General features: G+C 38.9%; 12 protein-coding genes and 1 long non-coding RNA gene across 20 annotated transcripts; 8 read left to right on the top strand and 5 right to left on the bottom strand.

Moving 5' to 3' along the window:
• The first annotated feature begins 2,528 nt into the window (after nucleotides 1-2,528).
• Nucleotides 2,529-14,133, top strand: LOC136183173 (uncharacterized). The gene is made up of 2 exons (XR_010669008.1): nucleotides 2,529-2,629; nucleotides 13,680-14,133. It is a non-coding gene; the product is annotated as an uncharacterized lncRNA (long non-coding RNA).
• Nucleotides 4,558-13,630, top strand: LOC110001823 (sushi domain-containing protein 2). The gene is made up of 16 exons (XM_020657345.3): nucleotides 4,558-4,716; nucleotides 4,876-5,074; nucleotides 5,326-5,477; nucleotides 5,577-5,744; nucleotides 6,036-6,210; nucleotides 6,421-6,622; nucleotides 6,772-6,857; nucleotides 8,295-8,563; nucleotides 8,647-8,781; nucleotides 9,283-9,441; nucleotides 10,112-10,360; nucleotides 11,002-11,185; nucleotides 11,479-11,573; nucleotides 11,660-11,839; nucleotides 13,276-13,372; nucleotides 13,512-13,630. The coding sequence occupies exons 1-16, from the start codon at nucleotides 4,656-4,658 to the stop codon at nucleotides 13,552-13,554; spliced, it is 2,454 nt and encodes an 817-aa protein (XP_020513001.2). The 5' UTR covers nucleotides 4,558-4,655; the 3' UTR covers nucleotides 13,555-13,630.
• A 2,156-nt stretch (nucleotides 14,134-16,289) lies between the features above and the next one.
• Nucleotides 16,290-18,591, top strand: LOC110001827 (heat shock protein beta-1). Its single transcript, XM_020657349.2, has 3 exons — nucleotides 16,290-16,913; nucleotides 17,025-17,088; nucleotides 17,841-18,591. The coding sequence occupies exons 1-3, from the start codon at nucleotides 16,523-16,525 to the stop codon at nucleotides 17,998-18,000; spliced, it is 615 nt and encodes a 204-aa protein (XP_020513005.1). The 5' UTR covers nucleotides 16,290-16,522; the 3' UTR covers nucleotides 18,001-18,591.
• A 2,271-nt stretch (nucleotides 18,592-20,862) lies between these two features.
• On the top strand, nucleotides 20,863-28,347 carry taok3b (TAO kinase 3b). Its single transcript, XM_020657346.2, has 8 exons — nucleotides 20,863-21,622; nucleotides 22,263-22,499; nucleotides 22,603-22,731; nucleotides 22,868-23,071; nucleotides 23,444-23,683; nucleotides 24,125-24,337; nucleotides 24,449-24,631; nucleotides 26,241-28,347. Exons 2-8 carry the CDS (start codon nucleotides 22,314-22,316, stop codon nucleotides 26,400-26,402), a joined length of 1,317 nt encoding a protein of 438 aa, XP_020513002.1. The 5' UTR covers nucleotides 20,863-21,622; nucleotides 22,263-22,313; the 3' UTR covers nucleotides 26,403-28,347.
• Nucleotides 28,348-28,927: 580 nt separating this feature from the next.
• Nucleotides 28,928-33,296, top strand: m17 (IL-6 subfamily cytokine M17). The gene is made up of 3 exons (XM_020657350.3): nucleotides 28,928-31,784; nucleotides 32,233-32,381; nucleotides 32,515-33,296. Exons 1-3 carry the CDS (start codon nucleotides 31,646-31,648, stop codon nucleotides 32,986-32,988), a joined length of 762 nt encoding a protein of 253 aa, XP_020513006.2. The 5' UTR covers nucleotides 28,928-31,645; the 3' UTR covers nucleotides 32,989-33,296.
• Nucleotides 33,297-35,959: 2,663 nt separating this feature from the next.
• Nucleotides 35,960-40,764, bottom strand: tescb (tescalcin b). Its single transcript, XM_020657347.3, has 8 exons — nucleotides 40,507-40,764; nucleotides 39,682-39,751; nucleotides 39,405-39,485; nucleotides 39,109-39,248; nucleotides 38,967-39,028; nucleotides 36,851-36,958; nucleotides 36,716-36,763; nucleotides 35,960-36,510 (listed from the first exon to the last, which is right to left on the bottom strand). The coding sequence occupies exons 1-8, from the start codon at nucleotides 40,568-40,570 to the stop codon at nucleotides 36,433-36,435; spliced, it is 651 nt and encodes a 216-aa protein (XP_020513003.1). The 5' UTR covers nucleotides 40,571-40,764; the 3' UTR covers nucleotides 35,960-36,432.
• Nucleotides 40,765-79,324: 38,560 nt separating this feature from the next.
• cabp7b (calcium binding protein 7b) lies at nucleotides 79,325-98,143 on the top strand. The gene is made up of 5 exons (XM_065965314.1): nucleotides 79,325-80,263; nucleotides 93,340-93,483; nucleotides 93,579-93,691; nucleotides 94,114-94,261; nucleotides 94,365-98,143. Exons 1-5 carry the CDS (start codon nucleotides 80,155-80,157, stop codon nucleotides 94,490-94,492), a joined length of 642 nt encoding a protein of 213 aa, XP_065821386.1. The 5' UTR covers nucleotides 79,325-80,154; the 3' UTR covers nucleotides 94,493-98,143.
• Nucleotides 98,144-99,318: 1,175 nt separating this feature from the next.
• On the bottom strand, nucleotides 99,319-103,453 carry zmat5 (zinc finger, matrin-type 5). 4 transcript variants are annotated; one of them, XM_020629940.3, is made up of 6 exons: nucleotides 103,347-103,453; nucleotides 102,007-102,180; nucleotides 101,100-101,162; nucleotides 100,941-101,021; nucleotides 100,471-100,579; nucleotides 99,319-100,379 (listed from the first exon to the last, which is right to left on the bottom strand). In XM_020629940.3, exons 2-6 carry the CDS (start codon nucleotides 102,131-102,133, stop codon nucleotides 100,232-100,234), a joined length of 528 nt encoding a protein of 175 aa, XP_020485596.1. In that variant the 5' UTR covers nucleotides 102,134-102,180; nucleotides 103,347-103,453; the 3' UTR covers nucleotides 99,319-100,231. The 4 variants fall into 4 exon arrangements, with proteins under 4 accessions (XP_020485596.1, XP_020485597.1, XP_020485595.1 ...); XM_020629941.3 differs by having other exon boundaries at nucleotides 102,007-102,147; nucleotides 103,260-103,422; XM_020629939.3 differs by having other exon boundaries at nucleotides 103,260-103,419.
• Nucleotides 103,454-103,477: 24 nt separating this feature from the next.
• uqcr10 (ubiquinol-cytochrome c reductase, complex III subunit X) lies at nucleotides 103,478-104,197 on the top strand. Its single transcript, XM_020629944.3, has 2 exons — nucleotides 103,478-103,639; nucleotides 103,835-104,197. Exons 1-2 carry the CDS (start codon nucleotides 103,499-103,501, stop codon nucleotides 103,883-103,885), a joined length of 192 nt encoding a protein of 63 aa, XP_020485600.1. The 5' UTR covers nucleotides 103,478-103,498; the 3' UTR covers nucleotides 103,886-104,197.
• Nucleotides 104,198-104,721: 524 nt separating this feature from the next.
• gal3st1b (galactose-3-O-sulfotransferase 1b) lies at nucleotides 104,722-110,446 on the bottom strand. Its single transcript, XM_029276597.2, has 3 exons — nucleotides 107,666-110,446; nucleotides 106,665-106,801; nucleotides 104,722-106,592 (listed from the first exon to the last, which is right to left on the bottom strand). Exons 2-3 carry the CDS (start codon nucleotides 106,787-106,789, stop codon nucleotides 105,440-105,442), a joined length of 1,278 nt encoding a protein of 425 aa, XP_029132430.1. The 5' UTR covers nucleotides 106,790-106,801; nucleotides 107,666-110,446; the 3' UTR covers nucleotides 104,722-105,439.
• Nucleotides 110,447-110,596: 150 nt separating this feature from the next.
• prodha (proline dehydrogenase (oxidase) 1a) lies at nucleotides 110,597-119,508 on the bottom strand. The gene is made up of 14 exons (XM_065965313.1): nucleotides 119,065-119,508; nucleotides 118,668-118,876; nucleotides 117,258-117,292; nucleotides 116,289-116,438; nucleotides 116,117-116,181; nucleotides 115,658-115,774; nucleotides 115,414-115,493; nucleotides 115,059-115,140; nucleotides 114,144-114,236; nucleotides 113,893-114,039; nucleotides 113,638-113,813; nucleotides 113,458-113,556; nucleotides 113,114-113,202; nucleotides 110,597-112,646 (listed from the first exon to the last, which is right to left on the bottom strand). Exons 1-14 carry the CDS (start codon nucleotides 119,401-119,403, stop codon nucleotides 112,456-112,458), a joined length of 1,872 nt encoding a protein of 623 aa, XP_065821385.1. The 5' UTR covers nucleotides 119,404-119,508; the 3' UTR covers nucleotides 110,597-112,455.
• Nucleotides 119,509-121,138: 1,630 nt separating this feature from the next.
• On the top strand, nucleotides 121,139-126,764 carry srsf9 (serine and arginine rich splicing factor 9). 4 transcript variants are annotated; one of them, XM_020629831.3, is made up of 5 exons: nucleotides 121,139-121,290; nucleotides 122,947-123,123; nucleotides 123,276-123,523; nucleotides 125,577-125,749; nucleotides 125,836-126,764. In XM_020629831.3, exons 2-5 carry the CDS (start codon nucleotides 122,966-122,968, stop codon nucleotides 126,061-126,063), a joined length of 807 nt encoding a protein of 268 aa, XP_020485487.2. In that variant the 5' UTR covers nucleotides 121,139-121,290; nucleotides 122,947-122,965; the 3' UTR covers nucleotides 126,064-126,764. The 4 variants fall into 4 exon arrangements, with proteins under 4 accessions (XP_020485487.2, XP_020485484.2, XP_020485488.2 ...); XM_020629828.3 differs by having other exon boundaries at nucleotides 121,144-121,290; nucleotides 122,806-123,123; XM_020629832.3 differs by having other exon boundaries at nucleotides 121,149-121,290; nucleotides 122,944-123,123.
• Nucleotides 126,765-127,250: 486 nt separating this feature from the next.
• Nucleotides 127,251-140,377, bottom strand: sgsm1b (small G protein signaling modulator 1b). 2 transcript variants are annotated; one of them, XM_065965414.1, is made up of 25 exons: nucleotides 140,155-140,377; nucleotides 140,010-140,053; nucleotides 137,530-137,605; nucleotides 136,610-136,772; nucleotides 136,298-136,447; nucleotides 135,994-136,061; nucleotides 135,745-135,887; nucleotides 135,523-135,654; nucleotides 135,006-135,130; nucleotides 134,850-134,917; nucleotides 134,593-134,756; nucleotides 134,381-134,510; nucleotides 133,793-133,919; nucleotides 133,648-133,712; nucleotides 133,401-133,546; nucleotides 133,156-133,284; nucleotides 132,891-133,064; nucleotides 132,682-132,750; nucleotides 131,152-132,351; nucleotides 130,940-131,064; nucleotides 130,477-130,559; nucleotides 130,279-130,388; nucleotides 130,092-130,188; nucleotides 129,744-129,911; nucleotides 127,251-129,464 (listed from the first exon to the last, which is right to left on the bottom strand). In XM_065965414.1, exons 1-25 carry the CDS (start codon nucleotides 140,159-140,161, stop codon nucleotides 129,376-129,378), a joined length of 3,852 nt encoding a protein of 1,283 aa, XP_065821486.1. In that variant the 5' UTR covers nucleotides 140,162-140,377; the 3' UTR covers nucleotides 127,251-129,375. The 2 variants fall into 2 exon arrangements, with proteins under 2 accessions (XP_065821486.1, XP_029132432.2); XM_029276599.2 differs by having other exon boundaries at nucleotides 140,010-140,376.
• Nucleotides 140,378-140,730: the final 353 nt, after the last annotated feature.

Raw genomic sequence — 140,730 nt, 5'->3', positions numbered from 1 at the left:
GAAGAGCTAGTTGATCTTGTCAACCACCGAGCCAGGACCACCTCTAACAAAGACAGAATGTATGCGGAAGACATACATCAACCATGGGCCAAGGCTCGCTGTGGATCAGACGATCCACGCCTTCATGATGGAGTTGCTGGTCTTATCCAACTCCCTTTAGAGATCAACAGTTTGAACTCCTACACCCTCAGCACATGCAAGGAAAAAATAAAGGAGTTGTTTGAGCATATAACTAATCCAACTGGGAAACCACAGCGCACAATTTCAGATGTTCAAGACCAACTTCTCCTCCTTCATCAGCGCAAATCATGTTTGCAGAATGAGAAACACCGGGCACAGCTAGCCCAGGTACGAGAAGTTAAACAGATCCTGCGGGACGACTTCAAAAGAATGCAGGATAAACTTAAGACCTTGCAGGACAAATGCAAGGCTCTGCAGGAGGAGAATAAAACACTGCATAGAAGCAGCAGGTTGGCCGAACAGAAGAAACAAAATTACACGGTACCCAGATTTCAGGATAGGCAGGTAAGTACTGCAGCCCCCAGATCAGCTGAGGGAACCTCAGACAAAGGATGGGAGACTGAACCAAGTCCCTGGAGGAGGGAGACAGACATGTTGAAGGATCTGGAGGAGAGGGGAAGGCGCTGCCGGGTCGACCCAGGCACAAAAGCGCACTCGTCATCATACTACCCGGTAAAGAGTCAAAATGAATTTCGCCACGCCTCCCCAGACCATGAAGCACGGTCACATGGAAATGCCCCAAGGTCCACGAGTTCTACATTGCGCTTTGAGCAAAGAGAACCCTCACCCCTCAGGAGGAAGGACTTTACGCCCCCTAGAGACAGGGAGGAGGCACGGGCCCAATCGGGCACCGAACGTTACCTGTCCCACGATGGAAGGCCACGTCTGAGCCAAACACAAACCCCGCCATGGTTGCAACCGTACTACCGTGACAACCACAGGGCTTACGATTCATCAGACGACTCGGACGACCCTTGCCAGTCTCCGGTCAGGGTCTGCGAACCAGGCAGACAGAACCTCAGGCCAAAGATCTGAAGCGCTTTGACCCAGATAGCCCAGATTCAAGTATCAACGACTACCTTCGACCATTGTCTCCTTGATCTGCCTCACGCGTCCTCACATGAAAAACTGAAACGGATCTGGAAGACTATGGCTAGGAGTGTCCGTGCTTTCATGGGGACACTCCCACCAAATGTCCGATCCTTGCAGAAAGGAAACAAATCTGTTAGTTAGCACTTACAAACTGCCAAGCAGAAAGTGTTGGACATGTTTGAACTAATTCAGGGAGGCAGGTAAGCATGGAGCAAAACATATCGTCAGGATATGACTCTGATCCTGGACCAAGCCCCTTAAGAGATCAAACAACCCTGCTGAAAAAGCTCAGTAAAGAACCAAACAGCCAGGATAACCCAAGGACTAAGGAAATAAGTCTAGTTTTCCCTGGTTTTGACTGTGGAGCCCCGCTCCTTGGGGAAACGCCCCAGTTCCCTGACTGCTGTGACACCTTTTAGCCCCTTCACAGGTTTGAATCACCACATAGGAAGGGGGGTGACTTCCCAGCCCCCAGAGGCAGAGATAACACCAGCCCCCCTCCTGCTACCTGTAGGTTCCCATCGCATGATTAACAGCTGAGGAATATCCAAACCTCAGATGACTTGGATGGCTCCCTTTTACCCAGAGATCAAAGAATGCGCACCCAGGTGCACGCCATCGTAAGCGACCACGTGGGGACGAAGCCATCTCCCCCCTCTCTTCCCCTCCTCTCTCTCTCTCACACGCACACGCACACACACCTACACTGTTACACCTCTTCCACAAGCCTTGCTTGATGATGTTTGTTTGCTTAGATTAGTTTATAACAGTTATTTGTTTGATTAAGTTCATTGATTTTGGATTGATGTTGCTTTGTTTAAATAAATTCTGTTATAATTTTAAGAGAGCAGTTGTTTGTGATTACTGGTGTATTTGCATTGTGATATAGGCTGGGTGCGAAGGCTTTGTGTACGGATTTCACGCCTTCAATTTATTAAATATAGTTATTAATTATTAATAATATTGGTAATTAAATAACTAATTTGATATTTTGGTTATGTTTCCCTGATTACAGGGTGGTGCCCCAAGAGAGATTAAACATAGTTTAGTGATATTGTTATTTATTTTATTAATAATTAAATAGAATTATTAAAGAATAAAACAAAAATTGACTTGATACAACCCCAACAAGCTCTTGCACTGATTGTCATCATAGCAACATTGGTACTCTACGCCAAAAAACAGAAAAGGTCAGTGTTTAAGCTTATGTTTGTTTTATTCCTTAATTTGGAAAAATAAAATGGACAGTTGCAAATGTATCAAAGTTAAGTTTTAGTCCTCTTGATTTTTTTTTTTCAGAAAAACTAAAAGGTCTGTGGAATATGAGAAAGCTGAATTCTAAATGAATCCCTAGCTTTTTTTACATTTTGACTTCACCTACTAAATAAATTAAAATATTGTCTTATGATAAGCACTTATTGCTTTTCAAATTCATAAAAAAAAAAAGAAAAACTTAAAAATCAAGGCATGTTTATAGGTGAAGACACAAAATGATACGAAAGAGATGTTTACAAAGGTTCCTACACAGTTCAGAAGTAACTCCATCATCTCTTACATGGCAGAAAAGTCTTGTTGCGCTGATGTTTCTAAAGTTAACCGAAGTCACTTGGGATCACACATAAACCCTTTTCACATATACGGAAATCTCCTGAAAAACTCCAGAGATTTGACTACCCGGATGGACTTTAGGCTATGTGTGAACGCAAACAGACGCATTTCTCGTGCAGACTTTACCCAGAGCTTATCCGGCCAGACCCCTAGTATTTTATCCGCAGAAAATCCGAGTGAGCTGATGTCTGAACGCGGCCGCATATATACACCGGATATTTCAATTCGAGCCAATGGGACCCGAGTGACGTTTATATACAATGACTGCCGAAAGTGTCTGCACGCGACCACTGCGATCTCCGTGCACGTAATTAAACAATTTAAATTAATGAATTCATTTAACTCAATATTTTAAGTGGATTCTATGACGGAGGATTAGGGCCACATTAAAAAAAATATTTTTTTTAATTTCGAGATTAAAGTCGTAAATTTACAAGATTAAAGTCGTAAATTTACGAGATTAAAATCGTAAAATTTACGAGCATAATCTCGTAAATTAACGAATTTGAGACCAGCCTGCGCAAAATGATGAAAGTAGAACTCTTGAAGTATTTTCCTCTGCAGACAACTTCCTCCAAGTCAGTGTGGTTCTTTCTTCAGAAAAGCCACAGTTTCTTGCAGTATCTTTTCAGGGTGCTGATATTTTACCAACTATTTGTGTCTGTTATCGGTCTTCCTTGTTAAAGTTTCTCATGGGCAGAGACAGTTTGTGTCCTGTTCATACATAATTTTACAGAGAAACAAGGTCTTGCAAATTGAAGTGAAAACTTCTCTTGAACTGTTTTTACCTACTACACAAGGAAGTAGCCTTTTCCTTATAAGTGAAACCTTTAGGACAAGATGCTCCATGTTTGTCATTTGAGAACAGGATGCTGCTGCTCTTCTGATATAGACTAAAATAACGACTTTATTATTTTATTCTTTAAAGATGATATGAGTAAATAATTTAATTTAATTTAATATGTGTAAAGACATATCACAACATATCACATCTTACTTGCTCGCTCGCTGTTCCCAAAATAAAGTTGAAATTTCTTAAAATGTTAAAACATTTTAAACCTGGGAGTAAAGCTTGAAACACACTCAGTTTTGACTTACTGCCAGAATGTAATCACGCATGCTAACATGAACATATCTACATAATAAAAGTTGCACAATCATAAATTAAATGTATGAAGCTCTTGTGTCCAAATTAAAAAGAGCAATGTGTAAATCAGTAGTTACGGTTTATAACCCCTGCTCATTGATAGTCTGTGCCTCTTGATTTTGCAATCTGTGGGCACAGTTTCATAAACAATGGAGGTTGTTGTTGACTGAAGGAACGGCTGAGGGAAGTGCTGTGTAAACTGCGGGCACATGTCTTTAACATGATTCTTTCTTCAATGTACAAGAAATAGTTTTACTTAATTGTTCTTTTATTAAGGAGACTTATAATACAAAATGTCTGGGTTTTATTTGGATATGCTACTGTTGGATAATGTAGACATTTGTCAAGCTTACTTGTAACCTAGCTCTAGCATTATGCTGTTTTGGTCTTAGGTCACTGCTGCGATACACATTGATAATACATGTGTAGATATATGTGTATGTGGGTACAATATACTGTTTATTATTTTATTCTCATTACAGTAATGCATGTTTAATCCAACGACTGTATTACCCCATCTTTTATTTTATCTTATCTAAGATATGAGTAAGAAGGTAAATCCATTAATCATATAATAACTGTCAAAATACTGATTGGCGGTGAGGTGAGAGATGATCAAAGGTAACAGCTTGAGTGTAGACCTGTAACAACCTGAAACGTCATCATACTGACTTCTGGTTGATGATTAAACAGAGGTTCTGCAGTGGTTGAAGGGCCAAAGTTTAAATGCTGAGAATATATAACTGGGAGAAAATCTTAAGACAGGTCCAGAGAAAAACCTGTCAAGATGGAAAGATTGACCACAGTCTTATTTGTCGCTCTGGTTTTATTTATCTGCAGGACATCAGGTAAGTTTACACAGACTTCTAAACTGAAAAAAAAAATGTCAATTTAGGTTGTGTTTGCTTTCTTACTCCATGAGTAAATCAACACTATTTCTGTGTAAACATTGGATACTCCTTGATATAGAATAGAGGAGTAGCCTCAACATTGTTTTTTTTTAACAGGACTGTCATGTGAAATTGGATGTGGGGAAACATTTCCCGAATGCTCATGTTCCTCAACATGCACGTCTCTGGGAACCTGCTGTACCGACTATAAAGAGTACTGTGTGGATATCCTTCCATACTCTGGGTCCATTCTGGGTGGGACTGATTTTATGCTACTGGAAGCAAGTTTCAATAAGACTTCCCACATTGTGTGCAGGTAAGAATTGTATTTTTTTTTTTAGCACTATTGACATTTTCTTTAACATGTTCTAGTAATACCTTACCTTGCCTTACATCTTTGGTTTCCTTGATCTTCCTCGGACCTGCTGACACTCCACTCAGAAGCGCATCTAAGACAATAATGACATGCAGTTAAAGAAAAGAGAAAAAAACCTTCAGTAGAAAATATAGCAGTAACAAAATACAGTTGAAGTACAAACACTTGCTGACTACTGTTTATATTGGCAGGTTCAACAGTAATACAGACACTGTGGGTTATGTGGATGAAAGTGGTAGAGGCCATTGTATCTCCCCATTGTTATTCGAGACTGGATGGGTTCCTTTTCAAGTCTCCTCTGATAACGGCACCACATTCAGCAGAGACGGATCCTGGCTCTCAGGTAAGATAAATTCTATAGTCCTTTTAACGTAGCTTTTCTGTATTTGGTTTTGAAATGAGGTGAAAGATTGATTGATTTGATATTTTTATGTTGCTACAGTTCATACTGGGAAGTTAGATGCTAAGTTTAAGGCGATTCTGGTCAACTCTACAAAATGGCAGTACTATGGTACTCCTGATGTTGGAGGTGTTCTGGAGATGACGTGGAATACCTCGTTGGTCAGAGCCGAGAGGGTGAACATAGAGCTGTGGGGGTACAGAGAGACAGGTGAGTACCCAGAGATGACATGACATCTCCCCACAAGTGAACCCAAAACCTTTCAAGCTTCCCCTCCTGATTGGCTACAGTATAGGTCATAAGTCCCTCCTCCTCCATGTTAACAGATGGGACATGGGTCAAATTATCAAATTAAAATACACATAAATGAAAATGTTCTCAAACCTTGTTTCACCCATCGTAAAGGGAATTTTGGCTTCACTTTTGTACAATGGAAGGTGGTGGAGACTAGTTGTCCCTCTTTGTGTATAATGTGTAAAATGATTGTTTTTTTTATTATAGGAAAAGCTTATACAGACACCTGGCAGAGTGAGTGGGCATATCTGTACTCACTTGTTAGGAATCACACCAACAACGGCTCCTTTAGCTTTCTGCCCAAACCAGCAGAAAATGGCTTTTCAAGTTGGGAGCTAGGTTCTGTACGTGTCAGCCCCAGCTGCTACAAGGATGGCATGTGGTATGTACCAACACTAGCAACATTATAGAGATTTGTAATACAAATGATTAATCTTGCTAATCGATAAAGGATTCACACTGATCAGATATCCTTTAAAGATAATTATGTTAAAGGTTTGTTTAAAAAAAAGATAATTTGTATTAGAAATTGTAGTAGAAAGTACACAATTACTGAACACATAAAATAACAGTTAAATTGTTTTTGTTATAGGAATGTACAGGCTGCATGGACCGAGGATCACGCTCTGGCCTGGCATCTGGAGGAGAACTTCAGGCAGAACTCCACAATTTGGGCTTTAGACAAATGTTTAGCATGGGATAAACTGGAAAATCAGCTGCCTAACTTCCTCGATGACATCATCGACTGCCCCTGCACTCTGGCTCAAGCCAGAGCTGACACAGGGAGGTTTCATGTAAGTATTGATAACACAGCTGTAAAAGTTATAATTATCTAGTTTACAACAGCTTGTAGTATTCCAATAAAACCAGCACCTGGATTATAAACAACCATTGTGAAACGCCTGTTTAGCTGCCTGCTCACACACTGTGTCTCTCTATGCAGACTGATTACGGCTGTGATATAGAGAAAGGGAGTGTGTGCACCTACCATCCTGGCAGCGTTCATTGTGTGAGAGCCATACAAGCCAGGTGAGTCTTGTCCTCTTTGACCTCAGGGTTGGGTGAAAGTGTCATAATCACATTTTAACAAATGCATTTTTCATAGCGTTCATAGTATTTGTCAAACATATTAGGACGGGTAATGTTGTTGTTTTTTTCAGCTTTTTTATTTTACATGTACCAGCTGCTGTTCTTCATTGTGCTTTTCTTACTGTTGTAGAATTAGCAAAAAAAGGTTTGCACTTAAAAGTTTGCATTAGTCCAAAAACTTTGTGTAATATATAATTTTTAACTGTCTTAGGAGGAGTATCAAGCCCCATAACTGTGAGATATAATAGGATAGATACTGACTGTTTTTCTGAAAAGGTTCAATATATAAATTTTTTATATTGTTAATGGAAAATACCAATTGAGACAAATATAATTTGTCCATCTTTTGGCATATCTATTCCCTACTGTGCTTTTATCTACATCGTAAAGATGGGCCCGCCACTACCTCACCCTGACAATAACTAGTAGCCAAACCCTCCGGAGATACAGCAGTAACATCTGTTTTACTCCCACGATAAGAACAATGTGTCAGCTTGACAACCTTTACCCCTTTTGTTCTCACTTTAATATTGGTACATATAGGGTTAAACTCTGTAAAAACTCACTTACTATGACATCATTGTGGTCATCACATTTTTTTAATTGATATATGTTTTCAAGTTGTCTCAAGATATGTGCATGATATTGCAGCTTACAAGTCTGTGATGTAATGAGAAGAAATTAATCTATATTGTTTTATTTTCATCATAGAAACCTGATAGTAACTTTAAATGAAATAACTTCTGCTTCAGGACACGTTATCCTCAATGTCATTATCTCATTCATTTGATTGATATGCCTCCATAAAACTGCATCACCTCTTAAAGTGAATGCTCTTGTAATTGTGGCAACTGGAAACCCACATCTGTGCAATTAAAATATAAAAAGATATAGGTAACACATGTGATTGAAATGTATACAAATTTTGAATTCAAGCTCCTGTGAGGAACTTCTGGTTTGGGTCACATTTGGTGCCCCCTGTGGACAAAGTAATATGTTTGTTGTTTGCTTGCTTTTGACCTGTATATGTCTGTGTAAAAATATCAGCCTGCTCTCTTTTAACAGTCTATCGTATCAATGATTGTGATAGGAATATGTGTTTTTAAATGCTTATCCTTCAGTGTACAGACAATGCACTCGCCTGACACCTACCCTGTGGCATTGTTTACAGACATAAAAAATTGACTTAAAAGTAAAAGAATTATGAAGCTTATTAATGATGGTGTTGTTTGCTTTTGTATGTCATAAAGAGGCATCATTGTAAATGTGCTTCTGTTTCCTAACCAGCTAAAACATGCATTACTATTATTGAAAAACTTCTGTTGGCTGTAGAAGTGTTCAAGCTAATTGTCAGTGTTTTTATTTATTTATTAACAGCCTCACATACGCAGCAGGACAGCAGTGCTGCTATGACAGCACTGGCGCTCAGGTCCTCACATCAGACTCGATTGGGGGCAGCACTCCAGACCGAGCACACGACTGGGGCTCTCCTCCATTCAAGAAGCCACCTCGAGTTCCTGGTCAGTCCCACTGGGTGTACGATGTGCTCAGCTTCTACTACTGCTGCCTCTGGTCCGACAACTGCAACTACTACTTCAAACACCGGCCGTCCAGTGACTGCAGGCGCTACAGGGCGCCCAAGTCAGGTAAGGAATTCACTAATTCAAGGTTTATGTTTTTAAATGATTAGAATTTGTGTCATGTCCTACCTTTTGTGTTTTAATACCAGCTGTGGTGTTTGGAGATCCCCACTTCATAACATTCAACGGTGTCAACTACTCCTTCAACGGCAAAGGGGAGTACACTTTGGTGTCCTCAGAGAAGAAACATCTGACAATCCAAGGCAGAACTGAGCCAGTGAATGGTGAGTTACTGTACTTGAAGAATTTGTTGTTTGTTCTACCATAAAGGGTGTGTCCACAGGTCGTCTGGGGTGGCAAGGAAATCTGAAATATTGTTTGCCACCAATGCTATCTCCGCTATAAGGCAGGACTTATTTGCTTGTGTTGCAACAGGCAGCTAATTTTTGTGGCTTTTTGATAAAGAAATGTTTCTTTTGCTGATGCTTTTACTTTAGGAGATAAACCTTTTTGAGTTTTTTAAGAATTGAGCATGAATGTTTTTTTGATGTTATATTTTGAATAATAGAAACATTGATGTGATTATTTGAGGCAGAAAATGGTTTAAAATAAAATGAGTTTGTGCAAACAAACCCCGCCAATTTGGGACACCTTAGTCATAAAGACTGGACATGCCCCTGACCAACAATAAAAATACATACGACAATTTTATTCTTGTCATACACACTGCTAACCTGCTAAACTGGCTGTTTCCCATGACACTGGTCTGCTTCTCTCACTGTCAGGAACCTTTATAAAAGCAACAAAGTTGACATCTGTGGCCATGCGAGAAGCAGACTCTGATGTGATTGAGGTGCGGCTGGTCGCGGGTCACAAAGGCCTGGAAGTGTTGCAGAATCAGAAAACCCTCCCGTTTACTGAGCAGAGCTGGATGGACCTGCATGGTGAGACCGTGATTCTACTCACTGCTTTAAATAAAAATGTAGAAAATAGTTTTCCTTCTACTTCACCCATCTAACAGTTATGCCATTAGAATGAAGATTTGTGACTTTGTCACTTGACTCACCCAAGAGATGTAAAGAAGTGAAAAACACTTTCAGGATATGATATGTTATATCAGTTGAATGACAGTTATGACCGGATAACCAGATATCTGAGTGATTTGTGAGAGCAGTGTGACTGTACTGCCCTAAAGGCATACATGTTTTTCCTAACCCTCATAACAATAAGGAACCGTACAGAAATTATTCAAAAGGGACGGTGGTTAATCTTGTATTTAGTTCAAGAAAGAGATGTCACTTTGTTAGGTGCATTGATAATTTGGCGGGTTATTATTACAGAGTCAGCGTTCCTGTTAAAACTAAAAACCATAAAATATAAAAAACAAAATTTTCTGTTGTATGAATCTCAATGAATGTAATTGCAATTAATAATGTATTCCCAGGTGTCTAATGATTTTTTCTAATTAAGTATTTGACTATTTTTAACAAATCTCGTGTTGGGTGGCCGAAACAAAACTTAATGAAGCTGATTAAGAATGAAAACAATTCTCAAAGTTAGCTGTCATCTTGATAAAAATACCAGAACTTATTTTGTTCTAATATCTCTTTTTAGGCGTGTTTGTCTTTTCCCCCACCTCGACAAATGTGACTGTGATGTTTTCCTCTGGAGCTGGGGTGGAAGTGCGACTGAGAGAGGGAACCATGACCACCACCGTGCTCCTGCCCGAGGAGTTCAGAAACTCCACTGTAGGATTGTTGGGACGGATGAACAACGACCCTAAGGATGACCTCGCACTCAGCAACGGGCAGCTTGTGCGGAACCACAGCAATCCTGAGGAGCTGTTCAGCTTCGGAGCAAGCTGTAAGATAGAGTTCATAAAGTAGAATACTGTTGTGTTTGTGTCTGTGGTGAACCTCCTGTGAGGTACCTTACTAATTATAGGAGCTGTATTATTTACCAAACAAGCAATACCTTCAGTTAATGTAGTGAAATAGGCATCAAGTTTGGCAATGTATACAACAGTTGTGTACTGAAACTACAGTTTAACAGAAATTAATTCTTTCAACAAAACACTCATATCAAAAACAACAAATACATGTTTTTTCAGTGAGCTTGAAGAATAAGTTATTATTGAATTAAGGTAAACAACTATTGTAAATGTTTTACTAACTTGCAGAATGGTCTTATTACTTGAGTTGAGAAGCCATGCTTCTAACTGCAGTGCGTTCAGAAGCTGGAAGTCGTAATGTAGAAAGAATCTGCTTGCTACATAAAAGGTGTCATGTTTTTTTTTGTGTTTCAAATCTGTATTCCATACATCAATTCCAAAAGAGTTTTTGCAGTCAATGTAAAATGTAGTCAAGGGGGTGGGGGCATCATTTCATTGACATACTTCTATCTGTTTTGGGGCATATCCCCTTCATGTTACTCTTCCGTGGGGGGATAAACATACTTCTTGGAGACAATGGTTTGAGCTGATAGCTGTGTTTCTTTCTTGACAGGGGCTGTCTTCAACAAGTCTGCTTTGTTCACTTATGACTCTGAATATCTTTTGGAACAATACCGCTCTGGTCCTAGACATGACCTGAGTTTTCTTCCAGTGTTTTCTGTCCCTGAGAATCCAGATGATCCTTTAGCCAATCAGGCATCAGAGATCTGCTCTGGAGAGGGCTCACAGTTCTGCAGGTATGACAAGAACAACTTGTGTCTACTTTTAAACTTAATAATAATAATTTATGAAACATATCAGTTTAAAACAGTCAGTCATACATTTAATTTAGTTTATTTATCATTAGTAGTACTGTTTTTCCCTTGGAATACATTTGAATATTTTCTTTCTGTTGGAGCCTGTGTTGAAACTGGGCTTCAATTTAATTTAAAAATGAAATGTTGTAATGTATTGTTGACCCTTTATTTAAAATCTTCTTTGAATGCAAATTATTCACATTGGCTGTTTATTTTTATGATCTGGTTTTAAGGTACGATATCCTGGTTGGCCGTAGTGCAAGCATGGGAAATGCTACCAGAGCATCTTTCCAAAGTCACATTTCTCTAGCTCAGGATCTAAAGCAAGGTGAGTCTATAAAAAAAAGTATCTGCAGCAGTCATGTGTAATATTTTCATTGGGTTCACAATGTTAATGTTTGTTATCCCATGCAGTTGTTTCCTGTGGATGGCTGAGGCCACCAGATAATGGTAAGAAGGAGGGGACCACATACTTACAAGGAGCGAAGGTGCAGTTTTCCTGCGATGACGGCTACACTCTCAAAGGATCCGCAGAGCGCGTGTGCCTGGGGAGCGGCTTATGGTCTGGAGCAGAGACAAGCTGCGTGATTCCCAGTATGAATAAACAATGAAATATGTCTTTGTTCAACGATTCTGATCTTTACAAATCAGCAGTGGCAAATGTTGAGTGTTTGTATTTGAGCAGGTGTGTGTGGTTGTGTGTGTTTGTTTGTCTTTGAATGCATCCTTTGATCAATCAAATCAGCTGTTACAGTGCACAGAAATCAAAGCACTCTCTTTTTTCACTTAAATGTAAATTTTAAATTCATGTTTGCATTTGAATTTTCATGAAATTGGAAATTCAATCAAGAGAAAGAACACTTTCCTTGTGTAAGTGTTGTCCTTTAGGTCCAATGGAAAGTACGAGAGAAAATACTTTCTTAGAATGAATTTCTAACTTGATGACATATTGTGAAAATGTTAGTTAGTAATGTCAGGATGGCGCGAAGCTTTTCACATCATGCTCTTGGCATTTGTACGTCCGTCCACTCTTTCTGCACATTTGTGCAGACATTGATGGTCTGTGCTACTGTATACAGATGTGCATTTAAACTAAGAAACAGGTGAGCAATGAGTCCACTTCCCCCAGCCCTACAGATACCAGCCTCTTACAAAACAGCTGTCTTATAGTAGAAAAGTGAAATGAATTCAAATCCTTTTTAGGATTTTTAATGCCACTGACTTCCTGTTTTTATGCCGAGATTAAGCATTGAGCATTTCCACAGTTTATTTAGATTTAACAGCTCTCATCTTGTGCCCCATTGGGGGGAATCAAAATTCTTCAGTGATCAATCATACCATCAAACAGCTTGGAGGTTTACACTTCATCTCTTCATCTGTGTACAGTCACAGCATTTACCAATTCACAAACAAAGCTGAATGGGAAATACAGCTCAATTAATTAAGGGATTAAAATCATTTAAAATGTATCCTCTGGGGATAATGAACATCTTTGACATATTTCAAGAGTACTGACCATAGCTGTCTCAATTTCATTCCAAAAATATTAGCCTCAGGAGGTTCAATAAGTGATAAGACTGATTTGCTGGCAGCAAACAATAATACTAATGTTCAGAGGCGACAAAGCTTTCTTTTGTCATTGGAAAATTGAATCTAAATTCCAAAATTGTTTCCCCCTTTGTTGTGCTCTAGAACGAAGAGAAAAAAGACAAAAAGATAAAATAATAGTTAAGCAATAGAAAGGAAATAAGCAAATACAGCAAAAAAAGAAGATGAAATAAATTCAATAGTAGGATTTACCCAATGTGTGTCAATAATTGGAACAGTAAAAATGAAATTGCGTGAAATTGTGTGACAATTTTCCTCTTGAATCACAATTTTGTGTGTGCTAACCCTAAAGGGGGACCTTTGTTATTTGTCTCTCCCTGTCTGAATATATGCAGTGGACTAAGAAAGAACAAAAAAATTAAACCAAAATGTCTCTGCACCATCTGCTTTGTGTTAAAAGCAAAACATCTGTTATTTTTCAGGTAACATTGCAGGAATTGTAGCCGGTTCAGTCATTGGAGCTCTTGCACTGATTGCCATCATAGTAACAGTGGTACTCTACACCAAAAAACAGAAAAGGTCAGTGTTTAAGCTTATGTTTTTTTTTTTATTCCATAATTTGGAAAAATAAAATGGACAGATGTTATGTAGTATATTTCCTGCAAAATGTATCAAAGTTAAGTTTTAGTCCTCCTGATTTATTTTTTTTGTTTTTCAGAAAAACGAAAAGGTCTGTGGAAGCTGCGAAAACTGAATTCTAAATGAATCCCTAGCTTTATTTATATTTTGACTTCACCTACTAAATAAATGAAAAGATTGTCTTATGATGAGCACTTATTATTGCTTTTCAAATTAATTAAAAAAAAGAAAAAAGATGTTTACAAAGGTTAGAATAGAATAGAATAGAATAGAATAGAATTACTTTGTTGATTCCAAACTGGGAAATTGTGGCGTTACAGTAGGAGGTTATCCAACACACAATATGAGTAAACTACAGCAGCAGGTTATCCAACACACAATATGAGTAAAAATATGAGTTCCTACACAGTTCAGAAGTAACTCCATTATCTCTTACATGGCAGAAAAGTTTTTTTGCACTGATGTTTATAAAGTTAACCGAAGTCACTTGGGATCACACCCACCAGGCCAGAATCACAAACATACACTCCTTTCAGTTAGCTAACACTAACAGACTTACGTCCTGTAAACAGGTGAATCCTCAATGATGCCACCTTGTTGCTGCTTAACACTCCACTATTATTCATGTCAAACAAATGTATTGAAGGAAAACTCAGCTTTTCATGTGAAATATTTGAAACATTAAAGTGATATAAACTGAACTCTGCACTGTGTTATGTCTGCATCTTGTCATCAGAAACTGGTAAATGTTGCTCTATTGTTGCAATTTTTGTCATTAAAGTTTTTTCAAATACAGCATAATTGCAGCTTTATTTCCAGGTAATTCTCTGGTTTGACTGTTCTCCATCTACACACAGAATAACACATTTTATAAAATATACATATCTCAATGAGTTTCTTCTCTGCTGTGCAAAAGTAAACACATACAGCAGCACATGGTTGTTACACACTTTGTGACCAGCTCTTTGCCTCAATGTTTTACTAGGAGAACTGTTGTCCCATTGTGTATCAGTTTAGTTCAATCAAAAACCACTGACATAAGATATACATACCTGTAATACAATCATCATGTTTTTCATGTTTAAAATGCTACTCTTTAAATTATATGCAAGAAAACACAAGAACAGACATTAATGGTTTCAACACATGGCCCTAATACATAAAGCTTAGTAAGCTTAGCCGCTTAGCTAACATTGCAACACTTAATGACTGTTACACACATTATTTTCCTTAAAGGTCACATATTATATTTATTTTCAAACAGTTTACACAGCTCTCAGATGTATGTTAAATTTCTTGCTAAAAAGTCCTCTGATCCTGTATTTGGTCATGCCTACAAACCCCTCTATTTCAGCCCTGCTCAGAACAGGCTGTTTCTGTGTCTGTAGCTTTAAATGCAAATGAACTGTGTCTGACCACGCCCCTCTGGAAGGGTGATGTGGCTTAGGCTTTCTTGCATTACGCCCAATGTTAACATTGAGAAGGCAGAGTCAGAGGGCAGAACAAACACCTAGCTGTGGGAGTGTAACAAACCCGGGGGTAGGGGTTACTGGCCTTTGTGATGTCATGAAGGCAAAATCTCCAAACAGCCTTTTGGGGAAACATTTTCTGGAAAGTGGAGCATGCTAAAAAAAGACAGAGAAAATTGACTTTTCTCAACATTGGGTTTTTTTCAGACAAGCTAGGGACACACATTAGTGTTAGAAAATCATGTTAAAGTGTATTTTGCAAAATATGTGACCTTTAACCTAAAGAATTGGAGCTTTAACTGTTGCAAAGCTGTTTCCAAATGTGTGAATTGATCAAAAATTGTGTGAATAGATTTTTCATTTAAACTCTGCCGCTCACATCACACAGTAATGCCAAATAACTTCAATATAATGAAAACTGAAGTAATGAAGGAAAAGGGAGCCAAAGCACTAACTAATGGCACATCTTATGACACTTACAGCCAAATTATGAAGAAGAAACACAATTCCAGGCTGCTGTTTGAGATTTAGGTGTTAAAGAGGTTTCCCAAAGTATTGGTGTAAAGATTATATCCTTTATCCGAATTATCATATATAACATTTTCAACATCTAACGTGCAGGAATTTCTGACTTGTTTACCTTTAACTTTCCACTCAGTTTCCATTTCCATTGCCTAACTTACTTTTCAAATCTTGTTGACTGTTGATCTACAAGCTCACATTCTGGGTTTACCCACAATATGTAGCATTTACTGGAATGAACCTGCTAAGATAAGATGGTGGTGCTGAGCATCATGCATCTTTGTATTTCTACCATGCTGTGCTCAATCCTGAGCTGCTAATATATTTGGCTAATGCTCTGGATGAACACTAATGGAATGTAACATTAATAAAAAACATTTCTCTCTGATGGGGAGTAGTTGGATTTATGTCTCGAAGGCTGGGGTCATTATTTGTTCAACATAGCACATGAGGTCGTAGCTCTAGATGCAAAATTCCTCACAATCACTCAACGGCATCACTCATCCAGTTCCTCTTTCTATTTTTTTTTTTTTTTTTATCAAACAGGACTTAAGCATTATAAATTCCCCTACCGACACATGACCATGTTATTTAGTCTTGAGTGTTTTCATTCAACCTTTCCTTTAGAGACAAGCTGTGTTGTTTACTGCGTTACTGAATGTCCTGGCTGTTCCCTCACACAACACAAGGCTGTGATTTCTCTGGACAAAGGGCACCAGTATGTGACAAGACTGCAAAGGCCAGTGCTGTATAATCCATCTGCTTGTTGCCCTCAGAGTCACTCACCAACAACTTGCCACAGACTCTCCAGAGATATAAATACAAATAATTAGCATGATCCTCTCCAGGTCCCGGGGCAACCAGGGAGTAACACCACAGCTCATTCTCGACCCTTAGATCACAAGTGTCAAAATGAATCAGCTGGGTATATAAAGTGCCTGAGCACAGGAGCCTTTTCCTCAGACCTCAAGCTCACTGTCTGTTGAACTCCTTTTAGTTAAGCGTCAAGCTCATAAATCGAGACTTGTTTGTGCGGGTGGAGCTTCAGGCTAACAGTTTCAGCATCCTCCTCCCTTATTTTGAACGGATTTTCTAAGATATGGGTGACCAAAATAAAGAACTATCCCGTCCCATTTTCCGCCGAGATGTCAGGTGGGACCCTTTCCCAAACTGGACTCAGCCAAACCTCATCTTTGCCCAGGATTTTGGCCTCCCTCCTTTCCTTGACTCCAGTGATCTGGACTGGTTAAACTGGGCGAAGAGGAGAATGGCATCTTTCTCCTGGCCTGGGTATACACAAACTCCTCTTCTGCCTCCGTTTTGTGGTCAGCGCCCTGCACCGGTGAATGAAAAGGGTGTGAGGCAGCTGACAGGTGGAGTGTCAGAGATCCAGACAGGGCAGGACAGCTGGAGGATTAAACTGGATGTCAATCACTTCTCACCTGAGGAAATTACAATCTCAACCAAGGAGGGTTATTTGCAAATATCAGGTATATTAAAAAGGCCTGTTTTTTCCATAAGCTGTTTGTAAAATGTGACACAAATATTGTAATAAGTTAACATTCTTTGTGCACATACTGAAGCTTTATTGTTAATACTAGGGAATCATGAGGAAAAGCAGGATGAGCATGGATCGGTTTCAAGGTGCTTCACCCGGAAATACAAGTAAGTTACATTGAGAATAAGACAACTTTGTTACTTTAAATCAATTGTCGTAGATCTCTGTTAGATTAAATATGGTTGCTGTGTATTATATGAAAAGATTAGGAATATAAACTAATGGATAAACTTGTAGGAAGGCTATATAAACATGGATACAAAATAACAAGGCAAAAAGTAAAGACTGTGGAGCCCCGGAAGTGGAAAAAGATAATTTCATATCTTGTGCATACACAAAAATTACCTTCAGGAATACCTTGTGCACACAACTGATCTTGTTTACACAAGATTTTTGTATTTCTCCTACAAAATTCTAACCTTTTGCATAGGATAATTATCTTGTTCTACAGGATAATAACTTGTTCCCACAAGATTATAACTAGCTCACACAAGATAACAACTTCTTATTATCACATGTTTGCACAGGACAATAACTTGTTTGTGCCCATGATCATTATCCAACAACTTATTTGAACATGATAATCATCTTGTAAGAGAAAGATTACTTTTCTCTTTGTCATGATGCTCTTGATGTTGTGTGTGAAGCATTTTGAATTGCCTTGTTGCCGACATATGCTACAGACTTTTCTTAACTTGACCATACAAAATAAAAAAGATCCCTCTCTGTGACTTGCAGGGCTTCATTACGGTAAATACTTCAAACCTCCAAAATGTCTCGACTGGACAAGATGATTTTTGATGTGTGTGATTTGTAGATGATGATGTTCGATGGTGATAAACTTCTTTATTTCTTTAAGGCTGCCACAGGGAGTTGACCTGCAGCACATCAGTTCTTCTCTCTCTGGTGACGGCGTGTTGTCCGTAGAGGCCCCCACCCCCGGGACGTCCCTCAGTGAAACAACCAATGAGATCGTAATTCCGGTGCAGATCAGACAGACACAGGACGGTGAAGAGTGACAGTAGTGAGCTGACTTTGGGTCTACAGTTAAATGTGGCCCTCATTGTTTGTTGCTTCATTGTTTGTAAGCTTTGACATAAGAAAAGAGATAATTGTTTGTTAGAGTACAGCAGTCAATGAAATTTACTGAAATAGTGAGTTTTCATGCTAAGAGGTTCCTATATAATACTAATTAAATGCACACGGAGCAATACCTCTCAGAAGTGACTCTGAACATAAAGTGTTTTTTTGCACGTCAACTCTAAAGGGTTGGCATGGCCTTCGTTTTAAAACATAATGTAATGTGTTTTTCCTTGCACTTTTTAAGTCTTTATTTAGAAAAACAACAACGACAAACTTGTCAGCTTTTTAAGGGTGATACAGTAGTTGCTGACTATTACATTACAAGTAATTCTGCTTGTGTGTATCAGGGTAATATAGTAGAAAATGAATCATATACATGCATTGTATTTGTTTTAAAAGCTGCAGATCTATTTTGTGTTCGTACTAAGAGTTGCACACTGCTGCATTGAATGAGCAGCCATAATGAACATTTTCTATCTTCGGCACATGTAAGCTTCTGCCATGAAAATAAACAAATACATTCTTTATGAGTGTCTTTCCTTACTTATAATTTTCCTTAACAGATAAGAGGACCAATTCAGTCAGTATAATCTTAATTAATTATGAATCTTTGCTCCTTTTGTCATAGTTTATCCAATTTTTGTCAAATGTACCACCAGAGGGCACTAACAGTCCTGTTTGGTTTGATATTTGGACACTGCTTTATTTTTTTGTATGAGTACAATTTTCACTCTCTAGATTTCCTCCAAATTAGCCCCCCCAAAAAATCTGTTTGAAATCACTGCGGTCATGTAGCGTTCTTGAGGACATCATTGCCAGGAGCTCGATGAAATGAAGGTATTCGGCAATCGAGAAACTGTGATGATGTAATGATTCAGCTCTGACAGTTCAAGACAGCTTACAAGGTAAAGGGTAACCGATAGATACAAAGCGGATCTGATGAAGGCCACCCAAAAGGCAACAGTGACATCTAGTGCTTTACCTGAATATTACACACAAAGGGAACCTAGAGAGAGATTGTTTTGTTTTTTACTCACTCAGTGTCAACAAATAGATCATTCATGACAGCAGAGTTAGATGTTATTGTTTGAATTACAGAAGGAGCAGTTAAAAAGCACACTGTTATCGACATAAATGACGTGTGTCAACAGAACCCTTAAAATAGACCCCCCTAATCTATGATAAACATTGCTCATATTAACAGGGATGAAGAACTGTTTGATTTTTCATTCATCTGCTGATCGCCCCTAAGTGTCTTTAAAATCAGAACTATAATTTTAAAGATTATATTAGTGGAGGACAGGGTTGGTAGCCAATCATATTTGAGCTGCTTCACTTGCTTTCAGACAGCCACTCACTGTGTTACACCATAGAGGAGCTTGTTTGGGTCAGAAGGTGCCATAGCAAGGTAATCAATAAAACATATTTTTCCGACCATTGCAAAGATGCAACATGTCGGCATTTCACTGGGCTGTTCAAAGAGTGGTCACTATAAGACTTCATCATCTCTGGTGATTGAATGTGGCCAGCAAGCTGAATTTAAGAATAAAAACCGACCTAACAACAGTTTTGCAGCGATCATTTTTACTGAAGATTGTAGAAACAACCCTACAAAAATTGTTTGAAATATTTTGCATTGGATTACTGGAATTAAAGGTACAAATCTGCAAAACTTGGGTGCAAGCATTAAAATAGGTATAAGGCGATGTCATTATGATTACAGACAAACATTAAGTGATATAGAAACCAAAAATTAGCTATTAAGTTTTATTGGAGTTATTTGAATATGGTATGCACCAAATTTGTTGTAGATAAGATAAATTATTAAACTAAGGCAAGCAGGCAATGCTTTTTTCTGCACTTGCCAAAGGGGTAGTGTAAAAAAGGCCACAGTTCCTCAAGTGTCCACTTGAGGCTGGCTACAAAAGCCTACACAGGAGTCCTCATTAGGTTCCAGAACAAAAACTGTACATGGTTTGAATTTTCTTATAATTTAGCCTTTAGGATGATATTAAGGCTAAGCGTTTTATTAAATGATTAGGAAAAGGCTGACTTGACTATGAGGTTTGCACATACTGATTGTAGGAGGCTTAAGCTCAACTCTACCTTTTTTCCTGTTATTAGACTGATTGAAAGTTATGTTGAGATAGCATTTCCAACATGGTAACCTTCTTAGTTGGGCTTCAAAATGCGTCTTCAGAAACCAATGAGTGAGGTCAATAAGGTCATGTTTTATACAGTCTATATATGACCAGAAGATAAGTTTCCCACACAATCCAAAATGGCAATGGACGGCTATTTTATAGGTGCAAATCTGTTGAACTAACATCGTGCAGTGAACACAATGTGCTTTTCTTAAATGTACAGTTAGCCTATTTACTAACTGTACAACATGCAGACACCTAACTGACCACATGGTGTCACTATGCCATTTTTTTCAGGTGCACTATTCAGGTGGTGCACCTGTCCATACACCTATGCCTATGAATAATGTATTGAGATTTCCACTTTCAAGCATTACTCCCATGGACTAATCATTTTATTTATTTAAACTCCTAACATGAGATAATATTATTATTTTAAAAAAAAACCAACAACATTGCAATATGTAACAACAGCCTGCAGAGCGTGATAGTTCTGAATAATCTCCCAAAAGTGACACTAATTTCATTTACTTTAAAATTAGCTCCAAGAATACGAAAATCTTATCAGTATGTGTAGGAATAAAAGGGGGGAGACAGCGTGAGATGAGGCTGTAGTATTGCGGTGTCTCTTTAAAGGAAGGGGGAGTGTAGAAGAGGGACAGAGGAAAGAGATGAATAGAAGGCACCAGAACCACCTACCATGACCAAGTGCGCTGTAAATGTAGGACAGAAATTGGAGTGGAATACAAACGGATCATCAAGCGACATATTCGAGGGAAAACCATGTTTGGATGTGCCTTATCTGAATCTGATCTTTTTAAATATGCTACTACATGCAACCATTGGAACACAGGGAAAGTGTTTTTCCTCCCCACCGTTTCTTGCATTTTGAAACGGAAAAGGAGAGTGGCAGTAAAATTCAACCCTGTGTTATCTTTCTCCGATTATCAATGGTAGGCATTGCATAATTCACCCTTTTCCACCGGAGCCGTTTGGTTCCTTCTCTTTGGGAAAAGGGGGACGCCGGATAAAAAAGACGACTACATCTAGAAGCTGCCTTCTCGGTGGTGCCTGCAATTGTTTGGCTATGTCCTTTTCTCTCGTAGGAAGAACTTGTAGCCAGTAGCGGGGGATCAAGCAGGGGAAGGATGCATTTAAAGCTGGATGTGTGCTGCATTCAGGGAGATTCGGCAATAATAGCAGCTCTAGCAAAATCGGCGAGTGCGGAGGGCCTGGGAAGCACCCAGCCCCACTATCTCCTCCTTTTCCTCCCCCCCTGCAGGACCATGCTTGCGTGAGGGATGAGGCTGTGCACAGGGACACCAGGCCAGAGCTGCGGCCTACTTCTCACAAGAGCCGGTCTCTCGACTGCAAGATCTGTGAACACATTGCCACCATCAAATCAGCATCTTTGGTACGCAGCTCATACTCTTTCCCTGCTTATGCATTACATCGCGCGCGTGTGTCTGTGTGCGTGCGTGCGTGTGTGAGTGTATGTGCGCGTGCTGGCGGCGGGGGGTAAGGAGGAGAGGGGAAGGAGAGGGGTGTCTGTGTTCTCAGCTGTACATCTGTAGTCATGGCAACCAGATCCTGTTAATGGATGTCATTTTTTCCATCCTCAGCTTCCCTCTCTGCCTCTGCTTTCATGTGTGTTGTTGCATTTATATCTTTTCCATAAAAATCCCTGCCTGATGTCTACCCCCAGTTTGGATTTTGTCAAGTTGTAAATGCTGCATTTCTCTGTCTATTCTCATTAAAATTCTAAATGTAGCCTATTTCACAGTTTGTCCCATATGGTTCCACATACACTTTACTTATTTATCAGAAATGGTGCTGACGAGATTTATTAAACCATGTTGCCTCTTTTTTTTTTTTTTTTAACCAGGACTGGATTTATTAAGAATGTAAATGAAATTACACAGTTGAAGCTCTTTAAATCTAGGAACTTTCCTTTTTTGTGAGTATGAACCTTAAAAGCAGTGGCTGTCCTTCACAACAGAAATATCTCACGTTAACTTATCTATCTACCGTCTTCCTTTTTTCTTTCTCCCCAGGTCATCAGGTAGATCCAGGAGCATGAGCAGGACTTTGAGCTGCGGGAGCAGATGTCTGGGTATAAGCGCATGCGGCGGCAGCACCAGAAGCAGCTGATCGCCCTGGAGAACAGGCTAAAGGCCGAGATGGATGAGCATAGGCTCCGGCTGCAGAAGGAATTAGAGACACATGCAAACAACACTTACATTGAGCTGGAACGACTGGCCAAACGGCACGCTGCTCAAACTGACAAAGAGGTATGGGAATGACAAAGTGATTTAAGTAACTTCATGTCAAACTTATGGCTATTAACAGATCAATGAAGGGTGCTTATTTTCATATTTGAACGTTTCTTCACAGATGAAGTCAGTTGCAGCAGAAGAGAGGAGGATACAGCAACAGATTGTTGCTCAGCAAAAGAGAGAGCTGACTTCTTTCTTGGAGGATCAGAAAAAGGAGTACAGGATTTGCAAAGATAAGATCAAAGACGTCAGTGACATGAACAAATATAGTGCAATGAGCATTATTTCAAACATTTCATCTGTGGAACATTAAACCAACATTATAAGTCATTGTCTTCAGTTGATCACGCTCATGTAACTCTTTATTTGTGTGTGTTTTACAGGAGATGAGTGAAGACCCTTGTACACCCAAGGAAGAGAAGCAGGAGCGTCTGTCCAGGCACAAAGAAACAATACAGCGCTCTCAGGCGGAGGAAGAGGCTCACCTGCTGGCCCAGCAGAGGCTGGTCTACGACCGCAGCTGCAGGGCCCTCAAACGCCGGAGTCTGATCAGGAGGCATGAGTTTGAACAGGAGCAACTCAGAGAGGTAATGTCATTTCCTACAAAACAGATCACAATGTAAACATCAAAAGACTACAATTCACTTTTCAGGTAAATTGTAAAAGGTGCTGAAAAGTATTTGTAGGCTGTAGGCTAAACCACTACATATGGCTAAGCAATTAACAATTTTATGTGTGACATGTTATCTTAACTTATTAAACTTATTATCATTAAAGAAACCTGTCATCTAAATCAGTTTAAAGAAGAAAACTATATTTTATACTTTATTAAATTTGGAACTTAAAAAAAAGAGGACCTAACTCAGATCTCTGAGGAACACCAAAAAAACAGCTGAACCAATCAGGATCATCAGTTGTATTTTTTTAAAAATAAAATTGCAAACAATCCCCTGTCCCAGGAGCTGAACAAGAAGAGGACTCAGAAGGAGATGGAGCACGCGCTGATGATCCGGCAGGACGAGTCCACACAGGACATGGAGCGCAGGCAGCTGCAAATGCTCCAGAAGCTGCGCATTGAGCTCATGAGGCTGCAGCACCAGACGGAGCTCGAAAACCAGGAGGAATACAACGGGAGGCGGCAGAGAGAACTACACAGGAAACACACTCTGGAGCAGCGGCAGCAGCCCAGAAACCTCAAGGTGTGAACATCTTTCTCTTTGCTTCAATGTTGTTATCCAGCGTTCTCCAGTTATCTTTGTGACATATATTAGACCAGAGGGAACTTGAATATCTTTGAATAATTTGAATATTCTCTTTTCCCTTAATCTATTGACCTTATTGCTTAGTTTTATCTTAAATTGAAAATTGAGAATTTTCTGTATGAAAATGCAACGTTCAAAGGCATTAAAACAAACTATAAAAATATTCACCTTTACCTATTAATCCAATTTAGAATGGTTTTCTCTGTAGTCATATCTTGAAAACAAAGTGGAATTAGTCAAATTAAGAGAGAGACTGCAGGAAAGAGTCACATAACTAACTGATAAACTATTTTGCATCAGTTAAAATCCATGTTTACCTCTAACAAAAGTGGGTTAACATCAGAACAGAAGATTAATTTGTCAATTAACCTGATGTAGGCGCTGGAGATGCAGATCAAGAAACAGTTCCAGGACACTTGCAAGGTGCAGAACAAGCAGTACAAAGCTCTGAGGAACCATCAGCTGGAGGTTTCTCCCAAAGGCGACCATAAGAACATCCTTAAGAGCCTTAAAGAGGAGCAGACACGCAAGCTGGCCATACTAGCTGAGCAGTACGAGCAGAGCATCAACGAGATGATGGCCTCACAAGCGGTACGGAGATCCTATAATGCCCCAGTTTTGACCTGTAGTTTTATAAATGAAAGACAACCTGTGCCTGTAGTAAATGTGTTTATAACTACCCCAGTGTGTCTTGGTACGTAGATGCGATTAGACGCAGAGCAGGAAACAGAGTGCCAGGCTCTGAAGCAGCAGCTGAAGCAGGAGATGGAGCTTCTGGACGCCTACCAGAGAAAAACCCAGTCACAGATGGAGACCCAACACGAGCGAGAGCAGCAGAAACTCGAGCAGAAGGTGTCCATACGCAGAGCGCACCTTGAACAGAAGGTAGGTTTAAGTTCGAAGACATTTTAAAATATTTTATATAAATGCAGCATGATGTCATACTCTATAAAAAGTGATACCATAAGGATGGTAATGAACATGTATAACTAGAAAGATACCTCCTAACATAACTACATTATTTCGAGCAGCAGCAGATACGATGTTAGATTTTACAATTTAGTGCTCTTCTATTGCCCCCTAGAGGCCACAATCATGATCATGATGATCATTATAACCAGCAATACTAACTTTTATTGGGGGCACTCGTTTTTTTGTTCATTTAACCTGACAGGGTAAGACAGCGAAGGAAAATGGTGCAGACTCACTGTGCAAACTCAAGTCCCAAAGAGACAACCCGCTCAGTACTGCTGCTCTCTTGTCTTGAAATTACGAGTATATTCAATGAAACCTGCACCCCAAAGGTTTTATTTACCTCATGATATATCACAGTTTTCTTTAAAAGCATTATTTTGACATGATTATAGAAAAAAAACATTGCGTGGATGGTCTGGACCACACCTTCAGCTGCTTGCAAAGCATGCTGGGATAGCTCACAGTGCAGAGGAAGCTGGCGGTGCCACTTTTTTAAATTTTTTAACAGTTTTCACTCTCATTATGTAAAAATTATTTAAAGTAAACAGTAATATACTGTTTAGTAAAAACCTTCAGGAGTGCAGTTTTCCTCAATTTAAGACAAAGCAGCAGGATGACTCTCTCCGTGCCTTGGATAGGTGTGTTTGGATCGCACCATTTAGTCTTCCATGCAGGTGTCACAGCTCATACAAATGTAAGGAGAAATTTAAATGAAAATTCCAACAGATATCCATGATCTCCAGAGAATAAATTCTGATGAATTTAAGGAATTTCTTGACCTTAACTCTCATGAGACCTATTGTATAAAGGTCTCAATATTGCATAAACTCTGCTTAACATTCATGTCTACTTCTGGTTTTGGTGCCTTATCATGTTGAAATATGTCCAAGTATAGCACCTTTTTAACATTTAAACAAACTAAACTAAGAGGTCAAATATGATTTACATTACACCTGTAGGTTTTTCGTGTATGATTAGAAACGCTCAGAGCAGGTAGCTTTGTTGTTGACTCTTTTTTTGTTTCTTCTTTCTTCAACTATGTAGACATAGATGAGAAGTACTAAACCCTTTGCCACAAACTGAACATTTGATCAACTTGGCATATACCACAGACAGTAGCACCGCAACTACGAAACATTCCTTCATTAATGAACTTTGCTGACTAACATGATGTTTGTTTGGTAAAGAGACTATTAAGAGAAATACACAAGTACCATTAATAGAAACATTTTCACTGCAAAGATAATTATAATAGTTGAAATTTAGTGGAGTTTTCAAAATGTACGTGCACGGTACAATAAATACACAAGAAATATCATCAAAGGATGTTTGGACTGTAACATTGTAAAATGTGTGTTCAAAGTACTGTCTTATAATGGCTAAGAAAAAGCAGCAAATTCTAAAATCTGATAAGGACTTTATTGATGAATATATTACTATTACAGTTACAGGATGATTTAATGCTCATATTGAGTGTCGATATAGAATAGAAACCACTGTAATTTTTCTTGAATAACAGATTGAAGAGGAACTGGCGGCCCTTCAGAAGGAGCGTACTGAAAAGATTAAGCACTTGTTGGAACGTCAGGACAGAGAAATGAACAATTTTGACAGTGAAAGTAGAAGCCTGGGCTTTGGCAGCCTGGGATCTCTGGACTTCCCCAAAGAAGACAACAGATGAAAGTGGATTTATCTCTAGAGGACAACATATCCATGCCGCTTTTCATGTCCATATGACCGTTTGTCACATCCACGTTGACAAAGCCGGATAACTCGACTCTCTATTGCTTTTCTTCTCTCATAGATATTGCATCTTTGACTTTGAGGTGTTAACATGCAATGAGAACTTCTTTTGTGAAACTTGAAGGGGGAAAGTAAAAAAACAAAAGACAACAACATGTCAATAAAACTCAAACCTAGTCAGTGTAACTCAAAACGTATGTGTTATAAATAAATAACAGACTCTTTCCTCCATGCCATTTCCTCCTTTTTGGTATGAATAAATCAGGAAATTTTAGTAAAATTGGCACTTTGATATGTTTAAGTAGAAACCCATCATGTTTGTATGATGCTAAATGTGTGTGCTACATGGAGGGACATTGTGGAATGTGAGCTGCGGACTTCCCCCGTGGTGTTAAGCTGCTTTGTCTTTTTGATTTCTTTATTTTAGTTTCTTCTAATGATTTAATGCTCTGAATGTGAATATTACTGTATGGGGTCACTGGATAAAGTCAGAGTTTATCTCTTCTTTTTTGGTCATACTTCCATATTGTGCTTATGCATACAGTATACTGTGGTCCCTCACTTTTCTAGGCAACAGTTCTTACCTTTTTTCTTTAATTTGATATGTAGGATCAATTGGCGTTAGCTTGATCGACCCATTTATCTTCTCACAACTCAAGATCCCACTTGGTAAAAACTGCTTATAATTGCATGCACTTTAAGGACAAATTCAGGTTGTGAAGTGAAGCATGAATCTGTCAGAGATTTTAGCTGTTTGTAAATAAAAGCATTTTTTGTTTTTGTTTCGTTATAAGCCTATGGATACTGGACATAAGCGCCATATTTGATATGATAATTTCACAATTGCCTTTCTTTAAGTTGTGCCTGAAGCGGAGTTAAGTTACGTGTTTGTTCTATCTATATTTTATTTATTGATTTACTTACTGAGGCCGGCACCATTTTGTTTTGGTTTCATCTAAACTTTGTGAATCATTAAATGTTCACTAATCAAAGTTCTTGTAAAGGAAAAATGGTGAGAATTGTGCTGTATAACTTTTGATATGAATATTTGTACATGAGAATATAGCTAGAACATACAGAGACTTTGGTCTATTACTGATAACAGAGCTTAAAAATAATAAAGACTTTGCTTCGTTTTTGTTTCATAATATAGAGATATGGTCATACGATAGCTCAATATATCGCTAAGTCGAATCACTAGACTCTCAGATTGTATAAATGCTGATGAATGGAACCACAGACTTCTTATAATATCAGTATGATGATCTTTATGGGATGGATGCTTCTAAAAGAGCAAATACAACTACATGTGGGTCCAGATTGCATTTGAGTAATTAGTGTCTAATGATCAGATTTACATATTTTTTGCCATGTTCATAATGGTCATTGAACAGGTTGCACAATGTTTCCATTTATATTGAATGGAAAGATAATTGTTTGGTGCTTAATTTCTAATATCACCTTTAGCCTTGTAGTTTTCGGTCTAAGACTAAGAGAGACAATTGATTTTTACAAAATGTAAAACATTCTAAGACCCCCTATGAGTCAAAACAGTCCGAAGTTTTTCAAACACTCATGACGTATTTAGAGTACCCCATGCAGTGAAACACTCGAAAATGAAGTATATGTATGAATAATAAATACTATTTTATCACGGGTCAGTTTTTTGAAACATTGTTTAATGTGGTGGTCTTGAATGCAACCCTGTTACGTTCAGCAGGATCTTTCTCTGTTTTTATTTTTCATTTGAAAGCCACAACTTGTATTAATGTTTGGTCATTTTCCTCACAGGGCTGAAAGATGAAAGCTGTCCCTTGTATTTAAAAAAAAAGTATTTTAAATGGAGGAATTACAATGACATTAAATTTCTGATGGCAATAGAACTTAAATGCTCTTGTTTTACACGCAGAAACCTAAATTCTGAATTTATTATGTTTGACCAGAGTGTGTTCTGAATTTTGAATGGCTCCTCAAGATTTTTCAGCCTTTTACATTTTCACAAACTTTCTGAAATTTGATGAAAACGTTTCTCATAATATGCAGTATGGCCTTTTGTCTGGTCACGTATAACTGAAGCCTTTGCGGACAAATGGTTCCATAAATAAAAGTGCTATTGGGGTGCTTGAATGAGGTTTGCCTGAGAGCTTCAGAACAGTTATGAACCTTACAATTGTGTGGATTTTACGTTATTACAAAGATGTATTTCGTTAGAATAAAGGGGACTTTCCTAAACAACCTTATTCACCATTTCCTGTGCAGTTCAAAGACAAAATAAAAAGAGATTCTGTGAAAAAAAGGAGTCTCGGTCGACATCCTGCATCATCAAATTGTCAGTGCGTTTCATATGTTGATGAATTTGAATTCCTTGTAATGCTCTCTTATGTGGTCTGGGACTTCTCACTTTTGCTTTTGTTTGGTTTAAAATGACTTCTGTGACCTATGTTGTGCTACTTGTGATGATTTACTGTAAATCTACAAACATGCAGGTCAAAAAATAACCCTAACCCTAAAGGGGAACTAGAGGTGAGAAGGAGCCTCCAGGGTATTCAAGGCTTCCTAGCAGTAAGGGCTTGCTTTAGGTGTTGATTTTGAGTTTTTTTAGCTTGCCTGTTTTGTATTTGCTGGCAGGAATCCAACTGTACAATTTTCTTTGAATTGTCAACGTCTGCAGTTGCCTTCTTCACCACAACCCCTCCTTATTTTACTCTGGGGTAACTGGAAAGCCCCAAGGTTGACAGAAGCGCAGTAAGCTTTTACCTTAAGTAGTGCTGACAGGGGTTGTGGTGTGTTGAGTTTCTACTGACTTTTGTCAAGTAGTCGTGGTTTCACAGCAATGCATCATGCCTCAAACAAAGACTTGATGCCCTTCAAAATAATACAAGATCACACCAGCTATTAAAGAGCATTTTTAAATGCATAGATATGTAGCTTGATCCTTCATATGCACATGAGCCATTGTCCTCTTACCTCATACTTGAGGTAAAAAGTTCATTGTCAGTGTTGAACTGTTGTGTTTTTTGACTGCAGATCATGTAATTCAATGTATCCCACTAATCATTATCAATTCACCACTTCTCAATTGGGCATCAGTAAAAACTCTGGAGTGATATTTGCCAATATTTAAGTTAAAACAACATATTTTATAATAACTCCTTAAATTGTGATACAACAGCTAATGTTAGCATCATCCACATACTAGCTAACATAACGGTTAGCTGGAAGCTGATCAGAACTACACTTTCATTTGCTAGTTTTACACTCTGCAATAGGAAAGTTAGGAATGAAGTTTAACCACTAATGTAGAAATAGCTACTCACTCTAATACTAGCTCTGTTAATTTCCTTTGATAGATGTCCTTAATTCAGCGTTTATTTGTATAGCGCCAATTCCTAACAAATGTTAGGCTATCTCAAGACGCTTTACAAAAAGAGCAGGTCTAGACCATACTATTTATTATATTAAGAAGGTCTCTCCACATTTGAATTATCTTTAAATTGCTTATAAAACAAGTTGGTGAAACGATAAATACGTATTCTACCTAGAACTAGCTAGTTAGTGGTTCAATGCTAACATTAGCTGTATAACACTAGCTAATGAGTCATCACATCTGATGATTTCTTATGAAAGATGGCGGATGTCCCTCCAGAATTTTACTGCATTTTTTTCTTTGAATTTCTCATAAATTAAGTTGTGGTGAGATGATAAACATTTTAAGCCTATGTAGCATTAGCTAGTTAGTGGTTCAGTGCTAGCTGTTGTCTAATACCAGCTTTGTTGGGATCCTTTAAAAGATGGCCCCTCTCTTTTTACTATCAATTTTTAAACCAAGAATGATGTCAAATTGTCTTAACATCTGTATGACTACGAATGAGAACAGGTTAAATATGATCATTCATTATTTGTCCTACCCATTCTTTGTGTGACATCAAAGGAAAATAGCACCCATGTGAGGGCTAATTAACCCTTGTGATTCAGAAAGCTGGTTTATCATGTCACAGTGTCATGATTCCAGGTAGTTTTTTCCTGATTAGACAACACTTGAAAAACCCAATTTGTGATTTCCCCCTCATATCTTACATAATTATGCCCGAACAAATCACTTGAGGATGCAAAACTATCATCATATGTCATCTTTAAATCATCTTCAGAACGTGAGCACAGCTGGTCAGATGCATAAACTTGTGGCGTCATTGCACTGACACATCGCCTACATTAGCCAAGCAGACCCCCCCTTTTACGCACTTGTAAAAGTTTCTGATTGAGAAATGCATTTCCGCTGACCCTGGCCGCTTCCTGCTTAGATGCCAACATGGAAATTAATGTTGCAAAAAGACACACAAGGTCTGAGGAGCAGTTGTAACTGTTAAATTGATTTTTATTTTTATTTTTCAAAACAAGGTGACTAAACCTGTCAATATAAAGAGATGGACTAATACTTATAATCGGGGATTGGATTAATTCACACTTTTCCTTCATTTCAAACAATTTAACTTTAAAATACTCACGTCTCATCAAAACAAAGATGTTTATGTTTTTTATGCAGATTTCTTCCTTTGCTCAAGAGTTAACTTTTTATTTACTCATATAGATGCAAACTTTGTTGGTTATCATCTTCTTGGCACCCATATCTGCACGATTTGTGTTTTAATCACCCTAATTAAATCCATTTTTTGTGTTACATTTAACACTATACTTAATTCAATGAACATGTGTTTATGTTGAACTGAATTAACATGTACTCAAGTAATTTACTCTCCATATATAGAACGCAAAACAATTAGTTCATCACCTCACTCACACTCCCTAGAGGGCGGTATGAAATCATGTCACTAAAGTGTGTCAGAGGTTGCTTGACCTCAAATCCTTCAATAATGTCTGAGATCTGTCTGAATAAAGTAGGAAATGTCCCTCCTGGGATTTCAAAGTATCATATTCTGTATACTGTATCTTTCCATGCACAAATAAAAATGATTTCTATTAAAAATGCTACACTTTATAGTCAGACACGTAATAATGAAAGGATTACGTCCATACATGCCTGCTCACACACGAGGCATGTAGGGACGTTACCCACTTGTTATAATACAGAAGGAGAAAAAAAGTGTACATGTGAAAAAAAAGGAGGAAATTCTGGTAAATTTGGTTGCCTCACAAAGTGCACGTCATTTCCTCCTATGACAAATGTGGTTTCTGTCTTTTACAAAAGTTTTAAAGGAGTGTGATCATGACCAGTCCTTGCAATTTGCCTGTGATACCGAGTGGAGAATGAATGGTCATGTAAAGAGTATGCATTTTAGACAGTTTATGGAACCAGCAACAAGTAAGTTTTATAATAATTATCTAAGTATTCTTATCTAAAAAGACAAAACTAAATCTTAACTTTTGTTTGTGCATGCAGTTGTGGTTATTTTGTGTGACTATGTCTGAAGTCTGACTGAAGTTTCAGATCGAATTTTACTTCATGGTTTATTGAACAAAGTTTCATATTTCAGAATCAGTAAAGTAAAAAAAATTTTTTTTTTCTAGGCAAAATCTAAAGAGGCTGGCAATGCTCCACATCTTAATAAACCTTTTCCAGCCTTTAAATGTTTGTACAATTTTAATCTTTACTATATTAGAAGCTGTTTTTTTTCTTTTTTTTAACACACCTAAAGAATAGAAGATTCTATTTTTATCCCTCCTGCCATAAACTTGTGGCTTTACATCGAAGTTCCCCTGACCGACGGGATGTAGGAGAAACTAAACTGACCAGTTTCCTTTCTCCTCAGCATTACTCTCTCTCCTGCTGATTATGGCTGTTGATTCAACCCGAACTGTGGCAGCAAGCAGAAACGAGCAGTGTGGGAATTCTCTGCAACAGACTCTGAAGCTCACCAGACTCGTACAGAAGGAATCTGTTGACTTAATCAAAACATATGTGAGTATAGACATAAATCTGCTGTGTATTATTATTTTCTTTGCTGACCTTTTTACCTTCTTAGTAACTTGCCATTCATTTTCCTCTTTCAAATATGTGGATTATTTACATTTTATGCTTTGTTTGTCTGCAGAAAGCCTCTCAAGGAGAAATATCAGAGCTCCTCTGCAAGGTGTCTGTCTCCAGCGTCCCTGACCCCAACATCTCAGGCCTGGAGCCCTCAGAGAGAATAGTGAGCATCTACACACACCTCCAGGCCTTCGTCCCACATTTCAAACGTGTGTACGAGCAGCAGACGGACTTACAGTTGCCCACCAGCCCGCTGCTGGCCAGGCTCACCCGTGTCAGCACTCACAGCAGGAATCTGGCTACTCTTGTAAACCTCTTCTATCAGACCCTCTTCCCAAATGTTCCCATACCGGAGCCGGCGGGGGGGCCGACAGAACTACCTCCACCTCAGAATGTGTTCCAGCAGAAAGTCTATGGATGTGTGGTGCTGAAAACCTACAAGGAGCTTCTAGCAAATGTTTCAAGAGAGCTGAGGACTCTGAAAAGCAAAGTGTGCAGGAACAGAAAGAGGATACAAATAAACACATTCTACTTCTGAGGATGACCTAAGGCTGGCCCTAGTGGATCTACTCTCAACAACAATCATACTCATGTGTTTGATAAAGACTTTAAAATATAAGTGAGTATGAAGGTGGCTGGTACATCAGAGTAATGAAGCCTATTTATGGTATTTAATATTTATTTTTTGTTTGGTTCTGATACGGAAGAATGCTGATAAAAGGTCAAGAATGTAAAGGTATCAATATGTAGGTTGTGTATATTTAATTTGTCTAATGTAAGGTTCTCCTTTACTAATGTAAATGTATTGGCTGTTAAAGGATTATTAAAAGTTTATTTACAGCTGTACCTCTTTTGGCTTTTTATTAATTTGCTTGGTTACATCAATAATGGTCAATGTAAGCATCATAGCAGAGTCTGTTAAAGGCAATATGAAGCTTACACATGTTCAGGCATAGCATGCGTCTTCTATAAGCACAAATTACTGGATGACAATATATGTTAATTTGTGTCTCTTTGATTTTGTTAAACAATGTTAAACAATATAAAAATAGTGAATTTGGTGCCTTAAGCTCCATGTGCTGTGTCTTTCACAGACTGATTCCATCAAGACGAGTTAAAAGAAAATCAGGAAGCTGCTGAGACGCTGACTGTGTGATATCAGCTAAAAGTGACGCATGTTTTCAACACAAGGCTGCATCAGATAGGAAAGATTTCATGAAACTGGCGGGCTGTCTGGCCAGTCACAAGGTGTGGGTGTTTGTTGGTCAGATAACTGTATGTTTGGTCTGTACACTTGTATACAGATGGGGATGCAAGTGTGTGAAGGGTGGAGCGTGGAAAACTAAAGAGGAGCAGAAGTTTACAGATGTTTTTAAACAAATGCACGGCATACACAACATGCAAACGTGTCATGTACATGTACGTACATTTACATGTAACATACAAAACCTTCTATTTTTTTGTCAGAATGAAGTAATGCTTAACTAAACTTTCCTCTGATCACAAGCTCTTAGGAAACTGGAAGTAGATGGGGGATTCACTCTAGGTCATGAATCAAGTTCCCTGTTATAACTTGGCTTTATTTAAAGCTCCAACACGGAGGGTACCTGAGGGCAATGGTCACTTTGCATTCTGCATTATTCAATCATCTTCGATAGCAACTTCATGGTATACAAGGCGTCAGGAAGACATTGTGCAAAAACAAAAAATAACTTGTCTCAACATTGAACCTGCTTGTAGATGCTGTAGTCATAGGTGCTGCTGTCGTCAATCCACATCATTTTATGACCAAATTGACTTCTGCAGAATGTTAATATCAGCATGTTCACAAGCTTTGCATGATCATGTTAAGTTGGCTTGTAATGCCAGCTATTTCATGATCGTGATTGAGTATTCTATCAAAAAACTAGTCATGAAAAAGCAGAACCTGGGGCACTGGTGGGGCAGTGGTTAGTGCGTACGCCCCATGTATGGAGGCTGTAGTCATCCAAGCGGACGGCCCAGGTTTAAATCCTGTGGCTTCTTTCCCACATGTCATTCCCCACTCTCTTTCCCTGATTTCCGGCTCTATCCACTGTCCTATGTCTCCAATAAAGGCACAAAATGCCCAAAAATAAATCTTAAAAGAAAAAACAACAAAAAAAACTGAAAAACTCAATTTGCAACTTAATGACTGAGCTGAATGTAAAGTGTTCACCATAAGTGCCATAATGCACCTTTTTATTTTTAAAGATCTATTTTTTTGATTTATCATTGGAGAGAAAAGACAGTGAACAGAGTCAGAAATTGGAGAGAGAGAGAGAGAGAGATTGGGAAATGCAGGAAAAGAGCCACAAGGTCGGACCAGAACCTGAGCCGCCTGCCTAATGAAGACCCCAGTCTCTGTACATGGGGCGTGCACACAAACCACCATGCGCCTCCCACAAATCACTTTGTTGAACAGAAATGTATCCATTATTTGTTGAGGAATATCAATTCAAAACAAATTTGTTCTATTATTATTTAAAACGATAAAGAGCTTTATAAATAAAACATTTTGATAATATTCATAATTTATAATCTTAGCTGTAAGAATAACAACTATTATCATTATAGTTAATAGGCAAGAAATGATCCAACAAAGCACTTGATCATATTTTTATTACCTGAAATAACCACTGTGGAAAGCTTTATATCAGGTACAGAGTCATGATCATTTTACATGTTTCACCAGTGGGGGGCGGTGAAGACCCATGACTGAACACAATCCTAGCAGTGCTGGATTTGTATACTGCAATTTACATTCACTGGATAATTCAACCAGAAATGAATCAAGGATTTTGTGGCCATGAAGTTCAGTGTGGTTTACAATAGATTCATGTTCTTGATGTTGTTGCTGATAAATTTTTGTTTTTTTTCTTATTTCTTAACGACACATAAGTAATAATATTTGTTCTTGGAACAAGCATTCAACATTTTAGTTCATTTTTCTGATAGGACATATCTAAAACTTGTGTATTTAGTTCACAAGTATTTTATTTTGGATTTAAGGGATCTGTATTTTTTTTTAGATAGTTTAAAAATACAAAACTCTTTCATTAAGCATGACAGTCTCTCAGGTTTGATGAATAAAAGGCTGCGACTTGGAGGGAGTTTCCCAAACATGAAACATTGGAAAGAGAAATTCCAAGATTACTGGATAAACAAATGTAATTTCCATGAGTCAATTCTTAGGAAGATTGGAAATCCTGCTATGACTTGAGCGTTTCTAAAGTTCATATTAAGTCAAGTATATTACAGTGTCGGAAACACAAATATTTGGGGTTTTATAATTTAATATTGTTCTTTAGAGTAATCAGAATGGAGTTCAAAATTGATTTTACTAATGTCATATTTACCAATGAAGTTTAACATATTCTCTATTACTTCTTTTGGTTTAGGACAAATCAGATAGTGTCTTTAAGCATTTAATCTTACATGCCAGCACTCCCACATCCTTTTTCATAAGAAACACACATCATGAACTGGAGTAAGATATCTTTCATGGGGTCTTTATTGTGCAAATGAAGCAGAGAATGCACCATGTGTCATATTTGTAACATCAATTAAAGTCAATTATTGCATTGCTATACACACATATATATAAAGATAAATATTAATATCCCTGATTATTGGAAGTGTTACATATGGCATTGACATTCATAAATGTTCTTCAAGCGTCCATATGTGCATGCATAGGGTCAACCTGTCTGCTATTCCAGACATACATTATGTGATTATTGCTTAGTCAAGTTAGTAAAAGCCTGATTGTAATTTCACTGAGAATCTCCTTTTATTGCTTAATATCAAACAAACGGATCCTAATACATCTGAAATATACATCTATTCTTGAGATTGCATAGATATATGTAAGTAAGGCATATATTCAATGCAAGCATAAACTAGGTTTAGAAACAGCAAGTGAAACCATGATTCTGCATTCTCAGAGTTTTCCCAGCTGCCATCACTTACATAAGTTCATCGTGTCCGTATAAAGGAAGCGAATGTTCATATTGGATTCAATTTCAAAGCCATTCAGCAACTAAAGAAAAAGAGACAAAAATGAATTGTATAATATTCATGATGATATTTATCTTGTTATTTGTGTGATTTACTTTTTCCTTTGAAAGTTTGCAAACAAATCCCTCCTAAATTATCAACTAGTATCATTCAAAACAGCAAAAATCAAGACAATTTAAAGCATGATAACAAAATTATTTCTAGAATCATATATTCAGAGTAGGTACCTTTGAGAAATGCTCAAATGTGATTCCCTCATAAAACTCATCAGGTTCCTGTGGGGGAGAAAGTGAATTTACAACCATCCTCCGAACAAAATCAATCCAACTTTCAAAGTTTTCAAGAGATAACAAAGCACATACCATGTGACCCATAGAGATACTGGCCACCTCCAACATGGCGGCATCAGCGATGCTCTGGGCTGTGTCCTTCTCCAGAGTCTCGCTAAGAGATAACAGTTCCTCCACCACCTACACAGAAGAAAACATGAGTGAAAATATTATTGGCTACACAATGGCTAAAAGCTCATGTTAAATGTGGCATCCCCCAAAGCTCAACTTTGGAGCCTCTCTTATTTCACTATACATGCTCCTCATTGGCTATATTTTAAAAGAGAAATTAGTTCTTCAAATCACTGCTACACTTCTGATACAAAGTTTATCTAGCTATTTACCTCACATTGTCTGCAGATAAACCATCTACTAGAAAAGTAATATGAATTTTTGCAAATATTCTCCCTCATTTAGCAGCACGGTACACCTTAGATGTTGGAAAAAGCTGAATTTAACAGCCATTTCTGTTCATGACTGCAGAAATATGGGTTTGGTCACAATTACATTTAATGGATTAGGATTCTATTCTCAAATCCAATGGCTAATAATTCATATTCTTTCATTTTACACTGGGGAACTGAACAAGGATATCCAGTCTCAAGCTACTTATTCAACCTCATCATCGATCTGAAAAGAAGATAAAATGTACAGAAATTGGAGATCAGATACTAAAAATATCACTCTACAGTGATGACGTCATTCTTCATCAGACTCGGACTCTTCTCTCGATTATGTAAATCAGGTTATCAGTCAGTATGGCTCACTTTCACGATACAAAGTCAACCAGAGTAAATGTGGGTTATTGCCACTGAACACACACTGCAGTGTTACATGTGTCAAATATACACAAATAAAATGTAAAAAACAGAGATAAGATACTTAGGACTAAAATCAATCTTACACTAACACTTAATAAAATTGTAAAATATACTGTAGATATACGGTAAAATCTCTAGAACTCTGGGGCCATGTCTGTATTGTAAAGATTTTCCCTCTGTTAACTACGCTTTTAGGATGTTACCTGTCACAATACAAAATACCTGGTTTGAACATTTTCTCAAAATTATTCCAACCTTTATATGACATGGGGAAAAGGCCCAGTTTAAACCCAGGAATGTATAATACATATAAAAAAGGACAACAAAGAGGTTATCGATTGGAGCAAATGGAAAGACAAAGGAATCACTAAGCTTTGTCACATACTTTCGAACAAATGTTTCAAGATCTTTCCTGATTTAGTCTCAGAACATTGTAACACCGAATGTCAATATTACATCACTATACACTGAACAAAAGAATAACATTTTATTTTTTAACACAGCCTGTTCAAAAAAAGATATTGTCATAAATTCAAATCAATATTCAATGAAAGCACCGAAGGTCCATTTGAGATATGTGCAAAGGCATGGAGCAGAGCTCTAAACATACAAAAGAATAATATTTTGTGGAGTGATATCTGGAATACAGACTACTATAGTAAACATGTAAAAAAAAAACAAGTATCAGTGTTCCAGGCCTACATCTAAATAAACCATAAAGAAGGAATAAACATACAGTAGGTTTAAGTGCTGATGTCAGGGGGTGCTGCCACCTATGGTTCAAATTAAGTCCTTTTCTACCAATTTTGATAATAAATCAAATTTAAAAATTCACCTATTTTAATTCAGATTCATGGTTCCCCCTGATGTCCTCTATCATTTCACTTTACTTTTTAAATCATGCACTGAAGCAGATCCTAAACTGCCTCGATCAACAGTAAAGCTTTCGGACAACTCCTGTTGTACCCTGATTTCAAAAGGCTAGCGGAAGAAGTTAAATGCATCCTCAATTTCCTTCATTAGCTTTCAATTCAGTGTGTTGCAGAAAGGTAGCTCACCCTCTGCAGGGAATCTGCGTCTTCAATAACCTTCAAAATATAGCTAAAAATGATCAAGTGATGTCGATAAAGAAAAGGACCAGATAAAAAGGGAACCCCCCCCCATGATAAACTCATGATGATTCCCCCCGACTGTGAGAAGAGATTGTTGTCATCTTACTAGTTATATGAACACTATAAAGTTAATTAAAAAGCTGGTAAAACTGCATAGCTAATTATAAAGTGCATTTAGATAATTGTTTTGTCCAAAGAAATGCAGCGGCGTCTTACATGTCTGTATTCCTCCAGGGTGATCGTCCCGTCGTTGTCTGTGTCATGCATGTTGAATAAAACTGTTGAGAGAAACACAATTTAATGGCAGCCAAAGATAAGCATGTCAAGCATGTGATCGTGTTGTGTGTTTCAGACGTACATCTCAGCTTCTCCCTCCTGATGCTTTCGCGCTGCTCCTCTGTAATGTGCAGCCTCGGGGGCTTGAAGTGGGACATGACCACCAGGAACTGCTCAAAGTTGATCTCATCAACAGTTCCCTCGATATTCTGACGAAAGTTTCTGGAGAACGAAAGGAACGTCAAATTAGCCTGACAACATGACAGAGCAAATTATGACGTTTGTTTCCTAACAGAAATCTTATCTGAACTTCTGCTTCCGTAACTACAGTAAAAGAGAATTCAGTTTTGAAAAACTTTGACCTGTCATCATATATACCTTCTGTCAAAGAAGGCCTCTATAATCTGCGAACGGATGGGATTGCACGCCAAATCTGGGATTCCATTGAGATGATCCCTCCTGAGGGAGTAAAAAGAGAGTTAAAGGAGTGGCACACAGTTTGACAGAGTTGTATAATCATGGTCAAAAACGTTAAGCCCGTTAGGCAGGTTTCAAGTTCTAAAGAAGGAAGGTGAAACCGTTTTGCTTGAAAACAAACAAGCAGGGTGACAACAATACAAGGCAGTGCACCGGCCGGTATTAAAAATGATCTTACCTCAAAGTTTCTTCATTATGGCTCAACTGCTTGAATCTTTTATGCAGGACTCCAATCTGTTCCAGTGAAACTGAAAATAGAAAGCAGGCAACCTTAGAGCAAAAGTCGAACCTTGTGTATGCACAAACAGCCATACAGAACTCAGTTAAAAATATATCTTTAAACCATACTGACTATTTTGAAAGGCTATATAATACGTAAATTGTTTGTTGATAATAACAGGCTTCTGATAGGAACAGCATACCACAGATAGTAGCCTAAGTTCTTTCATGAAAGGCTTTAAAGGGACTATTTGGATATTCATACTTTTTGTAAAACACTTGCTCTGGTCTGTCAGCCTGCAAACACACACTATCTTGAGTGGGCTACAAGTTAAATAGAGTTACTATAAAGTCATTTAATGTATTAGCTTCTATGTTTTCTGTAAACACAGTGACTGATCTATTATTTACAGCACTTCCCTCTGTAAGCTGGATAAAGTTTCACTTCCATTAACTTGCAGTTTGAATTATTCATCACTACGCTGCACCAAATAGACTGGTTTTCCTTGGACACGATGTGAGACAAGAGCATAGACTGTAAATATTAAATAAGAGTGATTATGGAGGCTACTTCAGGCAAATATTGATGTGCTCTGTATTGCGTTAGAACCATCGTGTTTCCCCTTAAAGACCGGCATACGACTGAATTAAAATTAGACTGCACGAAAGATCATGTTTACGGGGAAGGTCGCTGATGATTTCACACATCCTACATGTCTAGCTGATGTTTACTTCATTTAAGAACAAGTGCATGAAGCCACAAGTCATAAGCATGACTACTCACAGCCGGTCCTTTCCGCCAGATCAGCGTACTCCGGTTGGCCAGGTATTGACTGTAGTGCACCCATACCTCCAAAACAAAACTCCTCCCGGATCACAAGTGCACACAAACTATTTGAATTCTCAAAGAATCACGCCGTTAAATCCTCCATCTCCGCCTGAGTGTTTTAATGACAGACCCGAAGCTCACACACCTCCTCCTCTTCTTCTGTTCCTTCTTCCTCAATCACCAGGCAGGTTTCACCTCATCCTCTCTGCTGCAGACAGCGCGCAACTTCCGCAACAACCGCCGAGATGACGACACACACATTTAGGATCAACAGGCTGCACCTTCAATTATTCACTCAGAGTCTTTTTTTTTTGTTTGTGTTTATTTCAGAGGCAGAGACTATCGTGGCCTGTTTGTTGTTACTGTCCAGGGTAATTATAGAGCTTTAAAAAAAAGTACACAATATAGCCTATAACACTGGCACGGATGGCAAATAAGACTAGACAGGTGATGTTTTAAACTGCGTCACAAATTTGAATATTTTACTAATTCTGAAATTTCCACACACATTCGCTTTACCATAGGTAATAAACAGCCCACTAAACAGATAAGCCCATTTAACTCTGCTGCCGATTCTACAGGTGGATTTTAATGACGTTCTAGCGGCAGAAGCGAAGTTGTCCTTAGGCCTATCGCTTTTTGATCTATGGATAGCTGTGGGATGAAAACATATAGGCTTAAGTTTTTCTGAATGTTTTAGTTCAGGCGTTAGCTGATAAAGGACGGCGATATCTTGTGTAATTTCAGTAACAAGGGAGTAACAAGGGAGTGAAAAGATGTCGTCACACCAACCACAGTTTGCACTCCTAACTCTCACGATGCATCAATTGGAGGACAGCAAAAATGAGGAGTGACCGACAGAGCTGGCTGAGGTCCTGAGAATTTCAGCAGATTTTAGCCTACTGTATAGTTTTTGGGGTAATTAAAGGTCAATTCTGCTCAAATTGCATTAAGACACTCTGATATTTTAGTCATATTTAGTATTTTATTTTGAAGAATCTGAGACAGGTGACAAGAAACGTTCAATGGATTCTTATTCCTTATGTCCCTGACTGTGTTCCTGAGAATTTCAGCAGATTTATTCCTGCCTCTGTGCGTGTTTCCCTCCAGATGTGATTGCCCTCATTGTCTTCAACTGTATCGTTTGTCTCACGTGTTTGATTACCTCTGTGTATTTAATCTCAGTGATCATTCCCTCATTGTTGTCTGTTCATTGTCAGATCTTCCTCGTGCTGTTGTCTTTGTGGCTCCCTGAGGTTTGTTTTTCCCTGTTTGTAGATTTTTGTTGATCTTTACAGAAGTTTTTGACATTTGCCTTTTTGTTAAATTAATTATTTTTGGTTTCTGCACATGGGTCCTCCTATGTTTTTGTTATGAACGTGACACTCACTTTATATACGTCACGTGCATGCACACAACATGACCATGCAGTCTGTGCAAAAAAAAGGTGACAATTTCATGACAAATATATTCTAAATTAAACCTATGCAATACTTATATCCCCCACATGGTGGCAGCATGCAACGTTAAATGTCAGTAGTCCCTGTTATTAGAGGAGAGGTGAGAGAATATGTGAGACAGCGATATTTATAACAGTTGTTAAATGAATTATAAATCACGTAATGCTTATTTTAGTAGTGTATCAACATGATCTGCCATCACTTCTCTGACACCATCATTTGTATGTGTATTGTGTGGATCTTACAAGTTAATCCCAAAGTAACCTTCTGTCACTGTTGCATCCTCCGGACATAAATAACAGCTGTCACTGATCATCGGATGCCAGAAACACAATTTAAGTGGTTGATAAAAAATCTCCTCATCCTACATTTTTTTTTTTTTTTTTTTTATCTTGATGTTAATTGACTGCGATGCAAAATGAAGATCACCTCTTGAAACTTCTCGGCACCACTCTTCAAGTTAGTGCTCACACAATTATCACTTCATAAACTCAAAAACCCAACTTCCTCTTGTTATTTACAGTCTATCAAAAAGATGAAGGCGCTATCAGGACATGAATCTATTCAAACGATGTATGTTGGGAGCATTAAGAAGTTAATAAAACACTTTATGATGTTTTGTCAATAAGTGTCCTTCTTCGATTTGTTTGTGAGAGCTCTCTATGTTCTTTGTGCCAATATATCTCGATAAACTGAATGGCCCCATTCATTTTTTGTGTTCCATTCAGCATTCAGGATTTTATGTGACTTTATTTAGGGATATGAACCACATGGGCTCAATAAAACCAATAGACCAAAGCCAGGATGCTAAAATAAAGTCTAATAAACTATATTTGCCAGAAGGCCCTTTTAAAGACAGAGACCCTATGGGTACCCTTTATAGGGTATAAAGATTATGCAGGACTTGTCTGAATAGATATTCCTCTTGGGTGCCAATTTCTACACAGACTTGAAACAATTGCACATGACTAATACAACCTATAGAACTGTCTTTCCCAAAAGCCTTTTATGTCTCATGTTTGTTGGCAAAATACAGGTCTTTCATCTCGTAGGTGAATGTTCAAGCCCTGAGCCCTAAATGTGCGTTGACAGATCCTATCTTGTGCCAAACGTGCATGACAAAGTGTTGGTAATTGATCGCCTAGGATGAGAACGTGTTGCACATACTGTAAATTACATTACTTACATTCCCAAAGTAATGTCAGTGATATAACTTGCGTAACAATGATTCTTAATGAAACAAAAAACACTTTTCATCAAAGCATTACCAGATGTAATCCAAGTTGTTTGCTGCCAGACACTATCGAAACTGTGACATTTTCACAATATCAAAGATGTGTTCAATGATTGCTTAAGGTATGGATATATGTTTCCTGCAATGTGTTCAACCCAAGCTTAGCAAAGAAAACTTTAGTCTTTCTAAAGAGTTGGCGCCCCATATTCAGAGGCTGTAATCCTTGTCGCAGCAGCTGGGTTCGAATCCAGCCTTGGCACTTTGCTGCATGACATCGCCCACTTTCTTATCCCTACATTTTCTGTCTCTTCAGCTGTCCTCTTTAATAAAGGCAAATTGGCACAAAAAACAATTACACATTTTATTTTAATCATTGCTATTGATACTGCGACCCAGATTTTCACAATAGGTACATGCCTAGATTATGATTTTAAAGCCTTTTCCCAAACTGATTTATAATCAATATGGACATTTAAGAAAATGTATTCTGTATTCCTTCATTTAGAGTTAATCATCTTTAAGATGGTTTTACACCTTGATGGACAAGTAACTGTGGCAGATTGATTGCATTTGATTTTAAAAGTCTCAAGCTGCTTGACATAGAACATAAGAACAGATCTGAAGCTAGAAGGCTAAAAAAAAAACAGGGTTCTGAAGGTTTCAACGAGCGAAGTGGACTCATTCATTTTCAAATGGAAGAAGTTTGGAACAGCAAGGACCTTTCGAGAACTGGTCAAAAGCTAATTTAGCTTCATCATTGAAAATGAAAAAAAAAGTATGTATTGTGTATGTATATATACATACATAAAATATCAGTCAAAATACTCTCTCTAAAGACTAATAAAGCTGAAGCTGGTTTAATAATGTAAAGCAATTGCCCTCTGACATGAGAGCACACGGAACATTGTTTTTCCTGAGCAGGGGAATTGAGGCCCTAAGTTGTATACAATCAATCTGGTGAGAGAGAAAAATCCACTGAACACTTTTTTTCTTTATCAGCCTCTGCCCTTGACTTGCTCTTCCCTATGAAATTCTCTCACTTGCTGCCTGTTGTGTTTGTGTGCAGCTATCACTGAGTGCACAACGTTTGAAGGCTTGAAATTGATTTGAATAAAGACTCTGCTTCGGAGAGGGGAGAGGGGGGTAAGAAAATGAGGAGTTGTCTGTTATATACGGAGACAAAAAAGGGGCGGTAAGAAAATATGGCCAAGGAGAGAGGGCAGCCCAAGCCTGTTTTGCATGCATGGGGGCTTCTGTGGGAGAAGGAGTTGACAGGGCGCCGCAGTGCTGCCTCGGGCTCTCAGACAACAGCTGCTCAGAAAGAGGAGACGTCCTGAGGGTGCTGCGACATGTCTCGCTCTTTCTCCATCTCTCTTTTCACCTGTCTGCCTTTTCCTTTCACCAAGCAGACATACGCTAGACACATGTGCAATTGTTGCTTTCCCCGCAGTCACACATCTTTCATTTTCACTGAAATACACACGTCAGGTAATGTGGTGTGTTGAGATTCATAGAAAATGTGTAGACTGCCTGTGCTAAAAACAACAAAAAATACACTCCAAATCTACCAGGTACTTCTGCTCGACTGGAAAGGTGTTTGTGAAGAATAATCATCAGCAACTTAATGGAAACCAATTGTTATTCGGCCACTGTTTTGATGAGAGCAATTCAAGTTGACAAGCCTTTGTAATAACTTCAAAAACATATTTTTTTAAATTTGGTTACTAATGAAGCTTGTGTGTGGCAGAATCTGTTGCTTTTTTGATGCCAGCACCACATGCAGCGATATGTCACCACAAAATGTGATGCCTTAATATCTCACAATAATGATGTAAGACTGTTTGACAGCTCACAGAATTTTAGATTGATGAAACCTTTTTTTTTTTTTTGCTTTTTCAGACAAATCGTTAAAGCAGATAATTTCCGGCAACACTTTAGTGATTAAGTATTCCTAAAGTATATCAATAGAACGTAAGTGAGAGTCAATTAAAATGTGGCTATTGGTTTTAAAAAATCTTAAACCAGGTCATTCATTTCAATGAATGTATTTCCAGTTAATGAATGGTTACTTCATATTAGCACAACTTGATAAGGTTCAGTTACCAGCTTGTGTTTTGGTACTTTTAATTACCTTCATTATCCACAGCACTTTTAAAGGTGCCCCTCATCCAGAAAGGGCGGGCCAGGTGCTGAGAATTGAATGGAAAATAATTGGCATGCTGATGAGAATCTGCATTATACATTCTGTCTGAGTGGATAAAAGAAGAAAACACATTTTATCTGAGAGTTGATTTTTACAGACGAGGAACGTGTGCATGACTGCGAGTAGGAATGACAATGCATGCATTGTCGTCTTAAACTTATCGCTCACTCTTGGTGCAATAAATCAGGAAGACTTTTGTTCGAGTTTGCTCTTAACAGATTGCACATAAAAGGACAGAAAGATGAACCTTTTTGTGGTTTGCCCTTGGTGTGTCAATACAGAAAAAGAGACGAGACCGCAGAGGCGTGGACGGGGCATGCTCTGATCTCCAGACAGAAAGAAATCAATTTCAGAGTACAAGCAGCTCTGAGACAGGAAAGGCATAACTGAGTTACAGTATGAGACAGTGAGGTTGTAGAGGATGTTAAAGTTTGTCAAAAAGCTTAAGAAATATCTGAAGATTTTATTTTCTAAATTCATAAAATAAGTTTTGAGTTTTAAGTTCAATCAAAATAAGCAGACTAACACTAATGGTCTTTCCCAAAACAAGAACTTGCTCCTCCGCAGGGGGGGGGATTCCTCATCTCTCTCAGGACAGATAAGAGATGTAATTTCTCAAGTGTGTCCTGGGTCTGTTTGCGGGTGCCATGCCTGAGGACTCCTCCAACCAGAGCCTGGCATTTTTTTTATCGGATTCCTTAAGCACCTCAGCTGGCTCCTCTCAGTTCAAAGCAGAGGTTTAATGCGCTGGGTTTTTCAGACTCACTGAGCCGTCTTTAACATGGTGGGAGACCAGCGACCTCATAGAAATCTCATTACAGTGCCTGGTATTTTGCAATCGCACTTTTTCTTTCACTATTCAAAGTGTGAGACCAGGGGTGACGATTTGAAAGAGGGCCGACTGATAAATCAGAGTTTTACTTTAGCTCAGTTCTCACTTCAGTGCAGCTTGCCCTTATGAAGCCTGCCAGAGGCGTCCCGATACTGAAGATCAATCTCACTTTTCAATCTTTTGTACCATTACACATCAACTCAACTGCTCCAGTTTTTCCTACATCAAATAGAAAGATCACCTCCACCATTTTTCTCCATGTGGGTCAGCTTTGAACTTCTTCTATCAAAACTGAAGGTCACAATTCAATGAAGCTAGAAGAACAACATCATCCCAAAAAGGCAGACATTGTTAACTGCCCCACATTGCATTAGCATTCAGTTTTGACTAAAATTGAATTAGGTTGCGCACATTGTACGGAGGCTATTGTTCTCCAAGTGGGCAGTCCACATTCAGTTTGTAGTCCAAGTAGTTCCATCAACTAGCATTTTAGCAGGCTTTAGTTGTTTGCAAGAAAATAAGCCTGTGCAGAGAGAAGTGGCAGAATCTGTCTGCCGTGATGTAATCCTGGATCCCGAGCTTCAAATAATTACCTTGAACGGACATCTGCTTGAAAGTGCAGCAAACACTTAGCTGTCATAACAGTTTAATTCCAACCTCATTCTCACATGTCAAGTTGCTAGTCGACTTTAAACAGTGACTGGCGAATAGAAATGAAAGTCTTGTCTAAAATCAAATAACTGCAGACTACATTGACAAGTAAGCTGTCAGTCCCAGATGGGTTCAGAGATTTGAATGACCACTTTGACCCCGTGACCACCTAGCGTTTTTTCTCAGCTGCAGTGTCTTTTTTCACTTGTTTTCAATGGGTGGAGGGCGTTCGCAGCAGAAAGAGGCCGCTTGGATGAAAAGCGCAGCGCCTAACATCTTTTTTTACAAGCGCTCTGCCGTTTTTGTGCGGCCGCTCCGAGCACTCAAGTTGAAAATCTTTCAACTTTTTCGAAAAAGGCATTGTTGACGCCACGGGCGCTCTTTTCAAAAAGTATGATATTCCCTGTATTTTTGTCACCTACAAAATACTTGTATCCACATCCTCAAATATAAAACATGCAGTAGAAAACAACGGAGCCATGTCGGACAAACTGTTGTCAAGAGACAGGACGGACATGCAGTGCTTTTCTTTTCAGAGCACAAACACTTCATGCAAACACTCCCGAACGCTTTCCTGTCCGGAAAAAATGCAAGGTGGACACGGGGCCTTAAGCAACCTTTTTAATGTTGGACTCTATTCCAGTTTATGCTCCTCAAAATATGTGACACTTTATTTTACCTGGACCTCAGCGATGGCTAGAAAAATTGGATCTGAGAATACAGCTTACTGTGTTTTTGAGCATTTTCACATTAGTAGAATTTTAAACTTCAATATGCAGTATGAAATGGATCAATGGCAAATGTAACACCTAAAGATGTGTGTCTTGATCTTAGAAGTAATGCTCAGTCTTATGGGATAATTATCTTTACATCTAACCTTATATGAGAGCAGATGAGCTCACTTTTAAAATGGGTCCTTACCCTGTCTTTGGTTTTAACTTTTCATTATTTATGTCATTTTTAAAGATATAATCTAAATAGCAAGTGCACCAAAGTATGTATGTGTAATGTATTATTATATATCATACTATGGTGTACACTTGAAGGCTTCCAGTGTTTTCATGGAGAGGCAACAATAATGAGAAAAGGTCAAATGTTGAAATGAAATGATGATACTGATTGTTGTTTAAAGCATTTTCCATTAAGAACCTTTCAGTTGCAGGTCTCAAATTTTGAGGCCCCTCGCTCTGACCTTACATGTAATCAAAGTCAGTAACAGAACTGTTAATAAACTCCAGGCTCTGAATGCCAACATATTAACTGCTTTTCAGAAAGGTTAACAATTATTGATGCTTTACACTTAAGGCCTGTTCAGTGGTTTCATGACCAGGAATTCAAAATATGAACTTTATGCACATTGATTCCAAAGATCCCAATTATGCAGAAATACACCAAGTTACAGAGAGAAAAAATGCATGCAGAATTTTCCATTTTCAATTATGGTACAGCAAATAAGTTTTCACCTCAAAATTCCGTATTCACTCATACGTACATACAGAACGTGATATGCATATATTTTGATACCAAAAGCAAGGACAGCTGTTCCTACCATAAGAGAGAGAATATTGAGTAGATGTGGGGCGTCACAGAGGTGGTAATCTGCGTACTCTAGATGAATATGTGATGATTGGAGGGAGCACAGGAACCTGTGATTATGATTTACATCGACCCATCTGGACCAGGTTCAGCCTCCTGTGCCCTGATTTGATTACTCATTTTAAACGAGACCACTGCACCTTTTTTTTCTCCCTTACTTTCAAGATACTATCGTCCTTGTCTGGTCTGATGTGACCCAATTTTGACAAAAGGTAAACAAATAGGGCTTTCACACAAGAACAACAACTACAACAAAAAACTCCTGATATTTGCCAGAGGAGCTGTATGTGTGAACGCAAATAGCCAAATTTGTCATTTGGACTACATCCGGAGTTTCTCCTGCCAGAGCCCTAGTATTTATCCTGCATGTGAGAACTCAGTAGGATATTCTCCAAATAATTCACCTTGAGCAAACGGGAAGGGGGGAGTGACGTTTACATACTGTGACTGCGGCACGGTGCATAGAGTGTATGAATGCGACCTCCATGTACATAATTAAATGGCTGCAATACATTTCCTGTTCATTTCCTGTTCTGTCTTTTTCTTACCTCAGGAGACCCCCCGCCCCACCTCTCGTCTGACGGGGAAAGTCTCCCGCTGTGAGGAGCATGTGTGAACAGCCAGGTCAGGAGAATATACGGAGCAGTCCTCCTGAAATTATCTAGATATTTTCAGGAGAAATTACCTAGATATTTTCAGGAGCGCATATAACGGCTCTAAATAACGGCTTTAGATTTAGGCAATTTCATTAACAAGATCAATAATCAATCCATGAATGTTACAAACATTTAAGGACATTTCATACTACAGCTTTTAAGACATTTCCAAATAAAATATTTACCTCAAGTTGATACTTGAGGAAAGCCGGGGGATCACTAAAGTTGTTACTATTCATCGTCAAAGTGTGAAGAATGTCTATGAATGATTTTTGTGCCATCTATTAAATACAGCGATATTTCACATATTAAATGAAACATTTAACCGAAGCTCAGTAGGATTCAGCCTCCGGTGAACAATCATTTTAATCAATTAGTCATTTCAGAGAGGGGTCTGACTGACTGGTGGACTGACATGAAGAGCTTTTCATTTATTTCTGTCTTTTGTTCTGAAGAACTTGAGATCCTGACTTGAGACTTAACTTGACAAGACTTGAACATAAAAACAACTCTAGGTCATGGTTAAATAAGTAAAAATGTCTGTGTTTTTGATGCCTTCCTGCATTATTCAGATCTTAGGGCACCACTGAGTCAAGAGCTGGCACTCTTACCTGGAGTGGAACCAAGCAGGGGCCCTGAGGGTTTCAGGATCGGGAAAGAGAACTACTTTTGGCAGTATTACCAAGGTGAAATAATCATGACAGATTATTGTTTGTCATAAGAGGTAACCTAAATTGAATCGCTGTTTTCCTTGTCATATGCTACCAGTCCACAGCAGATGAAATCTAATGATGGTGGTGACCTCTGGACTTTCCTCTGGCACCTGCTCAAATTCCTCTTTTTTTCATCCCAGATGTCATACATTTGCAGAGCAACTCCAGAGCACACAGAATTGTCCTACTTTAATGTCACTATCTTTCACTTTAATTCTTGACAATGAGGTGTCATTAGTAGTAGTGGTAAGGTAATTTACTTTTTAAATGTATCTGCCTCCAGTACTGCCTGAGATGCAATCGGGTGTTGGCAGTATGCCAGTCAATATACCGTTACAGTACCTTTACGGATAAGCCTTTCATAGGGCTGTGCTAACAGATGTAATACCTTACAAATGAATAATTGTTATTTTGGACATTTTTCCAGGCGCAGTTTGCCATGTCCAGAGGTTAGACTGGATTGTCCTACAGTTCTTATTAATTGTAAACATGAGAAAAAATAACACATAGCAAAACAACACTGCTAATGAGAGTAAAAAATCAAACATACCTGTTGTCCTGGTGTTTTCATGGGGGCTCGTAGCCCAGGCACTTCTCTTCTATAGGTGTCCATTTAACAAAGTGAAAGTACCACACATACGGCCGCTTCACTGTTTTCTTCTGATTCAAAGCCTTTAAGCTCTCGTGTCTGATTACACTCCAGGTACATTTTGCGTTCAGCTATTGTGAGAACCTCTAACTGCACAAACATTCCCTGTTGTCCTTGAATTGATTATCGTCACAAGATTTGCTAAACGAGTGGCTTAGTATTTTTTGCTAATCTGCCAGTGTTAACCGATGGCCAGAAGGGCTTGACTGGAAGATACTCACAGAAAACGTTGATAGCCAACTTCCTTATTACCGCTGAAAATAAGGTGGACAACCTCCTTTGAAATCGAATGATTAATCTTTGATCTGCTTGCAAATGTTACACAATGTGTTAAAAAGGCACATGAAAAAAAAAATATTGCTTCAGGTCTATTCTTCTGTTATTTCCCATTTCATGAAGCTTCCGGTTATAGATTCTGGTCTGAGTCTTCAGACAGTATAACACAATCATGTAAGCCTACATAAAGATGTGTTGTCATGAGCCAAGGTCATTGCTGCAGACATACAGATAACCAGATGTAAATGTGAACTTATTTACCTTACCTTATTTAGTTTTACATGAATACAGAACAAAAATCATGGTTTGGTATCAGGTGTTATTTCCATTATAAAGAACAAAAATGTCATGAAACAAAAGCTACGACGCAAAATTAAAATGTGTTGATTATATTGCTGTTGATGAATCCTCTTTGTATTTTATAGAGTTAGTAAAAAACGGATTGGAAGTTTTTATAATTCTATCTTCATCCTGAGAAATTCCTGCTTGTGCAGCTCCCTGATGGCAGTGAGGGGAAGCTTCAAAAGAGTTTTTGCCATCAGAGGAGCTTCAACTGGTTTAATTCTCGTATTCTTGTTTCTCTTTTTCTCTCTGTTGTTGTTGTTGTTGCACAGGGGACAGGACACACTCCACAGAGAGAGGGAGAAAGAGAGAGAGAGAGAGAGAGAGAGAGAGAGAGAGAGAGACGTTATAGTTTGAAGGGACACTGCATATTATTCATATCGAACTAGAAACAATCAGATGATCAAGTATTTGTTTCTGTGATGTGTTTAGACGCTATAAAAGTGACACCTGTAGACATCAGAGGTGGAGTGAAAGGGCAATATTTTATCTTGTAGTGAAACAGGCCTTTTCTTTGTCTTATTCCTGGTGTCTAAACAATAACACAGCGTACTTGGATACCTGCCAAGTTACTGCAAGCACTAAGCAGAACAAATGCAGTTTTTTCTAAACTCACCTTGAAGAAACTTGAAGTACTCCGGGAATTGGTTCGCCTTAAAGATGCTGACTCTCAATTTAAAGTTGAGAAGAATCCTGCCTCCCTCCTGTTTTACCTCTACATCAAAACCAGTTGTTCATGAACTGTGTCTCCTCCTTTACTTACTCGCTTTCCTACATTGAGTGAATGTGTTGACAAGCAGTGTTTCACCCAGGACAGACTCTAAAGAGCTGCTGTATTATCTTTTTACTAAGCCTCAGTCTCTTCCCAGGTTCTTACTTAGCGCTCAGAAAAAGACCTGCTGTGTCGAGATACTGGCCAGTGTCACGCTGTGATCAGCTGTAGTATTTACCTGCTGCATTGCAGTCAAGGTCAGAGGATTGTGATGGCTGCAGCCCAGTTTTTGGGCATCACCTGAGACCTGTGTGAGGAGCTGTTAAACATTTATTACACACACACACACACACTGTTACCATTTGGCTGTCATTTTGTCTACTACCTTTGAAACTAAAGACGATGACGGATGAGGATTGAATGGGGATTCTCCTGCAGGGTGACAGTCACTCAGACTAGACAGGAAGTGTGTGTTGCAACAGAGATGATCAGTTCCCATGAGTCTTTTTAGACAGAGGCGTGTGCCATTGTCGGGCTTAAGTTCATGAATCTGTCTAGCTCTGTTGAGGAAGGATCTCTGAGTTCAGAAGAAGGTTATACATTTTAAAACTTTACAACAGCCATGCACTGGGCTGATGTGTGGCTGGCTGAGCATGTGCTGTATGGGGAAGGAAGAAGTGTGATGAAGATATTGTATACAAATAAAAGCATATGGAGACCACGATCTGGCGTATATACACACTTTAAAAATACATCATATTCTAAATGTAGTTGCAGTGACGTGAGATATCTTTAACAGTGTCAGTTTCAACTCTAACATTTTGTCATCGGTAAGAATATAGGGAGAGTGCATGTTGGTGATAGTGATCACAGACTGCTACTCAGGCATTGAGAATGCTAATTGCCACTGTCTAGGAGGTATTGTGTTGGTACATATGTAAGAAAATAACAGAATCAGAGAGATAACAGGACCCTAAAACACAGGCTCACTCAAGGTAGGATACATCGAAAGGGCTGAGTTTCATAAACAGTCCAGGTTGGCACACAGGTAATCCAAACACATTCAAGAGGGGGCAACATGAGGGAGGACACACAGGGATTATATACACAGACAATCAGGGGATAACGAGACACAGGTGTGCACAATCAGGGCGGGAAAACATGAGGAGCATGATCTGAAAGACAGAGACAAAGGTAAGTACAAAATAAAACAGGAAATGACAATAATACTAAAATAAATGGACAAGATAATGAAGAGGACTGTCAACCCTAAATTTATATATCTTATTTTAGTGTTTGTCATCTGCTGTGTGCTAACATTAGCTAGCATAAGTTTAAGCATAATGCAATGCTGTTTCCACTGTAAAGTTAGATGCATCTAATTATTTAATTGTAATCCACAGATATTTTTTTGTGGTGGCTGTGGAGGATCATGATTGATTGTTGTTGTATACTCTTTGTATGTATTTAAATCAATTATTTTCATTGCATAATTAGCTTGTGTTGCTTGCATATTTGGTAACACACGTTTTGGTTCCATAACAAGGGTAAGTGATCTTGTTCTTTGTACTTATGTCATATGTTATGTCAAATATTTATTGATGTGGAAAAGTTTTAAGCGCCTTTTTATAAATAATCCAGCCCCATAGCTCGCCTATTACACTTCCCTGAAAGCACTACTACATGCTGCTGGATGCAAAAACATGAAGAAGCTGGGCAAACATGTTGTTGATTCAGAGAGTTTCAAGCGTGTTAATAGACCCTTGACAACCTTTGCCTTCACTGCTGTCTGACGTTTGTTGTGCTCTTGCTGCAAATCCAGATTTTAATTGTTTATCAGGGTCATTATCATTCAGTCACAGTCTGTGACGTCCGCATTAGAGCCGTAATAGGTTAGAAGTAAGGTAATCAATCACAGGGGGGGTCGAGCTGCAACACTTTACACATGACATCTAAAAAACAAGAAAGCTGTATACCGAGCTCTCTGTGGCTCCTCCTGATTAGTTTCAAGAAGAAGGTTCAAGGAGAGACTATCAATGTTCTCCCTCTTTTTTGCGGGGTTGTGTCACATCTGGCTGATCAGTTGAGGCAGCAGCGAGAACATTTGATTTTGTAAAAGGTTCAAAAGTTAGAAACTAAACCCAAGATGTCTGTGCTTTATTTCTCTGCATGTGCATTTATTAGCAAATAAGTTAGAAAACTTTGTAAGAATAAAATTTTATCAACTTCTTTTTATTCATTCAAATTCACTGAATTATATAATGTTTAAAACCAAACTGTGCTTGGATTTTTAAAGAAGCCATTATCATGTAACATATGCATCTGCACATCTGATAGAACGTCCTGTTCAGAAATCAGGCCACGTTTTCACCTGCATACATTTAGGTCCTTCACACCAGCACAGGTGTCTTCAATAATTCAGTGTGATTAGACCTCTGCTCAGGTTCAAGTTGGGAGGAGCTGTAATTAGATTTACATAAGGGCAGCAATGTGCTCATAACTATTTTTAAAAAAACTGGATTTTTCTTTTCTTTTCCACGCTTAAGATCATTCTTTTGGTTCGCCACTCAGCATAAATGTCCGACTTTGTATCATCAGGCTGGTTTGTACTGACTTGTGACAAGCTGTCTGAAAACAATTTATATTCAAGTCAGCTGAAAAATATCACACAGCTGCAAGGTGAATCTCACAACCTATAATCTATTATCTGAAGGTGGGTGATACTCAAATAGCAATGATACGGCCACTGCAGAAAAGTGAATAAAAGGAAATCACGGCTGGTTGCTCATGGAGTAGACATGTTGTTCTGCTGTGTTTACTGCTCAGTCACACAGGTGACAGAGAAGGATTTCCTCTGAAGTGACAGGCAGCTCCGCTCAGTTTCCCAAGCCCCCTCAACTAGAGCAACCTTTATGTATGTAGGCAGAGTCACAGCAGTTAGTATGATATGTCTGGTTTCAATCTGGATTAATACCCGCTGCTGAATAAGACAGGGCTCTTTTTTGACATAATTAATGTGAGTCATGAATAATTTGTTATGTTTGTCAAGGTGAGGATTTCTGTCAGATAAACCCCCTGAAAAAATAAGTAAGCACTAATGTAGAGAAAAAAAAAACGTCTTTGTCATCAGATCTAGAAATACTTTTTTGGCAAAACTAAATTATTTCCCACAAGCTTTATGACATTTGAAGTCTTTAAAATCTAGAAGAAAGCTGGACATGTCATTCAGTCACCACACATATAAGCTCCCTGTAGACCTTTTTCTTGTTGGTTAGTGGAATAAACCATAAACAACTGATGCCAAGGAAATGATCACGACTTTGACATTTGACATTTTTATGAGGAATTCTCAGGTTGTTCCGTCCACATGATGTATGAACAGAGGAAGCTAGGGCTAGTATTAAGCCGCATTACAGCAGCCATCTTTTTTTTAAAGCAACAGGATGGGGTTCACTTGTATCAATCAAAATCAGGTTCTGGTATAAAGCCATATGTAGCCACAGCACACATTTAGTGAAGGATTTCAAAAGAGTGATTAAAAAAAGACAAAGTAAGTGAATCAGCTCAACTCTGCAGCGAGGAGGCATGCTGCCCAAAGATGACCTAAACAACATGAAGACTGCACGTTGACAAAAAGTGATTTATAACCTTTAAACTCTATGCAACACTGGCATAAGAGGAGTAGAATTTGATTATTTTCTAATGTCTTATTATTAATATTTTTAGTCTGATTGCAAATGTACAATTTTTTCCATGTCAACATTACATTTTTGCCCCAGCAAGAGGTATTACATAATGATCAAGGGTGTAAATAGGCTGAGCTGGCAGCAAATCAAGCCTACCTGTAAACATGACGGATGGGCTGAGAGGGGAGACACAGTGCCCACCTCGTCTATCTGGTCGGGGGGGGAAAATGAAATTCTGACAAACAGAGTAGTGATTTAATCTGCAGGCGAGGTGTAGATGAAATCACACCAGCCAGTGTTTCTACAGACGATAACTGTAGAAACACTGGCTGGTGTTGCTCATTCTACACTAGGCTTTCTTTGTTTTATTCTTTTTTTTATCCTCTGACAATGTGCATATTACGTAAACAATTCTTAGACAGAATATTGAAAGAATGGGTTTATTTGGCTGAACCAAAGTGTTGTTCTGACTTTATGTATTAAATATAGCCAATGGGTCTCGAGTTTCATTTTCTGGTCTTCCTGAATACGCAATATAGTTCATTTTCACTCACAACAAATATCTGCATTAAGAGTGTAAACTGACAATAAATCAGGGTGTACTTTATGGCGTGGCACCTGTGAATCCAATGTTGCTCAGCAATCATAAAAGAGATGTAACAAAGCGTAACCACCCTGTCCACATCTCCAGAAATCAACAACATCATGACGTCTTAAAATTCTAAGTCTTAAAAGGTTTATCAACACACAGGTCCACCTCTGTTATGCAGACTACGGTCCATGCATTTAAAAAAAACAACCTGTGGTTTAAAACTTTCTACCAAAGTGATTTGAAATCTGAAAAAACCTGGAGAAGTCGTTTAATTTGAGGAAAAATAAGTTGAATCATAAAAAAAGTCATTTTGTTTCAAGCGATCATTTCATACATTGATGGGAATATTTCATCTTTAAATGTTTGATCTCTTTATTATAGATGCTCTCATCATTTATGAGTGTAAAGCCCTTGACTTTAGGGGCAAGATATATCTTAAGGCTCAAACTGAGCTCAACCACACTAACACTTGTTTTATATTGCGTCATAAAAGACAGGCAAAAGATTCTTTAAGCTTTGTTGTCTTTGTTCCATATCACCTTCAGAAATGGAAAAAATGACCTCAATAGCAGTATCTGGATGTTCTTATTCAAAAACCCAACACAAAATGGATTCCACTACACACATGCAATCTGCATGATTGGGACACACAATCTGCAAGATTAAAAGAGCATCCAATGATCCCTCTGTGTGATGAGCTCATGTGCACAGAGGAGATTAATATGGCAAATGTGTTGGAAGAGCAGACTGTTCATGAGAAGTGTTTTAATAGCCCTGATATATCTAAATCAGACAGCTGCTGTCTGCACATAAATCTTCCTGCTTCTGTTGAACAATGCTTTGTCTTAATTGGCAGGGAGGTATCAGGGAGAATGTAATCACCTGGATGTTGCATAATAAAAAAAAAAGACCCAATGTTTGCATTCCTGAGCAGCAGACATGAGGTGTGACTGAGTGAACAGTTCAGGGATTTACATTTTTAAGTTAAAGACAGGATAAATATGGAGATAAGACAAGTACATGTAAGGGAGCAGATGGAAAAGAAGAGGCATGAAAACCGAAAAAGGAAACTAAGTAGAGCATTAGAGGCAGAGAGACAGATGTAATGGCTTATCCAGAATGGAGTTTCACCATTGTTATTCATAGAATTGCATGCTTGGATTAGGAGAGGTTTCTCAGCCACAGAACACTCTCATGGCCTGAAATTGGCACTTAATTCAATGATGGGGCAAAGAGATGAGAAGAGGGGACAGAAAGTATTGGCACAGTCTGGCAAGGAGCTGGCTACTATAAAGACATCTTTAGTTATTTCACCAAGACAGGGAACAGACGTGACCCATCATGTTTATTTTCAATTAAAACCTACTTTACCTACCTAACCCTAACCTTAACCCTTTACCTACCTAACCCTAACCCTTTACCTACCTAACCCTAACCCTAACCCTTTACCTACCTAACCCTAACCTTAACCCTTTACCTACCTAACCCTAACCCTTTACCTACCTAACCCTAACCCTAACCCTTTACCTACCTAACCCTAACCCTTTACCTACCTAACCCTAACCCTAACCCATTTAACAACACATGTGCTTCACATTTCTTGACATTCTGTCTGCTATATTTTCTCATATTCTGAAACTAAAAGTAGAGACCAGTCCCTTCAGGATTTCTTGGCTTTTGCTGTGATTTTTAGGGCCTACAAGGCTTGATTTCACAGCAGGTTGTGTAACACATTACATATCCACTGTGAGAAACCGGAACAAGTGCTCCCCCCCACAAAAAAAACCAAAATTGGCCAAGCAAACTGTTTTTCTCATGACATCACTCTTGCGTTGCCATAAAGTACTAATAGTGTTTGCCCGTTTCAGTGCTATATGAGCAACGGATAATCTGCTAATAATTACAGTTGTGCTCCCTACTGGTTATTTTAGGTTTTGAGTTGAAGCTGTGGTTATTGGCCAAAATTGCCGTTTGCAATGGTTGGACATTTGCAAACAAAGGCGCAGGGATTAGTTGAATTTGCTGAATCGCAAAATCAAAACTTCCTCGATGGGCCAAGAGACAAACTAAAAAAAACAAGGATATATGAGGTTTAAAAGCAAAATGGAACCAGCCTGGAACAGATTAAAACCTTGGTTACGGTTTCATGGTTTGCACTTTAGTCTGTTGAGCCACCAGGGCACCTTAATCTATTTCTTCACACTGTCCACCTTGAAATAAAAACACTGTTATCATCACCCACTGGACCAAACAGAAGCTGCTCTTATCAAATCCTCTGATAATGAAATTAAGAGTCTTTAATGATTCTTTAATCCTATCATCTTATTATATTTAATCAATGCTGCAAACTTCTGATCCTGCAGCCACAAGCACAGTCCACGGAGACTGTATGTATGTGCACATTAAATGATATGCATTGAAGTTCTGCAAAGTGTTAAGAAAAGGTAATGTCAGAAGGACTTTTGAGGCATATAAGAAGAGTATTATACCTGCAATTCTGCACATTTAAAACTACCTCTCATAATACAACTCATCATCAACCAAACATGATTCAGTGTCTTTCCAGTGGAAGGATCAGTGTGTGAGTCATCCGCAGAGTTACAAGACTGAGTCGGTTAAGCTCAAACACAACCAGATAATCGTCTCTGACCATGACTTCTGGCAAAGCATCCAGTCCCCCTCAGCCCCCACCACCACCACCCCACCCCCCCCCACCACCACCACTTGGGTACCGATGGCTTGTGTCCTATCAGGAGCAGTCCTTGTCCGGAGGCGTGTTCCAGAGATAACAGACCCGCAGGAGAGCACAGACAATAAGCAGATGAAGGGTCTGGGAGGAGCTGAATAAACACTGAGCTCAATAATATTGAATCCATGTAAAATAAACTCAGCATCAGCGCTTGTTATACATGCAGAAATCGGAAACTATGAGGTACATAAACCAATTTAATCAATTCATTGAATAACACCTTATCCAGTCCCTGTCTGAGCTTCTCTCTTAATAGCTTAGATAAATTTACTAAAGTGAAAAAAGTCCCGCAGCATTTCAACTCAGCAGAGAAACACAAACCAGGATCAAAAATACTGTTTATGTTGCAGTTGAACCAATAAAGTACAGCACAGGAATGCATGTGCACTTAATGAAAGTGCAAGAGCAGAATTTCAATCCAAAAGGGACCTGACTGCAGCAAAAACAAACAGTAAATAAACCATGCATAAATACATAAATTTTATGCAAAGAATGAAATTGAAAACTTCCGCGAGTCATCTTCATATAACCAATTGTTCAGCCTGAGCACTCGGCTCAATCAAACCTGATACATTTCAATCCCACTCCTAATGTAGAGTTACAACGGCTGCATCTGCTCCGCCTGTGTGTCTGCTGGCTGGAGCAGCACTGTGGGGTTTCCCGTCCTGTTTCACAGGAGTAATTGAAACTGTACAGGTGTGAGGCAAAGTGCACAGGGACTTCATTAGCAAAGAGAGAAATTTGACCCAATTTTTAGAGAACCCTGAGAGCGGTTTTTGACATCCCATCTCTTGTTTTGACATAAAGAGAGAGGGTGATTAATTTATTGCCACAGCGTGTGAATCCATGGAGAGCGTCTCTGGGTCATTTCCAGACCTCTAGGACTCCATAACCCGGGGTCAGAGCGGCTGGTGATCAATCTTCCATGTATCTCTCATGCCTATTGCTGCTTCACCCAAATGTGTTTAATTTATGAGTCAGTTTTTTGATGTTTATTTTAATGAAGCATCTTATGAAGCTACTGCTGGAATGATTCACTGCTCCAGTCACGCTGAGACTGACAGATGTGGATCTTTTAAAGATCTCCCTGCTGATGGATTAATTGCAGTCTCGTTTGGAAATCACTTTGCAGTGAGCCGACTGTCCGCTCGCTGGAAGGAAACAGGCAGACACGAGCGGAATATCAAGTGTCACACAGATAAAGAACAGTTACTGACAGATGTACAATATACAGTATGAAATTAATAATAGGGAATATATGAATAGGGAAACGTTTCACTGTTATTCATCATTCAGTGTATAAACAAATTAACGATAATGACATGCAGTTAAATGCAAAGGCAAGAAGACGTTTTACAAAGTATAAAAGACAAAGAAACTGAAGCGGAGGAGAAAACAAAAAAAAGTGCAATATTTTACTACTATGTGTAATTAAAATAAGGAGAAAATATGAGGCAAAATCAGCAAGGAGGAAACAAAGGTAAACAAATGGAGAGTGTGTTGTGTTTCTTTTTGAATGCATGTCAGGTGAGTTTTGTGAGATTGGTTTGGTGAAGTGTTATTAAATCTTCCTGCTCATTCATCTATACTCCATCATACACATGCATGTTACAGAGATATCCCTACATTTACATTTATATAGCTGTGCTGTTGTGTAAGCTCTGATGAACGTTTACCTGCACAGACGTCCTTCACAATGACCTTGTGTTTATTTGTTTTTCTTGTGCACAGGTGCATACAGTACACATACATGAATTGTTCTTATGTGTGTACATTAACAAACAATATCAAACCAAAGAACATACTGTACAATTATTCACAGTATCGTGATTTTGTTTTTTGTCAAGTGCATCTGTGGCAACACAATCAAATGATCTCTGAGAAGAGTTATTTATAGCAAACTAAACCTCACCTCAGACTCATTGCTCATTTTAAAGAGAAAGATTTTGTACAAAAAAAGGTGAATTTGTTTGTTGTTTGAAATTACTTTTGCTTAATTTGAGGAAACGAGACAATTTTATGGCATTGTGGAGTGTTTTGTGGGGAGACAGATTTATTTTATAACTGAAACCTTCAGGCGTACGCAGGTTTACCCACAGCCTGATTTATTAAGAATATATTTGGGGAAAAATTTGAATTTATATCTTCCTTCAATACAGACTTTTGTGTAAATAATTCCGTTTCAAACAGGAACTGTCAGCCTTGAACAAAGTTTTATATTTTGAAGCCTGTGACTTGTTTTGGTAAGCAATGGTTGTGATGCTGCTTCCCTCTCTGATGAAACAGTCCCGGAGATGTGTCCGATCCTTAATGAGTCTGGCGTCGCCGACCGACTCAGATGTAATGGTTCATGAAAAGCTTATTTCACTCGGTGTCAACTAGGGAGGCCGATTTTGATTCATCCCAAATCTGCATACTGCATTTACATTTCAAAAGGCAGCAATCTCTTTAATTTCCATGAAATTGGGTGTCTATTAGAGGGTGACTTCGACACATGGTGTACACCGATCGGTCCAATAGGATTCTGACTGGAGGACATCACACATGGGAAATAAGCATGCAGATTATCCATGTGTTAACTTCTTCTACAACTTAACCTCCCATCTCCTTTGAAACTTTCACAGCTACTATTTCGTCAAACATGTGAATATTTGATTACAAAAAGATCCGGAAGATAAAGAAAATATTTTAGGGTGATTTTGTTCAGATAAACATTTTTATAATCTATTATACCTTAATTTGCCTATTTTGGTACATCTAATTTCCAAAGCCCTCATGTGGCTTTCTGACAGTTTTAAGAACTTGAATTAAATATATATATTTTTTAATCCAGCAATAGAATACAGCTTTTTACTTCTGCTGAGATCAGAGTCAGAATTATGCAACTTCTTATTCTGCTCACACGGATCATCCTCAGATGAGAAGACTCAATTAATTTGTGACCTAATTATCCCAACACACAGTTGATTGCTACATTGTGGATTAATAAATGTAGGTCAACGTGCCACTTATGGGCAAGTCCACCTGTTGGCTGGACTGTGGGAAGGGAATATTGCATATTTGACATTTGGAGGTGAAGAAATACGGTGTTCGGGGGACCTGGGACAAAGTCAGTCAAAACTGCTTCAATACTGGTGATACTGAATCTATTTGATCAGTTCTCTAAGTTCTTCAACAAAGAGTCTGAATGTAAGAGCATAAAAACGTTACTTTTAAGCTGCAGCATGAACTGAACAAAGGTGATATCAATTATGGGTATTGCATGTGTTACAGAGGGAGACAAAAAGAAAAAAAGACCCTGCTCACTCCTCTAATCTTGGTTTTGGTTTGTTGAGGTTGCATCATCAGTTCAGGGAGATGGGCAGAGGAGATGAAGCCATGGGGATCAACTGAGGATTGTGTGGATTTCTCTTGATTTAGTCCGTCCTTGACGAGCTAGAACTAGTGTGCCTTCCAATCTACAGGTACAAGATAATGTCAAGAAACAGAGAAGAGGAAGTGTTTAGTTTTTGGTTTTTTTTCACACAGGATTGAAGATGTCAACATTCATTTATGTCCTTGCAGTGATAATTGGACTGCACACCTATGCCCTACACCAGCATCTTTGCACTATGGACCAACCAGTTCGTTCAAAATGCGCGTAACAGTTTCAAGTTCTAAGTGTGATCTTTTTAAACTTTCTTGTGCATAAATACCTGGTAGTTTTGGTCCTGCCTTTGTTTGCAGGACAAAAAGAGGAAACAAAGAACAGTCTTTTCCAAAACTATCCACCGTAGTCCAAGACCTTTAAAAATCTCAATACATGTGTGAGCTTTAGAGTTTGCCCTAGGCAGACTTTCAACAGAGCCACTAACCGTCTGCGGGTTGTAGAGCGCCTGCAGGTTTTAGCTACATATTTATTGCAGAGACGTATAAGTGGTATGGACCCTGTTATCTGAACTCTCAACAAGAAAGCAACTGAACGTGTTTTCAAAATGTCAAACTATTCCTTTAAGTGTCTGGAGGGCATTTTGCACTTCTAAGCTTGCTTGGTCGAGCTAATTAAACAAAGAAAAGGAAAGGGGGCAGTTTGTTGGAGAAGACAAGATGTGATGAGGGCCAGATAGAGGGGACGGACAGAATTGCAGATGAAGAGAGAGACGAGTGAACATGAATTGGTTTTTGCTTAAATGCCGTGAGAGGACAGAAGATGGTGGGAAGAGATAGAAAACAACAGCTGAAGGAGAATGTGCTCCACTAAAACACAAAAGAAGAGCTGGATCAAACACTTACACACAATAACGTTTCTTTTGTCAGGAACCCAATGTTTGGATCTAAACAATGTGACGTTTTTCTATTAAATCTCAAAGAGTTGACAAAGACGGATAGAGTTGAAAAAGAGACAGCTTTAGGAAAGAGCGATAAAAGAAACACAAGAGTCTGCAATTACACGGTTAGTTAAAGGAAATGAATGGAAACTATTCATTTGAAAGGTCATGTGTAACTCCTAAAACTCTTCTGACAGGGTTCTCTCTCTACACTTTCTCTCTTTCAGTCTTCTTTTGAGAGAAACCATTAAAAGAAAGCCCGAGGGGTGGGGAGACACAGGTGTTTCTGTTAATATCAGTCAGGAACATAAAGAGAAACAGGGCTCAGAAATGCAGCTAAACCTCCTATAGTGATGGTGTTTTTGGCTGTTTCTTTTTTTCATCCTTTCATAAAGTCTCTTCATTAATTTTCACAGCCTGTATTACTTGATCATATCTTCAACACCATATGGGTTAATTTGTGAAGTCTCTGTCATTCAAAGAGAGCGTTCACTCTTTTGTCGTTGTTGAGATCTGCATCTAGCGTACGTGATTACACAGTAAGATAAGAGGCAGAATTAAATAATGGGAATGTCCTTGTCTGACCAAACAGCTGAGCAAAGCACGCTGCTAATAGCCAGAGGCGTCCGTCTGCAATGTGAAAGGCAATTTCATGTTTTATGGCTCATTTCTGAGAAGAAGATCATTTCCGGATGATCATTTAAAAGTCATAAATTTTAAGATGAAGCTTTAAAACTCCTTTAATGGAACTCATCCTACAGCTGTCTTTGGAGTTTAGTTGTTCAAAATAGGAAGGAGAGGAGATGTAACATGCTGTTATATGTTTTCTTCTTGTGTACTAACCGTGCAAAGCTGTGAGAAGAAATGTCCCCCCTGGGGGGGGAGTATTGTAAAGTATTGTATTGTCAGAAATGCTTGAGCTTGAAGCCAATACAGCACAATGTTAGAGGCCAAAAAAAATTGTTTTTTCATCGACAATTGCAAAAACAGATTACCATTAAAGGAAGAATGTGAGACGTTTTACAAATAAATACAGCAGAAATCAAGTATATCCTGTAAATGTAAATGTCTCTCTGAGTCATGACTGTCTACAATGAGTGAGAAGCGTGAGTCACGCCAGATTTACTGTTGTCAGAGACGAGTTTAAGTCATGTTTACATGGACAGGACGGCCTTGCATATAAAACTGTTTTAGTGTAGGACTAGAGAAAAGAATAATAACATACTCATTGCTTATTTGGATGTCATGTAAGTGTCTTTACATCACGGTCATTCCTTGTCAATTTATGTGCAATATAAAGCTGATAGTTGACCAAAGTGTGCTAACGTTAGCCTGCTAACAACAACAACAATGTCTTCACAGGTGATTTCAGCTCAAGCAAAGGACAATTTTGTCTGCCGCTTGCGCTTATTGGTGCTTAATTATGATGAGTTCTAATTCATAACTCCTTCATGTGAACGCGAGTGGAGAGGGGTTGGAGGTGTGTCGCTCGAGAAAAGTGGAGGAGAGCGGAGGCTTCAGGATAGCGGAGGTGTCGCCAAGCAGTAGTTTGTTTTGGTTTAATGCTGGTGCTCAGGGGCGACATCTACTGAATCAAAAAAGTCGCATTCTTCCTTTAAAGGGAACCAATGCTGTTTGGGTTACAACGTCTTCGGTTGAAGCAGTGTGGAGCTCCAGTCTTCATTTCAGTCAAAGCTTTAAATCATGCAGAACTTCCCACAATCTGTGAGGAGTCATCCAAACATTTTCTATGAATGAACACCATGCATACTAATGTATTGTGTTGGCAGTTGAAGTGATCAATCCACTTCGCTGTTTTGAACTAAAAGGAAATACTGCAATACATCAAACAAGATTTAATCATTTTTTTCTATATTTCTTGTGTCACACAGTTTTCTAACCGTGTTCTGCAGTATACTTATGTAGATATCTTACAGCTGTGCTTCTACATTTCATTCTGTCCAAAGGGAGCCACCACGTACTGAGAGCCTCATTGCAATATGCATGTAGCTTGGACATATGGTACTGCTCAGGTTTTTTAAATTCACATGCCGTACACATCAGTAAGATGTCTTATTAACTCTCTGGTGTAGCCTCGACAAGAAAGAGCCTCTACGTGTTGCCTTTATAAGAAAGCTCGAGACAAACTAATTGTTTGGTCTGTGGCCTCTCTGACTAATTACACCAAGGTGCAGGATGAAACAATAAAGAAGGATCTTTCTCTTAAGCCTGGCTAACACCGCAGGAGTTTTAAAATCCTTAATTTGAAATTTAATTTGGGTGGTATCACACACATTTGGAGAAAACCCTTCTTCTCTATTCTTCTTCGGATCACCTTCAAATTCACTCAAGAAACTCCAATACATCCAGAACTCCACTGCTCGCCTCCTCACACACTCCCGCACCACCTTCATAACCTCCACTGGCTCCCCATCCCCCAGCGTATCAACTTCAAACTCCTCATCCTCACCTACAAAGCCCTCCACAACCTGGCTCCCCCTACCTGTCTGAGCTCCTCCACCGGCACACTGACACCCACACTCTCAGGTCTGCTGATGCAAACCTCCTTTGGGTTCATATTTTTTAGGGAGCTATGTCCCCAGATTGATTAAGGGCCAACACACAGGTCACTTACTGCAGAAAAGATATTAGTAACCAAGATGAAGCACTAGACCAAGGTCACACTGACTTTCCTTAGAGAATAACGTCATCATAACTCTACTTTCTGTATGTTTACAGTGTACCAGTATCTATACTGTTGCAGTTTTATCTGAAACCAGACAGGGGAGAACAAATCGCTGGCACAAAACTGCATCATTTGCTTAAATGTAGCCCCATGTGTGCTTTCATTTCTTGGAAACACAACATTACCTAATATGTTTTGATCCCAAAGATGGAAAACTAAAAAAAAGAGGAACTTGAAAGTTGCAAAACTGCCAATGTCAGAAGAATTACATCATCTTTTCATCCTGTGTGTGGGTGTTAGCAGCAAGAAGGAAGTTTACAAAATGCTTACATCCCTTAAAAAAATCCCTTCCCGCTTTCAATTTTCTGTTTACTTTAGAGTGTGCTCGCGCTGATTTTCATGCCACAAATTCTTGCACAATATTCACTCAGCTGCTTTTAGTCCATATCGTGTTGCGAGAAGAGGAATTGAAAAATGCACTAAAATAGAAACTTTCAGCCTGCCTCATTTAAGAGCCCTTTTGCTGGAAATGTACACCTGCCTTAAAAGAGTCTGCATCCTTCTGAGGTGTTCACACTGACACATCCTTCCCTGAAATTCGACTGAGGCTCTTTAATTGATCCTCAGGATAAGTCTGTGGAGTCCATAATGAGGGGGTTTGTGTATTTCCTGCAGATATGTCTTTGTAAACTCTGAATGACACCCCACAAATGTCTGTTTTTTATGTGACATCCTGACAGGAGGAAGACAGTTATTGCTGCTTCCTACGGTTTCAGCATCCCTTCAAGTTTGACGCGAGCATCTGCTGCTTCATTAAGAAAATCATCCAGGGGATGTTCGCTCTCAGATTAAAGCTACCCTGTGGTGAGATTTCATTGTAAACAAAGATGCTTTTGTTGACATCCTAAAAACACAATATACCAACCCCTTAGTCCTAATAAACATATTTATTCTATTTAAACCTTATAAACTTTATCTAAACCTCTGCAAGGGATTTTTTATTTTATATCCTCTGAAACCGAACATGGCTTTTTTTTTTTTTTTTTACAACATATTACATCCACCAGCTGGACATTTTACAATGGTCCCCAATGGTCTCCGTGTGCACATGAACTCTTTTTATACTACCGCTGATAAAATAACATTTCACAAATACAGGTACGTGCTTATGATAGTGTTGCTCCAGAACATCACCAGTGGTCAGTAACTGTTGATAAAAAAACATCCTAAACCAATTATGAAACTACAATAAAATGTGTTCCTAAATCTTGGATGTCTGTCTGGGTCACCTTGTCTGTTTTTCAAGGGCGAACTGACTCAAGCCGTGATTGGCTGTCAGCTGACTACATCAGACGTGGAAGGCTTGACATGAGGGCAAAGGGGAGGACAGGAAGGACCCAGAATAAACCAACCATCTGTTCGCGAGTCTTTATTTAGGATGGATCTTGTTCATGGAGATAAAAATCAAGAGGTTTACTTTTTCCAACAGCATATAGCAAAAAGCTCAGTGGCAGTGTCACTTAAAGCCAGAATCAATGATCAGAAAATTAACTTTCAATTCATCTTACTCGCACAATTTTCACTATGTTGTCTTCTCAGAAATCTTTGACATGCCCAAAGGCTTAGCAAACATATTGCCTACTGCCACCAGTGACTGAAAGAAAAAAAAGACTGGAGGATGTGTGAAGAAAACAGCTTTATTACTCCAGAGGCAACCGACCCGGAGAACTGTAAAATTGGTCACAGAAATGGTATTGATCCGCTTTTTCAAAGCGCTTTTGTGACTTGAATTTTAATGCTGCCCCCACCCCTACCCCTACACTCTACCAAAAAACTTAAGACATTATACTGTACCTTATATAATCATGCAGGATGTGAGACAGAAGCCCCTATTGGATCTGTATCAAATGGCAGAGAATTTGCAAACCGTCTAGGAGAAGACAGCTATCCGCTCTTAGGTAGTTTACTGATGGAAATATTGAAATAATCCCCTAACTGATCCAATGAAGGAATATACTCTTCAAAGATTAAAAGTTTCTGTCATCGATCCCTGGTCATGCAATCGTAAATATAAACGTGTCTGTCTGTTCACACTGCAGGGTGACCTTGTCGGAAACAGGGAACAGGTCCTAACACAGATCGTGGCTGCACTGTAATGGAATGGGAGATGAGGATGAGCCTGTGCAACCATCTTGAGCAGACAATGACTGATTGTCCAGGGAATGCTACCTAACATAATGCATTACCGCAACATAATTGACTTTAGTGCAAGACAAGATACCCAAGGGCTAACAGTTTAGCCCCAAGGTCACAGTTTTGGGCAGAAAGGGAAGTATGAGAAGGTTTGTGACAAGGTGGACAAAGGGGTGAAATACGAGATCCATTATCCCTGACCTTGCTTGCCTTAGTGTGTATTAAAAAGTGTGGCTTGCTACATTTCACAACTACTATGGATGCAATTTAATGGAATCCTGACCTCCCTGAGATAATTCAAGAGCTTTTCCTGGATAGTTCTTTTGTTTTTAATCATCCTTTACAAGCCTGCTGAGAAACTTTTAGATGAACAGTCTATAAAATGCAGAATACACACATGCATGCATACATCTTCCTGCCATATGATCGGGAATGTGTCGGTGTAAGTAGCTTCTGACATTTAACAAGGCCCGCCAACTGTCTGGCTTCAGTCTTTGGCCAAATGACAGCATATTTAGTGTCATCACCCATCAAGCATGTGTCAGTGCATTGTGTCTCTCACCCTGATTGATGCTTCCCCCCTGGTGTATATTGAACAGCCAGCCGTCCAACCAATATGTCACTATCTGTATTTAATGACCCACTGGAACGCTGCCGTGATGCAACCGAGAGCAAAAGTGAGCTGCAAGTCTGCGCCAAAAAACAGGTACATATAGCTCAACGCAACAAAATGTTTAAAGTATCTGAAAATGTGGCCTAAAATAGTAAAAATGCAAAGATGATTTTGAAGTTGAGTTTCACGAAGCATCGAAAGGGAAAATTATTTCATTACAATAAGAACGCATGCTTATAAAATCTGCTCTTTTTGCTGTTTTTGACAATTTCTCAGGATTGTAGAAACACAGCTAATCACATTTTGACTGATATTTCCCTGACTGATCTTCCAAAAAATGACACATGCACAGCACATTGCAGCGCTAAACAGTACAGTTGATTCAAAAAGGAGAGTCGAAAGTGCTCAGAATTACAAGCAAATCTTCATGTAGGTCTTCTCTTGTAAGGAAAACAAGGTTCTCTCTTTAACCTTGAAAAAAGTTTTTTCTTTTTCAAACACCTTTAATTATTTGGCTATTACATAATACACATGAGGAAAACTAGACGATTCATGTCAAGAAACAAGCTGAGTAACAAGCCAAGTGTAGCCAAAACAGCAGCATTCTTCAGCTGTCTGAGTCTACAGTAAATCAAAAGAGGGTCGAAGGACTGCCGATTGATCGTATTCATTTCAATTATTTACTTAATGATGAGTTACACAATACTTTGTCGTCCATAAGACATGCAAAGTTAGCTAAGATTCTCTTATTTGTTTAAAAAGCTATGAATGCAAATGCTAAATGATTGCTTTCTGAAGCATTCTCTGGTGCAATTTTATTATGAAACTCAAATCCTTCTACTGACTTTCAACCCCCACTCAGAAGAAAAGATCATCATTTAGCTCTATGCTAAACAAGCAACCAAGTGGAAAAAAATAAACTGTAGTCAACACTCAACACATGCAGCCACCAGTAATCACCTGCCAACATCGATATTTGGTTGTGAAGGCGTTAATGAACACCCAATTTTAAAAATCCATATCAGAAACGTTAACTGAAACTTAAATGACTATATTTTAAGTAAGTATTGAAACAGCTTTCTAATACTAATACATACATTACATGCTTCTTCTGTACATGTGCAGACAGGAGGGTAGGACCCAAGCACAGATGGCTACTGGCTGACTGGTGCAATTTAAAGTGAAGAGGTCACTAACATGCAGGTGACATGCAGGAAAACTACAGTATGTAGCAACAAACCAGCAGGTAGGTCCATGATACAAGAACATAAAAAAATAAAATAAAACACACAGTTAGCAGAGTAACAAAGCTGGGTAAAGAAGATGAACTGGATACTAAACAACTGAAAGAGCTCAGAATATGTGGAGGTGGGAAAGGAGAGAAAGGCTGAGAATATTTCTACTAGCTGTAGAGTGAATGATTAGGTTAAAGTTAAACTTTTTGCAACAGAAAGTATTTTCCTTGTATTTTATCTTGAGAGTATTCTGAATCAGAATAAATCTAGCTATTCATGTATTTATTTATTTATGTTAAGGGATACCCACGGAGCTTCTTATGTGTATTGAGAGGATGTGATGAATGTGCACTTAATGCTCATTCTTGGTGAAGGTTATTTATGAATGCTGTAAAGGTTTCGGTGTTAGATGCAGCAGCTTATGAAGATAGACTCCGAATGCAGCCACTCAAAGTCCAATAACTTGTCCTGCTGGTGAAATGTTTATTGATGGTATAATCTGCGCTGTGATTTCCTGCTTGTTGTGTGTGCGACGCTATTTTTCAAGAGCCATTCATAGTAATAGAAGAGTTTTCACACAAAGTATTGTTTGTCTGGTTGATAAGCTACACAAGTAGAGAGAAGGCTGAAAGCTTTACCTGAAAATTACCCAGAGGAATCTGCTTTATGTACAATGAGCTAGAATATTGAATCTTCAGTGAGTAAACCTTGTATCTGTCCCAGAGATACAGGGAGAAAATCGTATTCAATATTGGAATTGAAGAAGAAAGTGAAAAAATTTAATTCCGATGTACAGCAACATCAATTTTCACTGATGCGTCCATAATCAAAGAATGGGAAATAAGCCGAACACAATCACTGCTCTTAGGTTATACTCCAAAGCTGTTGGTAAATGTGTTTTCTTGTGAAGAAAAGGTAAAAACTCTCGTCAAAATGTACGATTTAAAGGAAAGACAGGAGACAGATTCTATTCTCAGGTATGCACTCGGGATCTTTCCCCAGAGACCTGTCCTCCATTGAGAGCCTCAATATTGAACACAAAGGTGTCCTCAGAGCTGTTTTCCACCTGTCGGGATGTTTTTCTGTCTGGTTCGGGGAAGCAGCCATGTTTTCCTGATTGTGGGATTAAATTGATGGGTTAAGGGTGGCAGGCCAGAGATGGCATCAACACTCTTTGTGACAACATGATGTTTGTAATATCAGCTCTGTGTACTGACGTCTGGTGTTTTGCTTATTTATAAGAGACCAGACCAGACTGATGCAATGCAACCTACATAATATTGTCAAAATGCAACCACCTGCTTTAAAAAGGCATCTTTTATATTGACATTCAGCGCAATGTAACCAATCACTTGTCATTTTATTTGATTTTTAGTTAAATATCTAGAACATTATCTGACATAAATCAGATGTAAAAAATACGTATCCATATCTGTCACTGTTATGGATGTGTGTTTAAGACAAGCCATCATTAGCATAGTACAGTAAATATTGTCAACCGTTGCATCTTCAAAATGTGATATTCTTAGAGTTGCTTAGGGCTAATCAGCATTTAAATATCAACAATATATCGAATGATCTTGTACAATTTGAAAGGGCTCCATATACTAACCCCTCCCCCCAGCTGCAAGGACTTTTTCAGTCTGTTTTAACTCATCGTGTAGGTTTTCTGAAACGTTACTTTACCATTTTAGTTTCCCTCTCAGGCTGTCATGGCTTTGTCTGTAGTGTTTTCTAGTGGAGCATTTAGCTGCTAAAGAACAACATGTTTTCCTCGAGAGTTGGTTGAAACTAAAATCAAAGATAAAAGGAGTCGACTTTCTTCCAGCCTTTACCTTGTGGCCAGAGATGAGATTCAGCATGGTAAATGTTGCCCTCTAACAAATCAATGCTAACACGCTTGCTATATCAACTTTATAGATCATATTTTAGTGTTCTATTGACCAATGATTAACATGATGTATGACGCAATGAGACTCCATTTTTGAGGTGTCTGAAGAAGTGCTCACCATAGAGAATCATTGTTTGTTTTTAGTTTTTTTTTATGAGATTAACCACCATAACTAATAATGAAAACAATGATCTAGACTATCTTAAAATGAAGAGTGAAAATGAGATTTAAAATATACCAACTAGGTCAGATCTTTGTTGATTGTTAAGCGGTCACACCAGAGCTCATTTCCAGTCCTCAGACCGGCCCTCAGGCATTCATAGATATTCAGACTAGTGCAGCAATTGATGCCCTCGTTATATTTTAATACATCACTTGAATACATGATGATGTAAAGATTCAATAAGAACTTTTTTTTTTTTTGCTGCTCTTATGGCCTCACAGCGTGTGAGCAGAAATGGATTACATCGCTACTGGTCATGAAGATTCATGATGAATATTTCGCCAGGATGCCAGAGAATTCTGACTATTGCTGTCAATGACAAAGCATGCCATCTGCCATAGTTCCAGGTAATTTAGAGAATCCATCATAATCTGCCGTCAGACACTTGAACAGAGAGTGATACAGAGATACTGCAAACAGACGGCAGACAACACCCAAATGTCTGCCTGTCTGTTCCCTAAAAACAAGCGATACATTTACAATTGTGAGTAATATAAGTACTTAAAGCAATGACTAATACATTCAAGAGTTCATGTTTTTTATCACGTTTTAATCACAGAGGTTTTACAGCATGATGACATCATAACCCTCCTCAAACAGGCCGCTACATTAAACCCATGGTCCACGTAGCAGCTTCATACAGTCTGACTGGACCAAGGACAAATTAGTGTCAGGGAAGTTGACTGAACCAGAGCAGTTGCTTCTGGTGAATGTGAATTGCGATAATGCATTTTTATGATCAAATATTCATGAATCACCGTGCATTACAGCTCATGTTGCACGCCAGTGTCTAATTGCCAATTACACCTGCAGCGATGGTAAAAACGATAGTCCAGCAGTATAACGGAAAGTGCTGGAAATTCATGTGTGAGGTCATTTCTTAACATCCTTCTTCATCTAAAGCCATAAAAAATAACAAACATCTTAATGAAGGTGTTTTGAAGGACACTTGAAGGACCTCTTTGTTGGAAGATAAGGTGACCTCGAGATGAATTTAATAGAGAGCATAATATCCATCCAGTGAAAAAAAGAATCAGTGGAGATTAAGAGATGTGTCATCCGAGCTGACATCTTAAGAGCTATCTTTATGGTGGTGAATAAAGAAAAACACACATCTTTTGCTGTCATTGTGTCAGTTATTTCTGTGTGTATTCAGTTCTCCTCTACACCAAATACTCCATGAATACCTGTCTACTAAAGGGGAACTTACATGTTAATAATTTCCCATGGTTATTTATGATGGATCTAGTCTGGTTTTAATAGGATGGTGTCTTCATCACACGTCAACATATTTGTTACCGTTCACACAGGAAATACGTCAGTCTGGGTAAAATCTAAGACAACTTGCCACATTGAAAATATAAATATTTATGTTTCAAGTTTTTGGAGATTTCTTGCTGCAAAAAAATTAACACACCCAATTTAAACTCGTAATCAGAAACGTTTTCTGAAACCTAAATGACTATATTTTAGATAAGTATTGAAACAGCTTTCTAATACTAATACATACATTACATGCTTCTTCTGTACATGTGCAGACAGGAGGGTAGGACCCAAGCACAGATGGCTACTGGCTGACTGGTGCAATTTAAAGTGAAGAGGTCACTAACATGCAGGGGACATGCAGGAAAACTACAGTATGTAGCAACAAACCAGCAGGTAGGTCCATGATACAAGAACATAAAAAATAAAATAAAACACACAGTTAGCAGAGTAACAAAGCTGGGTAAAGAAGATGAACTGGATACTAAACAACTGAAAGAGCTCAGAATATGTGGAGGTGGGAAAGGAGAGAAAGGCTGAGAATATTTCTACTAGCTGTAGAGTGAATGATTTCCTTCTGTTAAAGTTAAACTTTTTGCAACAGAAAGTATTTTCCTTGTATTTTATCTTGAGAGTATTCTGAATCAGAATAAATCTAGCTATTCATGTATTTATTTATTTATGTTAAGGGAAAGCCACGGAGCTTCTTATGTGTATTGAGAGGATGTGATGAATGTGCACTTAATGCTCATTCTTGGTGAAGGTTATTTATGAATGCTGTAAAGGTTTCAGTGTTAGATGCAGCAGCTTATGAAGATGGACTCCGAATGCAGCCACTCAAACTCCAATAACTTGTCCTGCTGGTGAATTGTTATCGATGGAATAATCTGCGCTGTGATTCCCTGCTTGTTGTGTGTGCGACGTTATTTTTCAAGAGCCATTCATAGTAATAGAAGAGTTTTCACACAAAGTATTGTTTGTCTGGTTGATAAACTACACAAGTAGAGAGAAGGCTGAAAGCTTTACCTGAAAATTACCCAGAGGAATCTGCTTTATGTACAATGAGCTAGAATATTGAATCTTCAGTGAGTAAACCTTGTATCTGTGTTTTCTTGTGAAGAAAATGTGAAAACTCTCATAAAAATGTACGTTTTAAAAAGAAAGACAGCAGAGAGATTAAATTCTCAGGTATGCACTCGGAATCTTTCCCCAGAGACCTGTCTTCCATTGGAGCCTCGATATTGAACAGTGATTTTCAAGATAAATAAATACCTTTACCCACTGATTGTTAGCTCTGTCATAATTTAGCCAGCTTTGTCTTGAACCTTAGAAGACAAAAGACGTGTAGATATCAAACACTTGTCTTTGTGTAGCTGTTTCCATTCTGATCACATAAAAGCCGTCCACGCTGCAACCTGATATTTTCTGTAAGAAATAGGGTTCTTTAGTCAATTACAAAAGCAATCAATAATCCCAAATGAATCTTTGACGGTAAGCTGTCTTTGTGTAGGGTGCCTTTGATGAGATTTTTTTTGTAACTTCTTTCTGCACTGTTAGTTTTATAGATTGCATTCGCCATGCAGAGAAAATGATGTTCCACTTTATCAAGAATTACTTAGACTTAGACTTAGACATTCTTTATTGTCATTCAAACTTGTACTTTACAGTGCAGATAAGAATGAAATTTCGTTGCATTTGGCTCGTTGTAGTGCAGGATAAAAACAGCAGCATGTATTTACATATAAAAATAAAAATAAGGTGCAGATATAAATAGATATAAAAAGAAAAACTATGAGTAAAAATACTATACAGTTAAATATATTGCACGTTATATTGTGTTTTACAGTCCAGTGAGGTAGTCCTGTGTTGGGGTTTGAGGGGGAATGAAGGGGTTTTTTTTTTTCGTGTTCAAAAGTCTTATGGCCTGTGGGAAGAAGCTGTTACAGAACCTGGAAGTTCTGCTTCGGAGGCTGTGGAACCTCTTTCCAGAGTCCAGCAGCGAAAACAGTCCTTGGTGGGGGTGGGAGGTGTCTCTGCTGATTTTCTGAGCCCTGGTCAGACAGCGGATCTGTTACCTGTGTTACCTTGAGGTAAACATGATTGTCATTACAAGTAGATAGTTAGAAATCTCCTCAACACTTATAAAAGATGTGGGCAAATGATGGAGATCTGTAAAAGCATGGCTGCGCCGTCTATATTATGTTAAACCCAAAGAACTCTCGGTTTTGTATATCTATGATTGTTAAATGGTAAATAGGCTTCATCTGGGTAAATGGCTCTCCACTTTGTGATGTTCTATCCAACGGTAATTTTCTTCCCTTAAGAAAACAAAACACAAGACTTAGAGATGGTTTCACTGGGATAAATTAATGAAGAGTGCAACAATAAAAAAACAAAATGGGTGGTAAAAATGTCAACACAGAGATACACAGGCTTTTACCATGACATGACTCAGTTTTTCTTTAGACTCCTCTGTCAGATTCTGGATGGTTTCCTTTGATTAAAAATAAAAGACTGACTGTCCTGACTGCTGTATATCTCCAGAGTCTGTGGTCTCAAAAAACTTTTTAAACTTAGGATTTATCGGTCCCCACCATTGTTTTGCAGTGTTTTGGACATTTGGTGTGACTGGTCAACAGGTGCTAGCTTTGGGATGGGGTGGCCAATGTTTCATCCCTTAAAACACAGTGAATAAGATATTGATGATATACATGTTATACTTACTTAAGAACCCATTTACACTACGTATTAAGATGTGACCTGTGGCCGGACACGTTATATGGATATGGAAAAAAATGAGAAGATGTAAATGCTTTGCAGGTAGTCTGGCTGCCGTCTTATATAAGAATGACTGTAATATATACTGCTCTGAAAACAGATTTCAATGAGGTTAACTAGAAGAGTTTAGAAATATAGGAGTCCAACCAAAGGCCGGATCAGATCACTTAATCTGTTTATGAAGTTCAGATACAGGTCGCATTTTTGCAGATAAAAATAGCATTCGAGAGCAAAATCAAGACTCACGTTTAAATAGAGACGAGACTTCTATATATGGTCCGAACTATCTGTAGCCTACCTGCACAGCCCAACTGACACTGCAGTGATGATTTTTATTGTTACTGCTCCTGTCAGTCTGGGCCGTCTGAACTGACTGAAAGAGTCGGTCCTTGAATGTGGGGGAGTTTTTTTTCCATCCAGTGCTGAATATTTCCATCTTAACTCCCTGGTTGTCAGCTGCTGTGGTTTTTGATGTCTCACACCTCACTAGTTTCAGGTCTGTTGCCTCTGTAGACGACTTTCAGCCTTCCCCAGAGGCTTAATTTGATGATAGGATGGATGTCTGACTGGGATGCTGTCCACCAGTGGCTGCCCTCAGTCTGGGCTGATCTTCTCCCTACTGGATGTCAAAACATTCCCCTTTTCCCCCCTGGGATGCGTATTAAACTTCTACTTTAATGTTCCAACTGAGAGCTTTTCAATTACAATTAACTCACAGCCTAGTTCTTTGAATAATGACACATTTGGGAACCAAAGTTTGGTTGAGCAGAAAATAAGCCTGTCTGTTTTTTAAACTTACAGACTTTTTTTTTCCAATTAAGGGATTCCCAATGTGTGGGGGCAGTACAGGCTGCTTTTCATTTGCAACAAATGAAATGAAATGTGACTTATTTACTGTTAACGCTGTTTGTTGGTGTCTCTAAATTGTTTGATTATGATGGATTACAGTATATGTGTTGTACTGCATTGCCATTAGCCTTCTTCTGCATTGACTTTTCTGTTGTTTTTTTTTTTTTTAATAATAGCACATCTGTGTCTCAGGCTTTGATCAGAATTGTGCTATCAGTTTTGGTGGACCATATATTTCAGATTTCAGATTTTGTTGCAGACTTTGTAAGATTTGTATTGAATACTTAGTACATGTTTGTAGTTGTGGTATAAATGTTGATTTAAATGATCTTTTGAGGTATAAAACATTCAATGATGGAACTGGACTGGTGTAGAAGTTCATGTATCAGATTGTCAAGACTGCAGCATCTATGTTGGATAATTGGTGAGCTAGTTGTATTAGAATTAAACAAAGGTTTTGCTGAATTAGGACATCTTCAAAAATCTTAAACAACAACAAATATTCAGCATGTGGTCCCAAATTTGAAGAGACTGTGTGAAAATTATTAAAGTCAGAGAATCCGAGGTATATCATATTCATCAAGTGTCTGATCCGGGAGAGAACAAAGCCAGTTGTTCATGTTTTCAGAAGTCTGCTCATCTCAGCACACAGCCAGCAGGAGGCTCAGGTGCAGCAGAGAGAGACAATCCCTTCATATTTAGAGAGGGAATAGACCTGTCAGTCCTGTAAAAACCCTTGAAGAACCAACCAGTGGAACCACATGCAGCTCTCTCAGCACACCGCTCACTTATCTGCTGTGAACCAGAGTGGAAAGACATGAACAAAGGGCATCATCATGCAGGAAGCAGGCATTCTCATCGGACGGTGTTTGTTTGTTGTTTTGAGGGAGTTTCTGTTTTGTTGATTTGGATGCATTGCACAGAACATTCATCAAATTTCAGTGACTCATACAGCTGCTTCTGAACAGAAAAATGTGGGTTTGCATTTATTTATTTCAGGTTTAGATAAAGAAATAGACACCCTGACTCTTACCTTCACTGAGGGCTGGTTCATTATCAGGAAAATAATCTTTCGTTAGGAGAGTCAGATTGCCACTGTTTTCCATAGTCAGTATTATAGGATATAAAAATTTCTTGGAAAAAAGGCTTTAAATGAGATATTGCAAATATTGGCTCTATATTCCGCTTCTTGTTACATGAAGTAATAAAGTACTTTGCCTTAAATTGTAGAGCTTGATCAAATTGATTTTCTTGCATAAGTTTGGCTTCTATCTAAATGTTTGGATGGATTTATTGGATAAAATAATCAGCTAAAAAGATGTTTAGTTGCATGCTGCTGTTAGATCATTTTCAATAAAAGGTCATGTTTACACTGATAAGCTCTTCGACTGTAAGCTTACATAAACTGTTGTTACTCACATCTTTATAGAGTTGAGTTTACAGTTAACTGTCTTCTCAGTGTCTGGTCAATGAAGAAGCAGTTAAAATAGGCTATAGAGATTTGTCAGATTACGCTACATTTAGATTTGCAAAAGGAAGAACAATCTTATAGCAGCATTTGAGCTTTCCACCCTGAACATAAGGCAGGGAAATGGCTGTTATAAATACGGGAAATTATTAACTGTGAGTTGTAGGCTACATTTAGTGAGCCAAGAGGTCCTTGTAGGTAGGCTTTGTTTTCCCCCTTAAACAGACCCTGGTTAGCTCTTTGGCTGTTACTGCATGCTAGGCTAAAATGGAGCTTCATATTTACCTTACAGAAATGAGAGTATTGTGACTTTTGGGATGGATGAAGATGTTTTTATTGGTTTCTGAAATCATGCAGCTCAAATCTCACATAACATTTCAACGTTTCACCGAATTCAGTTTATTTCAGCCTCATCAGGACTTGTTTATTGACCGCCTGAAATATGCTTGATATAAAAAAAAAAAAAGCCAGAGGCGTCATTTAATCTTTCAGTTTTAGTTTCTACATTTCCATTCAGCCCCCGGTCTGCTTTGAGGACTAACTGACCAAAAACATTGAATTAGCTCAAATGTAATGAAACGAGGGTTAACACAGGGCTCACTTGTTGCTATCATTCTCACTTTTTTAAAGAAGAAAAGTCGACATTTATTGTGTATGTAAATGTAAACTGGTTTTGACATTCAACACTCAGCCTGGTTGAGTGTAGAAAATGAAGCTTATCCCATTGCAGGCTGACAATTTGAAAACGTGCAATAGACTCCTCTGTGGAAGAGGCAGCATTGTAGGTCTATGTGTGTGTGTGTTGTGGCCAAATGTGTGTGTGTGTGTGTGTGTGTGTGTGTGTGTGTGTGTGTGTGTGTGTGTGTGTGTGTGTGTGTGCTGCCCAAATGAGAAGGGAGCAGACGGCAGGAGAGAGAGGATCACTGCTCATACAGCGTGTCTGTATCAGAGGAGGAGGAGGGGGTCACCCAGGAATCCCTTGAAGCTGCTCTTCAGGAACGAAAAGAAATGTGACAAGATTTCTAGTTTGTTCCCAGTTTAGCTGGATAGGATCAGCTCGTCACTGCTGCTGTTCACTCTTGTACTACAATCGATCCGTGTGGTGTTGTTGTTGTTGTTGTTGTTTCTCTCAAAGAGGATGCCGAGACGGGGAAGAAAAGTGAGACAACGCTGGGAATAGACAGTTTGGATGAAGCAGACGCTTAAAATCAGCAGGAAAATTATCGATCGAGTGATATTCTCTTTATTCATTCGATACCTCATTTATTAATTCATTTATTTTTACTTTATTTTTTTATTTTTTTGTACAAGCCGAACTAGCATACAGAAACTTAAGTCGGATAAAAATAATGGCTGTTTACTCAAGATTTAAATGAGCAAATCAATATCTGCGTGATCATTTAAGACATTATGGAGCATGCCAGCTAGCCCTGAGCTTTGTCTGCCAGGCTATGAAGGAAAAGTTTGATATGTCATTTTGATGAAATGGCATAACCTATTTGATTCATATCTTGCTTACTGTAACCTGCTACAAGAAAGACCTGCTGATTTGATTCGGTTTTTTTTATATCACAACGAAGCTTCAACTTCGCGGAGTTTTTTTAATTTATTTTCCAGTTTCTTTTTCACCGAGGTTTTGTGTAAAGATTTCAAAGGCAGTTTAGCACAGGGTCTGTCTCGGAAAAAACTCCGGAGAGCCAGGCTATATGAAGATCGCGACACAGTTGTTGGTCTTCCCTCGCAGAAATGCCAGTGCGTGCTGTGACCACCAGGTTCATGTACAAGGGACTTTGCACTATTCCAGATGTCCTCTCCTACCGGACCCCTGTTAACCTGCCCGAGGATGAGGTGGAGGGTGAGTCTCATTTCTGTTCATCGCGGATTAAACGACTTATTTTGAGGTTAAGAATTCTGACTTGTAAATATAATTTAGGCTACACCTGGAAAACTAGTCCAGGACCCTGGAGAGCTCCAGTCAGCCAGCGTGCCCTTTGTTTTCATCCTCACCAAATCTGTGTGTGCACTAAACTAGATGTTTGCTTGTTATAGGTTCACTTGAGCAGTTGGACTTATTGGTAGGCATAGAGGTTATATTGTTCCAAGAAATCTGAGAAAATTGGTATGATGCTTTATGTTTTCATTTTTCATTATTTTGCCTCAGATATTTGGCAAAAATAAATAAAACAAGTATTTTTTCTTAAACCATCTTTGGCATTAATATAAAGATGTACACCATACTTTTATAATTGTAGAAAACAATAAATAACCTGCTAGTGTTTGAACCTCATTTCATACCTCTCTATACAATCCACAATCACTTGTGAAACACCTTCATACACATTGTCACATTATCTCTTGACTCCATCCACCTGTGATTCTAAATTGATTTCACTAACTGTAAGTTTGCGCTTGAGTCAAAAGACAAGCCCGAAGAGTCATGGGGACGTCTTCAGCCTGAAAGGGAGAAAAGGCTATTATAAAAGGCAGATTTCTATCTATTAAAATGCAGATTACAATACAATTTCTAGAAAATCTATCTCAGTTAAAGCCATTAATAAGATGACAGATTGAACCATTTTACTGCTTGAATTCCATTCTCTCAACTTTTTCTCTTTAGATCTAATTCATTTTTTAATGACTAGATCCAGGCATTATAGATTCATAGAAGCCCATCGTCTCAGCTACAGTAGCCGTAAAGTGCGGTTTTGTTTGGTTCAAATGGTCTCCACAATGAGAAAGCACAGCTGGCAGTGATTTGGAGCGAGGCAAGGCACACTACAATAAAGAGATAACTCCGATCAGATTTGATATCAGGAAGTCTTTTATGCGAGGGGAATTCCATTTCCCCTTTCTTCTGTGCACAGGGAGCCCAACCCACTAGTGGCTGCCTGACCTTGCTTTGAGCCAGTCATTTGACATTGGAGATCCACTATCAATGAAATGACGACATAACACTGATTAAAATGTTGGCTTTGGAAAGTCATGAATTACAATACCAGTAAAAAAACATCTCTTGTAGGAAACAACTGTTCTGGTGGTTAAGAAGTCTTTTCAAACTGCAGTTTTCTAATTGAAAGCCAATAAATATTCAGAACATAGCAAGACAGAGCATCCAAGCGTGAATGTATTTACCCTGGGAGGACTCACTGAGCATATAATTCACCGCTGCTTTTACGCGGCCTCACACTTCCGCAGTGCCCAGGGTAAACAGTGGCCTACCTTTTGTCACTGAGCAGCTCCAGCAGCAGATAAAGAGAGCTAAAGAGGAGAAGTGAGAGAGAGTGTCAGATAGAACAAAAAGCCAGAGTGGGTGCTTATATCAGGAATCTCCAACATACTGTCCAGCTCCCCTTTACACAGCCAATGCTCTAACTTTGTATACAGTGGAGGATGCTGTACTTTGAAAAGACAGAAAAGTGGTCCTTTACTCACTGAAATTTCTCTATAAATATTGTTTAGTCTCCAAACTCTTGAATAACTGCAGGGCAGAAGTTCCCTGATTTCATGACTCATTAAATTACTCTCTATAATCATATTTCTAATAATAGCTTCTTTCTTTTACTTGCAAGGTTTATTTATACACATTTGAATCTGACGACATCTGATCAAAAAAGTCTTCATTTGTTTTTATTCAAATTAAGTCTATTTTATTTTTTTAAGTAGAATCCTTCACACTACAGTTTGAACCAACATCATTGAATCAACAGGAGTTTCTGTTGATAACATTGTTGCAGACACATGCTGACAACATTGCAGAGTGCCCACTGACAAACACAACACACAAGGACAAGAGGACCTTGGGTTGGGTTACCTTGCATTCTGTGGACAGTGCACGACACATACTGCCCTCCATACACAGATTCAAGAGTTTAGTTTCAGCTTCAGGTGAGATTATGAAGTATAATTACTGTCAAAGTGAAATAACAGAAAGTTACACAGAATATAATGAGATGCATTAAAAACTTTTTTAGTAAGAGGTGAAGCAGAATATAATTACAGTGTGTTAATTCAGTCATAGTGAGAGTGAGCAGTGTAGTGGTAAAGAATACAGATATATGTATACAAAGAAGATGATGCGGTAATTAAGTCTCCGGCACATAGACTCTACAGGGAGATTTGAAAATTGAGTGATGTCTGCCCTGAGCAGCAGCAGGATGTGTGCCCCCCTGAGGAGTCCAGACTCTGGTGGTGGAGGTGTTTGAAGATGATGTCGTCTGAGACTGATGAGACAATGAGAAGTCAATGACTGTGCTTCAATTGGGAGGTGGAGAGGTTCATTTTTTAAAGGGCAGCAACAATATGATAGGCTGACAATGAAGGTATGTTGCAGTGCTATTGGATATATGTGACCAGGTGATAAGAACAGAGGACTACGGGACAATAGGAGTGCTGAATGGGTTGAACTACCAGAACCAGCTTCCTTCCTTCCTTAGTTATTTATACTTTTTATTTCTCACCTTCTTGTTCGCCTTTTTTGACTAGCCACACTTGTTTTTATCCATGATAAAATATCTATTTTGATGACAATAATGAATATTTATTTGTCTCAGGCACTTTAAAGTTTTAGCAAACATCTCAGTTCAACACTAATGTTCAGCACATTTAGCTACAATTGGACACTGCATGGTGTTTCAGTGATACTTTCAATGTATCTAGCTCATCGAAACACCAAGTTTCTTTGTTAAAGACTACATTTGAGGATAACCAGACCAATCAAGAACCAGCAGGCTTTGGTGTTCACAAGAAAAGCAGTCCATATAGAGAGCAAAAGCAGGCATAATGCAATCCATGGTTACGACATCAGGGCCTAACCTGAATTCAACAAACAAGCATTATTACAAGTGTAAACCTAAGGTCCATTATTTACTGGTAAATCAAAAGAGAATCAGTATCTTTTTCAAGCTCATATCACTGATGTAAGCCATAGCAGAGCCAGCAGAGCTATGTTTACAGCATAACTTTCCTTTTGTAGTTGAGTTGAGACTCTTGAAACAGATGAACAGAGTTCTTGGGGGAGGTAATTAACCAAGAAATGATGGTGTTTGTTTTAAAGAGATATCTGAAGGGGCAACTGTTGATTGCTTTTGATCTGACCACATGGTCGCTTCTCAAGTTAGTTATTGGACTGTAAACAATGCAACGAACAGAAAAGCAAGTCTTGGCTGGAAGTCACAAATTGACAAAGTCTCGGTACACCAGACAAAACAAGAAGTTTGCCATTGTTCCCAGAGGCATATCCTCATAAGATTGACAGCCTGTAGGTTCCAAGAGTGTATCTTCATAGACATTGAAGAAGCCTCAACAGTTAACTTCTGTTATGTGCATCTTTGTTGAATTTACAGAAAGACTGTTTTCTCAAGATGAAGAAGACAAATTCATCGTGGATTGAAAAGAAAACCAAAATATATTCATGATTTAAAAATAAATGGATGCTGTACAATTATTTACTGCACAATTGACTTGCCAATTTAATTAGATTATTTTTTTCATTATGAGAAATTATTTAGCATAACGCTTCATTATAATTGTAAATTTGAATTTAACAAATTACACCATAATCTATTTAATTGCACTAATCAATCTTTCAATAAAAGTGAATGATTATAAGTCTTGTTTATCCGGCTTTCTGAGGACATTTTATAGTTTAATCTAAGATTTATTAGGATTAAAATCTTTTCGGCTTTTTAAATTGTATTCTCCAGTAAATGGACATAGTGAATACATTAGTAATCGTATCAGCAGAAGATTAAAGCCACTTGCCCTGAATAGAGATATGATTGTTTGTACTTGCTGTGCAGAAGGCTGATGAAGTACTCACAGTTTTTAATGGATCTGCAGTTTCCAGGGAGTGTTTTTCGAACAGATGGTAGTCGAGGTGTGCAGGGTCAACGGCGAGGCTTCCTGCCCTTTTCTTCGCCCTTGTGTCATGCAGTTGTCATAAAACCCTGATGTGTATTTAAACCATACCTGCTTCTAAAACAGAAGTAAAAAAAAAAGATAACATTATGTTTCTATGTGTAAGATTTTCATGTCTCATCCTAAACCTGATAACTTTAACATATTATATAATATTTTACCTCTGTTATTGGGTTATTTAATAGCCTCTCTGCATGTATCTCTTAATGGTTCTTAATCTCTTAATCATCACAAACTCAATCTACTCATAAACTTTGAGGCTGTTTATGCCAGTAAAACAACCGTAATCTTATTCCTATTCAACACATCAATTTAGCATTTATTTGTGTATTTACCCCCTGTGAAAGAAATGCACTCATTGTGCATACTTTTATGAACGCCGATTATGTTGACATTATGCTGTGCCAAGTCTCTCCCAATTTTAATGAGCACAGTAAAACCAAGGTCCATAGCAAAGTTCAGCCTATTTTGCATAATCTGCGACTGGGAAGACTTTATACGCTGATGATACTTTGACTTCCATTCATTAAAATATCTCCATAAATCTGGGTTATTAGACTCTGAAATTTAAATAATTCCTGTAAAGTCAATTATTATGTATATTTACAGACCTAAGCAAACAGAAGCAGAAATATTTTGACAAGACTTTTATGGAAAGGCAATCTTTCTTCTTTTTTTAAACTGTCTCACCAAAAAAATATCATAAAAGTGTAAAAAAAACAAAAAAAAACACACCATTCCTTGCAGTTAACTGTCACCCACTGTAACTGCACATGTGTTGAACTAGATAAGACATGGCTCGTTTAATGGCTCAGCAGTCGTGGGTCCCCGGCAGTTACACTCTTGGATGTCTCTTGGAGCTCGTATCACTCCTCGGTGCATCGCTGACAGAGGATGTGAGCAGTATTTATAGATCACAGCCAGCAGGAGAATCCCCCAGACATCAGGCATTGTAGTGGAGTGAAGAGCACCTTCCAATTTGTATGCAAAGCTGCCTTCTTTGTGCCCACAAACAGTGTGTTTTTTTCTGCAACATTGTATACAGAGAAGTGTAAGTGAAATTAGAGCTGAGTTAGACCTTTAGTTGTACATAGACTATTCAGTTAAAGAGAAGTTATTGTCAGTGTGTAGCTGAAGCTGCTCTTCTATTTTTCTTTTGGATAGTTTTGCCTTTTTGCCTTTTTTTTAAGATTTATTTTTGGGCTTTTTTGTGCCTTTAATGGAGAGATAGGACAGTGGATAGAGCTTGAAATCAGGGAGAGAGAGAGTAGGGAAGGAGCCACAGGCTGGATTTGAACCCGGGCTGCCCGCTTTGAGGACTACCGCCTCTATACATGGGGCGCAGGCACTAACCACTGCGCCACTGCGCCACCAGCACCCCCTTTTTGACTTTTTTGAATACAAACCAGAAACAAACAGGTAAACAAAAAACTACAAACATGGTTCTTAAAGCTCCATCATCTTTCAAGTCGTTTCAAGTTGTCTCTTTTCAGCATTTGAAGACAAATTTCAGGCAATCTCTGTGTAAGCTAAAACAGATTTCTAGATTCAAACAGCATAATTTCACTCTGTTATGAGATGGTAATTATGAGCCTGTGTCCTTCTTCTCCCCTTGTCTGATAGTCCACAACAGACATATTTCATTTTCATCACACTGCGCTGCAAAACACTCAGACACAAAGTTAATATTAGCAGATGAAAACAGAATTGTCTGCGGACAAAAACAGAACATCTATCCTATAATTATCCCTCACTGAGAGGAGACAGGAGCTGCAGGTCAATGACCCAAAGATTCAATCTGAGGCAAAAGGGCAGCCAGGAAATTGAAGGGTTCACAGCAAAGTCTTGACCATGCCACAGTACTCATCTGTGTCATTCAAGGACAGATAGAGGTATTCTAAACTATAGAAAGCATCAACTACCACCTCCTTTGGCAGCCAATCAAGTGCAATTACATCTGCATGTATGCTTGTTTAGCTTTGTGTAAATAAGAAAACCTACACAAAACGTGTCATTAAAATAAGCTTCGTCAGCAAGAAACAGAAACTTTGCTTTATCTTAAAACAAGAGATCCAGGTCATTTAAGTTGGTCGTGCAAAACAGCAACAACTGCTAGAAGTCAAGTGCTTATTTTCTCCTAATTTGTAATCAATTTCCCCAAACATTAATGTCATGTATTCAAACTCAGCCTGCCAGTATATAGCTGCAGGTAATGCTGGAGTATTTAAGTACTTTTTGACAGCAGGAGTTTCTTTTGCTGCAGGGCTTGTGCACCACATCTTCCCTTCCTCTGTAGTGACTGTGTGTGCATGTGTTTGCTTATGTAAATGTAATATTATAGAGCAGGTGTAAATTTGTGGTAGAAAAAAAAGGTGAAGGGTAAATAAATACGTGGGACCAGTAATGCTGATTTATATATAGCCTAATGTGTGCGTGTTGTTATTTACCTCCCCACATGGACAGTAATGTGTAGAGTCTCAGGCATTGTTGCATCATGGCTCATGATACAATCTTCTTGGGAATTTCCCTTTACAATCTGGACAGGCAACAACATTGCACCATATAGTAGGACAGTAAAATCAGAAATATAATGTTATTATAGAGTGTTGTGTGACATTTTAGTACAAAACAAAGGCATGTTAGTAGTACATTTGCAAAAAACTTTGGTGATTGTGCAGCAATTAAAGTGTGTATTCATGAGATATTCTGCACATTGATTAAACAAGCTTTTTGTGGACTGAGAATGTGGTAGAGTTAAACAATTCTATAACATCCAGAAGGGTTTGCTATAGGACCCATCTGACTGTTGCTAATGTCAGATTTTCCTATATATTTTGGCCTTTTATGGTCAGCCAGATAGGTCAGTTGTTTTTTGATTCAAGATACTAGTGTTCTACCCAGTCACTGCACCATTTAGCGTGTTTTCAGAGATGCCTGTTTTATTATTAATTGGTATTTTCTCAGTAATGTGTTTATAAATTTCTTTGAGAGGGCCAGATCTGAGCTCAGTGCACTGTCTTAATTTTTCTGTTTGCGTATCTTATCAATATAATTCACAGGTATCCGCCCCCTGTCAAGAAAGATGCCATGAGTATTATCATAATTATAACTGAAACCACTTGGGAGGAGCATTTATTTAATGAACATAGACTAATTATTCTTCTAGTGAGTAGTATCCTCTAACCAATCTGCCGTTACTACCTTAATAACCAACCTTTCTTTTGATAAGAAAATTATACTCTTGATTTAATTAATACACAAACCTTCTTTTTTAAGTTTGGGTAACACATGTAAAGTACTGGCCCTCCTGTCACATCTGAACTTTGAATCGCAGGTTGCAGTAAAAACATTCCTTACTTTATTTACATTCCTTTCACCCCATTTATTGAATGCATCTTGACCTAAAACAAAGGATCCTGTTTGTTTGAAGAAGGAAGTCTCCCTCGTCCTGCGTCAATTTATATTCATCTTCTGATGGTGACTGATCTATCTGCCAATAGGTGGACACAAGGAAATAAGGCAGTTGATGTAAATGAGACTAAAACTGAATTTGACATTTGGGCTTTATTAATTCAGTAACTGTTTTGAGACTATTGATTAATATCATCTAGAGAAGAAATGAATGCACTTAGATTAACTTTGGAGATTGAAATCTTCCTGCTGTTACTCTCTTTTCTCAGTTTCCTGTGGAGCAATGAAGCTACTTCATCAACCTCCTACTGTCTTCATGCTATTACAGTATCCTGCGCAATGTCAGGATCATTACTAAAGGTGAAGAAGGATTTTTGAACTAAACTGGACAATCTCTGTATGGCTCTCTAAGAGGTGGCATATGGTGGGGGTTTTGTTTTTGGTTCCCTGTGCAAAATGCTGCAACTGTTTCCCCCTTAATCTGTAACATGTTCTTGTTAGTATCATTCTACTAGATCAAAATGCCACAAACAAGCTCTGTTTCAGTACATTATGTTCTGCTACTGTACAGTATATGTCCAGTTACAGTCATTTCTGGGTGATAGCATCTCTCAAACAAACGGGAGGCAGCTGTGTCCGTAATGAATATAACACGGCAAGCATTGGGTTAGCTTGTCGTGATACTAGCAACAAAGTTCAGCCAGTCAATGTTAATAATATTTTTCCTTACATCTTAACTTACCAAATCTCCCTAAAAGCTAAATCAAGTATTAAGTAAGGGGAACTACGGTGGGAGTTTGGATGTTTACCGACAGGCCTAGCATGATTTAGCATTTCAAGCTAATGCACAGAAATATCAGGTTTGGCTAATATGAGATCAGCCAAAATACATATTTAAAATAGTTTCAACACTCTTACAAATCTTGAGATATGCATCATAACGTTGTGACTGAAATGGAGCAGTCAAGGAATTTCAAAATGTCACAGACAAACACAAGGATAGAAATAGTTACGATGAGCACTTGCAGCAAGCTAATGCTAGCCGCTGACAAACAGATGAGGAATGGCCACCTTCTGTTTGGAAATTTCAGCAGCAAACATTCTTCACTTTTTAGAGACTTTGCACACTATGTGGCTGAACATCTTGAGTCTGCAATCTTGAAACTCTCTCAGCTCAAATATCCATCAGAAGGACTTCAAATGTGCCATCAAACACTTTCTCTGGCAGTAATAAACTATTAATTTTATGTCTCGATGAATATGAGTTTTCGAAGAATCTTGGCACAATCCACTTACATGGACCATTTGATACAATGAAGTTACATTTAGTCATAGTTCCAAAGTTCAGTTAATGAAACTTTCTCTTTTTTCCAGGTTAAATAAATCACATTTAAAGCCTGACACATCCTCTAAAATGTATACTCTCATACATCCCCATTGTCTGGTGGTGAGCTTATTATGGATGAATTTAGGACGTTAAGATGATGCACAACACTCTTTTCTTTCTCCCAAGGCAGTGTTGGTCGATTCTGTCGGCCCCAAGCCATTATTTGGGATTTCCCCAATTATTCAGTTCAGAGAGCTTCAATGGCCTTTTTTTTTTACCCCAGCCAGAAACTCTGACACTCTGCCAACATGCAGCACTGAGCTTCTTGGCATCTGCCTTCATCGTGGACCATTTTCATGGACGTTTTTAGCTGCACTAACCAGCATGAATCACTGTGTTGGTTGGTCAGAAAGGTCATTGTGAGCTGTTTGTCCTAATGTTCTGTTCACATGGAAGGTCAGCAGACTTTTAAGTCCTGTTTTAGATCTCAGGGTTGGCAGAAGTGTCTCTTTGATGTCAGGGACAAAATGTACGAGCTCTTAAAACTATATCTCTAAAGTCTATGAGCATCAGTTTTTGGTTAAGAATTTGTGTGAAATATATTATATTCTAACAGTATAGGTCAAACTAGTGCAATCATACTGATCCATGTTGCAGAATAAACGAACATCAACATGCCTGTTTGCTCTGCGGGAAACAATCAACGTCATGATTCTGTTGGCAGCTGTTGATCTAACCTGCCATGAAATTGTCTGTCAATATTTCATTTTCTCCTTGCTTGGGGAAATATGATGAATTGGTCATATCACTCGTGTCACAAAAACTCAAAGCGTTCTTTAATGTACCATTTTTACTTTTTGTAATTTCTCCATTTTCTGGCCATCAAGCTACCTGACACTACAACATTTGTAATTCAGAACACAGTGTTTGGCATCAGAGATATTCTTCTGCCGCAAGTAAAACACAACGAAAAGAGATTTTTCTTCAGTGTTTACCTCTCAGTTTGATGTAGCACCTGTCACTAGGAAGTAAAGAATACATATTTTCAGAAATGAAAAGAGATTATTCACTGATTTAGACAAAGGTGGCCACACAGTTATCGCTCAGTGCACATTTGTTTGGACCATCAATAAACTAGCATAAGATTTACATTAGTGCTTTCTATGACTGTTGCCAGATCTGAATTTACATTGCTATTGGACTTTCATTTATTCAGTAATTTATGTTAATCCCTTGATATAGGTACATATAATGTTTTGTATTATGTTGTGCACTAGGGCTGCATTATCATATTTATTGCAATATAAGCATCCGCAATAAACACATTGCAAGATTCCAAATTAATCGCAATAGATAATAAATGTATGTAAAAAATCAATGCTCCCTTATGCAGATATTTTACCTATTGGATGAAGGCCTTGTAATGGATATGCTTTCACATGTTGGTTTCAGTTCAGTTCATTCAGTTGGTAGAGTTGGTCTTCTCTCAACCTGAAGGTTGGGGGTTTTGACCCCCAGCTACTGTAGCAACATGTCCGATGTGTCCTTGGGCAAGAAACTAAACCCTGAATTGCTCCTACTACTTTATCAGCGGCATATGCATGTGGATGATTGGGATTAGTTACTTCTGATGGTCTCACTACATAGCAGCCTCTACCATCAGTGTGTGAATGGGTAGGTGTGACATGTGTTGTAATAGTGTGTTGTAAAAGAAAAGAGCTATACAAGATCAAGTCCATTTACCATTTAGATGTCATATTCATTATATGCTAAACATAATTAATATTTTTCATGATTGAATATCCAGGTCAATGATTGCTCTAAACACAATTAACTCCCAACAATCATGTACAGCAGGTTTGTCATTGTGGACACACCCATGTCACCATGTTTGTTCATTACCCTTGGTTTGACTCTGAACACTGATGACGTATTGGGTTTGACTCAGTGTTACTGTCAATGCCATTACCTCAAAGACTACAGACACTCTGACGTCTTTTATGACCGCAGTGTCACTATATCTCAGGAGTTGACAGCAGTCTTACCGTCGCCGACTTGAGCACTAAGATATTTAACACCAGTGTTAATGAGTTGCTAAATACTGCTAAATGAGTTGGTATTTGTAAATGCTCTGAAATTCCCCTGTCAGCAGAGTGCACTCCCAAAAGTTCATTCACGCAGACCTTGATTATTTGCTGCTGTGGGGGAAATGATGGATTAATTAAAAAGATGATGTGCATACAGTACAGGGAGTTTCTTGGCCAGGTTCTGACTTTAGATAGCCGAGCTGGTGCATCCTCAGGGTGATGCCAGGTGACGAAGATTGTCAGATCAAGGACTTAAAGTAGTATACAAGTTGTTCACTGGTTATAATTTTGTAGTTTCTTGTGCAAACTTTTTTCTAAATGCATCTGTTTAATGCTTGTATGTGCAAACAAACTACCCATGTGAGACATGTTGATGTTTTTTAAGAGTGTATCAATGACATATTTCTAATGCAGTGCTTGTACTGTACTGCTCCATATCGTGTAGATTGTGTGCCTATGCCTTCTGCATGTATAGATGAAGCTATTTATGGAAATTAAATGATTTCCTTTCATAACAACTTTTTTTGGGGGTGGGGGGCAGTCAAATATCTGTGCATATAATTTTTTTTATTATGTTGTATTTTTCATTTATGTAAAAAAATGTATATTTTCCTGAGGTAGAGTGGAAAAAAGAGATAAAGTGTATTGTCAAAACAGTGCAGTAAAAGATAAAACCACTACACTGAGAAGGTAAATTATTGCAATTTATCTTTTAAAACCAGAGGATAGGCATAATATGCACCTATAATGAATTCCATCTTGCTAGGAGAGGTGTATCCATCGTCATGTCCCTCAGGGTTGCATGTTTACTTTTTTTGAAATATTCACTTGTGTCGGTGTGAAACAATCAGTAGTCCAGCCACTTCTCAGCTCTCTTGGTGAATTCATTACTTGTCACTGGCAACGGGGTCGTGACATTGAATCTCGGTCGGAGCTGAAGGAAGATAACCAAACTGGAACAGCTCTGCTGGCTGTAATTTAGACAAATATGTTGTGTCTCTGATGTCAAGGTTTGGAGCCAACCGTGTCACTGGTTCAGTTCAGGAGGACCTCGATAAAAGTGCTACATAACGTCCTCTTGCTGCAATTTCTTCTTGTTTTCACATGAGGCTATAAACTGCCTCTGTGGGCTCTCACTTTCTAGCTGTCAGTCATTAGTGTGCACGAGATGGATTGTCATTACTTGTCCACTCATGGGCAGGCATGCAAATTAAAGGTGGTGTTTTCTCAACCACATAGTTTAATTTTAATTTGTTTGTGAGTCATTTGTTGAGGCCTTCTGTATAATACCACACTCGATTAAATAATAGTCCTCACAGGCTTTTAATTTGATGGCAATAATAAAAAGAGACAGACATAATATGTCGACATTCGGACATTGACTTGTTTTCCTCAACATGTTTTTTTGTGTAAATCCAGTAAGCATTGTTGCATTTTATGTTCATGTCCTTCAGCCTACAGCTCCTTTAATTGCCCTTCTCGTTTATCTAACCATACGTGACCACTGAGCCGGCATCGAGCGTTCTCGTATATATTCGAGGATCTACATCAAAAAGAAACCACCGAGCGTCTGTGCCTTTGATGTGCAACTGCTCTTTTTAGCACTTCAAACAGAATACTGTGATGCAGGGTGAGGACAGGAGCCAAATGGCGATGTTCATGGATTATTTACACAAAAAGTTGTTGTTAATTATAAACACGTGAACGTGCCCGCTGCCTTCTGTCAGAGACAATTGCGTCACGGTGGTTTTAACAGGTGTTGGCCCTGAAGGTGTTTGTTAATTCACATCTGTAGTAAATAAGACAGGCCAGGTAACTTTGTCACTTTTTCATCACTTGAAGTTAAATGTAACTCTGAAATGTTATGATATACATCTTTATTTTCACTATGGGGTCCTTCAATCTATTTACTTCATTAACCTCATGCAGTTTATGAAAATACTTCTGCACTGGTGTTGATTTGTACTTTACAAAATGAATCTTTTATGTGTACATATATATGCATAAATGACTCACCCTGTCTCTCTCCATGGTGCACAGTCTCCATCTCACTCCCTGGTACTGAAATATCAAAATGCTGTGTTTAAACACATTAGGACATTATGTCTCAAAATCAATGGATGTGTCCTTCTATCAAATTAAGGTAAAGTAAACTTCGGATAACTACTTCCTTCTTCCTTCTTCAAACAGAGATCCGTGAGGCTTTCAAAGTGTTTGACCGGGATGGAAACGGCTTTATCTCGAAGCAGGAGTTGGGGATGGCCATGCGCTCACTGGGCTACATGCCCAACGAGGTGGAGCTGGAGGTGATCATCCAAAGACTGGATATAGATGGTACATCCCCGCCTTTCTCTATATGGATGTTTCGCTGATATTTTGAGAAATAAAGCCACCGTATCACTGACATGTTTGTAACTATGTGTCATCAGGGGATGGTCAGGTTGGCTTTGAAGAATTTGTCACACTGCTCGGGCCTAAACTCTCTTCTGCTGGAATGCCTGACAAGTTTCATGGAGCGGATTTCGATTCAGTGTTTTGGAAGGTATTTGTTTACATCAGTTAGATTATTAGAATGGATAAGAGCAATCTGTTTCAGTCAAAATAACAATACCAAAACAATGGGTATAGAAAACCAGAGTATTTAAAAATATATATTTCTAGCAGCATGTCATTATATATCGTATTCCAATAAAAAAGTAAAGGTCTTGATTTTAAAGTGGCCCTGACAACACTCTGGTAATTACTGACACATCAGCAGTATCTACATTCCTTACATTTAGTTGCATCACTGAATAGATTTGTTCAATTAAAATGTTTGCAGTCTTGAAGCTTTGAACTAACCCGTACTTTTACTTCTTATTGCTGACCTAAAGCTTATTAGCGTCACTGAGGGACATTTAAAAAAAAACAAAACGTCTTGCCTACACTAATTACAGCTTTCTTTGTGTTTTCTTGTCTTCCCAGTGTGACATGCAGAAGCTGACCGTGGATGAACTCAAGAGACTGCTTTACGATACTTTCCGAGACCACCTCACTATGAAAGACATCGAGAACATCATCATGACCGAGGAGAGCCACCTGAACAGTCCAGAGTGCCACGTGGACATTGACAGTAAGTCACATACAGATTTGATCTTACAGATTATTCAGACAGGTTTTTAAACTTATGTTAAGAATCTCAAATGTGTTGGATTTGTCTCCAAATTTCTCCACAGCAAGCCCAACACAACAGGAGAAACACACGTGTGTGCGTAAAAGCCTGATTTGTGCCTTCGCTATTGCATTCATCATCAGCGTTATGCTCATTGCGGCCAATCAAATGCTCCGCAGAGGAATGAAGTAAAGGTCTGTTTATGTAAAGATGGACAATGAGCAGCAAACATCTACCAAAAATCCTAAGTGTGTTTTAGTTTTGTCACTGTTTTCATGACCAACAATGACGCCATCATTATCAGCTTCTCATCATTCATGGATGAAATGATGTCATGCAACATTTTGTATGGTCACTTCTCACCGCACACCAAGGTTTAAAACAGGGAAAGGAAGAAAGAGAGAAAGAAATCTCAAGGGCTGATTCGTATCCTAAAACTGTAGTGTCACAATAATTCAAATTCTGGAAGTTTTGTAAAAGAAAAAATTGCTAAACAGGCAGATTAATGTGAGTACTTCAGTGTCCCATATGTTCTGTAGTTATAGCTGTGCCGTGTCTTATATATCAAAACAACTAATGTTGTTGACGAGAGCTCTGCCTTTCGGAATGTGCTCCAGTAATGGAAGTATCGAGGATCGTAATCAAGCAATACAAAAGTGTTGACGTGCTACGTTTTATGTTGCTTTAAGTCACTCACTAAAACACGAGGATACATGACTGGGTAATTCTTTATGGGCCTATTAAGAAGTTAAATGTTCATCCTTTTGTTCAACAAGATTTTTCTGATCTAAATCTTAACATGACAGAAGTAATACCGATTTAAAACAAAACATTTTTTTCATTTTCATAAGTAACAAGCATTTAAATGTTATATGAAAGCATTTTCACAACTTTTTAGTCATGATAGCGTGGCACTAGTATTCTCGTTTTTGTTCACGGCTTTGATCGGGCTTGAAACTTTTCAACATCTGGAGAAAACTAATCCTAATCCTTTTAATGAGCCAATGAAACTTAGTGCAGTCTCAACATCTAAAGGATGGATTGCCTCAAAAAAAAGACTGTCATGACAGATTCTGTTGTTACTTACATGCTACTTATATTATTGATAAAGCCTCTTCTTTAATTTTTTAAAAACTAAACTAAACCTCAGTCAATGTTATAAGTGATAATTAGCTAATGTTAGCATGCTAACACATATAGCCTAGATGGTAAACATGATAGACCACAGCATTGTCATATTAGAGCATTATGCCAAGCTAGCATTAGCATTTAGCGCCGAGCACTTCTTTCCTCCAGTCCAGGCTCACAGAGTAGCTGACACAGCTGCAGACTTTTGGGTTTGTTAAAATATTTTAAAACCACTTACAGCTAAAGGAAAATGTGCTTATTGTTTCATTTAATCATACAAATCTATCAGGTGCTTCGCTTCTTTAAATGAATTTGATGCTGGAAACATTACAATGTATTTTGAAAAGCATCACGTTCAAATTCAGCAACACTTGGCTCAGCTTACGCAGAAGAAGTAGAGGCTTATGACACTTTAAAAATAAATTACTAAAAATAAAATGAATCCAATTATCTACCATGACAGCTATGAGTGCGGAGAACCCAATAACTGAGATCAAATAGCGCAGGGACACATTAGACTAGCCTGCTGAAAAGAAGGATTCAGTTACATGGGGACAGAGGCAGTGACCCGAAACCAAATGCTGCTCAACCAGGTCAGCCGATCTGCAAGAGAGGAAAAAAACACAATCCATTTGTAAAGATGTCAGGCTTACAAAGATTAATTGGTTTACCTTAAGGTTCAGAATGAACCTTCTTGGTTGAGCAGCTTGGTATTGATTTGTAATTGAAGCTGTGCCCTCCACATAAAATAATTATCAATAAATGTACTTACAGTCCGTCATGCACAATGTTGCATATTTGTGACCTTGTAACTTGGCATCCAAACGAGTCAAACAGAATGGGAACAACAACAGACAAAAAGACAAAAGAGTGTCTGTGTGATCTGACTGAGCTTCAACCATGTTTCACACTTTAACCATGACAAGTTTAGAGTTCCAACAAAATTAGAAATGTAATAAATAAAATAGTTCTGTTCAGTGAGAATGAAGGATAATCATTTCACATGCCTGCATGCACATTCAACTAGAAATAAATGTGTGTTATCTGTGTGTGAGGTCAAATTTGAATTCTGATGTGTGTATAATAAATAATTATGCAATTTGTAAAGTGATCGTTGCAAAAACAAAAAACTCAGTATTTGACATTTTTTCTGTAAATGTCGATTCTCTGGATGGTGTGAAGACAATAACAAAATACTAAATACCTTGAAGAAGTATGCTGTGATGAATAATTTAACATATCATGAAGAATGTTGTTTTCTGACTTTTACATGGACCCACTAAAACAACATATTATTTAAAATATAACATGGTTATATTTTCTTACTTGAAAGTTAAATCGATGTGAATTTATTATGAATGTAGGCATAATGATTTGTACAAAACAAAAACAATACAAAAAAAAAAAATCAGGTGTCTGATGTTTGATTTCCAGTTTTACTGGACATTCACATTCAAGTATATTCAAGTGTATTTATGCCATGCACTTAAAGGCAGGGTTGGTAATTTTCTCCAGATACACTTTGTAAGATTTTGGTTGAAATTGTCTTTAGATCCTGACAGACATTAATAATTCATGTGCTCTGAGAAAGAAACAAAGAAAATCTGTAGCAGTTGTAAGCCTGTAAAAACTTCGACCAATGTCTGCCACGAGGTACCAATCTGATGAACCAATCACGCCTCCCTGTCTCCCTGCTCGTTATCTACCCCATGCATGCACAAGCCCACACTCAAAGCATTAGCTGAGGTCCGCTTCGGGACCAATGGCGCTTGTGCATGTAAGTGAGGGGCGTGGCTTTTTAGGGAGCACAGAGGGGAGGGGTTTGGTGCAGACGGAGCACTGAGGGAATGCTACTTTCACAAACATGCTAGTTTTTCGAAAATTACCAACCTTGCCTTTAACATTAACTTTCCTTTATTTGTTTAAGTTGATCTTTTGGATGTTTTTTCTTCAACAAATATTTGTCAGATACGACATATTTTACCAAATGCTATATATTTTTTTCGTGCTCTTTTTATCTTAAAAGTTTATCAAAGCTCTATCAGATACGGTTGGAAACTGTGCGGATCATTCTGGCAATAAGACTATAAAGAGTAGCTGTTAATGTATGAACTACTTCTATGACATCACATTACCTCTTCATGTGAACATATCATTTCAGGTATGAATGTTAAATATATATATGGTGTCAAATCTTGTCCGAAGACATATTAGCAAATATTGTGTAATATTCTGAATGTTAGTGTTTAATGAGAAGATTTGTGTACATTTTGTTGTCTTACTTGTTCTTTAGAATCTGATTTTGAATGTAGGTTCCTTTTTTTTGCGTGCCTTCTGTGTCATTTGGAGTGAAAACACGACTCCTGTGCCCTAACTTTTAGTATCTTCAGAAAGGTGGGACTTCCATTTAACTGAATCATCCCTTTGAACTCAAATTCATTGGATGCTACATGTATAATTGAACTTAAAGTAGTGCAAAAGGGTAATCATGTTTTATCTTCCCCTAGTTTATCTGACAACTTCACATTGATTGTACTTGTAGCATCCTGCTGTGTGACTTGATTAGCACTTCTAATGTCTTAACTGAGAATACCCAGCACTGTTTTATTTCTGTAAATGATGCTGCACATGTAGAGGTCACTGCATCATTTCTACACTAATGTAAGTGTTGTCTACATGCATGTAGTCCAATAAAAACAGAGGCATTCAAAATGAGCCAGCTGCTTGAGTTCTTTTTTTTCCCTTGCAGATGTGACATTTGTCGAACATTAAAGCAGAATATTCCTTATCTCAGAAAAAGAGCATTTACGTGTACATTTGCACAGCACAGAGAGGATAGTAAAAATGTTTATTGGGTATTAAAATACAATTAATTTCCTGAAAGATTGCATCTAAACCATACTGCACAAGACCTGGACGTTGGCTTCCATGCTGAAATGTTCAGTCTACTAAGGTGGGCCCAAAAAATGCCAACTGAATGACTGCGAGGGTTCAGTCTAATGAAACCCCCACTACTGAATAGTCCGCACTCCATACTGAACTGTGGCTTTTTGGAAAGGGCCATTGGCTTTTGAAATCAAGAACTTTAGCAATAACTCACATGCATTCATAACAGTTGCATGGAAATCAGGAAGAGAGCTAGCACAGCTGCACAGGACCTGAAGTAGTTTAGACATGAGACAATTAGCCCTTTAAGGAGTTTTTCTAATTTAATCTAATGCATAACATATACCTCTCAGATTCAGGCTAAATATGTTGTCAACATTATTAAAGTTCCATTTGAGTAAGGTCCAGTGCATATAAAAATCAAACATTTGTTTAAGGTGGACTGTTAATTGCCTACAAGCAGACTAATGTTTACTAGATACAAATATACTTTTACAGAAGGGTGAAGTGTTTGTGACATGATGCATACAGAGAGAATCCAGCTGTATATGAAGCCTCAAGTTCGGAACCTAAATATGCTGAATTTTCTATTTTAATGCTATATCTTTCTTAAAGGTCCCTGATATAATTTGCTTTAAAAAAAAGTTATGCAAGGTCAAATTTAACAACCTTGAGGTCCGAGAAACGAGTCGCCTGAATTCTCTTCCTCATTAAAACTAATCATGCATTGTTTACCTCCATGTTTGCGTTCCATCAGTCTTCTTCTCTGCTGTCTTTGTTGGCGCTTTGCAAAGTTTGTTGCCAAGAGAAGGCAGAGCCAGGAACAAAGACAGGTTGTGCAAATGTCCTGACATACATCAGTACAACAAAAAATGTATCCACTCGCAACAACATGGCTTTAGTGTCATCAGTGGTCAGAGGCATCACATGTTTGGTGTGAAAAGGTAAGAAGGAAGTTTAAATCATCTTAGGTGAAATGAGCAAAAGGCTGCACCAAGAAGAAGTAAAAAAAAAAAAGACAATTTAATGAGCATTCTGCTGCAAATAGTACAAAACAAGTGTGAAAACAGTTTAAAGTATATACATCTCAGCAAAACCTCAGTCAAGAGAAGTTACGTAATCTAGCAATATAAAGGTCAGAGACAAATATAAATACTTTAGTAACAAATGAAGGGAACTGCAGGAGGCTTAAAGATGGAGAAGTATTACCAAACTTTCTAACCAAACTTTCATTACTAAATGTAATATAGACTCACAAGTTTGACAACTTTACAATTAGGTTGGAACATGGTGTTTTTCCAGTGACTTGGAGATAAATTAAATTGAGTCAGCACAGTGATTCTCTAGGTGACACAGCACAGGATTAAAATAAAACTAAATAATTATTTCCATTGGCTCTGCAATCCTCCATTTCTTCAACATGACATTAAATGACACTACTTTGAGGAGTCTCACTGCGAAGTCTACTGTCTACAACACACCGCCAAAATGTCAATTATACGGGTTACTTTGCGTTCTCTGTATTGAATTGCTCATCTCGGATTAACTGTACCTTGCTGTCTGAGGAGTGGGTGTTTAAATTTGATTTAGTTTCGTTTATCTTAAGTCTAACGCAGGAAACTTGAATCTTTTGTGAAATGTTACTAGGAATGTGAATGTATTAGAAATTCCTCTACATAAAAACAGATCACCTCTCCCATCTTGCACACAGTTTCATTCCTGTTTTTAAAAAAGAGAAACAACCTCAAACTGCTTCATGTACCAGCTGAAAACCTTGTTTTAAAGCAGACATATCTAGTTACTTTATATATGAAAGTCAAACTATCTCCTGATTAACTAAGTATTCTGTACCCTTCCTCCTACTCTGAATGTCAAACATCCACTTAACAGAGATTTGAACCACAAAGTGAATATCTCTCAGCCCCACTCTGTGTTCACTTTGACTCTCCATCCACCCGGAGGAGGGGGACGCAGGGAGGGCGGGAGGTCAGGGATGGAGAGGAGCTGTGGAGGTACGTCAAGCTCTTCTAGACCGTCGTCACTGTCTTCTTTATGTTTTCGATCTCTGCAGAGATAAATTATTAAAAAGTTGAATTCTAAATCATCTGGAATAACCATTAGCAATGCTAATCGTGAAATGAATGGGGGGGGGATACCCTTTGACGCCGAGGGCAGTTTGCTTCTTTTCCCTTCTAGAGAGCCATTCTTCTATACAACGCCCAGGCTTAAAAGTGTCCTCGGCGTCCTCTCTCAGCTGCCGTTCATCTGAGAGAAATCAAACGTCTTACTCATTTCAACATTTATACAATTCACACCGTCGTCCAGATAAAATGCACTTCAACATGTATACATGTACACTATCAACCAGTCGGAATATTGCATTTTTTGAGGAGTTGCATGAGCAGACAAACTTAAACTTCCCATTAAAGAGACATCTGGAATGTGTTGATTACTTCCTGTCTATGAATGTAATGTTGGATGATAAGCTCTTATTAAAGAATTGCTTATAAGGTAATGTTAATATTTAAATATGCTCTGTGCATTAAATCTCTTTTGGGGTCTGTCATTTTCACGTCAATAAATGTTATCAAATGTAACACAGCACTGCTCTTTAGTCCCAGCTTACCCTCCACTTGTCTTTGTAAGTTAGCCATATCTTCTTCAGACATGTGAGAAAACCTGCAGTTGGGGCCAAAATCACAAATTCCTGGTAAAAAAAAAAGAAAAGATTATTACAAAAAGGCATTCAATACAGTTGACGGGCTATTGGGTTATTTTTTTTTACCTTTCTGGAGAAACTTTCTGCAGGCTTTCTTTGCTTGCTCATCATACAGAATGGCTGACGAGTCTGTAAAAAAAGGGACGGTGTTTCAGTGGTTGTTCATATAATCTTCCATCATAAAGTAAACCGATTTGCAGCCAAGGCAGTACAATGAATTTCAAGCCTGATTAATCCTACAATAAAAAAAAAAATCTCACACATAGTTTTAAAGATCCCATATTATGCCCTTTTTGGGGTTCGTATATTTAATCTATGTACCTACTTTTGTACATTCACAATAGCTAAAGTCCGAAAAAAAGTGTCTGTTTTCATGTACTGCTCCTCCTTGCTCCCTCTACACTCTGAGTCCGTCAGCTACGCTCTGTTGAGCCCACACTGTTAGACCCCACCTGGGCCAAGTCTGCTCTGATTGGTCTGCCGATCCGCTCTGTCGTTATTGGTCAGTTGCTCAGCACGCGTCTCGGAAATTTCAACATGAGCTGCAGGGCTTGCCACAACGAGCCAATGGACTTAGATCAGTGATCTCACACTGACAATGACACCGCACTGACAAATTTTTATCGAGGGGGGCTAGAACCGAGCGTTACATGCGGCTAATGCTACAGCTAACAGGAGGACGTAGGAGAAGCTGCGTTTCCGCGGACTTTGAATTTTTGCACATAGATGTGTCTAAACATGCACAGGACACTTGGAAAACACACTAAAGAGCATATAAAACCAGAAAAAGCATAATATGGGACCTTTAAGACTTAGCATTTTAAGAAGAAAATTCTCATGCATAGGATGACTCACTAGTTTAAAAAACACACTATTACACTTAAACATTGTAAGTCATAAAAATGTAAGTGTGTAATTGGATTTTTACTGCAACCACATCTCAGAGGTCGCTGAGCAAAACTGCAAGTCTCACCTCTGAAGTAGTCAAACCAGGCCTTTTTAGATCTGTGGTGCTGGACACCGTTAAGATGTTTCTTCCTGTTGTGCATGTTGTCCTGAAAGGAGCGGTCACAGTAGTCGCAGTAGTATCTCTTCCCCATGCTGAGGGTTATGTCTATAAACCAGCAGGAACTCACTTTTTAAATCTCTGAAAGTCCGGGGGGAAATTAAAAACCAAACCGTGAATAGCTGAAATTATTTGTGTATTCAGATAAGTCTCCATGAAAAGCTTTTAACATTTACATTTCAGTGAAATAAAACATAGAGGAGCCCCAGAATGTATGAATCAATCTCCATCAATTAAGATGGGGATTTATGGGTTGTTGTTCTTTTTTTTTTTCCCCAACACAAAAGGACCAATCGATACAAATAGTAAAACAAAGCTGGAGAAGATTAAAACTTTGGTCTTCCTCTGCTCAGATTATATATTTCAGAAACGTTTGTATATATGCAAACGTGACTGTTAACCATTTGTTACCTCATGCGTGTTACCTTTGAGTATTACCCAGAATATCAAGATTTTTAAACACAGTCTTTAAAACTCATTTATTCAGTCTGGCTTTTATATCATAACTGTATTGTCTTTTTTATCCTACTACAATTTTAAATATTTTCCTCTTATGTATTTATTTTAATATCTTGCTGCTTTTATGTGTCATATTTTATTTTTATACATATATTTTATTTTTAATTCTTATTGGTGTGCATTAGTCTCTCAATGATTTTACAAACTACTTGTTCGTCAACAACTTTTCTGCACTCTTCCTAAGCACTTTGAACTGCAATTTAATTTGTCTGAAAGGTGCTACATAAATAAAGTTTGACTGATTGATCGATTAAGTGTATGGAAAAGTAACCCACTACGAATCAGCCAACTATGATCAATAATTACGTCACAATCAGATCCGTATCTACTTTAAGGAGCATCACAAACGATACTGCTGCCATCTACTGGTTTCACAATGAAGGTGCTCTCTTAAGAAACAAGTATTATTTTGAGTGTGCTTGTTTAGAACACTTACTGTAAATAAAGGTTTAAAAGCAGCTTAGCAAATCTGTAAGGGGTCAGATAGATGATGCTCGAACAATTACTAGTTAACCCAGCAATATGTTACGCAAATAGTTGTACTTCGAAGTCAATACGTTTGGATAGTTAGCTTACATGCTAACTGTTATGGTAAACATCCCCTCAGTGTATGTTGAACTAAAACAGCGAAGAGCACGAACCATTGATGAAACAGTGTTGTCCTCCTCTGTAATACTGTAAAACGCACTGTATGTACCAAAACTGGTGAGGAAAAACACGAAATTAACCTTATATTTTGGTCCGACTTGCAGCCCCCCACCCACCTCCTAGCTCAAATACGGAATCTTCGCAGGGTCATTCGTGCGAACAACGCGTGCAATCGGAAGTGACTTAACTGTAATCATCCGCTCATGCGCAGTAGCATTAATCCATCAACAACATGGCGCTGGCGAAGTCTGTCTACAATCTGCTCTTCAGGAGGACGTCAACCTTCGCGATAACCATCATGGTTGGCGCGGTCTTCTTCGAGCGACTGTTCGACCAAGGTGGCGACGCGATTTTCGAGCAGATGAATCGAGGGGTAAGCATGTCGTTTCGTGTTTTAATACTTCGTTTTATCCTGACCTTGTAGGCAGAGGGCGAAGCGGCGCTAATGATAGCTAACCTGTGAGCTACGCTGTCCCCACATACTAAGAAGATGCACACTTTAAGCTGGCTGGTAACTAACTTATCTGTGTAATTATCTCACATGAGCTCATTTGTGATTTTCTTGTAGAAACTGTGGAAACACATCGAACACAATTACGAGAGCAAAGAGGAGGAATAAGACGCGGTTCCGGGGTCACCTAAGGCTGAAGTGCATCTGTTATAACACTTCCTCTACCCATTCTCCCTGGACTTCATACCTTGAATCAAACATCAGTAAACAATGGACAATGTGCTCAAAGTCATGCCCCCAAACTGGCAGCGGCTACCAGAGGACCTGTGGGGGAGCTGACTGACCGTCCAGACCACCATCAAGACGGAGCAGTGCGTCCTGTCACCTCGCCCCTCTCTCCCTCTTGTTGTTGGTGTTGTTGTTTGTAATGCATCACAGATTGTAAAATTGTTAAATTAAACGTGGTAATGTGGAAACAGATGTCGCACTGTTTTTGATTGATCATATTGAATGCCACTGTGAATGTGTGTCGGGTGTAAGAACAAACTAAATGGGTCACTTTCAAAGTCTATGTAAGTAGAGTTTCTGTGTTTCTGAGTGCATCAAAAAAAGAGATGCATATTAGTTAAGAGAAACGTAGTGTATGATTTGCATATTCAAGAATCACACCAGACATTAGTTTTGCGTTATCATTGATGCTTACGCCTCGTTTAGTTAAATTATTTTCATTCAAAAGCCACTGCATATTGGGAATAACACCTTCAACCTCTCTTTCATTCTGTGCCACAACTACTTCACTGTACATTGAAATAAACTCAACTTTTCTGTTTATAGCAAATATAGCTCTAATCCAGATTTACCTGATCATCAGTAAAGTGGATTGGTGGATGTCACACTGGTGATTATACTTATGTCTGCAGACGTGGAAAATTCTGCACTCCAAAATTTAGCGAGATCGTTTCCTCGAGCAGCATTAAAAAGTGAATATGTTCTGTTTTTAAAACATAATGAATTACCCAGAGGCGTTCAGCTGAGGCAAGGCAGCAGATGCTACCCTTCTACAATAACTGGGAATGTTACGGCATTTCTCTTTTGTGTTAGCTTAAATAAATGTATCAACAAAGAAAATATGTAAAAAAAAGAAAAATTAAAAGCTCCTGCTGCCGTACTGTCAATTTACCATAAGAAAATGTGTATTACAGGGTTAGGTAAGGCCACTGCCGTTTAAATGAACTGCACATCAGCCTCAGACCTGTAGGGTGCACACTAACACTGCTCCAATGAGAAATAAGACCCTGAACTTACCAAAACTTCACAGCTATCACTGAGTGCTAATGTTTAATCTCTTAACGCTGAATTTAAAAAAACAATGTAATTATTTGTTCTCCCAAACCAGAAATACAACTTTGATCACATGTATCTGTGCTTCAGTGGACTCTATTGTTGGGACGATGAGAGGTGATTGTTGACTGCAACATTTTACAAGTTAAGGTAGGATGACATACCACTACGACTTTTAAAGCTTGTTTGCCCAAATCACAGTTTTTCCTCTTCATTATACAAGATTCAAGTACAAACTTAAAGGTAATGTTTTAATAATCAAACCATGAAAAATGTGTCTGCAATGAACTTTAAAAAAAAATAGATAGCTTCAATAAATTAATACATAACATCTTCAACATAGAAATGTTATCTGTAATTAAGTTTGTGATGTTATCTCAGTCAAATAGTCAAAACAGCATCTTTAAACCAACCCCACAGTCTTGTTAGCCACAAGCTAACACCCAGGTCTGATAAGTATTGTATTTCAGGGGTGAGCATTTTCTCACAGATTGTCCTGAAGTTTGGATCAAGATTTTTCTTCATGTTGTACCCCAGGATGGAAGCCTCTCCAACCGGCTGCCAGGGAAGGAAACGCCTGTCCTGAATCTTTTGTGCTTCAACCGCACCTCCTTCTTCGATACAGGTGGCCTTCATCTCAGCATTTCTTCTCCTGAGCTCCTTTACTTCCTGGCTCATTCTTTCTTTCCCATAATCCTCCACTCTGGCCCAGAATGTAGCATTGAAGTGAAGGTAGAGTTTCCAATCAGCCCCGTTCCACCTCAATGCTTTGGCTCTCAACTCAGGGGTGAGTCGGGATACAGATGATGTCTTGCGGGCGTTAAGTTTAAAATACAGGATGTCCTCCATGCTCCAACAGAGTTTGTCCTTAAGCAAGATAAGAGACTCTTCGAAATATTCTGCCAAGAGAACCAGATCAAACTGACTCAATAGGTTACGAATATTCCTCATTACTCGAGGATCATCAGCTTCCACGTTGTTATCAAAGCCAAAGTCAAAAAATAGCAGATTTCTAAGATAGAAAGAGTTAAAAGCATCTGGGCTGTAGTAGGTCTGAGGACTGTTCAGAAACTCAGCCAGTTTGTTCTGTCCACTGATCATCCATGTGAGAGGAACCGCTCTGTGGTAATAATGGAAGGACGACTCAAAGAGATCCACGGGGTCACGTAGGATGGTGATGTACACAGCGTCTCGGGGCAGGAGTTTGGCTACTTCCTGAGGGTCAAACCGCATGTGGTTACAAACTATGTTGAAACAGTCCCCAGGTGTGTAGTCCTTCACCTGTGAGCACAGGAAAGGTGACGGGTAGAAGAAGTCATTGCGTCCGTCAGGGAAGGCGAATTGAAGCTTGTGCTTTTCTCCAAACCTGAAGAGGATGTTGAGCACGGTGCTGCTAGCTGTTTTATGAGTCTTCATAAACATGATGTTCACTTTGGGGGAGCACTTCTTTGATCTGGATTTGGTGCCAAGAGAAGTCACATTTCTCTTGGATAATTTTGCCATTCTGAGAGGACACGTGTCTTCTTTGGAGTCCCTATACAGAAAACACACGGATAAGCACACGGATAAAGCTCAGTGAATCACTGCTTTCCTTTGTAATGCTTACCTGATATTCACTTTTGTTTGGTTTGTCCAGTAGTACAGCACCAGAATGAAGTTGGTCAGTAAAACCCAAAGAATCAGCCGTCGAGTCACAAGCGGGTACTTTTTTCCTATGATACCAGACATCATTTCATACGGAAGCTGAAAAGCAAATTAGAGAGCACGCATGTATTGACCATTTTCCTCTGAGGTCTAATTCATCATAGAAGTCTAAAAAATATGTCATACTGTTGTTTTCCAGTACACCCTTAATTTATGATTTTGTGATATCATAGTAAGCTCCTAAACCCGTTACTCACTGTAGCATCTCTTACACACAAGCCAAATGTTACCAGTTTACATGATCTCCTTTTAAATCAATTAAGAGTCATTTTAAGCATCTAACTCCTAACCCTGACCCTTTTAAACCAGTGGTAACCTGGTAACTAATGCTGGTATGACAAACTAGAGAAAAGGAAAACGGCACAAAGAGAAGGGATACGAAAGATACACTAGAAACATGCGACATCATTCTTTCTGTCAAATTAAACACAGGGCCCCCATGTTTACACTATCATCATGTTTATAGTTCTTCAACACACACACACACACACAAACACGTTCTTTAACACACACAATGTAAAGGAGGAAAAGATCCACTGGCATTAAAACAAATGTTGGTATAATCATTCAGTATTTTAGAAAAATGACAAAATATCAAATGTCAGATGCTTCCTCCCCCCAAAAAAAACAATCCTTATTGTTGGACGTCTTGTATTTGTTATTGATAATTTCATGAAAATACACCTGATATTTACAGTATGTCTCATAGCTCAGATACATGATCAATTAAATTTGATTTGAAACAAACAAGTGTCTTAACCAACAATATCAATTCAGTAGATCCATTTGCCTAAACACATTATAACTCCTTTTGTTTATCAAAACATCCGGACTCTGAAGAAAGAGTAGGATAAAAAAAAAGACATATATGTGGAATCAATCAAAGAAAATAGCTTTATTTACCTGCAGATGATTGTATTAGTGGTATCAGGCTGAAGATGCTCTACAAGGAGTAAGAAAACTCCCCTGTTGCTCAGCATGCTGTGCACAATCCTCCTCCCACAGGGACTGAATTGTGTATGCGGGCTACTATTGGATGACAAACCTCAGCATAACTGTTCTCACGGCTTAGAATTACATGTATGAATTGTCACGAACTGGCTCGAAGTAAATGACAAAGGAAGGGCATCACACATGAAACAAGGTTTAAAGGAAGTTAATTTATTATCAAACTAAATTTAAAACAATCATAATTAGATAAATCAGTCATGAATGCAATATATGGATGAGTGTAGTGTTGTAGAGTGCAAACAAAAGCAAACCAGTTGGTGGAGGCCTGAGAGAAAGAGAGGAGAGACACAAGTTAGAGTGGAAGCCACTTATAAGCAGAGTCCTGATGGACTCAGGTGTACCCAGTTCGACTAATGGCCTTCCTGAAGCCAAACAAATGCAGACAGAGGGCAGGACGTCACAGTATCGAAATGTATTCAGAACATATACTTTTAGATGTGTTCAATTTATCCCACTATAATAACATAATAAAATATAAGCTAAACACTTTGATGCATAAAAGGTGCATACCAGAGAGTGAGTACAACACAAACAAGGATCTAGAAAGTAGGAAACAACGTCAATAAATGCAAATGAACAGCTTTAAGTCAGATCAGACACACAGGTGCTGACAGACAGTGCACAGAGGCAAAACACAACATCGACAGCAGTTCTTCAGAGTTCTAATCAGCATCAAAACCATCCTAAAATCACCAACATCATCATCATCACTATCGAATGGAGATTGGAAGTTCGTTCCACCACCGGGGTGCGACAGACGAGAAGAGTCTAGTTAGAGCCTTAGGACCCTGTTGTGAAGGTTGGATCAGACGCCTTGGTTTGGCAGAGTGTAGCAGGTGGGAGGGAGTGTAGACCTGGATCAGAGAGTTTAAGTAAGGAGGAGCCGTATTTGTTGCGGTTTTGTAAGCAAAGAAGCAGAGTTTTAACCGTTTAACCACAATAGTATTATCCCTGATATACTGAATCATTTCTCCACAACAGCACCAATGCTTATTTACTATGACTTTATTTCCCAAACTTCAAGGGCGTGGTTCTGTTTCGAAACATATGACCATCTAAATCCCAGGAGCAGACATGAAAACACACGCAGATATAAAAAAAAAAGACAGATTTCACAGGTTACATTGTTCTTTAACAGCAAGATGAAAGGATGGCTGCATGTAGGCAGTGTTTTGAAAGAGAAACAACACAGAACGCTCAGTGTGAAGACATGTGCAAACACGCATCTATGATGCATGTTTGCACTAGAAAATGTCAGAGTCAAATGTTCCATTCTATAGTGGGGGTTGTATGGCTACACCAAGCCATAAGTTGTAAATTACACTTAGCCTAGTTTTCCCACACAGAATGAGAAAGTAGCTGTGGCTCAGATGGTGGACTGGGAATATATTTGAAAATACAAATTAGCTGCAGGGGGAAAAACAAGTCAAAAATAGGGTTGAATTCAACAGTAGAGGTCGCACCACAATCGTTTATAGACATGAAAGCAAACCAAGTCTCTATCTCTCTGTGTTTCCCTCCAGAGCATGTGAATGTCAGGAGACCATTCTTGAAACAAAAATAATAAACAGGTGCTTGAAAGAAAGAGCAAGGGCATAGTTCCCCTGATGGTTGATGGTGTTGTTCTCACACAGATATAAAAATAACAATAAACCACATGTCATAAAACTCCTGCCATGCCTTGCTGAGAAATCATATTCACAAAACTGGTGCAACTCTGTAAACATTCTGAATGTATTCCCTACAAGCATGACTGCGAGATCATCTTCACCCAAATGTGTCAGGATCAGGAATAATGGCAAACAATGTGTTATGATGTCATACATATTGATGTCTCTGTGAAGTTAACCTTCAGAGTAAGAATATCATCACATTATGAGTGTATAATGAGTTTTTTGGTATCTGTGTGGAATTGTGGCATAATTATTACCTGATGAATTCTTGGTTGAAATAGCCTTCATATAATCAAAACAGGTGAGTTCATTTAAAAAATGGCCGCCTGTGTAGTTTTTACCAATAAAAGAATGATCTTAAGAGGCTAAACCCATTTTTGTACCAGGCTGGAAACATGTTTATTTTTGCTGATGAAATTGGCCTTTTATCATGGGATCAAATGGGTAGTCCTTGGCTTTTGCAGTCAGCCTCAAGTGGACACCCGGAGAACTGCAGTTCTTTTGGACTACCACATTGGCTTCATTTTACAACACAGACTGTTGCCATTAGTTATTATGGGGCTTAAATATTATTTGAAACATCACATTGACCTTTTACCACCAAAATCTTCTCAGGTCACTCCCAGGTCTCAGTGTATATTTGTGAAAAAATTCAAAATATTAACTTGAGGCAGTCATGAGATATTCTGTTAACAGGACAGAATAACAGGAAGTTCTTATTTAAAGTGTAAACCACAAAGGTAGTTTCATTGCAATAGAAGTAGTACAACTAGCAGGCTCTCGATCAGCTGTTATTTGTGAGGGCTGATAGTTTTATTTGGATGCAGGCCCTTTCAGCTGCTGTTGACTTGATTCATAGGTCATATTGATTTTGCACAGGTGACCCACTAGCTTTCATGAAGCGTAGTAGTTGATGTCAGTGACATCAGAGAACATCAGGGATGTTAACAACATCTACGTCACTTTGAGATAAGATCAGGGGTTGTATCATTGTGGACAGCTAGAGTATAGTAAAATATTAGAAGTCCTGATGTAAAGACTTTCCAAACGCCACAGTTCAGCCCTTTTATATATAAGAAACATTGTATATTTATAATTTAGTGTTAGTGTCCACTTCAAACATCAACAGCTGCAATAAGAGTCAACACAATTCTGATTTATATGAACCTTTATTGCAATTTATTGTCTTAATAATTACATATTCCTTACAGCTGTACAAAATGTGGTTTACACTGATACAATAACAACCCAATCACAGAAGAATTGTTCATATAAAAGGAAGTCCACTCAGAAAAAACTTAACTAAAAGTCTACTCAAATATCCTAAATGTGCCAGTTAACAACTTCACAGTACACTAACTCATTACGGTTTAAATAAAATCAATGTTAAGCCTTATCAGCCGTATCAGACTGTTACAAAAAGAAACATAAATAACGTTGTGTTTTAATGACAGTACCCAACTCTCATGGCTTTAATAAAAGCATTGACATGAAACCAAAATGCAGACAGATATAACTTAATCTTTCTTTTTCCTGAACTCCACAAAAAGGTTTGAGTTTGATTCATAGTTCCCTGTTCATGTCAGGTGCCAAAGACCCTTTCACTTGGATATAATCCCTCATCTATGAGCAGCATCAAAACCCGGGCCTCAGACACCGACTCAGAGTGTATTGAAATCTCCTCTACAATAACACATTGAACTTGCAGACTCTCTCTCCTCTGCAGCAGACTATGCAGCAGAGCAGGTATTCTCTGGATACTGGAGCGCAATCTTCCTCAAAAGTCACAGCGGTAACCCTCAACGTTGGAACGCTGGGATGAACTATTGGTGGCTTTGTGCGTTGAACATCTGTTGCTTTTCTTGTCTTTATTTAATTAACAGAAATATGAAATCCGGAACATGACTACGAATCGGATCTTTGGTTATTTTATATTTTATCATCTCTTTGCCTTCGGGATATAATCCGCTAAGGCACCATTAGAGATAAAAAGCAAGGATCCTCTGGTTTGAGATGCTGCATGTTCTGTTTGTAGATTAAGACTAAAATACAAGAAAATGCAAATACAGCAGATCTTCACTATCTTTACTATAATTAAAATCCATGAGCTGAATTATTACCAGCGAGCTATGTATTCCAGTAAACTAACAAATAAAACACAATATCAACAATAAACATGTGACAGTAATTTACAATCCTCTAGGAGTGAGTAGAATTTGCACAGTAGCTAATGAAGAGAAATAATCATCAGGCACTTTTTAAGTGACAGCTACCCCTCAGTTGGTAGAGTCGTCATCTCTCGGGTTTCATCCCGAGGGTTTCATCCCTGGCTCCTGCAGCAACAGGTCCAATGTGTCCTTGGGCAAGACACTTAACCCAGCATTGCTCCCGCTGCTTCGTCGGTGTATGAATGCATATTAATGTGTATGAATGGGATTATTAACTTCTGATGAACTCACTACATAAAAACATCTGCCATCACTATGTGAATGGGTAGGTGTGGTATGCAGTGTAAAAGTGCATTGAGTAGTCAGAAGACTAGAGGAGCGCTATATAAGCTCAAGTCCATTTACCAATTTACAAACTTGACTCTAAAAAAGTACAGGACAGCTTTTATATACAAGTTAGGCACCTTCGGTAACCAAAAATATCCCATTGAGTCTCCACTGAATATTACCATGCTTTATTATGATAATAATCTCTGAGGTAAATGAATTAATTCTGATTTTGAGACAAAAATCACTCATCACTTCTTAACGAAGTAACACTTGTATCTCCACAATGCATTATTATGGTAGTGTTTGAAAGACATCTTATTAAATATACTGCAAATAAAATAAATCTCTATCCCAACACATACCATTCTCAAAGTGTCCGTCTTTAAAATTCAGAAACTAACAAGCCCAGGAAGGACATCAATCGTGCTCCACAGGGAGCAGTCAGCAGGTAGTGGTACAGTCAACACTGTGGAATGCTTACACTGTGGTTTGCATGCGGCGGTGCTGTGACTCAGTAAACAGGCGTGTAGAAAATCTGACCTCCCAGCACTCTGCGTGTCAGCTCCTTCCATAGCAGACTGCGCTCTCTCTGCGAACCCTTCATGAAACCACGGTTCTCCTGAGCTCGGCGAGACAGATATGGAATGACCTCGTTGACCGGGCCGTATGGAACGTACTTGTAGACGGGGAAGCCTGCTTGACCTGTTTGCAACATAAAGCAAGGAGACGCATTTTCAATCAATGTCTACGCACTCTGTGCCTGCACCTGACACTCATCATAAAATAAAATAAAAAAATAGACCAGAATAGAAAACATCAATCCCTGGTTGGCTAACATCAAGGGATTTACATATTGTTTTATTTTATGACATGTAAACTAAAACAGTGATCTTTTCTATTACTGCCAAACTGTCTGAGCAGAAACTTGTTTGATAGCAAGCATCAGTATTTTGTGATGAACAGTTAAGAACATCAAGAACCAGGAGTTGTTTGCTCTTAATTCATCTATAGATTGGATAGGCCCAGTCAGTGGTTGTGTGAGTGTTCATCACGTGTTTTGGGACTAGGTTTCAGTGGAAGGTCTGTGGTCACATGGCTCTGTGACGTAAGTCCTCCATGATTCCATAACTCACTGTTTACTTTTAGTACTCAAGCTGGGTGCAACATACCTAGCGGGAAGCTGATCTGGTCACACATTCCGAGCAGCTGTCCAAAGTAAACCTTATTCTCAGTGGGAGAGAGGCCCATCTCATTCATCCTGAAAAAAGAAAGAAAACAGCACGCACGTTAAAGAGCTGTTACATAATAAAGTACATAACAAGAGCTGGGCCGTGATGTTACACCACAGATGTGGCAATACCATTCAGATCAAATCCTTTAATTACTTGGATAAGCTGACAAAGAATGCATTTGATTAACAGACATATTTCCAAGCATTAGTTTACATTTTTTGGGAAAGACACTTTGTGAAAGAAATATTTAGTACATGCTAAATGTTCTTTAAAATACGTACTTTTTTAGGGTATATTTCACTGTGTCCTCATTGTGAGTTGCAACCATGATATTTGCCTTCCTGTTGTGTTCGATCTCCTCCAGCACATACTCCAAGCACCTATGCAGACAAAAATGCAGATGGTCAGAATTGGACATCTTCGAGCATTATAAAAAGCCTTTTTAAAAATTCTATACTTACTTATGATACATTCTGTTAGTAGCCTCATAGTCTGGATTTATTGGGTCTTCGTAGCCAATCTCCTTGGCCCTGTCTCTCTCTTGGTACATGTAGGCTCCACGGACCAGTTTGGCACCAAAGTACCAGCCCTCCCGACGTGACAGCTCAATATCCACAGTTACATTACCATAGGCTTCCTAGACATGATGAAAAGACAGGGATTAGACTACATTCATATCATTGTTATGGGGGAAAACACACAAGTTGTGGCCTTACCTTGAGGTAACATTGGTAAGTGTTGAAAATGATCGGCTTCTCTCTGTTGAACTTCCTCTGCATCTCTAGCGCCAATCGACTGATAGCTGGCTGGAAGTATGTCTGCTCAGCATCCACCATCAGCCTGACCCCATTCTCCATGGCATGCTGGGGTGCACAGACACACAAAATGTACAGTTTATAAAGCTCTATAAGCATTAATGTTTCCTAATATGGACTTTGTCCAAATTGAATAGTTGTGGTATCCTCACCTTGGCCAGAATATCCACTCTCTGAAGCATCCTCTTCATCTGCCTCTCCTCCTCAGTTGTAAATTTGTTCAACAGGGGTTCCAGCTGGCCTGTCTGCACAACAAACACACAAAATTCCAGTTATTCAGCATTTGCCTTCAAATCAATTTGAAAGATCAGGATAAACCCTTCTATCAGTACACGACAGCAGGGCAAAGGTTGGGTGGGGGTTGAGTGACTGTGAGTGTCCTCAGCAATTTTGTCTTGTATCTCAACTACCCTGAATAGCACCAGCAGCTACCTAATCAAGTCCACCAAAACTTGACTTTCACCAACGCTGCAGAAATGTAGAGATCACTGTCATATCTTGTCATGTTTTAACACTGTCCGAAAAACATTTCCCATTTACCTGTGGAAAGACGATAAGATATTCTGGCAGCAGGTTTAGTTTAGTTTAGTTTATTTGTTTATTGTTTTTCGTGGACAGTCTCCTTAATTTACTGTACAGTAAAAGAAGCAGCTTTAGCCTTTACGGCTAATTTCCAGCTGTAGTCCCCGGCCAGTTGTCAATAGGCAACCTAAAATGCAATAAAGGTCACTATCTTGTGGGCAGAAGATTAGTTTCTCTTACAAGACGTTTACTGTATCAGTATGCTCACACCATGTGATGAGGTTGTGCAACTTCTGAAGGGAAAGAAACTTGTCTAACCTGCATTCAATGTACTGATTTTTCATCTATATCACTATCAGTTGTATGAGACGATCACCTGTACAAACACATTTATCTGTGCGTCTCAGGTACAAAGTTCATCTGTCTTGTGAAAAAGAGTGTATTGAAGATTTCATTGTTTGTTTTATCTCACTTATTGAACTAGCACAAACAGTTCAACACTGTCCCCTCTCCCACCATAAAATACTTTTGTGACAGTTACTCACCTCAAGGTTCGGTACCATTAGCAGGTTGGACATTTTTGTAGTATCGTTTATCAGATTGTTCCAGTCCAGCAGATCTATCGTCCTAGAAATGGGAACAATGTATATGTGGCATCCTTGAAAAACAAACTGAATTCAGTTTAAATTAAATTCATTTAAAATATTTTAGACCCAGATGAGTTACTATTGTGAGCTTAGAGCGCTGAACTACACAGCCTTGTTTTGCTAACAACTCTTAGCATTTTGAGCTAAACATTAAAGCTTAACACTCTTTTCCCTGTCGATTCAACGTCTGCAGTGATTTGTACAAAAGTGCTACTGTTTTTGATTGCATTGATCTGATTAGTGTCTATCTTACCCTGACAAGCCCAGCTTCTCTCCAGTAAACCAATTCTCAATATCGTCCTTGGCTCCAAGACCCATCTTAGACAGACTTTCCTGCAAAGATGAATTTCAGTTATGAAACTGCACACCCTACATGATTATTGTTTTAATAGATACAGGACATGGCGTTTCAAGTCTAGAGGCTTGAACACAACCTGAACATCTGTTACAGATGTGCATTTGTGAAGAAATTTACATTCACTGAATGAAATACATACCTTAAGTTGTTCCAGTTCCAGTTTCTGTTCCACAACCATCATATCAGAGATCCCCTGTTGTGCAGCAAGGAAGTTAAAGAAATGTCTCCATTTAACCAGGACTTCAGAAAACTCGAGCTGTTGAAACAGGAAAAAAGACAACACATAATTTCAGTGACATTCTAAAGAGTTGAGATAGACATATGTCTTGAATGTCAATATTTTTTTTGCATCATTCTTGACTGAGAAGTAAAGTGAGTGTGACACTGAGGTGTGAATGCAACATGTGAAACAGGAAATTAGGCTTTCTGAACAACTGACACAGTTTCTGTTCCATTTTCATGCCACTTTGTGGAAATCTCAAATATGCGTGATATTAGAAACTTAGAATTGAAGTGATGGCAGTGCAGGAAACTGTAGAGTGTACATTGTAATACGCATTGATTTATACTTCAGTTATTAATGAAGACATTAACTTACAAGAAACTGAGGGCGTCCAAGAGCAGTCATTTTGATGGCAGAAAAACCTTCTGCAGAGGCTCCCCCTGAAAGTCAAAGCACATAACTGTTTTAATTCATTACAATAATAAGTAACTTGTAATTATTTGACAGAAGGATGTAACTAGTAACTTTAATGTAAGCCACCACTTACCAGAGGCTTTGATGCAGTTAATGAATGTCTCCATTTGGTTGTCACATTTGGCCTCATCTGCATAGAAGTAGGTACGAGCGCTTATAACTCCTCCTCTCCTGTCCCCAAACTGACGATGGGCCTTGTACTTTTTCTCACGATGATCAGCACCTTGAAGGAACAGAAGGTAAAACTAGCTGCTTAAACAACAACAATATGTTGAACTTCTACTATTTGGACACACTCAACTAACTAAGAGTTGCACACAATTTCATCAACAAGATCTTTTAACCACACTACACAGAAATTATACTAAAAACCTTACACAAATTACTTTCCCTTGGTTTAACCTTGTGATAAAAACACATATTTCAATCCTGCATGCTTTTGTTCTGAGTACTTCATATTTGTTTATTTATGTCACAATACATAAAGGATAAGCATATCAACTTCTTGGGAACTTTAACAATTTATAAATGATTCTTCTCATCGGCAACACAACTGAGTTAACATCATTTGATTATACATTAGCACTTTGACTACCACTAATATTGTTGCCAAACATATAAATAGTATTTATTTAGAAGTAACTGTTTCTTAATATTAGCATTATATTAATTTTAAAAGGGGATTTTGAAATAACACTAGAGAAAGCAATAATAAGCCAATGATATACTTGAGAGCGAATCATCAACCCTCTACTGCACATGCTGTCTGTAACTGGAACAGAGTCACATTTCACTGTCTATACTGGACTGCAAGGACCCTCCTGAATCCAGATATAACCAGCGCTACAACCACATGACTTTTCATACCAGACCTGACATTTGTGTTGCGTCACACCAAGCTTAAGTAACTGAGCAAAATCATTTAAAAGCAAAAAGGTTGACGCACTAGCAGGTCCCCAGCCTCGCCCGCAGCAGCTCTACGGTTGATGAGGCATGCAGTAGCTTGTCATTTAAGAAAGATAATTTAAAATGAAAAACAAACCTGGACTCTCTTTTTCTGCTTCAGAAACACATGAGCTGAAAAACAAGGAGGGGTGGGCATCAGTTTAGAGAAGCATTTCTAGAAAACAAATAAAAATAGGTTACAGTGTCTTTTTTTGATTACTTCTTGGACCACTTACATTTTTTCAAATCAGTAATTTAACCTGGCATGGATTTAGGAAGATCTATCTATCTATCTCCTAAGTCCTTATAACTAAAGATAACTAAAGAGAACTTCTTGTGCAGTTTTGATGATGACCTCCCTTTTCTAAACATGTTTTGACATGACTAACAGAATACAGGGAGCATAAAGAACTGTGCTCTGCGACGTCTTCTATGTGCTTTGCTCTGTGTAAAAAAAAAAAAACGCTTCATAAAGGTAATCGGCTGTTGAATTCCATCCAGTCCAGCACATGTGTGTTTGTGCTTAATGAGATAATCTTCTGTTCAAAAATAAGATTATTTCCTGCACAGAACATTGCGTAACACTTCCATGGGTGCCCAGTGAAGGGTGCCCGGACATTACTCTAAAAGGCTGGCAGCTTTCTCAGAAGGTACTGCCCCTCACTGAAAAACCAGCTCTGCCAATCAGAGGACAGGGGTCTGTCCTGGCTGACCAACAGTGGAACGTCAGTTGTTTTACTGCAAGTAGTAAAGTAAAAACTAGGTTTCGTTTTGATATCAGTCTGTTTACAAGGAGGGAAAATACTGTGCCTAACTTGTGACACAGTCTTTATTTGATAACAGGCGTAATGGATGCCAGGTGATAAGAATAAACTGATAAGAAGTTAGAGCTCATTCATGTTTTTTTCTTGTGTAAATACAGGATTCAAAAGGTGGTGTGGCGAAGGACACATCATGCAAGAAAAAAACCCAAAAAGAATTTCATGTTCACAGACAGGGGATTAAAGTGGTTTAACCAGGTTTGGATAAACCTGTTTGTCAAGCATCAATGACGTGCATGTTTTGAACAGTGAAAGCCCAAAGGGCAAAATGGGCCCAATATATTCGTACTGTATACAATCTACAGGTAAAGAGACAATAATTTACAGGAGTTTCATAAACACATAATCCAATATGCCTCAGCATAAAGGCAAGAACTAACCTGAAGTCTATTCACCAAATTTAAAGTAATTTGGCTCTTCCAAGTTACTTCAAGTTCCCAAGGTTTACAAAGAGTGTCTCATTGTCTTTAAGAGAACAAAGGGAAATAATACTGTTGTAGAGCACAGCTTCCGGGCTATACAAATACACTCAACTCAGTGAGGCTTTTCAGTTTAGTTTGTTGTGTAACTCATAAATCACTGGTCATGTGATTGATGTCATTTAGCAACATTAAATAGTTTGTGTAGCAAGTCGCCTGCATTGTAACATTTTGAATAGTCTTGCTCAGTCATGTGTTGATACTCACTCCATTTCTTTTATCTCTGCCTCCTCTTGTGTCAAGTCCTCTTCAACGCTATAGTCCAAAACTGCCCCCACTCCAAAGGCCTGGTTCTTCTGGATTAAAGGTTTGATGGAGTTATGGTCTTCTCCTGCCACAAACTGACCGTAGAAGGTCATCTTCATCATCTTCTCAAACATCCACTGACCAAACAACTTCTTGCTCAGCTCCATCAACTGGAACACAACACAAGGACAAGAGGTTAATCAAGTTCTGTGGTTTAGCCTATTTAGTAACAGCTTTTTCCATTATCAATAATTCAGTTATGACGCATTTATCCAACTTCATGCCACCTATTTCAAGGTGAAAAATACCATAATGAGAGGTTAATATGGCAACCTTTTGAGTTCCTCAATCAACTCACCTCTTTGTTCTTTTCAACGAGGACGTCAATAGTACAAAGTTTGAACACCAGCAGACTTCTAAGCAACTCAATGTTGCCCTTGCTTTTGTAGGCTTCTTGGGTGTTGTCGAAGTCAACGTGGATTTTTTTTAAGTGTGTATTAGTGGAGTTTTTGGTCTGGTTGATGAGGTCAGCCGGCGCAGCTTCTACCACGGTGCAGCCGTCCATCTGCTGCTCTTTCTCCTCCCGCTTCTTGGTGGAAGCGACGGTGGAGCGGCATCTTCCCGGTGAAATGCGCAGAGTCTTAACATTGCCTGAGTTTACCCTCACAAGAGCCGAAACAAATTTCGTGTACGACATGCTGTCCTTGTCTTTCGTTCCCTTCTTCCTCTCTGAACTCGGCAGCCTGTAAACCAGCTGCTTCGCCTTCCCGGGATGTTGCTTAGTGAGGTTATGGCAGTTATTTTAAAGTGATCTCGCGCAGGGGGCGTTTTCTCGCCTGTTTACATCAGTCTGTGGTTACGTCACGCTTCCCCCTGGGCATCACGCGTTTCCCCCTCGTGTAGGAGGCTACCTTTGGAAAACACATGTTAAAAAAAAAGGGGGTTCGTCTATTTAAATGGTATAAAAGGCTGCCTAAAAAACCTTTTAAAATGTTAATATTAGTCTTTTTTTTAAGACTATTGAATTATTTGACACAAAATTCACTGTTTTATTATGGCTAGATTCTTGTGTGTGACTTCAAAGACCCTTGCAAATGAGTGATATAATTTGATATACAAGTTTCATTTCTGAGGGTAACTAAACCCCACATTTTCAGTTGTACTGCTCTACCCTGGAATAAAAAAAATGCCTTTTGAATGTCAATGTATCAACTTCCAAAGGGAGGGGGGTAGGGGGGTAAGACATGCCCACTCACTCTTTCTGCAGCTACATGATACAATGTTTGCCCCTCTCTCACAAATAAACCCCTGTGTGCTGCAGGCTGTGCAAGGGACATACATGCAGCTCTAAAGTGAAATGCAGACACCAGATCGCAATAGGTCAATTTTACAAAATCAATACAGATGAATAGTTTCTAAATATTTCTATTCATAACATGTATTTTACAAAGTCAGAAATGATTATCAGAAGTGTTGCGACACCTGTTTGATTCACTATCCTTGCTTTGGAGTATATCAAATTATTCTCATTTAGGACAAAGCACTGCAAAAAGGACATGTGTGTGCAGACCAGGAGCTTCTGCACATACAACAACAACAACAACAACAAGCCCTGGTTTACACCTCAGCTCAGGAAGCAGCTTCAGGCCAAGGAGGAGGCGTGGGGACCGTGACCTGTTCAAGCAGGCCAGGAACAAGCTGACGACGGGGATCAGGGTAGCTAAGAGGAGCTACACTGAGAAGCTGAGGAAGAAGTTTTCAGCTTTGGTGGTTTGGAGAGGCCTGCGAGAGGTCACAAGCTACAGGAGACCCACACCACAAAAACACATTTCTAAAGCAAAATTCATCCCAGAATATGTATCAAACTCTGTATCTGTGTTATCCTTCTTTTAAAAGGGTCCGGGGTTTACTGACTGAAATATTCACACCAGTTTTATATCTAGGTGTATGGCTCTTTCTTACAGATTTATATGAAATTGGAAACTCATGAGTCTGTACTTTGATGCGCCCCAGTGCAGACAACTGTGTCTGAAGTGACACATTCCTGCATAAAGCAATTATTGCAATAACTTATGTGATTTATATTAACTGCACTAGATACCCTCTTTTTATGTGGATGTTTTTTTATAAAGGTTGCTAATCCAAACGAGGTGCTCCCCCTTTCAGTTCACATGGAATTATCCCAGAGTGGCACTGGCTTCAAGAAAGTGTTATATAATTGGTTGTGTAACTAGAGATCTCATCCTCAAAAGGTCCATGGGGTTAAGGTTAGGGGTCAAATCTTCTGTTCTGGGTCTATTCTACAACTCTTTTGTAAATGGCTAACCTCCATGTCTTATAAGTGTTTCAAGCATTTTTTTAGAAGACAATATTCGGTATACCGCCTCTTGGGGTGCGTTCGATTCCTCCCCAAGTAGGTGGCAACAACGCAGCAACCTTCAGTACCTTGTCTACCGAGATTGGGGAGTAGAAGAAGAAGACACAAAGCTACTTGCTAATGTAGCCAACCAATGCGGAAGCATCACAGTGTGCAGTACTACTGTCATTAAATCGTCAAAGAAGGCGCTTTCACTCGCTTAGAAAGGTAACCGGCGATTTTTTTTTCTAATTATTCCGGCGTTTGTGTTTTAATTAATGTGCACTACATGTTTTCTTTTAATGTTTGGTTTGTGATAAATATTGGTGCAGTTTAGCGGAAACATTAGCCCGACTAGCTAACTTTACATTATCAACAAAGAGAACTGTCTTAACGCTGTCTTCCGCTTTCAAGACAGTTTTTAAAGTGGAGTCCTGTTTCATGTTCAAAATAACTGAAAGCATGAACTGTGTGTTATTCATGCAACTATGGGTTGTAATGTAAACCACGGTGAGCTGTGTCTATTGGTCAGTATAAAGCAGGAGCTGTCATTATTAGTAAACTCACAAATAAACCACCTCAACCAAGTTTTCTAAGTTAAATTATGTTGTGTTTCCGAAAGATAGTAAACTGTGGGTGAAGCTACAACATGATACACATTAATAATTAACCAGTCGTGGTGTCAGCGTAATGTGTGTAAAGAGATATAAAACAGCCCTTTTGTCTTAAACCTCTCTTTGTTACAGACTTTATGAGAGGTGGGTTTATTACACATCTGTGGTAATACAATTTGTATCGTCTAAGTCTTTTATTCTTACTCTGCACTGAATTGCACTGATTCAATAGTTGATGACTTGATTCAATAGTTGATGACTTGTATTGAATCGGTCACTCCTTTAATTTACAAAAGCAAATATCTACATCAGAGGTCTCCAACCTTTTTTCATCTGAGAGCTACTTTAAAAAAAAAATGAAAGTGGCCAAGAGCTACTTTGCATCAAATCGCTTGCATTTATTTGCATAGCTCAGCTGAATTAAGCCGCTGTTTGTACATGTGTGAAATTGCAATAAGCCAATTCTTATCAATAATCTTAAATTCCCATCAATGTCCAATAAAACATTAGTACTTCATACTTGTTTTTAAGGGCCAAATACATGAATAGTGGGGAAGAGGTGCATTTTATTTCTATTTTTAACTAGGTCGGTCAACCTGTAGGCGAGCTACTGAACACCTGCCCGCGAGCGACCAGTAGATCCCGAGCTACCTGTTGGAGACCCCTGATCTATATCAATACACAAATATACAAATTTGAAGCAAACCCCTGAATACACAAATACACACATTTGAAGCAAACCCCTGAATACACAAATATACAAATTTGAAGCAAACCCCTGAATTAATGGCTGGAGTACCACCAATGATGCTTTGAAAACAGTATCTATTCAATTCAATTTTAAGATGAATGATGCTGGTTTTCCATATATTTGACACCCAAATGTACACATAAATGTTCACACTATAAGAAAGGAGCTATTTGTATTTTAATCGCATTTATTATTAGTTAGCTTTTCTCTACTGGATTATCACGATTTCAGACAGTAATGCTCTGCAGCAGTTGTTGGAACTCTATTACGTTGTGTTTTTAAGCTTTCAGATGTGGATCCTGGGTCTCTGAGTCGTTTTTTTCTTGACTGTCGTTTACTTCAATCGTGACTACCGGGTTCTATTTTGTCTGAATTCAGGAAATTGGAGGAGGTTGGACTAAGTATTGGACTGGGACTAGAAAAAGGAAAAGGACCTCATCCAGAGCTTTTTTTTTTTTTTTTAAAATAAGCACGCAGTCACCTTAAAGTCAGCAGTTTCCCCCCATTCTGTGTCAGCAGAGCCACTCACTCAACCACCATGTCTGACGGACGGATCTATGTGGGGAATCTTCCCATGGATATCCAGGAGAGAGACATTGAGGATCTCTTCTACAAATATGGAAAAATCCGTGATATCGAATTGAAGAACAATAGAGGCACTATACCTTTTGCCTTTGTCCGGTTTGAAGACCCACGGTGAGTTTTAGGGATTGCAGGATGAAACACATTCCCCATGTCCGACACCTAAAGCTGACAACAGGGAATGGATGGAAGTGGCCTGTCCAGGTCCATTTCCGCCACTGAAAGAGGCGTACATTGGTAAGGAGTTCTTTGCTCTCTTCTCTTAGGGATGCAGATGACGCTGTCTATGGAAGGAATGGATATGGATATGGAGACTCTAAGCTGCGTGTAGAGTATCCTCGATCCTCTGGTGCTAAATTTGGTGCGATGGGAGGAGGTGGTGGTGGTGGTGGTGGTGGAGGAGGAGGAGGAGGAGGAGGAGGAGGAGGAGGAGCGGGAGGAGGAGGAGGAGGAGGACCCAGAGGAAGGTTTGGACCCCCAACCAGGAGATCTGAGTTCCGGGTCACTGTGACTGGTAGGTGGAAGTCGTGACTCATAGCCAATTATTACTTTACTCTCTCTTATGGCATCCTGGAGGTCGAGAGGATTTGTAGGATGGTGGATGTAAGGGTCGTAGGCAAATGTGTTTCTTTCTCTCTCATGGCGGACTGGAGATCAATAGGCAGATAAATTCTCCCTCTCTCGCATGGCTGACCTAAGGAAAATTGGACTATAAAAAGGCCACATAAGTAATAAGTAGATATTTTTCTTTCTCATGGAGGACAAGGGGACAAGTAAAAAAACAACATGAGCGGAAGACAGAGATGTATTTCATGCTGGACTGGAGGACGAGAGGACTAGTATGGGGCAAAATAGTTGTAGGCAGATATCTTTCTTTCTCTCATGGCGGACTGGAGGACAAGTAAAAGGACTGGTAGAAGAACACATGAGTCAAAGGCATATATTTCGCATGACTGACTGGAGGTCAAGGAGAGTAGTAACGGATGTCACAGGTCATAGGCAGCTATATTTATCACTCAAGCCAGACTGGAGGACAAAAACACTGATAGAGCATATCAGGAGGCATAGGCAGTTCTGATCTCTCTTTCTTGGTGGACAAGAGGACTAGGATAATGTCAAAAGTCGTAGGAAAATGAATTCCTATCTCCCATGGCCAATTGGACATCAAGAGGACTTATTAAAGATATCATGGGTCATAGACAGGTCCAGTTATCTATCATGTCTGACTGGAGGACAAGGAGACAAAAAAAATCCCACGTCAAAGGCATCTGTATTTCTCCTAGTGGACTGGAGGACAAAGGGACTAGTAGAAGATGTTAAAAACCGAAACATGTAGTTATTTTTTGGGGTCTCAACCTGAGATACTCACCTCTTAAGTCAGAATGGAATACAAGAAGAATAGTTGAGAAAGTTAAAAGTTGGAGGCAGATATGGTTAGTTGGAGAAAGAGAGGGCTAGTGCAAAACATCAAGAGTAATATAATAGGCAGATATGGTTCTCGCACTCCCGGCAGAGAAGAGGACAAGAGGACCTCTAAATGAAGATGTGTTTCTCTTTCTCATGGCGGACTGGCCTTTGTTGCTCATAGGCTGGTGTATTTCTCTTTCAAGCAAAACTGGAGAACAGAAATCCTAGCAACAGACCACAGTCACAGGCAAATATACGTATGTATTTTCTTTCTCTCATGGCGGACTGGAGGACAGGGGACTTGTAGAGTACATCATGAAACATAGGCAGATATGTTTCTTTCTCTCATGGCTCAGTGGAGGACAAGAGGACTAGTAAAGGACCACACAAGTCAAAGGCATATATATCTGATGGTGAACACAAGGACAAGGGAACTAGTAAAGGACGCTTTAAGTCATAGGCAGAAATGTTTCTATCTTTCATGACTGACTGGAGGACAATGGGACAAATTGGATGAGGTCAAGTCAGCTCCTTTACTCAGGACAATAAACTAAACACTAAAACCAGTCGTATTGGCTACAAAATCTCACACATCAACTCTAGTGACAGGTAGGTGTAATTTTGTTCTCGCTTATCATATCTGATTTGTCTCGTGCTACATTTTTTTAGCATCTCTCTACTAGCATGCTTGTACTTTATTCTAAGCCCCACCCCTTAAAGTGTAAGATTTATAGAGTTGCCTGACTTGACCTGTTTTCTAGAGTTTAGCAATGACTAACTTTAATAATCTAAGAAAGTCAATGATTGCAGAAGTAAGTAAACTACAAATTCCAAAGAGCATTGCAAAAAAAAAAAATGCCAGTCATATTATGCTGTAAAAAAACCCAATATATAGTCATTACACGACTCATACAATTTAAGGACACCTATTGTTATGCAGCTGTACAGCAGCTCATAGATGTAGTATGTTATCCCATTTCTTTATCTGTTTTCGTATATCTTTTAAATGTCATGAATTCCAAGCTCAGAATTCATAATGCTATTAATTCATTAATAAAACTTTTTTCTAAAATTAGCTACACAAAAAATCCTGTCCCTGCATTTATAAAGGTTTTAAAGCTAGAAAGAAGCTTTTGACCCCTTCACATTTTTCTTTAAAGGGTTACCACCGACTGGAAGCTGGCAGGACTTGAAGGATCATATGCGCGAGGCAGGAGACGTTTGTTTTGCAGATGTTCAGCGCGACGGAGAGGGCGTAGTGGAATTTCTCCGTAGGGAAGACATGGACTACGCGTTACGCAGATTGGATCGGACTGAGTTTCATTCACATCAAGTGAGTTCCACTTCTGATGAGACCTGTTAATCGTCACATCTTTCTAATTCCTAGAGGACTAAATGTCTTAACTTTTCCTCTTGTAGGGTGAGACTGCCTACATCCGTGTCTTTGAGGAGAGGGGTAACGCCAGCTGGGACCGGTCGCGTTCCCGTTCTAGATCAAGAGGTCGCTATTCACCTCCTCCTTACCATAACAGAGGATCTCCCCCTCCCCGCTACCAGTCACCTCCACGCCATGCAATGTCACGTCATAGCCCACCACCAAGGAGGCACCCGCCGCAGCACAGCCCACCACCTCGTCATTACCGGTAGGACGGCCAATCATTTATAAAGGAATCGAAAGAAAAGTTTTGTAATTCAACTTTTTATTTTATGCATTTTTTTAAAATCCCAGGCCTCTTCATTAGCGTACATGATTGTTATTTCTTGCTACGTACATTCCATGTTCAGGTTCGCCTGAACATCCTGTTCCTCCCCACAGCCTTAAAGTCGTCTGTCTCTTTTGAACACCCAAATGTTTGAATTAAAAGTGATGTCTTGTGTTCTTCCTAAGCATAATGAAATACCTTCTGCCGTTGTGTAACATATTGGAGGTTTCTTTTATAAAGAAAACCTGGGTTATGATGTCATTTCTTGTCAGGAAGCAGCAAACACATGTGATGTGATACTGTCTAAAACTAATGACACCTTCCTGCAGTGATCACGCTGAAGGTCTCAATATAATTTCCTTTACATAATTTACCTTTATGTGTGTCACATTTCTGTAGCTTAAATTGTGAAGTTTTTGCCAATCTAAGAACCTGTGAAGCATATCAATACCCTCCACTGATTCACAATGTGTAGAATTAGCCAGCCTTTTAGAGTAGTGACACCTAATGACTGTGAGCTGCACATGCCAGATGATTTTCTTTCATTGTGTAACATTGATCATGTTGGCCTGTTGGGGGATTATAATTTGTATGCATCTGTAATGTTTTTTGTTTACTCATTACCAATAAAATGCAAAAGTTTTACTGTGACTCTTTTTTTTTTTTATTTTACTAAAAAATGTTATTGAACTTTTTCCAATGTAAAACAAAGGTATTCACGTGGCGTGTGAACTCAAATGTGTCCCTCTACATCCTGGTATAACGCCTTACATTATACCAAACTATGCTTTAAAGACAAAACTTTGCCTACTTTTCAATTACTGGATGATTATAATCCAGCTACATTAAATACAAAAACAAGTGTTTTCACAGCCAAAATTTAGACTCAGGTAAAAAAAAAAAAAAAAAAAAGCACATGCATTTCTAACATCACCATCAATGACTCTGTGTTTTTCTAATTTTAGCCTCAATCTCTCTTCCCTCAGAAACAGTCTGAAACCCTGCCTTTAATTGTGCCCTACTAACTCTATTGTGTGTTGACATCACATCTCTGTACTCTTGTGTTGAACTTCTGCAGTCTATAACTTTGAGTAAGTATCAAGTTTGGAAGCACACATGAGGCACATGGGATGCAAAATATAATATTTTTAATACACCATAAATTAATTCTACCAGGTGACAATTTGAGAAGACAGAAAAAAATAAAATATATTTATTTCCAATGGCGTTTTTTTTTTTTTTTAAACTCTCTTCATTATAATCAGATTAAGCCCATATACAGACATCGTATTGCATTTAATAATAAATATGTACTAGCTTAGTTATACAGTAAGTCAATCTCTTAGAACACATTTTACAGAATTCTTCTGACCACAGACACAGCAATACACGAACAGCAATACTCAGGCATGTTTCTGAAGATGGAGACACACAAGTGGTGATCGCAAAACTCAACAAGTTTAAGCCACAGTGAATCAAACATGGGTGAGTTTTGGCTCATACGAAACTGAGAGTCTCCACTATAAAAGACACTTTCTGACAATGTTCTGGTTTATAGCCGGGTAGATCGTTTTTGATTTTTTTGCTGAGGGTTTAGGATACAAATATATTATATTATATTATATATTTCTGTCAAACAGAAAGTGATTTCTCGGCTCAAATTTGAAATTGTTCCGTTAAATGTTCAGTTTTCTGCTCAACAAATGACATCCCATCAGTGTCCACTATATTGGGTTAACAGCAGAACATCCAGCTCTATGCTTCTTAAAACTCATGGACTTCAAAATGAAACATCTGCATGGATGCACACCACTGACCAGCTACCACAGAACCAAACCCCCAGAAATGGAATAGTTTACCATGTGGTACTAAGTAGACTAAAATCCTGATGAGGGCTTTAAAGATCGCCTTAGAAAAAATGTACAATCTTAAGTGACTCCATGAATGTGATACTGACTTTAGGCTCACATGAGGGGTTCAGTTTAACAGGTATGAACTATAGTCTATGGAATGAACACAGAAATCTTGAGGTAATAATGAAGACAAATGCACTGTTACACTCTGGGAAATATCAACATTTCTGTTATAGGTTGGGTATATAAAAAAACATCACTAGAGCGTGGTGATAACAAGGCAACCAAGATTGGCTTTGCAGACTGATCTGGTGGAAAGAGAGGGCGTTTAATGCAGACTAGAGGAAGTGTGCTACCTTTACTTGAAACCACTTCAGTTCAAGTGAACCATCAAAACAGTTTTCACAATGCTGCAACGGAGCAGCATGTGACCGCACTGTACTGTGTGCTGAAGCTGCGTTCGTCAGCCTGGGCTGCATTGTGTTATTTTAGAAGAATGAATGTAGTTGTCTACATGAACTGTTCATAGATTCCATAAAGAAGCATTGGTCTGCACAGAAGTAAAAGCCAGAACAAGGTACTAGGGATGATTTAACACAGGCTAAATCTTAAACAATGCATAGTGGAGGCCGGAGACAGAAGGAGAGCTATGTGCAATCATGAACATATTTTGTCCACAGAGTTTACAGGATCGATCGAGATACTCTGCAAGCTTGTGTGCAAAAACAAGGAGGTGACCACAAGGCCTCAAGAAGCCAGTCACTGGTCCTCAAAATGGATATGAAAGAGAAGACCATACATGCTACTTTTGACCGAGCAGGGCTTTGTCAGTTACGAACGTACCTCTGATGTTTACGTGACCAAATCCTCTTACAATGACAGATATCATTGAAAATATATTCAAGTGCATCACAAGATGTTCAATCATCATAGCTACAATTTCAGCAAAATAACAATCACACTGAAAATATACTTAAGATGTACGGTAGGTAGAACTGAACAAAATATACCATGGTTAATATAATACAGAGATTCATTTGGTTGCTGTGTCCCTGAAAAATAGCAAATTTAAGGCAAATAAAACCACATCCCCAAGCAGTTTTCAACAAGGGTACATTCACTGGGTGAACAACAACACTTTTCAAAGTAAACGAACCAGCAATAGTTGCATCTCCTGCACATAGACAGGCACAACTGGAAAAGGGTTGTTAATCAACTATTGTTGAATAATAAGCAGCTTTAATTACCAGTTGGCTTTTCAGTACTGTACCGCTCACTGCATTTCATTTTCATCAGTTTCCTCTGTGACTATTGACAGTAAGTGTTAGTGTCAGTATTCTTAAACAATATAGCACAAAGAAAAAGTGGGAGCAGCAGCAGCAGAGGAGCAGCAACAACCTGCATCACTTGTTTTCTATGAGTGTTTGCACTTTGTTGACCAACTCTCGAGCCATCAACAGGACCTGCGGGACGTTGTGTCGCTCTGCCATTTCTGAGAAGAGAAGTTCAGAGTTATTGAGGCTTTGAGAAAGTCATTTTCTGGTTTATTTTCCCTAAATAATGACGTCACTGTTATATACTGTTAAGAACTTTTATAAGCAGGACCATACTTGTATACTGAATGCATTTTACATAATCCTGGCTAAAAACTGAACGCAATCTTCTGGCTTAATCAGTCTGTTGTAAACATGATGGTGCTTAGCAATTGCTTAGCCACACTTTTTGTGGCATATTCCTACATCTGTATTTCTCTTCTTCTCTCTCTTCTTACCATTAAAGAACTTGATGATGTCTGTGAAGTCCATGTTGTTTTCCAGGATTATGTCTCGATACATCTCCACAAGAGCCAGAGCGATGAAGAGCCCAAAGTGCTCTGAGGACGTATACTTGGCTGCCCAGATTGTTTCCCACACAGAGTACACATCATCATACACCATTTCTGTTAAGAAACAAAGAATACAACAAGAAATGAGATTCCATCAGGTGTCAGTTCGTCTTTAATTCCTCTTTAATTCCAACCTGCCCACGACCAAATTTCAATTCTCTATGTGTACTGCATCTGTCCTCAATAAATAAACCAAAAGAAAGATAATATCATGATTTTTGTGGTTCCCATAACCTCTTTTGAAGTCAAGTAGAAACCAGCGATAGCAGAAGTAGAAGTGAGTGTAGTCTCCATTCTGTTGCATCAGTTCAAACAGCTCAGAGTCCAGGATCTTATAAATAGAAAAACAAATGTCAACATTTCACCAAAAAGATTTCTTACAGGTATAGGTATTTTTTGTTCACATTCTGTACCTACACACCTGGATGAGAGAGCGCATATTTGCGAAGTGAGAGTCCATGGCACCTCCATGAGGAAAGTTCTGGTTCATCCTCTTCATCAGCTCAGTGAAGCAGCTGAATGCCATGACCTCTGGGAAGCACAACACACAGAAAAGTTCAAAAGTTTCTTATTCTGTCATTATTGAACATTTAGGGAATATAGTTCCCCCAAAACTTACCATCATCCAGGATAACCAGCAGGGGAGCCAGAAGATCACACATGCCCTGGACGTATCCTGTATCCAGATGCTTCCAGACGTAGCTGGAAAACAACAGGATTATCTTTTACAGATGGAAACCGAAGAGTATGTGAGTAGACCTATGCCAGCCTTTGGTTCTGGAAAGTGAAGCCAACGCACAAGTGTCTTTAACATGCATTTCCTCAAATGACCAGCAGGGGGGCGGTTATACTGGTTGCAAAAGTCATCCAGTTATAGAGAAGTCTGAGATTTCCCAACACTTTCTGGGTTGGGCTGCATGTGTTGTTTGGCTACCTTTGGATTAACAGGTTGCTACTCTGGCTACTCTGGCAACCTGTCAGTCCTGATGGTGAAACAATAATCATTATAGAGAAACAAGGGGGCAAATTATCAATGGTAGACGTCACACACGTAAATGACATTTTGCATGTTGGCTCTTTACCTGCACATGATGTTACGCAGCTTGTCCAGGTTCTCAGGAGTGAAGTACCAATATGCTCTGTCACAGCGTCTGACGTCTTTGTCAATGCGATGTAAATTGATCAGGTACATGTCGAGTATTTCTTGCTAAAAAAAAAAATCACAGTAATCTTAGTCATTATCAGCTGTAGGATAAAACAGAAGGACTAAATGCATGTCAAACGTAATGCTTACAGAATAGGTCTGTTCTTCTGAGGATTCGTCATGCTTGGTGTCTCCTCCCGCCTCTGCAGACTCTGCTTCAGGGAGCACATTTTCCATCTCCGGCTCCTCTTCAGACAGGCCGAGGTCAGTGCCCTCAGGACTCGTGTCCAGCTGGTGATCCAGAACAGAATCCACTGAAGCCATTTTCTCCCTTCGTGCCAGGCAGACAGGGGGTGCAGCCAGTCCTGCCAAAGGCCTGGCTTTAATATCCTCAGAGTTCACACATGTTATCCCTGCAATGTCCTCCATTTCCAGGGCAGAAGGTGAGTCATCTGAATCGGCTGTGTCCGGAGACTGCCGGGATGATAATGAAAGGCTCCCCCTTGACGCTGACTGAAGAGCGTTCAGAACCTGTCTGACGGGTGAATTTGAACCAGGTTTCTCAAATGGGATTTCTGCCGCTTTTTTGATTTCAGCCAAGTCACACACTGTTGCCTCAGCATCCTTTCTCTCTGATTCCCCGGTGCAGGCCTTTGACATTGGGGATTTTTCCAGAGATGTTCCAGGTCTTTTAAGAATCTCTGGCTCTACTTCACTTGTTGGTTCTGTATCTTTTGCTGCTATACTCGGACATAACGGCTCCACTTGCTGATCTTTTTGTGCTTGAAAAGTCAAGGTCTGCCCGAGGGGAGGTGCTTGAAAGTACTCGTTGTGAATCTCTGTTTCTAGCTTTAGGACATTAGTGTTCTCTGGAGAACATCTTAAATTCGTATTTGTGTCCACGGCTTTTGAATCATCTGATTGCTCATTTTTTGTTTTATCTTCCTCGTCTGCAGGTTTCTCCGTAGATTCAGACGTCTCTCCTGAGTCCTTAACCACATCACCTTCTGAAGCTGTCTCCATTTTTGTCTCCAAAGCCTCGTCCTTTGCTGCTAGATCCATCACATCCTCTGTTGACACCTCTGCTCTAGCTTTCACTTTCTCATCCAAGACTTCTGGTGCTTCCTCTGGCTGCAGAGAGATTGCGGATCCAACAGCTGACTCCAGTTGGTTTTCTGAACCTGGATGCAGATTTGACAGATCTAAAGAGGAGGGGTTGCAGGAGGGAAGTTGTGGGGTGTCTGCAGATGTACTTGTGCCTTCTTTTGCTGGACTACTGTGCTGATCTTCTCCAACCTCAGACTTGGGTTCAGTCTCAATCTGATCTACTGCCTCGACTGATCCAAAAACCTGGTCACAAAAAGGAAAGTGGCGAACATGCAGATCATATTTTCAAGTAAAGGTCAACACTTATCTACACACTTATTTATTACTGAAAATCTTCCCATGTTCACAAAGTTTTCTTGCTGCTTCTTATTGAATTCAATGATGATCAAACATTTAAATGTCATCTCACAATCTTTTTTTTTTTTTTTTTTTACAGTTTCCAAGCATATGATTTTAATTGAGTGAAGGAAATACATCTTAAAGCCTTTTGTATGCTCTTTACTATTGCAGTAAACAATGAAGTTGAAGAAAATATGATAACACTTTTAATACGAAAGAGGTGAAGTCTACTACCTGTGCGCTGCTGCTGGAATCACTTTGTGAGTTTGCATTTTGTGGGTCTGAGCTGCTACATAGAGACGACTGCAGTCGTGGGGGGGGGGGGGGGGGAGAAGAGAATGAAACCAGAACTTTAAAACAGAATGCCCATCAAACACAAAACAGTTGCATTGATGATGGTTACATAATGCAGCACATTGCACACTAAGACAAAACATACTTACATCTGTGCTGATGGTGGAGTCCCGCTGCACTGGCGCTCTCTCCACACTGGCTCCAGACGAACATCTGGCGAGAGCCTCAGCGTGTTTCTCCCTCTCCCGCTGAAGGACGATGGCCTCGCAGCCCTGCCACTCCTTCATTGTCTGCTCATACATGGTCCGCATCTGCTCATCTATCTGAAACGCAAACCCTGCGTCAACAAAGACTGCATTGTGTTTATGCATACCTTACAATCCTGTAATCACGCTCTGGGACAGGACATAGTACCTCCAGCCTGCATTTCTCAGTCATGGTGAACTGGTAGTGTCCCAACAGGAAGGGCCAGACCTCTTTGCGTAGTGAAGGAGCCACACCGCCAAAATACACAAGCCGGTGTATCTCCTTTTCCTCAAAGGCCTGGACAAGAGCAAGTCTAGTTATTTATCAACACACACTGAAATCACACAGGGACCATTGAATCTGTCAGGAATTCAAACTGAAATGTGTAACCTAAGGCATTTAGTATATCTTACAGAAGTGTCTTTGAGGAACCTGGACCACACCTCTACAGAGAGGCCTTCTCTGGAAGCAGAGGGCACAACAGGGTCGACTATAGTGGTGTTAACTAGTGCGGAAAGGTGAGTGCGAACCGTGGACAGATGGCGGCAGTATGCAAGCCCTGGAGAGACAAGATGAAGCTTTCATATTGGCCCAGAACAATCAATTTAAAAAACAGATTCCTCAATGAATTGAAGTGAACTAAATGTTGTTTGTACTCACATCCATAGAAAGCACGGGAGATAATCTGATACTTCATGGTGTCACACAGGAGCTTCAAAGGAGCCCTTACAGGACATAAATCATTTAAATTTAGAGAGTTTGATGGCGTGAGCTCGTTTTTAACATGTTCCTAGAGAATACTCACCTCTCCTGGTTACAGCCGTTAGGCAGAGAGCCATCAGAGGAGCCGTTCTGTGAGCAGGACGAGCACGAGGACTTCCTGGGCGTTGGTTGCCACATGTTCACGCCCTGGTCCATCAGCTCCAGAGCCACTGTGCAGAATAAATGCTCTCATCAATACCGCTGTTAAAGTCATCGTCATGAACAAGCAAAAAAAACAATCTGACATCCGATTGATAAGCCATAAGGGAGCATGTTGGGAAAAAGGAAAAACTTTTCAAAAAACTATCATAGACACAAACCAAGAGAAAAGCATAAAGATGAAGATGTGAAAGATACATTTATGTTTGACCATTGTGGATAGGACTATAATGTAAAAATGGATGCAAAGGTTACATCCAGGCTAGAAAAGATAAGCCATGTAGCAGTTTAACATTTAGAGGGAAATTCTTTAGAATGAGGTACAATAATTATATGACTAGGGCAAACCGATTGATGCACGCTGAAACTGTAGATCTGTATTAAGAGAATAATGTAATCATAGATGTAATCTCTAATGATGCTTAATTGGATTAGCTCAGGGAGGCATTACAGCAAGACTAAAGACACTTACTGAACTCCATCTGATTGCCGGGAAAGAGGATCCGAAAGACGTAATCTGTCGCTTCGTCATCCTCCTTATCTGATACAGAATCACAGGAGCCGTGTGGACTTCTTTTCCGCAGTTTGGGGAAAACCTTTCCCTGTGAAATGAAATGTACTCATCTATGTGGCATCGCTGAAATGAGACACAATGATAAAAGTTATCGTTTTGCGCTTGCTTACCTTTCCTCTCTGGTTCCACAGCGGAGGGTCCAGCTGTCCGTGAGGCAGCAGGCCGGTCTCCAGGCAGGTGAGGAACTGCAGGAGGTGGCCACCTTTCGGGAAATGTAAGGGAGGTCTCTGGATCCCATCCTGGCTCACCAAAACGACGGTCCCCCCACTGTTCACTGAAGAAATAACAGTCAAAGAGTTAAAAAAAAAAACAGGGAACCCACTCGTAAAATGCATACTTTGCATGAATCCTAAAAGGATACTTGTACCTTGCTGATGACAGTGGAGATACACAATCTCATCCAAACGAATTGTCATGGCATAATCCCAATACACACTGAAGGAAAGATGAGAGAATAAGAGCTCTTTAATGAACGCTTTACCAACAGAATTGTAACATTATTTGTATCAGATTGTGCTATAACCTTTTTTCAGAATCAAGCTCTCCCACGCTGCCATTCATCAGCTGATTGGGCGTCCATTTCAGCGTCATGAGGTCAGCAGTTTGGTGTAGCGAGAGGTAGCCTGGGATGGCCTCCATGTCATCTCTCTGCACACACAAGTAAGAGCTTTTGAATCCCTCTTTTAAAGCTTCTGTGAAGAATTTTCCCTTTGTGGCGATTTTGGCGCCCCCTGAAGACAAAGCTGTGCTTTTTATCTCTTGTCTTATTTTGTCCTGTAAACATGTAAGTAAGAAATCTCAACCTGCTTTCTCTTAACAGTCAGATTGTCTACCCTGCAGCAGAGGTCTCTGGCATCTACGATCAACAATATAGAAATAATCAATCACTCTCTGACTGTCTTGTTTGCTTCTGTCAGATATGTCAGTGTGTGTCGTCACCAGCTAAAACTCCTCACAGCAGCTTTTAAAGTGAGTATCATGATTATGTTATTATTCTTTAAAAAAAAGGAAGGATACAATGAAAACGAGAAACTATGTACCGGCTGCACCAGGACGTTGTTCTTTCCAAACAGGAGTGTGGCTCTGGAGTTTTGGTGAAGGGATTCAACATAGTCCCTCACCCACATGAGAGGGCGGTCATCCATGCTGCCACTGGACTGTCTCTTCTGGATCTGATACAGATCAGTGACACATCTTACATACAGTAGTTTATAGCTGATTACTAGAATAAATAAATGACTCAGTCAATCAGAAGTCCTAACCAGCGCAGGCCGTCTGGAGGGAGAATCCTGCCGACAGTGGCCACTGTGGATGCGATGTCGCTGTACAAGCTCGTCAGCTGACGGGTCGGTCCAGAAATGGTCTGCAGTCTTAACTTTGGTGTACTCCAAAGCACAAGGGCCAACTGTAACAACAAGGTCAACCATTTTTAAGGGACATATACAAGATCTTAAAAATGATCATAAAAACTGTAAAAGGTACAACAGTCTGATTGGAAAGTTGTTAAATACCCAATAGAGATGCAAGAATTGGTCCATCTACAGGATCCATCAGCATGGCTTCCTTCTCATAGAAGGCACTGCAGATATAAACAATTAAAAGCTCCTTTTGCATGCAATAGAAGTGAGGAGAACTGTGAGCTAACCACATCATTTGGGATGTTTTGCATGAATCAAAAGGCTGAAATGTGTGTTGAAGCTGAACCGTGCAACATAAGAAACAGGAAGAGATCTGCATTAAAAATTAAATTGAATGCAGAAGAAACTATTCTGCAGCTAATAGCTTTTGTGCATTAAATGACAGTTTATACAGTACCTGCTGTTCTCCACCAAGTACAAGACAATCTTGTCCAGGAGCTTCTCCATCAGCGCGGTTCGGATCCACAAGTGTTTCAGGGCCTGAGGAGGGAGATTGGCCAACTTGGATTGCCGACTGCGATCATTACTTAGGGAAGCGTTCTGCTTGCTGAAACAACAATGGACCCAACAGATGAGAAGTCTGCATAGGTTGTTTACAAGCATTTAGGACACAACAAGGCACCGGGATGGGTTAGGGCACTGGAAAAGAAAGATTGCATGTAATGATTTTCTGTCCTGGGCCTCTTACAGGGAGTAGTAAACGTTTCACCTGTTTTCTATAAGCTGCTCCACCTCCTGGACTTTGTGGCAGAGCTCCTCGGCAGGGGAAAAGCTCTTTGCCACCTTCATGAAGAGCGCCGCAACCTTGTTGCTGCACAGCAGGCCTGCTATACGACGCTTCAGTCCATGAAGCATGCAGGCTTCCACTACGGCTACACAAACACACACACACACACACACACACACACAGAAACAAAGTGTAAGTCAATATTATTATTCTTTAATTCAAATTCATTCATGCTTTCTTTTCAATGAGCAAAACTGCCCTTGAGTTTTGTTTTTATTTCATATCACACAACATAATCTCCCCTTTTGTGAAAGCATACAGCCTGAATACTTGTAACAAGGGGGAAAAAAACCACAGGTGAAATAGACTCCAATCTGCTGAACACTGTCTACGGTTGCTAGGATATAAGGGATGTGAATCGCACACTCCTCACCCCTGGTTAGTAGCAACACCTTTGAGGGGTGTTAGTTGACTTCAAATCACGTCCTTCCATGTACCTTATTTCATGTAAAAAGATCATGTATAATCACATAATGAAAATAAATCCTTAGCATTTCTTAAACAGACTGTAAAGAACCGTTTTGCTCTGAGAGGATGAACTAGGAGGAAGTGAAACTGATGACGACCATCAGCCTGTGCAGTATATTTACATCTATCTAACCAGTACTGTGACTTATGTCAACAAAACATGCCTTCAGCTATTTCAGGCAAAAAAATACCAATTTTCTCTGAGGTCCACAGCAGGAAAATAAGACACAAATTACACTAATTTGTTCTTCTACTTTCTCTCTCTTTTCAGCCTTCTTTTGTGTAGCCTCAGAATGCAAATTGGAAGTTCATGTAAAATATTAAATCTAAAGGAAAAGCCTTGAATACCCTGGTTTAGTATGAAAAACATTTACCACAGAAAGAAATGATGTGGCTGCTGTCTGCATGTACAAATTTCCTTGTTACAGCCTCCTCCATAATTTGTTTCACCTAAGAGACAAAAGCACATGGTGAGACAAGATTAAATCCATCTGACACGGTGACAAAAAGTGACAAATTAAGAAAATGGGAGAATACAAGAAGTGATGATGAGCAGCAAACGAGCAGCAGTGTCCCAACACATCCGTGACAATGACATGACATAGCACCATTGTTGAACTCTGAACTATAACACATTCATACTCTAGCCATCCTTTTTGTTCTTTTTCCATTTTAACAATTCAAACTGACTATGGAAAGGCAAGTTCAGATATCCTGTGGTGTTCTTCAAATGTCAATTGTTGTATTTTCTAGACTTTTTCTAAATGTTTTCGAAGAATTTCGGGTTTTTTTGACAACTCTGACTGATCCATGGAAAGTGAGATACACAGGACTTGTGCAATCGGATAAAAACAAGTATTACTTCTTGAATCCTTGCAGGGTAGCTCAAGGCTCTTTTTTCAGAAGTACTTCCCTTTATGTTCAGGAGCTTGATGAAAACAGGCAGAAGCGCTTCTTGTCAACAGGCAAGGCAAGCAACTGCTTGGGGCCCCAGGTCATTAGAGGGCTGACAAAATATAAACCAAAACAGTGCCACAAATTGTGCAAAGTTTGCAATGACAGTAGGAAACCTCCCTAAGGGGGCCCCATCTGGCAGCACTCACTCACTCACTAAGTGTTGAGGCATCATTGCTCTGAAAACCTGCGCTTGTCAATGACAGACACAAAAGGAAAATTAAGGTTCTTAATGTTCTTAATATTTAAAGTTTAAAAATAATACTTATCACAACTTTGGAAATAAAAAAAATGCTCACTTTTTTTGTTTAAATGTTGATGGTGTCAGATTATTTATGAGTTATGGCATTATGATTATGAATTCTAGTTGGAGGCTCCCCTGTGAATTTTTGCTTAGGGACTCAACAATCGCCACTGGAAACAGGTTTTCAAATATTGTCACAATTGAGGCAGGCGAGGCCAAAATATCCCAACTTGTATTCCTCCTACACTTCCCATAATACAACTCAGCAGTATCTCAGAGTAAGCTCCTCCTTCTCAGGTAAAAATCTATACCATGTTTATACCACCACATCGCCCCTCTTATCATCCTAATCCTAAAAATTCCCATTTTAAGAGCCTTTGCATTTTGTCATGATCCACAACTCATTTGGTTTGTCGAGCAGAACAAGATTTATTGTGAAATTGACTGAAATTAATGAGAAGTTATGTGCTGTGTATCTACAGAATGACAGAAGAGTGAACCAAAAGGGTCCTGTCATATCGAGATGAAAATCGTTTGCCCTTTTCAGGAGTTAATTGGAATTATATTAAAACGTGACCTGAATCCATCATTTGCAGATGACGTGAATGAAGGCTACAAAATTGTTAGAGTCTCTTTTCTTTATTAAAATCATTCAGTAAAAAATCTGCAAATAGTCCTTTTTAAATTTTTTAAATTTTTTTTACAGCAAACAGATTTCTGTATCAAGCTCAAATAAAAATTCAGATTCTACATTTGATTATGCTTTCAATGCTTTATTAATCTATATAAGATACATAAGCCCCTCCTTGCTGCAGGATCTGGATACACAGTCATGGATGTTTGAGAGGCAATGAGTCACAGGTGAGGGGGAGCACAGACGATATAAGCCTGGAGAAGTACCCAGCTTTCTCAGCAATGAATAAAACATCCTGTGTCTTCTCTCCCTGGGGAATCACTGAGCAGTTTGGAGGAGTCTGTGGGGGTGCCTGGTTCGATTTCTAGTCCGATTAAAATCACAATGGCTCAAAAAAAATGTGAGAGTTAATCAAGTGGAATGTTTTTTTTATTTACTTTTTTCTCCATATAGTTGATTAGTGGAGCAAAAACTAAACAGATGCAAGGTCACAGCTTTATGTTTTGGATAATAAGATGTCAGTCAGTTTAATCATGATTTCTCCAGAAAAAAACAAAAACAAAGATAATCCCAGGAGATGGAAACATGGGCTTTTTGCACACACTGCCTGTTATGTGTGTGTTTTTCTTATCTTTAATAAAAAAACCATCACCAGTTTCCCTAACAGTATCATCATCACCAACATCACTATCATCGTCATCATCTCCATATAACAACAGCATGAAGCACACCAGTGTAAAAATGTCACAGCCAGCCTTAATCGATCGACTCTTGTTTTCCGAAATAAATGATCATGTTCATGAAACAGGCCTGTGGCGTTGTCGTGGCTCAAACCGAAGAAACCACGTCCACACATAAACACAGGCATACACACACACACACACACACACACACACACACACACACATATGCACACACACACACACACATGCACACAGAGATTGTCAAAGCCCAAAGCGACAGTAAACACAAACAGTGATGTGCAGGAGAGAAACATGGAGAAAAAAAAACACGCAACAAACCTCTTTCTTTACATTGCGCAGTAATTTTTGGCGCGTCTCGGCCTCTGTCACAGGAGAAAACATGCCGATTATGCTGATCAGATGCTGTATCTTAAATAAATGATGCTGACGCTCACGACAGGAAAAATAATAACGGCGTTTGTACCTCCCATCGCTCCGGGTGTGGGGTGGTGCTGATGCTGCGCACAGCCTTTGTGGAGAAAGTGTGAAAAGGCAATGTCGACAAGAGTGGAGGAGGAAAAGACGAAGAAGAGGCTCCGGAATACGCGATGTGTTCTTAGGGACTAAATTAAACCTGTCTGTTAGGCTACTTCTCAGCCAACCAACACCCCTTTAAAGCCACAGTATCCTTTACATTGAGCAGCAGGCTACAACGACAACACCCACACACACACACGCACACACACTTGTTCTACTATTGCTAAAAACACATTTCTAAAAGGCACACACTGAAACATGATTCTCACTATTTGTTCATTTATTTGCCTACAAATGTTGACCTTTTAATGTTCCTGAGCAGGGGCGTCACCAGGAATCATGGGGGGGGGTTGGGGGGGGGGGGGGGCATGTCCATAGGATCCTGTTTCTGCATGTGTGTGTATATTTCAGCCTATGTGTGTGTTGCATGACTTACAGAGTGTAAAAACTTAAATTTCAATAATCAATAAAAAGATCAATAAAAAAAAGTAAAGTAAATCTTAAGTAACACGTACAAGAAACA

Source organism: Labrus bergylta, chromosome 17 (genome assembly GCF_963930695.1).
Source record: "Labrus bergylta chromosome 17, fLabBer1.1, whole genome shotgun sequence".
Classification (NCBI taxonomy): Eukaryota; Metazoa; Chordata; class Actinopteri; order Labriformes; family Labridae; genus Labrus; species Labrus bergylta.
The sequence above is the reverse complement of the archived record's forward strand: the minus strand, read 5'-3'. Positions and strand labels throughout refer to the sequence as shown.

What these genes read in the sequence shown, in the direction of transcription:
- LOC110001823 (XM_020657345.3), top strand. Translation starts at nt 4,656, where the DNA reads ATGGAAAGATTGACCACAGTCTTATTTGTCGCTCTGGTTTTATTTATC. An exon ending in ATTTATCTGCAGGACATCAG is followed by an intron (nt 4,717 to 4,875) that starts GTAAGTTTACAC and finishes TTTTTTTAACAG; the next exon opens with GACTGTCATGTGAAATTGGA. An exon ending in CAGAACTGAGCCAGTGAATG is followed by an intron (nt 8,782 to 9,282) that starts GTGAGTTACTGT and finishes TCTCACTGTCAG; the next exon opens with GAACCTTTATAAAAGCAACA.
- LOC110001827 (XM_020657349.2), top strand. Translation starts at nt 16,523, where the DNA reads ATGGGTGACCAAAATAAAGAACTATCCCGTCCCATTTTCCGCCGAGAT. An exon ending in GGGTTATTTGCAAATATCAG is followed by an intron (nt 16,914 to 17,024) that starts GTATATTAAAAA and finishes TGTTAATACTAG; the next exon opens with GGAATCATGAGGAAAAGCAG. An exon ending in TGCTTCACCCGGAAATACAA is followed by an intron (nt 17,089 to 17,840) that starts GTAAGTTACATT and finishes TATTTCTTTAAG; the next exon opens with GCTGCCACAGGGAGTTGACC.
- taok3b (XM_020657346.2), top strand. Translation starts at nt 22,314, where the DNA reads ATGTCTGGGTATAAGCGCATGCGGCGGCAGCACCAGAAGCAGCTGATC. An exon ending in AGCAGCCCAGAAACCTCAAG is followed by an intron (nt 23,684 to 24,124) that starts GTGTGAACATCT and finishes AACCTGATGTAG; the next exon opens with GCGCTGGAGATGCAGATCAA. An exon ending in GAGCGCACCTTGAACAGAAG is followed by an intron (nt 24,632 to 26,240) that starts GTAGGTTTAAGT and finishes CTTGAATAACAG; the next exon opens with ATTGAAGAGGAACTGGCGGC.
- m17 (XM_020657350.3), top strand. Translation starts at nt 31,646, where the DNA reads ATGTGGTTTCTGTCTTTTACAAAAGTTTTAAAGGAGTGTGATCATGAC. An exon ending in GTTTATGGAACCAGCAACAA is followed by an intron (nt 31,785 to 32,232) that starts GTAAGTTTTATA and finishes CTTTCTCCTCAG; the next exon opens with CATTACTCTCTCTCCTGCTG. An exon ending in TTGACTTAATCAAAACATAT is followed by an intron (nt 32,382 to 32,514) that starts GTGAGTATAGAC and finishes GTTTGTCTGCAG; the next exon opens with AAAGCCTCTCAAGGAGAAAT.
- tescb (XM_020657347.3), bottom strand. Translation starts at nt 40,570, where the DNA reads ATGGGTGCACTACAGTCAATACCTGGCCAACCGGAGTACGCTGATCTG. An exon ending in CATAATGAAGAAACTTTGAG is followed by an intron (nt 39,486 to 39,681) that starts GTAAGATCATTT and finishes TTACTCCCTCAG; the next exon opens with GAGGGATCATCTCAATGGAA. An exon ending in CAGGAGGGAGAAGCTGAGAT is followed by an intron (nt 39,029 to 39,108) that starts GTACGTCTGAAA and finishes TTCTCTCAACAG; the next exon opens with TTTTATTCAACATGCATGAC.
- cabp7b (XM_065965314.1), top strand. Translation starts at nt 80,155, where the DNA reads ATGCCAGTGCGTGCTGTGACCACCAGGTTCATGTACAAGGGACTTTGC. An exon ending in TCGATTCAGTGTTTTGGAAG is followed by an intron (nt 93,692 to 94,113) that starts GTATTTGTTTAC and finishes TTGTCTTCCCAG; the next exon opens with TGTGACATGCAGAAGCTGAC. An exon ending in GTGCCACGTGGACATTGACA is followed by an intron (nt 94,262 to 94,364) that starts GTAAGTCACATA and finishes ATTTCTCCACAG; the next exon opens with CAAGCCCAACACAACAGGAG.
- zmat5 (XM_020629940.3), bottom strand. Translation starts at nt 102,133, where the DNA reads ATGGGGAAGAGATACTACTGCGACTACTGTGACCGCTCCTTTCAGGAC. An exon ending in CTGGTTTGACTACTTCAGAG is followed by an intron (nt 101,163 to 102,006) that starts GTGAGACTTGCA and finishes CTTTTTTTACAG; the next exon opens with ACTCGTCAGCCATTCTGTAT. An exon ending in ACTGCCCTCGGCGTCAAAGG is followed by an intron (nt 100,380 to 100,470) that starts GTATCCCCCCCC and finishes TTATCTCTGCAG; the next exon opens with AGATCGAAAACATAAAGAAG.
- uqcr10 (XM_020629944.3), top strand. Translation starts at nt 103,499, where the DNA reads ATGGCGCTGGCGAAGTCTGTCTACAATCTGCTCTTCAGGAGGACGTCA. An exon ending in TCGAGCAGATGAATCGAGGG is followed by an intron (nt 103,640 to 103,834) that starts GTAAGCATGTCG and finishes ATTTTCTTGTAG; the next exon opens with AAACTGTGGAAACACATCGA.
- gal3st1b (XM_029276597.2), bottom strand. Translation starts at nt 106,789, where the DNA reads ATGATGTCTGGTATCATAGGAAAAAAGTACCCGCTTGTGACTCGACGG. An exon ending in CAAACAAAAGTGAATATCAG is followed by an intron (nt 106,593 to 106,664) that starts GTAAGCATTACA and finishes TTTTCTGTATAG; the next exon opens with GGACTCCAAAGAAGACACGT.
- prodha (XM_065965313.1), bottom strand. Translation starts at nt 119,403, where the DNA reads ATGTCGTACACGAAATTTGTTTCGGCTCTTGTGAGGGTAAACTCAGGC. An exon ending in AGCAGAAAAAGAGAGTCCAG is followed by an intron (nt 116,439 to 117,257) that starts GTTTGTTTTTCA and finishes TGTTCCTTCAAG; the next exon opens with GTGCTGATCATCGTGAGAAA. An exon ending in GAGTGGATATTCTGGCCAAG is followed by an intron (nt 114,040 to 114,143) that starts GTGAGGATACCA and finishes TGTGCACCCCAG; the next exon opens with CATGCCATGGAGAATGGGGT.
- srsf9 (XM_020629831.3), top strand. Translation starts at nt 122,966, where the DNA reads ATGTCTGACGGACGGATCTATGTGGGGAATCTTCCCATGGATATCCAG. An exon ending in GTCCGGTTTGAAGACCCACG is followed by an intron (nt 123,124 to 123,275) that starts GTGAGTTTTAGG and finishes CTCTTCTCTTAG; the next exon opens with GGATGCAGATGACGCTGTCT. An exon ending in CTGAGTTTCATTCACATCAA is followed by an intron (nt 125,750 to 125,835) that starts GTGAGTTCCACT and finishes TTCCTCTTGTAG; the next exon opens with GGTGAGACTGCCTACATCCG.
- sgsm1b (XM_029276599.2), bottom strand. Translation starts at nt 140,072, where the DNA reads ATGTTTTCTCCTGTGACAGAGGCCGAGACGCGCCAAAAATTACTGCGC. An exon ending in GAGCTTGATTCTGAAAAAAG is followed by an intron (nt 134,918 to 135,005) that starts GTTATAGCACAA and finishes TCTTTCCTTCAG; the next exon opens with TGTGTATTGGGATTATGCCA. An exon ending in CAGAAGAACAGACCTATTCT is followed by an intron (nt 131,065 to 131,151) that starts GTAAGCATTACG and finishes TTTTTTTTTTAG; the next exon opens with CAAGAAATACTCGACATGTA.